This window comes from Alnus glutinosa, chromosome 13 (genome assembly GCF_958979055.1).
Source record: "Alnus glutinosa chromosome 13, dhAlnGlut1.1, whole genome shotgun sequence".
NCBI lineage: Eukaryota > Viridiplantae > Streptophyta > Magnoliopsida > Fagales > Betulaceae > Alnus > Alnus glutinosa.
This window is the reverse complement of record NC_084898.1, coordinates 11,340,392-11,461,139: the sequence shown is the minus strand read 5'-3', so window position 1 is coordinate 11,461,139 and position 120,748 is coordinate 11,340,392. Positions and strand designations below refer to the sequence as shown.

The following is a 120,748-nucleotide window of genomic DNA, read 5'->3' as shown; positions in this document are numbered from 1 at the left end:
AGTATGTAGCATTACTCTTACACTAAATAGATTTTAACTGACCCCCAAACTTCACCTATAAGTGACATTTTTTATTTTAAAACATTATTTTTTGGTACAAAAGACAGGAAACGCAAAGTAAAGTCATCACATTTTCTCACCAAGCAAAATGGATATTTAGTTAGTTTAGTTAGTGAAGGGGGAAGCAATACATGCAATAATTTTATTTTTTTTTATTTTTTTTTTGAATGAAGCAATACATGCATGCAATTTTTTTTTTTTTTTAATAAAATAAGGAAAATATTATAGGGGATGATCCTTACCACTCTGGATTCATATGGAAGAGAGAATAGGGGATCCTATGGGAATATTTCCAAAAACATGATTGGAAGCGGCCCATTTAGCTAAAGCATGTACCTTAAATTTGGCACTACGAGACACTTTCAAAGCATTCCAGATTTGAATTTAAGATAAAACTAAACTAATATCCGATACAATATTAGAAAAACTCCAAGACGAGAAAAGAGAATGACTATTAATAGCAAGAACTACTAAAAGAGCATCCCATTCAAGAAAAAGATTATAAAAACCCGAAAGAACAGCAAGCCTAGAAGCAAGTAAATCAGCCGAAGCCTTCCCTTGAAGAATATCATGGGACAAAAGTTCTTTGGTTGCAGCCATGATGATATTGCCGAAAGAATCACTGATAATAGCTATTGCAACTGCTAAATTTCCCCTCATTGCAACATCAAAATTAGCTTTAATATTACCTAAGGGGGGAGGATCCCAAAGAGAATGTAAAGCCTTATCATTCCAAGTCGAAATGTGCATATCCACAAAGAATAATAGATGTTTCAATATCTTTGTTGGAATTGGAACCACAGCATCATGGATCAATTTATTCCTGGCAAACCAAATATGATCCATAGTTAGAGTAGCAAATAATTGAAATCTTCTAATTTCTCCTTTAGGATTGTTAGTTTGTAATTGGCTGCAATATGTTTGACAAAATAACTTTTACGCAATGTTGCTATTTTATCAAGGATACCGATATTTCAGAGTCTTCCTTTCAAAAATGTGCTTCTCAAAGTTCAAAGAAGATTTTGTGGAGATTCAAAGTTAGAAAAGTCGGATCCCAAGCTTCTGTTCGGACGGCCCATACATGTGTCCGAACGCCCATCAGTGTCTGCTGTTCAAAGCTTGCATCCGTCCGAACGTCTTAGCAACACGTCCGGGCGCTCTTCAGAGTTCGAGAAGAATCTAGCATTCAAGTGCATCCGTCTGGAAGACGTGGCAATACCGTTCGGACGCCAGTCAGTGTTTGACAAGTAAAATGATTTCCTTCTCATACAAAGATATGGGAAGACAGCTGCAACCGTTCGAACGTCAGGTCTACATTGTCCAGACGCTATCCTTGATAAGGCAAGACGTGGAGAAGAATTGCAACCATCCGGACGTCAGGGCAACACCGTTCGGACGCCAGTCCTTATTATGAAAATTGCGTGCAGCAGAAGTGCAACCATCCGGACGCTAGGGTAACACCATCCGGACGCAGCCTTATGCAAGATAGATTTTCAGCGCTTTTTAGAAAGCCGGCTGCACAGTTGTTTGTTCGGACGGCCTCAGCTTGCGTCCGAAGGCCGCCTAGAGAAATTTGAATCAAAGTCAATTTAGGTTTTCTGTAGCCTATAAATAGAGGCCTCTAGGCATGTATTATTTACAGAATTCGGTATTGAATTCTTTAGAACTTAGAAAGTATATTTTAGGAGATAGTGTGCTAATCTGTTAGCTCCCAAGCCGTTGTCGTGCTCATTTATCAAAGTCTATCTCAGGGAGAAGCCCTAAGGTAAAGGAATCCATAGAAGACCCCTTCAAGTACGAGACTTGGTTGGGAGGCGTTCATGTTGGGTTACGTGTCAGAGTGCTAGATAGGATCTCAGCATCGAGTATGTGAGTGTTACTGTCTATGTAATAGCTTTCTCTTCTAAGAGTGAATTTCTTGGATTTGGCAGCTCCGGAATAGTTTTTCTCTTAATTGAGTTTCAACTTCGTTAACAAAATAATTGTGTTATTTAAATTCCGCATTTACATTATTTTGTTACACGTTGCACATGCACACAGTTAAATTAGAAGTCATCTAGTTTTCAATTGGTACCAGAGCTTGGTACACTCTATTTAGATTAATTTCTTGAGTGGGATCTTTTTGACTTCTTTAATATGTCTCAAAACTCTTAATATTATTCCTGCCTTTGATGGCTTGAATTATGACCATTGGAAAGCTCGTATGCGTAAAAAAAAAAAAAAAAAAAAAAAAAAATCCAATGATGTTTGGCAGATTGTAGAATCTGTGGTTGGACTAAGCCAGAGGCTACAACTGTCGAGTCAATTCCTCATAAAAACGTACGACTTGCCAACGATAAATCTCTCCATGCTGTACGTCAAGTGTTTACACCGTCTGAATTCGCAAGAATTTCGAACTATGAATCAGCTCAAGCAGCATGGCAAATCTTAGAAACAACATATGAGGGCATAAAACTTGTAAAATCTGCCAAGCTCCAGATGTTGATTTCTAGTTTTGAAGAGATTAAGATGCTTGAAGATGAGACATTCAGAGAGTTTTACACTAAGATGAGCGACCTGAGAAACTCGATGGTGAGTATTGGGAAGTCCGTCTTGGATGTAAAGCTTATCCGAAAAATTATAAGATCTTTGCCTGAACGTTTTAGAATAAAGGTGACTACCATTGAAGAAAGCAAGGATCTAAAAGAGATGAAGATTAAAGAGTTGGTAGGATCTCTTCAAACATATGAGATTTCCCTGCCTCCAGTCAAAAATGTTAAGACTATTGCCCTCAAGGCATCTAAGAAGAAGGCCAGAGTCTCATCTGAAGAAGACTATGATAATGAAGAAGATGTTGTGGCAATGCTGGCCAAGAACTTCGGGAGACTGATGAAGAATGACAAATTCAAGAAGAAGTTCACAGAAAAACTGAAGAAGGCCCCTAAAGAATCTGAGCCTGAAGAAGCTGAGAAGAAGGACCCAAGAGGTCCCAGATGTTTTGAATGCTCAAGCTTTGGGCATATTTGGGCTAACTGTGGGGATCTCAAGTAGGGAAAAGGGAAGGCCTACAATGTGACTCTCAATGATGAGCTAGAAGAAGATGAAACTCCTGCACAAGATCAATTTTTAGCCTTTGTGGCTCCATATGAAGACCAAGAGGGGAAGAACTCAAAGAGGCCTATAAATCCCCTATGTAGAGTTCGAGAAGTTAAGGCAGACTTATAAGCAGCACATCCATGAGCTGAATAGTCTTCAGACAGAGAAGAGTTCCTTGCTACTCAAGTTACAGTATCTAGAGGAGAAGTTACTGGAGACAGCTACAGTTGAAGAGGGTCACCGATGAGAAGCTAACCCATATGCTGTCAAAATCCAAAAGAGCCCAACAGACAAGACCAGACTCGGGTATGTAGCTTCTTCCTCTGATATCCCCTCTACTTCTAGGACTGTTTTTGTCAAGCCCACAGTCCTCGAGTCTCCAACCACTGTCAAGGATAAAAGAAAGGAAGTTATTGGTGGAGATATTCCCGCTACTGCAGAGGCCACTCAGAAGCTCCCTACCATTATAGGGCCTCCTATAAGCCACCACTGTGGTTTAAGTGGTCACATCAGACCTTAGTGCTCCCTTCTCAAAGCTCAGAGATCTAAGGTCAAGAAAGAGTTGCCTAGACAAGCTACATTTGGCAATAGACCTCTGGCCCGGCATCAGGCTGCCCAGTATCAGGCTCCTCAGCATTAGCGGTATCAATAGTGATTTGTTCCTGCCAATTAGAATGGCAAATCCAAGACTAACAAATCAAGGCACTACATGAAGAAGCCGCAGAAGTTTGAGGGTGATCAATTCTATAGGGAGTTGCCTATATGGATGCAGAGTATGATACAGTGGATGAATCACTAGATGACATCCTGTCAACAAGCACCACCACAGGAAGACAGGCATGGGTCAGAAAGGAGGAAGACATTCACCTATTGAAGGGGAATGGACTCGCCTAGTTGTTGAGAGTACATATGCCTTGGATTTGGTTCCTAATCCTAGAGCATAAGGTTTGATTGCATTGCATTATTCTCTACCCGACATATCTTTGTTTTGCAATCTAGGAACTATCATTATTTTTCCCCTATTTCTCTTGTTGTATTTGAGAAAATTTTGCAGGTACTATTGGGGGATGACAGAAAAAGCACGTCGGGCGGCTGCTTTTCTGTATTAATAATTTTGACATTTCTCCTTGAGGACAGGTTTGATCTTGCCACACATGCTAGGTTTAGTTCTATTTCTTTACCTTTGAAGCATGTTTTTGTTTGTTTTTTTTTTTTTTTTTTTTTCCATAAAAAAAAATGGGGAAAAGATGCAGATTTTTATTCTTTTTTTTTAAATAGCTTCTTGTATATATTTTTGCCTGATATCTTAGTTCATTGTGTGCATGGATTGACTATGCTTAGATATGATTGAGAGTTTATGTCTAATATCTGTTAAGTTTTCCTGTGCATCTTAATGCTGGATAGTTACCTTTCTCATGAGATGATTTTGTGTACTATAAAATGGATAAGTAAAAAGATCCACTGCTTATTGTGCTATAAATCTGTTCTTGCACTTGTCCATATAGAAATAGTCAGTGACCAAATCATTGCGGAAATAGATAGTTACTAAAGGACTAAGTTAAGTGCTGCATTTTAGGAGGAGTGTATCAGATAAGGGTGGGTAGGCTCTAGTAAAATAAGGTTTGACTTTTGACTGATCTATTATTGATTTTCTCTCTTGTTTAGAAAATTCAGTTGCTTTACGTCATATCAGTGAACTTTATACCTTATTGAGAAAGTCTTCACACACACACACGCATTGCATGAATTTAGTAATCTATTTAAAATTTATATCTACAGGGAAATTTGTGCTAATTGAACTCTTAACTCTCAATTATATTTTTGCATATTTTTTGAAATGCTATTTGGTTGTTTTATCAATTGATCATGCATGCATGTTCTGAAGCTATTTTTAGGGAAATATATTTCGCTGCAATTTTTCCTCAAGTTTCAGTTTCAGTTTCAGTGTGAAGCGTCCGGGCTGTAGTCTCTTGCGTCCGGACGGGTGCAGTTCAGACGGCCGGAGGGTCAAGTGACACGTTCGGACACGTGCAATTCTGCCGAAGGGTGACATGGCAGCCCGCGTCCGGTTACCCTACATGTTTTAAAATCGCATCTCTTTCTCTTTAGCTGCCGCACCTCCTCTCTTTTCTCTCGATTTTTTCTGGAGTTTTTTTGTACTTTTTGGTGCTTTTTCTTGTATTTTCTCATGAGTTCTCGTCTGATGTCGTCCCTTTGTGCTTTATTTCTCCATTTAAGGTATTTTGCTATCACTTTTGCTTTCTTTTCAGTTCTTTTTAACTGTTAGATTTTTAAGATACATTTTGAGTTGGATATTGCACATTATTGATTATTTTCTCTGCTGTTGAGATTGGAATATTTGTTATGTCATATATTTGGATTATTTTGAGAAAATTATTGTGTTTGTAAGTTGTTGGAAGTCCATTTTTCTGCTGTCATAATGCCAAAAATTTTGGGAACTAATAGAATCTAATTTCATTGGTGTTATTTTTTGGCAAAATTTTTGAATATTCTTTTGCAGAACAATGTCTGCCAACAGCTCTCAGCACAGGGTTCGACAGAGGACCGAAGAAGCTCGAGTTGCCTCTTTAGCAAAAGTGGAGAATAGGCAAGCTGTTCCAGAGAGGAATGTCCTCAGAGCAGATGTGATGGTTGCTCCATTGGATTTTATTGCTGAGATAATCAGGGACAATCATTGGGGATATCTCTATAACTGTGCTTGCACAATATATCCTAGGCTGGTGAGGGAGTTTTACGGGTACCTGGAGGTGATTCAGGATGAGGACCATGGGATCATTCTTCAGACTTCTGTTCGGGGCCACACACTTCAGATTGATCCTCAGGTCATCAGTGCCATCATTGATGTTCCAATCCTGTCCATTTTTGCCAATCCCTTCTTAGAGGACATGGAGCCCCCAATGAGCAGCTCAGGGAGTATTTTCATGCCCATCCACATGCCCATGAGCAAGCTCATGCTTCTATCAAGATCAGTGCCTTTTCTCCCCCGCACCGACTGCTTGCAAAGATTGTTCTGCACAATCTATGACCCACAGCTTGTAGGAGTGAGCTTGTTCTGAAGAGGGAACAGTTTTTATATGCTTTATGTTTGAGGATGCCATTCTGCATGTGTAAGCACATCCTCAACTTTATGCGGGAGATGAGGGATGGACACTCTACAAGGCTTCCGTTTGCTTGCTTGATCACCAAACTTATCATTCAGTCTGGGATAAACATCTCTGCCGAGCCGGTGATGCGGATACAGGACTCCCTTGGCAGTCAGACTCTCATAAAGTCTAATGCCCAGCTGAGGTTCGAATGTCAAGATGAAGCTCCTCAGCCTCCTCTAGTCCAGGTTGAGATACCTACATGAGCCTCATCCTCTCAAACTGCTCCTCCTCCACAGTATGATGCACTGTATGCTCAACTATTGGCTACATTGAGTTCTATGCAGGGAGATATCAGCATTATTCAACGGGAGGTCCGCTCTATTAGCACTCGAGTTAAGCAGTGCCAGCTCGATATCCAAGAGTGTCTCAAGCATTATCATCTTGATGAGTATTGATTATCTTTGTTTTGGTGTTTTTGATTTATGTTGAGACAATTTTTTTTTTATTAATTTGGATTATTGTAATACTATATAAACTCTAGATTTTATTTATACTCTGTTTATCCTTGTCCTGTTGAGACTTTAAGGGGAAGTATTTGTGGTTTTTCTAATACTCTATTTACCCTTTGTCCTTTTGAGACCAAAAAATGAGAGTATTTTTTTGTTCTGAACCGGGATTGTATTTTTAAACTGGTCAAGTGATTTTTGTCCCAGAATGGCCAAAATGGGAGTTTGTTAGTTTGTGATTGGCTGCATTTTGTTTGGCAAAATCACTTTTATGTAGTATTGTTATTTTATCAGGGATACTGATTATTTCTGTGCAGATTCCAAGTCAGAAAAGTTGGATCCCAAGCTTTTGTCTGGACCCCCATCAGTGTCTGATGTTCAAAGCTTGCATCTGTCCAGAAGTCTCAACAACACATCTGGACGCTTTGCAGAGTTTGAGAAGAATCCAACGTTCTAGTGCATCCATCAGGACAACGTGGCAATACCGTCTGGACCCTAGTCAGTGTTCGACAAGTAAAAGGATTTCCTTCATAGACACAGATATGGGAAGATAGCTGTAACCATCTGGACGTCCGGTCTACACCGTCCGGATGCTATCCTTGATAAGGCAAGACGTAAAGAAGAATTGCAACTGTCCGGACGTTAGGACAACACCGTCCGGACGCCAGTCCTTATTATGGAAATTGTGTGTAACAGAAGTGCAACCGTCTGAATGTTAGGACAACACCGTCTGGATGCGGCCTTATTCAGAAAAGATTTTCAATACTTTATGGAAAGCCGGTTGCTTAGTTGTCCATCTAAACGACCTCAGTTTGCGTCCGGACGCCGCCTAGAGAAAACCAAATCAGAGTCGATTTAGGTCTTTTGTAGCCTATAATAGAGGCCACTAGGCATGTATTATTTACAGAATTTGGTATTGAATTCTTTAGAGTTTAAAGAGTATATTTTAGGAGATAGTGTGTTGATTTGTTAGCTCTCAAGTCGTTGCCGTTGTGCTGTTGCTAACATTTTTGATCGATCGACTTTCGATCGATTGACATAAAATTCGATCGATCAATTTTTGTTTTGTGCAGTACTGTTTTCTGCTGACTCCAAACCGAATTTACAGTTAATTTCTTACTTTCCTTTGTAGATTTAACATTTAACTTTGTTTTAGATTTATTTTTCTGCATTTTTCTTGCATTTTTTTCATTTATGCAGAAGGTCGATCGATCGACTCTAAAAGTGATCGATCGACCAAAAAGTCAATCGAACGACTTTTCCTGCAGTAGCACACCAGCTGTTGCTACACTACCTCACTGCAAAACCGGTTAGTTTTCTTCCTTCTTCATTTCATTTTTTTTTTTGTACCTTGCATATATAGACTAGTTTTTGTTGGTGCATGTTTGGTCGTCGTTCATTATCATTGCCTATTTTTCCATACGACCCAAACTTAGAGCGGATTTCTAGACGAAGTAGATCCAAACGGAACTCACATCTAAGAGCCCATTCTAAATCACCAATGGCTGAAGAACCAATAGGGCAATTAGAAAAGACAAAATTTGCCAAAGGTAAGGGAGTGTTTACCGAAGCACCCCAATCCACAACAAAATTCCTTGAGGCACATTTTAAACCTGAAGTTTCTTATCCCTTAAGTCTCAAGGATCCTAATTGGAATGGGCACGAAACGATAAATTTTGCCGAACCACTGCTAGACACCAATCCATTTATTAGCAGAGAGTTTTGATGGGTCTGGCTGAAGATGTTAAACTTAGCGCTCCTGGGAGGCACCCCATTCATTTTGTTTGAGTGTTTATACTTCATGCTTGTTATTTTTATGCTTTTTATTAATCTGTTTTTATTTTTTTCATTCAAAGGGATTTCGATCGATCTATGTTTGTTTCGATCAATCGAGTTTCGATCGATCTATTTTTGTTTCGATCGATCGAGATGCGATCGATCAATTTTATAATCGATCGATCGACATCGCCCAGTAGGCCACGTGATCAGTTTTTAAACACCCATGCGCCTCATTTTCCCCATTTCCCCCCAGACCTAAGAGCCCTCCCTCAAACCTCTCGGACCTCTCTTCCCAACTCCCTCATTTTCTCAATTTTTGATCATTTCTCTTCATTTCTTTTTCATTAAATCTCTTCCCTTTTCTTTTCCTCACATTTCCCACCGATTAGAATCCAAAAATTTTGTCTTCCTTGACAAATTTTTGGTGGCACACCAAGTGTTCGTAAAAAGTCCAAAAAGAGCCTTTTTCATGGAAACTGCCTCTCCTCCCTCCCTCGACAATCCCGGACGCCTCGGTGAGTTCATTAGACATGAATGGTGGAAAAGACCGTTCAATTTTGAAACGAGTTTCGACATTGTAGGTGCATTCTGAGAGAAAGAATCGGTGAAATGGGCATATCGCCAATTCCGAAAGCGCAACTTATTGCCACTCTTGCAGCCCACCGGTGATTTCTTCTATCCACCTTTTGTCTGTGTGTTCTACCAGAATCTCACATATGACACGGACAATCCGGCCTATTTGTCTTCCATCGTCTTGGGGCAACAAGTGTATATGAGCGTTGACGATATTGCTAGAGCACTTGACTGCCCGACTAATGACCCGCGAGGTAAATTTGGTGAGTACCCTCCACACTGTGATTTGCATTTCATTATTCGTGACATGTTTGGAGGGGCTTACGGCGACGATAGACACACTTGTGCGAAGCGAGCACAATTGCCCCATTACCTATTGCTAGTTGACTCGGTCCTAAAGAAGAATGTGTGTCCATTGGGGCACAAGACACAGAGGATCGGTGATGTTTTGGCTGCCGTCTATGCGTTTGAAAAGAAGTACTGGGTGAGCATCCCAGAGTGATATGGAGGCAATTGCACAAGTGCTAGGAAGATATGATAGAAAAGAGGTTGGCGGGAGCTACACAGAGACCACTTCCCTTTCCATGCCTTATTACCAAGCTTATTGTGTCTAGTGGCATTCCGGTTCCTGAGAGGGCCAACTTAGATAGGAATATCCCCGTGTTCGGACTCGCTCAGTGGACGCATAGTATTTCCCACATGCCATAGTTAGGCGAGCCGCAGGTGGCTATGGAGGTAGATGATGGTGCTCCCGCAACTGAGGCACACGAGGCTGAGCCATCCGCTCCTAGACAGACTTCAGTTCAATCCATTCCCATAGATTTTTCCTTACTTCAGGGACAGTTGGACATTATAGCTAGAGAGATGCGCGACACACGTACTGAGATGTGAAAGACACGCGCAGAGATCCTGGCTCGGCAGAGTGCTATGGAGGACATGATCAGAGAGATTTTAGGTCGACTTCCACCCTTGCCGGATGCAGCACCATGAGTGCCATTGGGCACCTATCTTTCTTTCTTTATCTTGCTTTGGATTATGGGCATTTATTTTTGATAGACATTGTGTTTTCTTTTGGATATTTTATGTTTTACACAATGTACTCTTAACATGCCATTTTGATGTAACAGACAGGATTTTTGTTTTAATACTGCCGTTGGGAATGTGAAATTTTCTTTTATTATTTCTTTTGTTTTCTTGTATATTACTTTTGTTTTTAGTTTTCTTTTTCAGGTTAAGTGTTCTTACCTATAAGTTTGGGGGTATGCTTTGAGCCATACCCCCCATCCAGGTTTCCCTTATCCTTAAATCATGCTTTCATTTTCTACACATTGGGACAATGTGTTATTTTAAGTTTGGGAGTATAGAAGTACACTTAGTCTGAATTTTGTACAAAATTTTTTAAATTTCTTTGTGAATATCTATGTTGTTGTGTAGAAATTAGTTGATTTATAATTGTGATTTGTTTTTCATTGACAATTTTAAAATTTTGAACACATGATCACATAATTAGAGAGTCTAAGTCTATTTAATTACTTTTGGCTATGAGATCCACATGTAGAAATTTGAAAATCATGACATACATTGGCATATTGTTTGTGGGGTATGTACTTAAGTTAATACCTTGCATATGGTTTTTAGTGTTTCGAAAAACCAAGATTACTTGTTAGATGAATGACGTGGGCATAGTTAAAAAAAAAAAAAAAAAAAAAAAAAAAAAAAAAAAAAAAAAAAACTTCATTGAGTAACCGGACCTCTTGCCTCATTAAGCAGTGAGTGTTCGCGTCAAATATGCAAGTTAATAAAAAAATGGTTAGTTTGACTTCGTAGTTCTTTTTGACTTGAGTTATTATGCCCTTAGGGATGTTTTACATCTAGTGCCCTAAAGCCATTTGGCTTGGGAGTCACTGGCCTAACACTTGGTACATAGGTCATTTAGAAGCTTAAAAGAGTTGAGCATTGCACAACCATAATAAATAATGTAAATAAATTATGGCTATGCCTTAGTGATTCCATCTGATGAGAGATACAAAGCATTTTGAGATATTGGAGCATGTATGTAGGTTATATTCTTTGAAAGCTCCATAATTGTATGTTAATATCAAACTGCATCATTTTTAACATGTGAAATCTTAGCCGGCCATTTGTGAATAAGTAGACTATGATTTTCTTAAATTGTGTGAAGATGGAGTTTGTTAGTTTAAAGTTGTTCATGAATTATGAACCATTGTTTTGATGATACTTCTTTCTATTAGGTAACATGTATATTTTGTAAAGATAATATTTGTAGGTAACATTTTCTGCTAAACTTTCACGAGACTTCACTCGTCCACTAGGGTAGCCTAGGGGTTTAAAAGGCTTGTTGCATGTGCTAAATGCAATCGCGTTTTCCACGAAAGAGGATATAGATTAGTTGGTTATATTTTAATTTCTAGTTGTAATACTAGGGACTAGCATTATGTAAGTTTGAGGGTGTGATAAGTCTTTAATTACTCGATTCAAGTTTGTGTAAGTTTGTGTTGTATATATAACGTTTTGTTGTAGTTTTGTTTTATGTCTTATTTTCAGGTCTTAGTTGAAATCTAGTTCAAAACACTTGAATTAGACCTGAAAATACATCAAGGACAATTTGGTCATTTCCAGAGTTTGAGGCTGATCCTGAAAAGATGAAAAATTGACCAAGGCAAATCGATCGATCGATTAATTCTTCAGTAAAGAAATCGATCGATCGCATTATCAGTCGAAGAAAATCGATCGATCCAAAGTTGATCGATCGAACCTGAATATTTTCCGAGAAAATCTTCGGATGTCGACATGCTTTGTGTGGATGAAATTAATCCAATTTGGGCGGTTCACAGAGGATGTCGACACTATTTTGTGCGGCCAAAAATCGATCTTTGATGTCACCTTTGTAAATTAAATCTCTATATATATGAAATTAGGATTTAGAGTTTAATCATGCATCTTTTGGGGGTTCGATTTTCTTAGTTGTATCTTCTTAGTTAATTTTAGTGTTTTTCATTTCTTTTATGTAATCCGACTTCCATACTTTAAATATATTGTGTTTAGTTCATTTTGATCTTGTTTCTTTACTGTTTTTATGCTTAGATTAGTTTAATCATGTCTGTTAAACCCTTTCTTAGGGTTTTGATCAAATCTTTTCCAAAAGCCATGGAGTGTTCTTGATGTTCTTGAGTTTTTCTTGATATGTTTGATGATTGTATAAGACTAGAGGATATCAAAACTCATGCTAAAAGGTTTTGTTATCAATATTCCAATTTAATTATTCATGAAAAAGAGTTATGCTTGTCTATAAGTTTTCTTAGATTCATGAATAAAATCAACATTTTTGAAAGAGAATGATGTCTTGTGCAATGGTTCTATTTGACATTATGCATGTTTACCTATTAGAGTCACCTTGTATGATATGCTAGGGAACACCGGTTGTTTCACACCTTTGGTAGTCTAAAATGTTTTTTTAATTGTAGTGTAACTTTTAGGTGAAATAGATCGGTGTGAAACTAGGTACCTTATCATTGTGGCCTAATTATGGTTTTCATGTATTATGTATGCTTATTAAGATGTTTTATAGAGTAGTAAGCTAGGGAGCATTAATCACCCCACACCTTTTGTAGTGTAAACGTTTTTCAATTATAGATTAATTTTTACGTGGGGTTGTTAAATGTGAAACTAGGTGCTTTATCATTACATCTTAACTAAAGTATTTTCATGTCGAGGTCGTCGTAATCGTTGACGCCCATTACGCACTCATATCATACATATTAGGAAGATCCGTTTAGATTTTAAGCATTCCATTGGTTGAGGATTTGATAAAGATCATTACCCTAAGTTTCTTTTAAGTTTGTTTCATTTTCTGTTTTTATTACCTTACTTGTTGTAACTTCAATTCTACAACCTTTACTTTTATTTTTATTTTTAAGTTAAGTTAAATACGCTCTTTAAGTATCCCGTTACGCAAAACAACCCCCAATCTCTGTGGTTCGATAACTCTTACTATAGTACAATTGATTCGTACTATTGCGAAGTGGTAAAAGTTATAAATTTAAAATCCACGTAGTCGAGTTGACTACCAGCTGTTATTATGGACTGTTATTTTTGGAAAAATCTTTTTTTTACTGCTGTCATAATGCCGGATTTTTGCACTAACAAGATTATTTCTTTTGGATTATTATTTTTGGCAAATCTTGTTGATTTCTTTTGCAAAACCATGTCAGCAGGCTGTCCACAGCGCAGAGTTCGCCAGAGGATAGGGGGAGATAGGGCAGCTCTCAGAGCCAAAATTATGGACCGCCCAATCATTACTGAGCGGAATGTGGTCTGTTATGATATTATGGTGGCTCCTCTGGATAGTATCCATGACACTATCCATACCTATCATTGGGGATATCTTCATAGCTGTGCCTGTGTGGTGTACACTAGACTGGTTAGACTTTTTCTATGCCAACCTCGAGGTGGTGCAGGACGATGACTGCGGGTTGGTGCTTCAGTCCACTATTCTTGGGCATACTATCACTGTTGATCCCCAGATCATCAGTCAGTTCATTGGAGTTCTTGTTCTCCAGTTGTCTGTGAGCCCTTACAATGAGATGGTACTGCCTCCATCTATGGAAGATCTCCGAGAGTTTTTCCACGCAGTTCCACAGGGAGAGGAGAGCGCCACCACCATCAGGATCGGTGCCTTATCTGCCCCTCACCGCATGCTGGCCAAGATTGTTCAGCACAACTTATGGCCAGTTGTCAAGCGCAGTGACCTGATTTTGAAGAGAGCTCAGTTTGTCTACGCCATTCATCTTCGCTTGCCCTTCTGCCTTTGCAAGCATATTTTGGGCGTTATTCTGGAAGCCCGTGATGAGAGCAATACCGGTCTTCCATTCGGCTGCCTGCTCACGCAGATCATACTACAGTCAGGCATCAGTATTACTGGCGAGCTGAAGATGAAGATCCAGGATCCACTCAGCAAGCAAACGCTAATGAAGTCAAATGCTCAGCTTCAGAGAGATGATCCGGATGACGATGATGTGCCCCCGCCTCTTCCTATTCCTATAGGCATGCCAAGTGTGGCTTCCTTTTTCCAGACTGCATCGCCACCACAGCCAGATGTTAGCTATTCTCAGATTATGGAGGCTCTGGCTTTATATTAGAAGTCCGGACGACCATCCTCTTGCTCCGGACGCGCGAAGCCTTTATATGAAAATTACTTACAGCGAACGTGTGACCGTCCGGATGACAGTGCACCACCGTCCGGACGCTGCTCTCAAACAGGAAAGATCTTCAGCGAAATTTTTGGAATTTCAGTCGCACAGTTGTCCGTCCGAACGGCCTATGACCACCATCTGGACAACGCCCAGTTTTATCAAGCTAAACGCTCATTTGAATTGTCAGCCTATAAAATGGAGGCCCCTAGGCTTGAGAACAACAAGAATTCGGTATTGAATTCCACTAGTGGTTAGAGAGCTATATTGTGAGGTTATTGAGCTGAGTTGATCTCTCTGAAGCCGTTGTTGTGTGTGCTGTTGCTGCGCTTAAACTGAAGTCTATCTTAGGGGTTGGCCCTAAGGTAAAGGATTCCATTGAAGACCCCTTCAGGTAGGAGACCTGGTTGAGAGGCGTTCATGTTGGGTTACACGTTAGAGAGCAAGGTACGACCACTGCATCAGGGATATGTGAGTGTTACTACTTTATATCTAGTCTTGTCTTCTGAATAGTAGATATCCTGGGTTTGGCTGCCTCGAAGTGGTTTTTCTCATCTTGAGTGTCCACTTTGTTAACAAAAATCTTGTATTATTTTATTTCCGCATTATTTTGTTAACACAATGTGCACACACACACTTGCTTTATATTAGAAGTCAATTTTCATTTTTCAATTGGTATCAAAGCTTGGTACACTCTGAGAAGATTAATTTCTTGAGTGTTATTTTTTGACTTCTCTTATTAATATATCTCAAACTCTTAATACTGTTCCTATCTTCGACGGCATGAACTATGGCTATTGGAAAGCTCGCATGCGGTACGTTTTAAAATCTATTGATTGTTGGAGTATTGTTGAAACTGGTTGGACTAAACCAAAGGATACAACGCTTGAACTAGTCCCTCAGAAGAACGCACGACTTTTAAATGATAAAGCCCTCTATGCTCTATGTCAAGCACTTTCACCGTCTGAATTTGCAAAAATCTCAAACTGTGAATCTGCTCAAGAAGCGTGGCAAATCTTGGAAACAACATATGAAGGCACTAAACTTGTAAAATTTGCCAAACTTCAAATTTTGATTTCCAGATTTGAAGAAATTAAGATGTTGGAAGAAGAGACATTTAGAGAGTTTTACTCCAAGATGAGTAACCTGAGAAACTCCATGGTGAGTCTTGGGAAGCCAGTCTCGGATGTAAAACTCATCCGAAAGATTCTAAGATTTTTGCCTGAGCGTTTCAGGATCAAGGTGACTACTATTGAAGAAAGCAAAGATCTTAAAGAAATGAAGATTGAAGAGCTGGTGGGATCTCTTCAAACATTCTAGCAGTTTTACACTAAGATCAGCGACCTGAAAAACTCAATAGTGAATTTCAAGAAGACAATCTTTGATGTAAAACTCATCCGAAAAATTCTAAGATCTTTTCCTGAGCGTTTCAGAATAAAAGTAACAATCATTGAAGAAAGAAAGGATCCAGATAAGATGAAGATTGAAGAGTTGGTGGGATCTCTTCAAACTTATGAATATTCCCTGCCTCCCGTCAAGAAGGCAAAGACAATTGCCCTCAAGGCATCTAAGAAAAAGGCCAAAGTCTCATATGAGGAAGACTCTACTAATGAAGAAGATGCAGTGGCAATGCTGGCCAAGAACTTTGGGAGACTGATGAAGAATGACAAATTCAAGAAGGAGTTCACCGAAAGACCGAAGAAGGCCCTAAGAGAATCTGAGCCAGAAGAAGCTGAGAAGGAGGATCCAAGAGGTCCCAGATGTTTTGAATGCTCAGGCTTTGGGCATATTTGGGCTGACTGTGGGAATCTCAAGCAGGGTAAAGGAAATGCCTACAGTGCGACTCTCAGTGATGAGTTAGAAGAAGAAGAAACTCTTGCTCGAGATCAGAAATTTCTCACCTTTGTGGCTCCACATGAAGACGAGGAGGATTCCCAATCCTACTACTCTGAGTGCAATGATGAAGACGGGGAAAAACTCAAAAAGGCCTTTAAAGTCCTCTATGTAGAGTACTTGAAGTTTAAGGGAGACTCATCAACAGCATGTGCATGAGCTGAATAGTCTACAGACTGGGAAAAAAAAAAAAAAGTTCCTTACCGCTCAAGATTCAAGATCTAGAGGAAAAGTTGTTGGAGACACAAATACAGTTGGAGAGGGTCACCGATGAAAATTTGACCCATATGCTATTAATCCATAAGAGCCCAACAGACAAGACCGGACTCGGGTATGTAGCTTCTACCTCTAATATCCCCTTTATTTCAAAGATTGTATTTGCCAAGCCCAGTATTCCCAAGCCTCCACCCACTTGCGTAGATAAAGGAAATGAAGTCATTGGTGGAGATGTTTCGGCTATTGCAATAGCCACTCAAAAGCCTCCTATATGCCACCACTATGGTTTAAGTGGTCACATTTGACCCCAGTGTATACTTCTCAAGGCTCAAAGATCGAAGGTCAAAGAGGAGTTGACAAGACAGGCTACATCCGGCACTAGACCTTTGGCGAGTCATCATGCTCCACGGCATCAGGCTTCTCAGCTAGCGGCAATAGTAGTGATTTGTTCATGCCGATCAGAATGGCAAACCCAAGACAAAACAAATCAAGGCACTACATGAAGACGCCGCAGTAGCCTGAAAGTGACCAATTCTATAAGGAGTTGCCTATGTTGATGCGGAGCATGATAAGGTGGATGGACCACCATATAAAGGCTTGTCAACAACCACCATCGAGAAGACAAGTAGGGTCAGAAAGGATGAAGCCATTCACCCCTTAAGGGGGAGTGGATTCACCTAGATGGTGAGGGTACACATGCCTAGGATTTGGTTCCTAATCCTAAAGCATATCAGGTTTGATTGCATTGCATTATTTTTTCTTGACATTTTTTTGCCTTGCAATCGAGGAACCATCATTGTTTTATCCCCATTGTTTTCTCGTATTGTCTTGAGAAACTTATGCAAGTACTATTTGGGGATTACAGAAAAAGCTCGTCTGGCGGCTGGTTTTCTATCTTGGTAATTCTGAACCTTTCTCCTTGAGGACGTGTTTGATCTTACCACACATGCTTGGTTTAGTTTTTGTTTCTTTCCTGTTAAAGCATGTTTTTATTGTTTTTACATAAAAATAAATAAATAATCGGGAGAGAAGATGCAGAATTTTATTTTTTTTCTTTTGATAGCTTTTCAGATATTGCATGTCTTTTTGCCTGATATCTCAATTCATTGTGTATTGATTGAATATGCTTATACATGATTGAGAGAGTTTATGCCTGATATCTGCTAAGTTTTCCTATGCATCTTAATGCTAGATAGTTATTTTTCTCATGCGATGAAAAATTGTGCACTATCCAAAGCTCCCCTAGGGTATATTTTTTACTCTTTGATTTTTAGCTTCTGGAAATTCTAATGAGAAAGTTTCTTTTGCTAAGATGGTCAAAATTGACCAACTCGCTAGTTGAACTTAAAACCCATAAATTCTGGCATTCTTTCTAGGTTGCAGCACCAAGTGATAAAAAAACATTTAAATTTAAATGGATAATTAAAATAATCCACTGCTTATTGTGCTATAAATCTGTTTTTAAACTTGTCCATAAAGAAACAGTCAGCGAACATATCATTGCGGAAATAGATTAGGGTGGCTATGCCCTAACAAGATAAGGTTTGACTTTTGACTGATCTATCATTGATTTTCTCTTTTGTTTAGAAAATTCAGTTGCTTTAAGTCATATCAGTGAACTTCATACCTTATTGAGAAAGCTTTCACACACACACACACACGCATTGCATAAGTTGAGTAATCTATTTAATTTTCTATCTGTAGGGAAATTTGTACTTATTGAACACTTAACTCGCAATTATATCTTTGCACATTTTTAAAATGCTATTTGACTGCTTTATTAGTTAATTATACATGCGTGTTCTGAAACTATTTTTAGGGAAAAATATTTCTCTGCAAATTTTCCTCAAATTTCAGATTTTCAGTGTGAAGCCTTTGGACAGACTACTCTTGTGTCTAGACGCGTGGAGCTCAGACGTCCGGACGGTTCAGTGACACGTTCGGATGCGCTGTTTTACCGAGTGCTGACATGGCAATAGTCGTCCAGACAGGCAAGTTATGCGCACAGACAAGTATCTTGTAGGTTTAAACCTTGCGTCTCTTTTCTCCTTGCCACCACACAGCCCTTGTTTTACACTTTTTCTCTTTTGATTTTTGGCGTTTTGTGTGATTTTCTCGTGCCTTCTCACGAGTTTTCGTCCTCTTTTGTCATTTTGTGCATTTTCTCTCCATTCCAGGTACTTTTATTAGCTCTTTTATATTCTTTTCAGTGTTTCTTAACTGTTTGAATATTAAAGATTATTTTGGAATATTTTTGTTGAGATAAATAATGCATGAAATTATCTATATTGTCTGCTGCTGAGGTTGGGATATTTGTTTTGTCAGTTATTTAAACTGTCTTGGGCTAATTGATGTTCATGTGTAATTTTTGAAAAGTCCATTTTTCAGCCATCATAATTCCGAATTTTTTATTGGAAGACTAACAAGTTCTAACTGTTTGTGGCATTTTTTTTTTGGGCATATATTTCTTTTTATTTTTTCAGAAATATGTCTTCAGGCAGCAGCTCTTAGCATAGGGTCAGGCAAAGGACAGATGATGGTATAGCTACCACCAGAGCGTGGGTGGAAACTAGACCCATGATCATCGAGAGAAATGTCCTCTGAGACGACGTTATGATTTCTCCTTTTGACTTTGTTGATCAGTTGATTCAGGAGAACCATTGGGATTATCCGTACCACTGCTCCGGTATTATGTATCCCAGACTGGTTCGTGATTTCTATGGATATTTGGAGGTCATTCAAAATGAGAAGAGCAGTCTTACTTTGCAGACCACATTCAGGGGAGTGACTTTCAGAGTTGATGATGCACTCATCGGGACTGATCCAGTTCCATTTGAGGACAATCCTTTCCCAGATTCAGTGGTTTCCCCTACCATGGAAGAGCTACTCATGTTTTTTGATCCTCAACATCAAACTCAAGACAGAGTCTCGCATTACATCAGGATTGGCATATTTTCTTCTCATCGTCTTCTTGCAAAAATTGTGCAGCACAATTTATGGCCCATGGCTTGACGGAGTGAGCTAGTCTACAAAAGAGCAAGATTTCTATATGCTTTGATCCAGCGGATTCCCTTCTATCTCTACAAGCACATTGTGCTTACTATGCTTGAGATGTGTGATGAGCATCAAACATGTCTCCCCTTTGTGTGCCTTGTCACGAGGATTTGCATGCAGGTTGTACCTAACATTCCAGCTATGGAGCCAAAGGAGAAGACCAAGGATACCCTTGAGAAGCATACAGTGATTAAATCTAATGCTCAGCTGCGTATTGAGGATCAACAAGAAGTAGCTTCTCCTCCAGCTCAGGAGGATCCTGCTGCAGCTTCATCTTCCTAGACTGCTCCACCTCCTTTAGCCACTGATGCTATCCTCTCCCACATTCTTGATACTAAGCTTTCCATTCAGTGGGAGGTCACCACTATGGGTATTCGTGTTGAGCAGAATCATATCAACATCAGACACTGCCTCAAGAAATTGAATCCTGAGGATGATGATGAGGATGACTGAGTGTTTTGATCACTTGTTTTTGTTGTTTTGTTGGTTCTTATTTTGAGACTTTACTTTTAATCTTGTTATTGAATATTAGTAATTTTGCTACTATGGGATTTTATATACTCTGTTTACCCTTGTCCTGTTGAGACATTAAGGAGAAGTATTTTATAACTGTTTTTTTTTTTTTACCCTTTGTCCTTTTGAGACAAAAGGGAGTGTTTTTTTTTTATTTTTGGACTGAGAATGTGTTTTTAAACCGGTCAAGTGATTTTTGTCACAGAATGGCCAAAATGGGAGTTTGTTAGTTTTGTTGGTTGCATTATGTTGACAAAATCATTGTTATGTAATGTTGCTATCATAAACAGGGATGTCATATATTTCAAAATCTTCAAAGTATCTAGAGAAAGCTATTTCAAGTGTTCAAGGAAGATTCAGTGCAGATTCCAACTCAGAGAAGTATGATCCTATTTTCCGTAGGGATGGCCCAATCATGCGTCTGAACGCCCATCAGTGTCGAGAAGTTTCGAACAATTCAGGGCTGCATCCGTCCGGACCTTATGGCAACACATCTGGACACTCTTCAGAGTTCGAGAAGATTCAATTTTTCCTATGCAGACACGGATTGGGAAGATAGCTTGCACCCGTTCGGACGTCAAGGCAACATCGTCCGGACGCCGAGATCCTTGATAATAAAATTGCGTGCATACATTCTGAATTCGTTCGGACTCTAGGCAACACCGTTCCGATGCTGTCCTTGTTATGGCAATTACATGCAGACAAGTTGCAACCGTCCGGACTCTAGGGCAAAGCCGTTCGGACGTGGCCTTAATATGGAAACACGTTAAACGTGTTATGGAAAGGCGGTTGCACAACTGACCGTCCGGGCGCTCTATGCTTCCGTCCAGACACCGCCTAGAGAAATCAGATACAAACTTGATTTAGGTCTTTTTAGCCTATAAATAGAAGCATCTAGGCATGTATTATTCACAGAATTCGGTATTGAATTCTATAGTTTAGAGAGCATGTTTAGGGAGATATTGTGAAGATCTGCTAGTTCCAAGCTGTTGTCGATTTGCTGGTGCTATTTCATGTGAAGTCTATCTTAGAGAGGAGCCCTAAGGTAAAGGAATCCATTGAAGACCCCTTCAAGTAAGTGACTTGGTTGGGAGACATTCACGTTGAGTTACATGTCAGAGTGCAAGATACGATCGCTGTATATGAGTATGTGAGTGTTATTGCCTTTGTACTAGCTTTGTCTGCCCCAGAGTGGTTTTTCTCTTAATTGAGTTTCTACTTCGTTAACAAAATATCTGTCTCATTTAAATTGTGCACTTTTGATATTTTGTTACATATTGTTCACACACACACCGTAAAATAGAAGTCTTTTTATTTTTCACTATTCTTATTTCTTAATAAAATAAATTTCTTAACGACATCGTTAGGTGCTTGACAAACACACAAAGTCATATTATTTATGTAATTGAAATTCTCATGTTAAATGCAATTTACCATTATTATGAGGTTAGTGGTGAATCAATTCCTTATATCTTCTCCATACTATCTTACTTTTACTTTTATTTTTTATTTAGTTTCAATTACAAAACAAAAATCAAATATCTTTTCTGAATTAGATTAGAGTTAATTTCAATAACTTAATAACAACTCACAGTTCTTGAGGTTCGACATCCTCTATATAGCCTTATCCTACAAGAATTTATACTATTGCGAGTGATAGTTTATTATTAATATATTTTTGCTTTAAAAAGACCACATCATCATACAATCTTCCAAAGTAGACGTTTAAGTCTTCCATGAAGTTTTAAACCCCCAAAGTTTATGCCAAGCTTCCGAAGATAAAGAAGAAACACGACCATTAAAAGAATGAATCACTTCATTAGCCAATTTAACAAAAAAAAAGACCAGTTGAAGAGGGTGCCCACAACCAGCAGTCAAAATTTCTAGAATGAGACAAATGTATACTTAGAAGACATTGAACAAAAAAAGGATCAAACAAATCCTACAACAACATCCTATTCAAAGATCTTTCACCTACAATCATTAAATCATTAACACAAAAAGCAGGGAGTTCTATAAGATGGACATTCGGCTTAGGCTTGAAATCTAGCATTAAAGGAATCCAAGGAGAGTCTCACACATCAACATGAGCACCATTAGAAATAGAGATGCAAGCACATTTATTACCATTTGGTAATTTTTAGCCTACTCGTGGGTTAAGGCAATGAGTTCCGCTTTCTCCGTTTCTCTTAATTTTTGGTTATGAGATTCTATCTAGGTTAATTTTGAGAGAAGAGTATCTTGGTTCTTTGAATGGTATAAAGATGGCGAGCTTATGTCCTCCTACTTCAATACTCAAATGTCTCTCCACTTACTCTAAGTGGTCTGGTTAGTGTATTCATTTGGCTAAATCTTTAGTTTCTTTAGCAAGAATTGTCGGACAACTTCTATTTCAGAAATCAATGGAATTCCTGCTAGAGCTAAATATCTTGGAATTCCTCTCTTTTTTAACCGTAATAGGAAAGATGCCTTTATTGATATCAAAGATCGAACATATGCAAAGATCTCTGGCTGGAAAGCTAAGCTTATTTCACAAGCTGCTCGTACTACTTTGTTGAAGTCAGTGACTAATGTTGTTCCCATGTATTTGATGTCTCTTTTTCTGCTGCCAAAATCTCTTTGTTCTGAGATAAATTTAGTTATGCGTAAATTTTGGTGGGGCTTTCCTGAGGATAAGAAACTCTCTCTCTCTCTCTCTCTCTCTCTCTCTCTCTCTCTCTCTCTCTCTCTCATCTCTTGGGAGAATATTTGTCAACCGAAAGCTTTGGGTGGTTTAAGGATTCGACCTTTGAAAGTTAACAATCATTCTTTGCTGGTTAAGCTAGGGTGGAAATTGACTATCAATTTACCTTCTCTTTGGATTGATGTTTTTAAAGGTAAATAACTCAAGGAAGGTATTCCTTTTTTCAAGGCTTCTCCTAATCCTACTTCCTCATGGCTTTGGAAGGGTTTGCTGAAAAAAAAAAATAAGGTGGTTATTTTATATATACATGCATGCAATAGAGAAGAGAATAGTGATTTCAGTGGCCATTGACCTCATCAACGTGAAATGTCATCTAATAATGTCCAATATAGCTAGTCGAGATTAAAAAGCTTTAAGGCTAGTTGGTAGAAATTCTAGCTTGTAGTCTAATTCTTCGTTTGTTTCGCCGTAAAATGGTTTTTGGAAAATGATTTCGGCATTTTTTGGTGTTTGGTAAGGGCATAAATAATAGTCAACCGTAAAATGATTTCTGTTTGACAAAAAATGCTTAGTAAATTTCAAAAAATGATTAAAAGCGTAAATCATTTTTTCCATATGGCAGGAGCAATCAAGTCTCTTTTAAATGATACAGTCGACCTTCTCGCTCAAATAGTCAACCATCGCCGAAATCTGGCAAACATTGCCGGATTCCAGCATTGGTTGGAATCCGCTGGTGCCGGAATCCGGCGACGTCCGGCAATCGTCGCCAGCTTCCAGCGATACTGTGCCAGGTTCCAACCAGAATGGCCAGATCTGGTCGTTCTGCCAGTTTTGGCCGGATCCCGGTCAGTTGGCCTGGATTCCAGCCAAACTGGCCAGATCCTAACAATTTGGTCAGATCTGGCCATTCTGCCAGTTCTGATCGGATCCAGCCGGCTTCTAGCCATTTTAAAAATAATTATTTAAAATAATCCAAATTTTTTGTTAGTATTATTGGCCTCATTCTGTGTTTGGACAAAATCACTTGTTTGTAAAGATGCTGTCTTACAAGGGATTCTGCTATTCAGAAGAATTTCAGAAGATTCTGTCTACAAGTCAGAAAATCTCTGATTCCCTGTCAGCCGTCCGGACGTCCATCTGACCACTGTTCCATCCGTCCGGACGACGTGCCATACCGTCCAGACGCCAGTCAGACCAAGCATCATCCGTCCGGACGACGTGCATTTCCGTCCGAACCCTCCACTTTGTCGAGAAGTTTCTATCTAGCTTCCATTAGTCCGGACAACTCAGCAGCACGTCCGGACGCCTATCAGTACTCGACCAGCTTCAGATTCTTTCCAAGTTCAAATATGGGAAAGACTAATTCAATCGTCCAGACGATGTGGTATCCCGTCCAGACGCGCGTTCAACAGTTAAGGAAATTGCTGATCCGACTCTAACCGTCCGGACGTCTGTCAACCTTGGTCCGGACACGCGCATAGCAGATATGGAAATTGCGTGTTGAAGTTCAGCCGTCCGGACGTTCAACCCCCATGATTCGGACGCGCGAAGCCTTATAAGGAAATTACTTGCAGCGGATGTGCGACCGTCCGGACGATGTGCCATCCCATCCGGACGCGGCTCTTAAACAGGAAAGATTTCTCAGCGAAATTTTCGGAAAATCCTGTCGCACAGTTGTCCGTCCGGACGGCCATGACCACCATCCGGACAGCGCCCAGCTATATTTTGCCTGACGCTCATTTGAGCCCCCAAGCTTTAAATAGAGGCCCCTGGGCATTGAGAACTACAAGAATTCGGTATTGAATTCCACAACTGCTCAGAGACGTTATTTTTCCTTTGAAGCCATTGCAAGTGTGTTGTTGCTGCGCTACATCTGAAGTCTATCTTAGGGGTTGGCCATAAGGTAAAGAATTCCATTGAAGACCCATTTAGGTAGGAGACCTGGTTGGGAAGCGTTCGTGTTAGGTTACACGTTAGAGAGCAAGGTACAACCACTGCATCGGGTACATGTGAGTGTTACTATCTTGTATCTAGCTTTGTCTTCTGAATAGTGGAATTCCTGGGTTTAGCTGCCCCAGAGTTTCCACTTCGTCAACAAAAATCTTTGTGTTGTTTACTTTCTGCATTGATATTTTTGTTGCACACTTTGCACACACTTGCCTTTTATTTAGAAGTCAATTTCATTTTTCAATTAGTATCAGAGTTTGGTACACTCTGTGTAGATTTAATTCTTGAGTGTTATTTTTGTTGACTTCTATATTATTGATATGTCTCAAACTCTTAATTATGTTCCTGCCTTTGATGGTACGAACTATGGCTATTAGAAAGCCCGGATATGTTTCTTTTTAAAATCTATTGACTGCTGGAGTATTGTTGAAACTGGTTGGACTAAACCAGCGGATACAACCCTCGAGCCAGTCCCTCAGAAAAACGCACGGCTTTCCAATGATAAAGCCGTCCATGCTCTGTGCCAAGCACTTTCTCCATCTGAATTCGCCAAAATTTCAAACTGCGAATCAGCCAAAGAAGCATGGCAAATCTTGGAAACAACATATGAAGGCACGAAACTTGTTAAATCTGCCAAACTTCAAATGTTGATTTCGAGATTTGAAGAAATTAAGATGTTGGAAGAAGATCTCTGCCCCCGGTTAAGAGTTGAAGACCATTGCTCTAAAGGCTTCCAAGAAGAAGGTAGAAGCATCATCTGAAGATGACTCTGAGGATGAAGAAAAAGCTGTGGCTATGTTAGCCAAAAATTTCAGAAGACTGATGAAAGATAATCGGTTCAAGAAGAAGTTTTCTGAAAGAGTAAAGAAACCTCCCAGAGAAGCTGAACCTAAGGAAGAAGAGAAGAAAGATCCTAGAGGACCCCGATGTTTTGAATGCTCAGGTTTTGGGCATATCCGGGCCGATTGCGGGAATCTTAAGAAGAGCAAAGGGAAGACTTATAATGTGACTCTCAGTGATGAGTGAGAAGAAGAAGCTCCAGAGTCTGAGAAATTTCTAGCCTTTGTGGCTCCGCTCGTTGAAGAAGAGGACTCTTATTACTCGGAGCACAGTGATAATGGGGAAGAGTTCAAGGAGGCCTACAAGACACTCTACTTAGAGTATGAGAAGCTGAGGGAAGGTCGTAAGCAGCACCTCTATGATCTGGACAGTCTGCAGACTGAAAAGAGTTCATTGCTGCTTAGAATACAAGAGCTCGAGGAAAAGCTACTAGAGATACAGCTCTAGCTAGAGAGAGTCACTGATGAGAAGCTGACTCGTTTGCTATCTATCCAGAAGAGCCCAATTGACAAGACTGGTCTCGGGTATGTAGCTCCCTCTTCTGATGCTCCTTCTTCCTTAAAGACTGTGTTTGTGAAGCCTATAGTCCCAGAGCCCCTCCCACTGTTGAAGATAAAGGGAAGGACAAGGTCAACGATGATGTTCCAGGCACTCAGGAGCCTCATCCCATCAGAAGACCTCCTATATTGCATCACTGTGGTCTAAGTGGGCATGTTTGTCCTTAGTGCTCCCTCTTGAAAGCACAAAAGGCCAAAGCCAAGAAAGAAGTGCCCAGACAAGCTCATCATGGCACTAGACCTGCAACCCAGCATCAGACTCCATGGCATCAGGCACCTTATCAAGCACCATGGAGATAAGCACCAAGGCATCAAGCTCATCAATATCAAGCACCTTGGTCTCATGCTCCTGGGGTCCAGGCATCTCAACATCAGTGGCCTCAGCAACGGTTTGCACCGGCCAAGCACCTTAGAAGGCCATATAAGGTGGAAGCAGATCAACACCACAATGAGCCACCTATCTGGATGCAGAATATGATGGAGTGGATGATGACGTCATACCAGCAACCACCCACAGGAAGGCAGGCTTGGATCAAGAAGGACAGTCACCCCATGAGGGGGAATAGACGCACCTAGCAGGTTCGGGTGTTTACGCCTAGGATTTGGTTCCTAATCCTATGGCATCAGGTTTGATTGCTTATTTTTCTATTATATTTTATTTGCAATCTAGGAACCAGTGGTACTTTGTTTTGCCCCCTATATTTTGTTTGGAGATCTTTGCAGATGTTTATTGGGGAAGACAGAAAAAGCAGGTCGAGTGACTGTTTTTCTGTAATGGCATCATCAGGTTTGATTTTGCTTTGCATATGATGTCATTTCCATATTGCATGTTTCTTATATATATATATATTAAAAAAAAAATTGGGAGAATTTGCAGGATTTTTTATTTTTCTCTTGGCATATCAGATATTGCATGTATTTTCATCTGATGTCTCAATTCTTTGTGTATTAATCTACTTTGCTTAGATATGCTTGAGAGTTTATGACTATATCTGCCAAGTATTTTCTTGTTTATGCAAAAGTAGGATAGCTTCCTTTCTCATGCGATGAAAATGTGCACTATCCAAGACTCCCCTAAAAGGTACATCTTTCCTTCTCTGACTTTTTGGTTCTAAAAATTCTGGATAAGAAAAGAAGTTTTTGATAAGATGGCCAAATTGACCACATGCTAGTTGAACCTAGAACCTAAAAACTCTGGCATTCCCTTTAGTTTGTAGCACCATAAGAAACAAGCAGTTAATCATATGAATTATGTGCTTTAATTGTATGTTCACGGCTTATGTGCTGATTTTGCTATATGCCTTGCCCTCTACGTGCAAGTAAAACATTTACATTGTCCTTCATGGTACAAGTAAATCACTTAGGTGCTGCATCTCAGGGGGAGTGTATCAGACGAGGGTGGCTAGGCCCTAGTAAATTATAAGGTTTGACCTTTGGCTAATTTGTCGCAGATTTTCTCTCTTATCTAAGGAATCTGGTTGCTCTTAGTCATGTCATTGAAAGTCATACCTTGTGGGTCAAGTCTTCACACACGCACGCATTGCATGAGTTGAGTTGGCTGTTTGAATTTTGCATATTTAGGAACTTATTTGTGCTGATTGATTTCTCAACTCTCTTTTATATCTCTGTTTAAGTATTGAGATGCTCTCTGATTGTGTTATCAGTGGTTTATTCATGCGTGTTCTAAAACTGACTTGGGAAAATTTTGATTTCTATGAATTTTCCTCAGTTTTCTGATGTTTCGGTGTGGAGCGTCCGGACAGTAGTTTCTGGGCATCATAACAGAGATGGAGCACAGTCGTCCGGACAGGACCTGCTTGCGTCAGAACGCGCTTGGCCAGCATCGGGCGAACGATTAAGATTAATCGTCTGAACGCGCAGGACCAGTCTGCTTATTTCCGAGGCAACGCGTGTCCTGACGACATTAATACACTGTCCGGACGAGGACCCCACAGAGGCTATATATGGCCCAGACTGCTGCATTCATTCTCATACCCCACAAAATTTTTTCTCCTTTGACATTTTGTGAGTAACTCTTTTGGTGTTTTCTTTTTGGTGTGGTCTCATCCCTGCTTGTATTTTTGTGCATTCTTTCTCACATTCCATGTATTTTTCTAGTCTTTTTATTTTCAATTAATTTATTTTTAAACTGTTAGAAATTTAAGTTTTCTTTAGGAATGTTTTTGAGGTTATGAGATGCATATATTTGCCTTATTGGGATTATTTGTGATGATGTCTTTAGAACTAAATTGTGATAAATTCTGCCTTTATTTTTGCAAAAGTCCTTTTTGCTGCTGTTATTCTGCCCAATGTTTTTCATGACCTAACAAGACTATTATTTTGGATTTTTGCTGCAAATCTTGTTGGTTTCTTGTGCAAAATCATGTCTGTAGGTAGTCCACAGCGCAGGGTCCGCCAGAGGACTGTGGAAGATAGGGCTACACTCCAGGCCAAGACTATGGACCGCACAGTCAATGCTGAGCGGAATGTCATCCGTTCTGATATCATGGTGCCGCCTTTGGATAGCATCCATGCCATTATCCAGACGTACAATTGGGGATATCTACACAGCTGTGCCTGTGTGGTGTACACCAGACTGGTAAAACTTTTCTACGCCAACCTGAAAGTGGTGCAGAACGATGATCGTGGATTGGTACTTCAGTCCACCGTTGCAGGCCATATCATCACTGTTGATCCTCAGGTCATCAGTCGCATCATCCGAGTCCTAGTGCTCGAGATTTCTGCTAGCCCATACAATGAGGTGGTGCTTCCTCCTTCCCTGGATGATCTCAAGGAATTCTTCCATGCTATTCCCCAAGGCGAGGAACGTCCTACCTCCATCAGGATTGGTGCCTTATCTCCCTCCCACCACATGCTAGCCAAGATCATTTAGCAGAACATCTGGCCTGTTGCTCGGCGCAGTGATCGGATCCTGAAACGGGCCCAGTTTGTCTATGCAGTTTTTCTTCGCTTGCCTTTCTGCCTGTGCAAGCATATTCTGGGTGTTATGTTGGAGGCCCGTGATGAGGGAAATGCCAGTCTCCCATTTGGCTTCCTGCTCACTCAGATTATCCTTCAGTCGGGAGTCAATGTCACTGGCGAACCGAAGATGAAGATCCAGCAGCCCATCAGCAAGCAGACATTGATGAAGTCCAATGCGCAGCTGCGGAGGGATGGCTCCGATGATAAGGTGCCCATAGCTGCTACCATGCTTGTTGGTTTTTCGGATATGGCTTCATCCTCCCAGACCGTCCCGCCATCTAAGCCGGAGGTCAACTATTCACAGATCATGGAGGCCCTTACTGCCATTCAGGGGGGGATGAGCGCTATGCAGGTGACTATGTCCTCCATGCAGCAGGAGATACACTCCATCAACCTGCGTGTAGAGCAAAACCAGCTGGACCTTCAGGAGTGCCTGAAGTATCATCATCCTAGCAGTAGTGTTGATGAGGATGATGCAGCTAGGACTGTACCCATGCCTGAGGATGTTTGAATTTGATTCCCTCTTGTTTTGTTTTGTTTGTCTTTCTGTTTGAGACATTTGACTTATATTAAACATTTTGACTTATATTACTCTGTTTCTCGGGTCCTTCTGAGACCGTTCAGGGGAGTAATTTTTATTACAGTTGTGTATTTTTATTACTTTGTTTTACCCTTTGTCCCTTTGTGACAAAAAGGGGGAGTAATTTTTGTGTTTGGACCTGGAATGTATTTCCAAACCGGTCAAGTGATTTTTGTCCCAGAATGGCCAAAGAGGGAGTTTGTTAGTATTATTGGCCTCATACTGTGTTTGGACAAAATCACTTGTTTGTAAAGATGCTGTCTTACAAGGGATTCCGCTATTCAGAAGAATTTCAGAAGATTCTGTCTACAAGTCAAAAAATCTCTGGTTCCCTGTCAGCCGTCCGGACAATCGAGCCATCCCGTCCGGACGTCCATCTGACCACTGTTCCATCCGTCCGGACGACGTGCATTTCCGTCCGGACCCTCCACTGTGTCGAGAAGTTTCTATCCAGCTTGCATCCGTCCAGACAACTCAGCAGCACGTCCGGACGCCTATCAGTACTCGACCAGCTTCAAATTCTTTCCAAGTTCAAATATGGGAAGACTGATTCAACCGTCCGGACGATGTGGTATCCCGTCCAGACGCGCATCTCCTAAGGCAAGAATCGCAATTCAAATATCACCGTCCGGACGTCAGTCAGCCTTGGACGACCATGACCATCGTCCGGACAGAGTCCAGCTATATTTTGCCTGACGCTCATTTGAGCCCCCAGCCTATAAATAGAGGCCCTGGGCATTGAAAACTGCAAAAATTCAGTATTGAATTCCACAACTGCTCAGAGACGTTATTTTTCCTCTGAAGCCATTGCAAGTGTGTTGTTGCTGCGCTACATCTGAAGTCTATCTTAGGGGTTGGCCCTAAGGTAAAGGATTTCATTGAAGATCCCTTCAGGTAAGAGACCTGGTTGGGAAGCGTTCGTGTTAGGTTACACGTTAGAGAGCAAGGTACAACCACTGCATCGGGTACATGTGAGTGTTACTATCTTGTATCTAACTTTGTCTTCTGAATAGTGGAATTCCTGGGTTTGGCTGCCTCGGAGTGGTTTTTCTCTTGATTGAGTTTCCACTTCGTCAACAAAAATCTTTGTGTTGTTTACTTTCCGCATTGATATTTTTGTTGCACACTTTGCACACAAAAATCTTTGTGTTGTTAGCTGTTTTTTATATTATTTTTACATTAATATTTTAATGTTTTAAATAAAAATTAATTTTTATAAGTTAATATGATTAAATATTTGTGATTTTCTCTACGTGCCAAATACCAAAAAATGTTTTCGACGAAAAATATTTTTTTATAAATGACTTTCCAAAAAATATTTTATGACAAAAATCATTTTATACCGAAACAGATGGACGATAAGTCACTATATATATATATTCAGCATATTACTCATGTTTGGAAAAGGGACGAAGGAAAGGAACGGATGGAAACGGTACACTCCTCCAACTGATTCCTTTCCACATTTTGCCTTCCATCCACGGTGGATTCCCTTATTAAGAACATAAATGAAAAAAGGGATGTAATTTCTTTCCTCTTCTTTCTTTTATAAATTCCCAAACACAAGGAAAAAAAAAAAAAAAAAAAAAAACACTACAATTTTTTCTTTTCCATTCATTGCAAATTGTAGTTTACAAAGAGATTCTGAAAGTAATTTCAAAGCTCTCTAGGAAGGGAAATAAAAACAAAACAAGAGTTTAAATAGACGTTTAATATGCAAAATAACTCCGGAAATGGAATAACTATCTTTTGTTTGATTAGACATCATTCTTAAGAATAATTATTTCTCGAGAAACAGGAATAGCTATTCATTTAGAGGAATTGAATGAGTTTTTCAAAAAACCCCATTAATTTTTTTTTTTTTGCAAACCTAAATTTAAAAAATCATAGAAAGATTCTATGGGTGGTCCACCACATGGTAGAACCAGAAGGTTGTCGCACCATCCTCGATGACACTAGTTGTGGTCCCACCACCCCCGTGGTTTTGCCATGGTGGCACCAAAATTTTTTTAAAATTTTTTTTAATTATTATTATATATTTTATATATATCTTGGGTATTTTAATAATTTTGGTAAAAAAAAAAATTGATAAGTTAAATTTTATTGGAAAAAAAGCGAAATGCGCCCCTAAGTACACTAAAAGTATACATAGGAGAACCAAAGCTCGCCCACGAAAACCCCAAAAGCTAGAACAAGACCCCAAAAATACAGCTAAAAAACAACCCACAAAAGTACCCAGAGCACCTAAGGAACAACCCACAAACCCCCAAGGCAAACAACCCTACAACATGTGGGCCTTGTCTTTCATATTCCTATACCTAGAAGAAGCTTTAGTGTCGCCGTAATTGACAGAACTTTACAGATTTCGAAGCTCCCTCTTTCCTTTGCGCTTCTTCTTTTCACTGGCTTCACGCTAATAGCCTTCAACCATCTCACTCCAGATTTCTCTGTACCTTTTACTGTGCTTTTCATACTAAATAATATAAATAACTATTCTATTTCACTTTCTTTCATTCCAGTAATAGGTATTCTTTTTCTTAACTGAATAGTCGTTTCGTACACCAAACGTGCATTAAAAGTTGACTATCCTTATTCCTTAAAAGTTTGAGGGCGGGAGAAGAATTGTCCATCCTTATTCCTAAAAAATAATATTATTTTATATAAATAAAAAGGCCTTGCACTTCTTATTCAAAATAACATGTGTGCGTGTGTGTATATATATATGGAACTGATTGCTGCACTACAAGAGTACACAACAAGTGCACTCTCTCCCTCACATGAGGACACTGGGCTCTACCCTCATGTGAGGGGAAGGAGTGCACAAGTTGTGCACTTGTTATAAAAGTATCACTTCTCATTATATATATATATATATGGATTTGATTCCTACACAACACCCCATCACATGTTGGTGGGCTCCACACACTAGGCTCCACCCCATATAAAGGGGTGTTGTGCAGTTATTGTGGCGATGTTATAAATCTATCATTTTCCATATATATATATATATATATATATATATATATTAATTATATTTTTTTTCTTTATTAAGTTATCTCCTTTCCAAAATACACAAAAACTATTGCTTTATGTGAGTCAAAGTGGTCCCCACTGACATTTCCAATTCATTTACCCTTCCCACTTGGGTAAACTTTTCCTTTTTTTGTCATTTAGTTTCCCCCTCTCCAAAACACACATAAAATTATACTTTTTCAATTTTTTTCATGTAGCTGCCTCCTTCCAAAAACACACAAAAATATTTTAATTTTAGGATGTGTTTAGAATATATATATATATATCGTAGTAGAAATGCCATTTGATGCCGCCAAAAAAGGTTTCTAGCTTCTTTTTTTTTTTTTCTATTTGATTTATTATTTCTTTTTTTTAAAAAAAATAATAATAATAATAATCTCTCCACAAACCATTAAAAAAAAGGTTATAATTTTCTCCATACACGAATTTTAATAATTGGGAACGAATTATTAAAAGAAATTAAGGTACACAGAAATTTTCAAATTATAATAATTTTTTAAATAAAATTATGGTACACAGAACTTCAAAATTTTCAAATATGTTGTTAAATTTACACCATTTACTCCAAGTAATCAAATTATCTTTACAAATTTTTATATTTGAATTGTCCTTTTAATTTAATGTGTTAATGAATATATAGACATTCTTTATATATTTTAATTTTAATAGAATATATATATACCTGTAGTTAATGTGTTGAATTATATATACGTTTAAAAATATGAAAAAATGTCCAAAACAACTCAATAAATTTATATAACAAACAAATTATAAGTCATAATTTATATATTTTGTTACTTATATTATTTAATGTTTTTGACAATTTATTTTGTTTCTTTTAATCTTGCATCTCCTAAACCAAATTCCTGACCGCGCTACTTTATATGATGGTTCAAGTTGATGCACAGTGTAGCAGTCTAGAAATCAAATGTCACCTAACCTAAAATTTCAATGCAAGTGAATTCTAAACAAATTTATATAATCATTTCTAGGTGCACCTTTCATCCTATTTCAAAAATTCAGGATAGTGTAATTCTTTCCAACACTTCTTTATTTAGCATCCCATAAAACCAACACTTCTTTCCAATAAGGAAAATTTTCTCTTCTCCAAAAATTACTAACACGTAAAAACCAATGGATTCTTAAAAGGAATTGAAGAATGGCCTCCCTTCAGACTCCACTAAGGGGGGGGGGGGGGAGGGAGGGGGTGTCATTTTAGAATAATTGTGCTTTTAATTATTTTGATAGTGATTCATGTCAGGCAAATCAATTACCACTACATCTCACGATGAAAGGTTTAACAAAGTTGATAAATTCAGAGGTCCGGATCCCCAGCTTCAGATCAACCTCCCCACCACCCAACCAGAAGAAATCAGGATGAAGTTTTACAATTGCTTCATCCAAAATCACCTGAAATAAATTCAGTACAATTTAAAACAATACCATGCTTTCTATTGTGGTCACAAAAAATTGAACAATGCATTTTCATTTCTTTTCTTTCCTTTCTAATTTGTGATGAAAACTACTACGGGTACCAAACTGACGTGGAGCTGATTAATTGGTACCCGTAGCATTTCTCATTTGTGATATGTTATTGTGCCTGTGACACGAGGTATTCATTTCATTACCAGAGGGCATTCATTCAACTTCAAGTATTTTCTAGGTGCTAATTTCAAAAAATATATCATGCCTCCAACAAAAATTATTCGCAAACATGTAAGTGAGGTCCATTGCTGCCAGAGTACCTAGCTAGCTGATTCCTTGTAAACAACCCACTCTTGTAGATGGAGCAGACTGACAGAAAATCATTGATAGTCACCCAATGGAATGGACCACCATTTGTATTCCAAAACTTGCACAAAGGATCCTAGCCTTCACCTACTGATAGAAACAGAAATGATATATGGAACAGTGGTCCTACCCAACAGCTGGCATGTTTCAAAGGATTTGAATCATAAAAAGAGGTTCTTTAAGATGACATACATATTGAACATGGAGAACACTCAATTTTCCGACCAAAATATGTTGGAATCCTGATTGAAAACACCAGCTGCATGGCTGTAAGCAAGCCCAGGCAATTAAACCTAAAGGGTCAATGTGTTGCTGCTACATAAAGCAGGAAAGAGCACTCTAAAAGTACTGTCTGAAAAACAGGTGTCAAGTGCATGTGTCAATCAAAAAAGACCTTATATAAGCTTCAAAGCATTAAGCATGTTGGAAGAGCCAGTGACCAATAATTCTACACAGAAGTTCCATCATCCTTGTTCCCTGTTCGGTTAATTATATTATAATTTTGAACATATTGCCAATTACTTTTTGATAAGTAACATATTGTCAATTACTGGCTTAGATACTTACCAAAGCATAAAGCTTCAAGAGTGATGCAGAATATGAAGAATCCAGTAAATGGAAAAATAAAAGCAGCAGAAAAATGAACAAATCCAATGAGATGAACAAGGACTCCAACTGTCATATCTAGCTGGAGAACACTTCCCAAAAATTTTAGAAAGAATGTTTTACCGGAATGTCTGTTTTCATGCCAATACATGTCACTGCATTGTGCTCATATCCAGTTAAATTCCCTGATGTCTCCTCAGGGGCAAGCCTCACTGCATAATCATAAAAAACCATTTATATGTTTTTAGTTGGAAGAAATTAAGAGTTAATAAATCATTACTTTGAACACCTCAGCTTTTACTAAAATCTGCCAATGAAAAAGCAAAACTAAAAAAAATAAAATAAAATCCAACATTGATGCAAAAGTTAAAACATTTCTTCAATACAGAAATGACAACAAGCAACAATTCTAATAAAAACTGACAAAAGAAAAAACAAACATACAACCAAAAATAAAAACACGGAATATATGTTGTAGTGAATATAATGTTACTTTATAAGTTTCTACAGGATTTTCTACCAGATTCAGCAATTTGTGCTTCATCCTGGATTCAAGAAAAAAAAATGTAGGTGAAAGTAATGCAACAGTTTTTTTTTTTTTTTGATAAGAAAGAAAATTTCATTAAAAAAGCGTAAGGCGCCCCTAAGTACACAGGAAGTATACACAGGAGCAACTCAGCTAGCCCACATGAAAAACCCATAAGAAACTACATACCCACAACACCTAAAACCCACATGAAACCTAAGATACAATAGAAACCCTCCAACAAACACCCAAGATACAAAGTAACCCCCATAATAAAATAAAACCCAATAGAACCCCCCATCCAACACCCAAGATACAAAGTAACCCCCATAATAAAATAAAACCCAATAGAACCCCCCATCCAACACCCAAGATACAAAGTAATCCCCCATAATACAATAAGACCCAAGATTCAAAAGAAACCCCCCATCAAACACCCAAGATACAACATATTGTCAACAGTCATGAGTAGAGTAAAAATAAATAGAAAGAGAAGTACCTGGAAATCTAAAAACTTTTTAAGTCAACAACATATTGTCATGATATATGTTGGATATGTTGTTCAAGGTATGCTCATTTTTTTGTAGGCTTTTTACAACTAATACTAATAGTGACATTTGTTGGTAAAAACATACACTAGGGCTGTGTCACTGCATTTCTGAACAGTGAAAAAAGATTTACAGCGCACATACATTCAGCAACTCTGGAACTTCTAAGGAGTTTTGTTATCATCGAGTAAATGACAACTTACAGTTGAATTTCTTTTTAGCTATCTTGCCATCGTTGAGCGAATACAGAAAGTTTTTAACAGTTTCAGCATTGAATCGAGCAGTATACTGCAACAAATAAAATGTCCAAAATACTAGATAGTTTAGGTAGGTTGGAATGCAGATTGTTACCGATTGGGGGAAGAGAGAGAGAGAGAAGAAAAGTACCTGAACGACAACAACATAATACTTTGAATTGTTTCGATCACTACAATCAATAACATTCGACTGGGCTTGAGTGTTAACCTGACGGAAATTGAAGAACTTTAGACCCCAAGAAAAACAAATAATTCATCATAACATGAACTCGTGACATGATGCATGGGGAAAGCTGTGAGTTGAATGCAAAACTTTAGAAATATAGATCATTTTTCTGATCAAGTTATCTATAGAGAAATAAAGAACTCATATTGTTTAAAGCCAAAATGGCTAATGAAATGGTTAAAAGACCCCTCCATCGACTTGTTAGGAAATTAATTCTATTTCTTAAGACCCGTGAGATACGAAAAATAAGAAAGCGGAATGAAAGACTTTCAGGCAATCACACAAGAACACAAGATTTACATGGTTCACCACTAAGGGCTATATCTACAGAGTTGTAGCAAATTTTACAATGATGGAGAAAAATATAAGAGACTTTTACAATCTAAATGCGTTAATTAAACTATTCAACTCTCAAAACCCCTATAGAAAACCTCTATAGAAAACCTAGAAAAGACCTCTTTGTGTTTCCACACTTTCCCCATAACAACAGTCTCAAAACAGGTCTTTAAATAGAAAATCGGAGTTTCCAAGTGGCATCCGAATGCTCTTGCCGCTGGTCTTGACGCGACTAGGGTTTCGTAGTTTCGTGTCCCGCATGTCCGGACATGCCAACACACTGTCCGAACATGCCTCAAAACTAAAACTTTCTGGAACTCCTGTCCGAACGGGCCCTGTTGCCTGTCCTGACAGGCTTGGCAAAAAACAAGCCCTTAGACTACCTGTCCAAACAAGGTGTGCTACCTGTTCAGACCAGGCTCCACAAACCCATCAACCTCCCACTTGGACACTGGTCTGCCCACCATCTTCATGCTCCGCATCCCTCCATGCCTTAGGCACCATTGCTGCAACTCTTCTTCTTGTCCTCAACCTCGAAGACAAACTGAAGTTGTGCACAACTTCAGTTTCTCAATAGTTACACCTTTTGTCAACATGTCTGCCGGATTCTCCTTTCCATAAATCCTTGCGGCTGCCGCATGTAACTATCCTCCTCCAACTTATCATGAAGGAATGTCGTCTTCACATCTAGCTGCTCCAAATATAGATCTTTTGCTGCCACAATCCCCAGCACCCTTGACAACCAATCTTGCCTTGTAGCATGTGCTATCATCATGTTCACCCTTTATTCTGTACCCCCACTTATGATACAGAGCCTTCTGATAAGTGTCAAATGTTGCACATTCAAGCCCCTTAACTTGTATATGTTAATTCCTTAGCATTGTTATTTGTTTGATTTTGTGTTGTTTTATTATTTTCAGATTTTAAATAAACATGCAATTAATTCCATTGATTTTTGGCTTAAAGCACACTTTGAAAAGACCTAGAAGATGTGGTTAAGTTTAATCAAATCAAGGGAATGATTAAATTGGAATTTCTCCAACAAGAGTCAAAATCGGATTGGATTCAAATTTGGATTCTGCAAACGTCTCAGTGTTTTGATCATAACTTTCCGCTCAAGTCTCAGATTGCAATGAAATTGGTAGCGTTGGAAAGCTAATAAAAAATGTAACAAATATGTCAGAAATAAGTTTTTCCTAATTCAAACGTTTTCTATGTCAAAATTGCCCCGTAATAAAAGACCGCAAATCTAGACGAATTTGGAATCCTTTTCCTACTTAAATTGAATTTTTAATCTCCTACTTGGACTAAGAGACTAAGTTCCGATTTTTCTTAGATTCCTAAGGCTTCTAGGCCTCTCCTAACATCTATAAATGGGCCTCTAAACATTGAAGAAATACACACTGTTACCTAGAGCAAATTCAAAGAAATTCTTGAAGAGTTGAAGAGAAGTAATTATGGCAGGAGGCCATTACAGCAGCGTCATGAACGGCTAAAAACCTTTGTAGGGTATTGATGTAGCCCTATCCAAGCACAATGGTTTGATTGTATTTTAATTTTAAAAAAAAAAAATTAGTTTATGCATGTTAGTTGTATAATTATGAAAATTGCTACTATTTGATATTGTTCATCATCTTTTAATGTAGTTGTTCTTCAATTCATAATCAATATTGATAGAATTCTTCTCTTGTCTTAGAAAGCTTTTTACCTTTATTGAACTCAAATCATTCTTATTTTCTGTGATTATAAGAATGATTATTGTACAACGGGTTTAATTGACATATGATCAAGAAGATTAGATAGGCTATGCCTAGGGAAGGCAAATCATACTACACCCTAGTTTAGTGTAATTTAGGTAGACGATTCGTACCAACCGAAGATGGGTTATACTATTCCATTGATTGTATATATCTTATTAAAGACATAGCTAATCCATGCCTAGGGAAGACAGGTCGTACCGCATCTTAGTGGTTAGGAATACGATCCTTGCCAATCGAAGATAGATTATACTTATGCTTTAATAAGTCAATTTCTTGTTTATTTATAATATGCATAGAATGAATTTCTCTAATTAAATATGATTAACCATTGATATGCGGATAGTGGTGAAGTCAATATTCTACTCTTTCTCTTTCTTATATTTAAATTCTCTTTTACGTTTATTTTATGCACTTAGTTAAAATAAAAATCAAAAAATATTTTATTTAGTTATTTTTAATCTTCATAAACTTAATAACACCCCTACAGTCTTTGAGGTTCGACAGTCGACACCCTCTCTATAATCTTATCCTACAAAGATTCGTTCTATTGCGAGTGGTAATAATTATTATTTATACATTTTGGTAAACAAAAGACCACATTAGTTTTTGGCACCGTTGTCGGGAACTGCCTAACGGTTGCGTTATTAAGTTTTAAATATTAAATCTAGCTTCATTATTTTCTATTTCTTTCTATTTTTATTTTTACACTTGATTTTCGTTTCTAATTTTGCTTTTACTTTTTCTTTTACTTTTTCTTTTCCCTCTCAGTTTTCCTCGCTGAGCACCATCATCATCTGCAGCAGCTAAATTCCAGCATTCCTACGGGCTGTTTGTGAGCTTTTTATTTTGTTTTTATCTTTATTTTCTTTTGTTGTATGCTGGGTCATCGTTCTCAATCATTGCCTTTAATTTCTTGCGACCCCGACATTGAACGCACTCTTAGACAACTTAGATCCAAAAGGAACTCGAATTTGCTAGGACAACGTGCCACTGAGACTATGGGTGACAATAACCCTATTCTCAATCATTGCCTTTAATTTCTTGCGACCCCAACATTGAACGCACTCTTAGACAACTTAGATCCAAAAGGAACTCGAATTTGCTAGGACAACGTGCCACTGAGACTATGGGTGACAATAACCCTATTCTCAATCATTGCCTTTAATTTCTTGCGACCCCAACATTGAACGCACTCTTAGACAACTTAGATCCAAAAGGAACTCTAATTTGCTAGGAAAGCGCGTCACTGAGACTATGGGTGACAATAACCTTATGGCTTTGAGAGTTCATTATCTCCCTACTACGTGTTAAAGTGTCCCACATTGCTAAGAGATCCTTGTCTTGTAGACTTTATAAGCTATGGACACCCGTCCTCTCTCAAGGCGTCTTTTGAGAGTAAGGCCCATGGACTTTTACATGGTATCAGAGCAGGTTCCTTTGACAATGATGGGCTTTTCCCTCCCGTTGTTGAACATGTGTTTGGCCAAAGATGCCATACGTGAGGAAGCGTATTAAAGTGTCCCACATTGCTAAGAGATCCTTGTCTTATAGACTTTATAAGCTATGGACACCCCTCCTCTCTCAAGGCGTCTTTTGAGTGTGAGTAAGGCCCATGGACTTTTACACTACGTACACTTCTCCTACATCTCAGGCTGCCAAATATTGCGGCAGCTCATTATGAGATTAAGCTTAGCACTATACAGAGTTTACCATCTTTTCTAGAACGTAGTATTGAAAATCCTTATGAATTTCTCGGTGAATTCCTAGCAATCTGTTCTACCATTAAATTGAACGGGTTCACCGAGGACGCCCTAAAGACGCATCTCTTTCCCTTCTCCCTCAAGGAAAGAGCCAAACATTAGTTTCATTCCTTAACACCAAACTCCATTACTTCTTGGGCTCAATTGCAACAAGAATTTCTAAAGAAGTATTTTCCCATAGGAAAGACCGAATATCTGAATATTCTCATACTTGAGTTTACTCTTCCCTGCAAAACTGCTCATAGCCATTCTCATGGCCTCCCAACTGTTTGGCAAAGATGTCAAGACAATCAATGCGCGGATCTCATCATCAAAATCAATCTCCATGGAAGACAATTGATTTGTGATTGTATTGAATTCACTCAGATGCTGCGCTACAGAGGTACCCTCTGCCATCTTCATATTGAACAGTTTCTTCATCAGATGCACCTTGTTGTTAGCAGACGGCTTTTCATATATACCTGACAAAGCCGCCATTAGGCCTGCTGTAGTCTTTTCGTTCACAACGTTGTGCGCAATTGATCTTGACAATGTCTGCCGAATAACTTCCAGCACCTGTCTGTCCAGTATGGCCCATTCATCAGCTTTTATGATGTCAGGTTTATCTCCCAAAAGAGGCTGATGTAGTTTCTTCTCATACAGATAATCTTCAATATACATCCTCCAGTACCTGAAATCTGTGTTGTTGAACTTCTCAATTCCAATCTTTCTTTCTTCTCCTACCATCGCTCTCACCCGAACCAAAAAGGCTTCGCTACCAGTTGTTAGAAAATTAATCCTATTCCCCAAGACTCGTGAGATACAAAAAATAAGAAGAAAGCAAAATGAAAGACTTTCAGGCAATCACACAAGAACACAATATTTACGTGGTTCACCACTAAGAGCTACATCACAAAGTTACAACAGATTTCACTATGATGGAGAAAAATACAAGAGACTTTTAGAATCTAGAGCCGTTGATTAAACTATTCAACTGTCCAAACCCCTATAAAAAAACCTCTATAGAAAACATAAAAAAGACATCTTTGTGTTTCCACACCTTTCCCATAAAAATGGGGTCTCAAAACAGGTCTTTAAATAGAAAACCGGAGTTTCCATGCGGTTTTGTTCGGACACCCTTGTGGCATGACCGGACAATGGGTTGTCCTGACATGCCTCAAAACTGGCACTTACCAAAAATCCTGTCCAGACAAGCCCTGCTGCCTATCTGAACAGGCTTGGCAAAAAACAAGACCTGGAGTACTTGTCCGGACAGGGTGTGCTACTTGTCCGGACCAAGCTCCACAAATCCAACATGACTTATGTAAATGGAAATGGAAAACCCATTCGTGAACAATATATATTGTTGACAAACACATCTGTTTTTAATTGTTTCTCTCGATTTCTCTTTCTTTCTTGAACCTTTTTTTTTTTTTTTGTTCTTCCCTTATCATTTCACTTTCTTTACAGAACCCATCACCCTATTCTTGCTTCTTTCCCTTTATCTTTGTTTTGTGCTCAAGCCTTGGATGATCTTTGAAAAATTCATTCGCTAGTCAAAAGTCTTTGATGCTTCGACTATTTGAAGTGGGTCTCTCTCACTTTCGTGCTCAAAGATGAAGGTGGCTCTCTCTCTCTTTCACTAATCAAAAGGCTTTGTCACTTCGGCCAATTGTTTGATTTTTCAATGATACTGGGTTGCAGTGTAGTCATCTTGATTTTCCAATGATTTTTTGGTGATATTTGAATTTTCTTTAGCTCTCAAAGACGAGAGAGAAACTCGCTTGATTTTCCTCAACTGGGTTGCAAACAAAGTAAAAAACTCAGAGACGAGAGGCATTGTAGTAAAATGAATAAAAAAGTGAAAAAACTTCACTTATCACTCCTGATCTTTTATCACTTTTACAATCATACCAATAGACTTTAAAAAATGACAATTTAGTGTATCTATCTTTCAATTCCACCCCTTCATTAGGATTTTCCGTTAAATCATGTCAAAATTTTCAAAATACCCCTATTACTTTTTTAAAAAATACAAAAAAAAATTTCAAAGATTCAAACATGGGTATTTTGTTCTATATCGACAACACTGCATTTTGAAGAAGAAAGAATGCCGATGGTCACAAAGTCCAATCCATGCTAGTCAAAGATTCAATTTTAATAAATAATCAATATGCGGAAAATTTTCCTAAGAAGTGTATGCTAACTCAAGCAACAAAAAAAGTATTGCAACGTTCTTCAAGAAATAATGGAGAAAAAATACAAAGAGATTTATTGAAAACAACATCCCTAGAGCCTTAGTAGAAAGATTTTCCCTAAGGGGCAATGATATTACTTCAAACTCACAAATCTCGTGCTTACTCCACCTAACCATGCAATAAGAGTCATACTCTTTCAAGTTGTTATGAAACTTAATTGTGTGCCTATTCCACTTCCAGTTGATTATACTCCATATATGCTTCTAGAAGCTTTTTCTTTAGAAATTTTGATCATACCCCAACTACTTTCATAATTCTTCACCAATATCTTAATGCTAAGATGCATTACTAATTAACAAATGCATGAGCATTTGTGCGTGCACACACATGTACACGCATGCACCCACACCCACACCCACACAAAAGACCAAAACAACAACATGTGCGTGCACACCAACTAGCATGAACAAAAACAAACATTACTTGGACTCTTCCTATAAGTCAACTTTTTTTGATGAGTAAGGGAAATTTCATTAAAAACACATAGCGATCAAGTACACAGAGTATACAAGAACGACAACTAAGAAGAAGAGGAAAACAAAACAAGAAAATCATAATAACCAATCACTATAGAGGCAAGGAACGCAGCCATCCAAGAATACAAAGAATGAAAGAAAAAAGAAATGAGCTCATTAATGGTTATTTCTTTGTCCTCGAACTGTCTATCGTTGCGCTCCCTCCACAAGCACCATAAGAGGCAACAAGGGACCATATTCCACACAACCACACTCCGAGAGCAACCACCCGTCCACCAACAAGCAAATAGATCTACCACCCGACAAGGCATAACCCAAGACAAATTGAAGCGACTAAAAATGGCATTCCAAAGAACGCAAGCGACCTCACAATTAAGGAGGAGTAGATGATCCACAGACTCCTCATTCTTTTTACACATGCAACATCTATCAATCACAATAACTTGCCTCTTTCTGAGATTGTCCAAAGTAAGGATCTTCCCTAGAGCTGCCACCCAAGCGCAAAAGAAAAAAAAAAAAAAAAAAAAAAAAAAGAACCACTTTTAAAAGAACCTTGGTCCGCCAAATACTTCTCCAAGGGAAATGAGCTGTCTCCTTGTAAGCAATAATCTTATAAAAAGATCTAACATCAAACTTCCCTTTGCGTGAAGGAGACCACCAAAGCTTATCTTCCCCATCACGATCAACTCTGATAGAATCCAATAAGGTGAAGAAGGAAGCCAAGACGTCCACCTCCCAATCATGGGCCGCTCGAATGAACCTGACATCCCATTGAAAAGATCCGTTCTCCAAAATCATATGGGCTGCAATGAGCGAATTCTTGTCGCAAGCAATGTCATACAAACTTGGGAAAGCTTCCTTGAGGGGCATCTCTCCGCACCACACATCATCCCAGAATCTGATCCTGGATCCATCTCCCAAAACAAGTTTGGTATGGCTACTAAATAAGCTCCACCCCTTCCTGATGTTCTTCCAAAGCCCTACTCGGTGAGACCCAGTGGGATCTAAGGAACACCAACCAGCCCAAGTAGAACCGTACTTAGCATCCACAATTGATCTCCACAAAGCCTCTCTCTCATGCTCATAACGCCACAACCACTTTCCTAGTAAAGCCTTATTAAAGGTCCTCAAATTCTAGATACCCAAATGATATTTGAAATCTTCACCTAGACCTCCCCATAAAAAATCACAATGAAGCTTCTCTATACGGCTAGCAACACTAGAAGGAATGGGGAAGAGAGAGGAAATACGTGGGGAGATTAGATAGAGTACTCTTTAAGGGTAGCTCTACCACCCTTAGACAAATACATCATCTTCCAACTAGCCAGCCATCTTTCAATTTTGCCCACTACATCATCCCAAATGGACTTAGCCTTGAAAGGGGCCCCCAACGGAAGACCGAGATACTTTAAAGGAAGAGAGGAAACTCCGCACCCCAAAATGCCAGCCAAATCATCCATATTAACATCACCCATTGGAACCAAAACTTACTAGGCCAAATTAATCCTTAAACCTGAAACAGCTTCAAAATACCACAAAAAAAAAAAAAAAAAAAAAAGCTTGAAGAAAACGGATTAGGCCAAATTAAGATCAAGATTTGCCCCGCAAAAGACTTAAGTGTCATCCACAAACAATAAATGAGAAATATTAAGCATCCCATTGCTACCAGAACCCACTAAGAAACCTGATAAAAAACCCCTGTGAAGAGCAACAGTAAACAACTTACTTAGTGCCTCCATCACAATGACAAACAAAAGAGGCGACAGAGGATCACCTTGTCTTAGACCACAAGAGCTACTAAAAAAACTGAAGGGGTACCATTCGCCAAAACAAAGAATCAAACTGAGGAAATACAATGCGCTATCCACGAACACCATCTCTCACCAAAACCACATCTTGTCAACAAATACAGTAAGAAGTTCCAATTGACATGATCGTATGCCTTCTCAATATCCAACTTGTAGATCAACCCCGGTTCACCTGATTTAGCACGACTATCCAAACACTCATTAGCAATAAGAAATGATTCAAGAATTTGCCTACCTTCCACAAAAGCATTTTGGGGCTTCGAGATTATCTTATCCACAACCTTTCTAAGTCTATTATCAAGAACTTTTGCAATTATCTTGTAAACCCCACTAACAAGAGTAATAAGCCGAAAATCTTTAAGATCCAAAGCCCAGACTTCTTCGGAATTAGAGCAAGAAAGGTGGCATTAATGCTTTTAACAAACTTGCTATGAGTGTGAAAGTCCTGAAAAACCCCCCATGATATCTTTCTTGATTACATCCCAACAATCTTGGAAGAATGCTATAGAGAACCCATCAGGACCTGGAGCCTTATCGCGGTTCATGCCCATAACCACCTCTAAGACCTCCTTTTCCACGAAAGGAAATTCCAAGGAAGAAGCCTCAACCGCATCCAAAGAGTCAAAAGCAAGGTTGTCTAACCCAGGCCTCCAAGGATAAGGCTCTGTAAAGAGGGACTCATAGAAATGGGCAACATGAGCCCTAATAGCCTGCTAATCGAAAGAAATAGAGCCATTAACTGAGAGAGACTCTATGGCATTGGATCTCTTGTTCGAGTTAGCTATCCGATGAAAAAATTTAGTGCATTTATCACCCTCTTTAAGCCAAAGAACCCTAGACTTCTATCTCCAACTAATCTCCTCCTGCAGAGTAGTGTGCTCCATATCTCTGATGACCTCACTTTTCCTGAACTTTTCTTCAGGAGCTAAATCACGTTGTTCCTCCAACCTATCAAGGGGCATACAATTCTTCCAAAAGCCTTTTCTTGCGAAATTCCACATTGCCAAACTCCTATTCGTTCATCTCTTAAGATCATTCTTTAAGGCCTTAAACTTTTGAGAGAAGATGAAGCTAGGAGAACCTTAGAAATGGTAAGACGTCCACCAAAGTCGCACCCAATCCACAAACCCGTCGGCTTTCAACCACATATTCTCAAACTTGAACGGTCTAGGACCCCAATGAATGCCTCCACAATCGAGAAGAATCAGGAAATGATCCGAACACAATCTAGGGAGCCTTTTCTGTAAAGAACCTGGAAACTTGACTTCCCAATCAAGGGAAACAAGAAATCTATCAAGGCGAGACCAAGTGGGATTCTCCTGATTATTAGATCACGTAAACGACCCTCCAGCAAGAGGGAGGTCCATAAGACCCTGTTCAAAAATAAAGTCCGAAAACTCTATCATGGCGGTATTTAGGCAAACATTACTCGATCTTTCGGCAGGAAAACGAATGACGTTAAAGTCTCCCCCAATACACCAAGGCAGCTCCCACCAAGAAGAGAGGCCAGCCAACTCATCCCAAAGAGAACATCTAAGAGCATCCAAGTAAGGACCATAGACCCCAGCAAAAGCCTAAGAAAATTCATCTTCAACACTTTTAAAAGAGCATGCAAGAACAAACTCACCCATGAACACATCAATCTTCCCTACAATTCTTTTGTCCCACATAATCAACATACCACCAGAGGCACCACAAGAGGCTAACTAACACCAGTCCGCAAAGGGACCGCTCCAAAGATTTCTCACTAAGGTGTCAGAAATAAACTCCAGTTTAGTTTCTTGCAAACAAATAATATCTGTCTTCCATTGCCTCAGTAAATTTTTAACTCTTAACTGTTTCTCACCCACATTTAACCCTCTAACATTTCAAGAAAGGATTTTAGGCTTCATATCAAACTACAATGCACCCTCCATTTACGTCTACCACTGGAAGAGTTACCGCTATGAGCATCATAATTAACAGAACAAAAAAGTCTATTTAGCTCCCTCATGCCTTTGGTGCCCGATTTTGAACCCAAACCCTCTTCCTTCTTATCATGATTGACAATGAGATCCATAAACAAAGGTGGGAGCTGACCTTTGGATCCAACACACGTAATCCCCATTGGAGTGTTGTACTCTAAGGCCATCTTCAGCAGCAACTCCAAAGACGCCTTACCAGAAAATCCCCTGACCTTTTCACTGGGGAAGCAAGACAAAGGAGAAGGCTCTTCCTCAGGGATCAAAACAAAATCTAACCCATTCCTAAACCCTAAACCAGAAAATAAATTATGGGAGAAAGGGCCAGATATCAATGAAGAAACAAAGGGAGAAGAATCCGACGTAACCAAAGTGTCTGATGGATCTGAACCAACCCAGACAACCAGTGCACCTTCTGTATTCATCGAAGAGTCGACCAAAGCAACTGAATCTGTGAGATTGGCCTCCAGACCAAGAACGGAAGACACTACCCCAAAACTTGGTTCTGGTTGAGAGACCAAGCTTGCCAATTCAGGGACAACAGTGGAAGAAGACGACCCGCCGAATACCTTTGGAATCGCTGGAAAAGTACCCATCATCTCAGACGGACCCACTCCATCCTCCATAGCCACTGCAACATATTCAGGCAAAGGACCCTGCACGAGTCTAGAAGACTGATTCTCCGGAGCAGAGAAACCAGACGTTAGAGACAGAGGACACGACCCACCGGACAACTCAGAGACTGCCGGAGGTTTCTCTGACCCGCCATAATCCAACGCCGGCGACAAACCCACCTCAAGGCGCACTTCCGGTTCAGCTAACATGACATTAGAGATGGGTTTCGGGACTTTTGGAACCCAACGCAGTCTACTCTTCTTATTCTTATTTTTTTTCTTCCACCCATAACGCTTGGACTTAGAGCTAGGCCCAAACAAAAGAAGCCCTTCACAAACCCTAGTAGAAGCTTGGTCCACGTCAGCCTTCAACTTCTCCAGATGGCTTTTCCACAACACGAGATGGAAACGTGCGCTCCTCTCCTGTCAACTGAAAATCTGCAGAATAATCACCAAAGAAGTAACCAAAAGTTTGAGGCAACCAACTGACACTCATCCCTCCCTTCATGTTCTATGCGCCACAAAGGTCACAAAGGTCTTTGTCCAATGGCTTCTCTGTTTGGTACAGCTCTTCTCCTCCATTGAGTGATCACAGCGCTTCTCACCCAACGGAACCACTAGATGAGACAGCTTATTCTCCACCTCCGGGCATTTGACACCTCTACGTAGGACTTCCATGAAGGATGGGACTCCGTTTTTGCCGGGAGAACCAACAGGAACAAAGGGGACAGAACCTTCATTAGCATCATCACCAGCTCTCCAAGGCCTCTCTGGAACTGAAGCTAAATGAACCATGCCATGCCCATCTGGGATTTTGAGAAAATCTCTAACCTTACCTAACTCCAAAACAAATCTACTCCATCCCTGCCCATCATAACCTTCAAGAATGTAAATAATCCCTCTCCGGCCACCCAAAGCGTAGACTGCCACTTCAAGGAATCTTCCAGCTACATTAACACCTCGTCTAACGATGAGAACCTTTGAACCCTCCCTGAAAGACCTAACAAAGTCCTCTCCCAGAAACCACAGCAAACTCTCCATCGTCGAAACTAGCCACCCAACACTTTGAGCACCAAGCAGTACGAGCCCTGAAAAATTCCTCCTCCTTTCTTCCAATCTCACCACCGAGGCTCCTTCTAACACCATAAACACAAATGACTTTGCCTCCACGCAACACCACCTCTCCATAGCTAATCAATAACTTCTTTCAAGAAACAAGCAAATTGAGTTCATGGTTATTCTACAAACCCAAACCCTTCAATCCCCCAAAACATAATCCCATCGCCACTTCCCACTCCCACCATTTGCTTCTAAGCCAAGAACTAATAGAATGTGATCATGTTTATTTTATACAAATAGAAGACAGGTTAATATTTGTGTTACTTCTCAGAAGTAGGAAAAGATTCTTCTTCTATTTTATAAGTAATCGAAATATCATTAAAAGCGTAAGGCACTCCCAAGTACACAAGAAGTATACAAGAGAAAACACCTACCTGACTAGAAAGAGAAAAGAACAAAAAAAATCATGACAACTAAGCACCAAGGGAGAAATAAATGCAATTGTCCAAAGAAAAAAAGTATAGAAGAAATAGGACTCAAGCTCCTCTAACGTTCTCTTGTGGTCCTCAAAATTTCTATCATTCATTTCCATCCAAAGGCACAACAAGAGGCAAAGAGGCACCATCTTCCACACAATAGCGCACCAAGTTTTACCAGCAAGCAAGTCGACTACTCGGCTAGACATAACCCAGGACAACCCAAAACGCCTTAAAAAAACACTCCATAAGGCGCAAACAACCGCACAATGGAGAAAAGATGGTCTACAGACTCTCTATTTCTCTTACACACACAACATTTGTCAATAACAATGACATGTCGTTTCCTAAAATTGTCCTTGGTAAGCATATTCCCTAGTACCGCCGACCAAGCAAAGAAAACCAACCTCAAAGGAGCCTTAGTCCACCAAATACTTTTTCAAGAGAAAGGAGAGTCATCAATACAAATCATGACATTGTAGAAAGATCTAACATTGAACAATTCTTTTTTGGAGCGGGTCCACCAAAGCTTGTCTTCACCTTTCCGTCTCTTGCTAGCTAAATACAACAAACTGAAGAAAGAAGCAAATGTATCCACCTTCCAGTCATGAGCAGCTCTAGCAAAGCTAACGTTCCACTGATTGGAGCCACCAAAAAGCTCCAGGTGGGCTGCTACAAAGACATCCCTCATGCAAGCTATTAACTCCCACCTCAAACCTGGTGTGACTAGAAAACTTCCCCCAATCCCTCCTAATATTCTTCCATAACCACACTCCATACACCCCAATAGGCACATTAGAACACCACCCACCCCCGCCAAATTTAAAGTCCACCACAACTCTCCAACAAGCCTCTTTCTCATGCGCATAGCGCCATAACCATTTTCTTTTTTTTTTTTTGATAAGTAAGAGAAAATTCATTAAAACGTAGAAAGCGATCAAGTATACAAGTAGTATACAAGAACGGCCACTAAGAAGAAGAAGAAGAAAACAATACAAGAAATCATTAAAACTAATCACTAAGGGGGCAAGGAACGCAACCGTCCAAGAGTACAAAGAATAAAAGAAAAAAGAAATGAGCTCCTCAATGGTTCTTTCTTTGTCCTTGAACTATCTATCATTGCATTCCCTCCACAAGAACCATAAAAGGCAACAAGGAACCATCTTCCACACAACCGCACTCCGTGTGCAACCACCTATCCACCAGCAAGCGAAAAGATCAACCACCCGACGAGGCATAACCCAAGAAAGATTGAAGCGGCTAAAAATAGCATTCCAAAGAACGCCAGTGGCATCACAATGAAGAAGAAGATGATCCACAGACTCCTCATTCTTTTTGCACATACAACATCTATCAATCATAATGAGCCGACTCTTTCTAAGATTGTCTATAGTAAGGATCTTCCCTAACGCTGCTGCCCAAGCGAAAAAGGCCACTTTCAAAGGAACCTTGGTACACCAAATACTTTTCCAGGGGAAATGACTTGTCTCCTTAAAGGCAAGAGCCTTATAGAAAGATCTAACATCAAACTTACCTTTACGAGAAGGAGACCACCAAATCTTATCTTCCCCATCACAATCAAGACTGATGGAATACAATAAGGTAAAGAAAGAAGTCAAGATGTTCACCTCCCAATCGTGTGCCACTCGAATAAATCTGACATCCCACTGAAAAGATTCGCTCTCCAGAATCAAATGAGCTGCCACAAACGAATTCTTGTCACAAGCTATGTCATACAAACCTAGGAAAGCTTCCTTGAGGGGCATCTCTCCGCACCACACATCATCCCAGAATCTGATTCTGGATCCATTGCCCAAAATAAATCTGGTATGGCTGCTAAACAAGCTCCACCACTTCCTAATGTTCTTCCATAACCCCACCCCGTGAGACCCATGGGGGTCTAAGGAACACCAACCAGCCCACGTAGAACCATACTTTGCATCCACAACTGATCTCCACAGAGCCTCTCTCTCATGCGCAAAACGCCACAACCACTTCCCTAACAAAGCCTGATTGAAGACCCTCAAATTCCTGATGCCCAAACCACCTTCTAAAATAGGGGAACAAACTGTAGACCAGCTAACCAAGTGATATTTGAATTCTTCACCTATACCTCCCCACAAAAAATCTCGATGTAACTTCTCTATGCGACTGGCAACACTGGATGGAATGGGGAACAAAGAAAGGAAGTTATGTGGGTAGGTTAGATAAAGTATTCTTTATAAGGGTAACTCTACCGCCCTTAGACAGATACATTCGCTTCCAACTAGCCAGTCGTCTTTCAATCTTACCAACTACATAACCATTTTCTTAGGAGAGCATGGTTGAAAATCTGCAGGTTTCGAACCCTCAAACCTCCCTCAGAGATCGGAAAGCATCCTTGGACCAACTTACCAAGTGAAATTTGAACTCTTCGCCGAACCCGCCCCCCTTCCTCCACAATAAGAAATTTCTTTGAAGCTTCTCTATACGACTTGCAACACCCACAAGGAGAGGGAAAAGGGACATGAAATATGTAGGCAAATTGGAAAGCGTGCTCTTGATAAGGATAATCATGCCCCACTTAGACAAGTACATCATTTTCCAACTAGCTAGTCGCTGCTTTATCTTTTCAATAACACCATTCCAAATAGACTTGACCTTAAAGGAAGTCTCCAAAGGGAGACCAAGGTACTTCATAGGCAAAGAAGAAACCCTCCAACCCAAAACAACAGCCAACCCATCCATATTCTCAACATTACCCACTGGAACCAATTCTGATTTAGCCAAATTAATCTTCAATACGGAGACAGCTTCAAAGCATAAGAATAAAGCACATAAATAGCGAAGGTGGTCAGGCTTGGCCCCACAAAAATCAAAGTGTCATCCGCAAACAAAAGGTATGAAATATTAACCTCCCCAGACCCCACTAAAATGCCCAAGAGAAGACCCATCAACAATTGCAGAAATCATTCTACTTAAGGCCCACAATAACAAAGAGAGAAGGCAACAAAGGACCTCTCTATCTCAAACCACAGAAGCTACCAACGAGGCTGGATGGAGAGTCATTCACCAAAACGGAGAAGTGCACCGAAGAAAGCTCACCAAATCCGATCCTGCTATCCAGACATTCATTAGCAATGAGCACCGAATCAAGGATTTGCCTATCTCTGACAAAAGTGTTATGGGGCTTCGAAATAATCTTCTCGACGACCCCATTCAACCTATTGGCAAGGACTTGAGCAATAATCTTGTAAATTCCACTCACAATACTAATAGGGCAAAAGTTCTTAAGATCAATGGCCCATGTTTTCCTTAGAATGAAAGCAATGAAAGTGGCATTGAGACTTTTCTCAAACTTGCTACTGGCATGAAAATCATGGAACACCCCCATCATATCTACCTTGATCACCTCCCAACATACTTGGAAGAACGCCATAGGGAAACCACCAGGGCTTGGCGCTTTCTCATTGTTCATACCTTTCACCACACCAAGACCTCACTCTCCTCAAATGGTCTCTCTAACCAGAAAGCCTCCTCCACGTCAATGGAATCAAAATCAAGGTTGTACAGCTTGAAGCGCCAACTAAATTGTTATGAGAAAAGACTGTCATAGAATGCACAATGTGATCTCTAATTGCCGATTGATTAAAAGATACTGAGCCATTGACCGACAACGACTCAATGAAGTTGTCCCTTCTATTCGAATTGGCTTCCTGATGGAAAAACTTTGTGCGTTTGTCACCATCTTTTAACCAAAGAACCCTAGACTTTTGCCTCCAACTTATCTCCTTCATTAAAGTAACTTTCTCCACTTCCCCAATGACATAGGTCTTCCTCAATTTCTCTTCATCATCTAAGGCCCTCTCTTCCCCTAAACTATCAAGAACATGAAGCTCCTCCAAAAGGGATTTTTTTTTGAGATACCACATTGCCAAACACCTGTTCATTCCAGGTTCTTAAATCAGGTTTCAAGGCCTTAAGTTTATGAGCCAGAATAAAGCTAAGGGGTCCTTGAAGCTGATAAGATGACCGCCACTGCCTCACCGTATCCACAAAACCATCGGCTTTAAGCCACATATTTTCAAACTTAAAGGATCTTTTACCCCCCCCCCCCCCCCCCCTCAATACCACTACAGTAAAGAAGAATGGGAAAGTGGTCTGAACATAATCTATCCAACCTTTTTCTAAGATAGTCCAGGGAACATTGATAGACCACGAAAAACTCCTATGAGGGGGAGGTCCGTGAGACCTTACTTCAAAGATAAAATCAAAGAAATCCATCCTAGTGGGGCTAAAACGGCCTTCATCCGACCTTTCACAAGGAAAACAGGTGATGTTAAATTCTCTCCCAATGCACCACGACAAATTCCACCAACTAAGTAAGCCAGTCAATTCATCCCATAACAATCTTCTGGCACCATCTAGGTTGGGCTCATAAACCCTCGCAAAAGCCTAAGAGAATCAATCTTCGACATTTCTGAATGAGCAAGCGACGGAAAATTCCCCCACATACTCTTCGATCTTCTCCACAACCCTCCTATATCACATGAGCAAAATACCACCAGAGGCCCCTCTAGAGGCTAAGTAACACCAATCCACATGATGACACACCACAAGCTACAGACAATACTGTTGGAAATGAGCTCCAACTTAGATTCCTACAAACAAATAATGTATGCCTTCCACTGTCTAAGAAAATTTCTAACTCACAAGCGCTAGTCACTCTCATTCAACCCTCTTACGTTCCATGAAAGCAGCTTGGGGTTCATAAATAACCACCGACAGCCCTCCCTTTGACTCTACCACGGCTCGCACTACCGCTCTTTGCATCGTAATTAATGGAGCAATACAGCCTTCTTAATTCTCTACTACCTTTAGCACCCACTTTCAAGCAAGAGGTCGGAACCTGATTAGGGCGTCTTGCTTCAATAGCCGTACAGAAGGAAAAGATTCTTATATTAAACTGTTTAAATTCAATTACAAAATATCTTTGACACGTCTAGCACTAAATTTTCAGTCAAACGTACAACTTTGCTGGCCATTGCCAAATTCTCAAAAACTAATTTAGTATTATCACATTGTATTGACTTCAATTTCACCTATGAAGCAACAATTCCTGTGCTAAGCGTCTACATTGATCAAAACCAATCCCTCTTCATCTGCTATTTTCGCGATAAAATTAAATAATAGAACAATCAATCTAGGGCTAAAGCTGAGAAAATGCAGTTCAATCGCACACAGAGAGCCGAAGAAAAATATGAGATAGGAGCAAGACAGATACCAGGACGATGCTTTTGCAGAGATGGTCGACCGACGCGGCGCCGAGGGAGTCTCGCCGGGAGTCGAGGGGCCAGTCGTAGTAATTGGAGGGGACCTTCTTGAAGGAGAAGTCGTTTACGCCGTTCGTTCGGAGGATGGCGGAGAGGCGAGCTTCGGTGTCGCAGACTGCGTGAACAGGGACAGGGAGGGCCGTAGAGAGGTCCTGGGGCAAAAAAGAGAGCTCTAGTTTTGATATACGCCGGAGGATCTGGGTTTGAACTCGCTCTAGCTCTGCTACCGCTTTCTCCATTGTGCGCCTATCTGGCTCTCTCGGCGAGGTACTTTAGGTGATGAGCTTGGCCTTTTACGTTTCACTCTGATTTTCTAACAGATACCTTGATAGAGCACTAGCAGCAAATTTACAACAATTTTCTTTAATTTATGGAAAATTTAGGAAATCAAACCACATCTTTTTATCCTATACAAAAACACCATACAACAGCTTTTCTTTATCTTTTCCAATACCATTAAAATAATATTTTTGACCTTTTTACTTTTTATTTTTTGTTTACTTTATTCCGAAAGCTTCGGCATCTTTTATGCCATTTCTTTTCTTTTTCTTCCCGTTCTCTCATCTCTGTCTTCTTCTCCGTCTCGTCTGTCTCTCTCTTTTTCTTTTTCTTTTTTTTTTTTCTCCATAAAATCTCTTCTCCTCTCTCTCTCTCTGCATCTTCTTTCTCGCTCTTGTCTGCATCTTCTTTTTTACTCAATCGCTCTCCTGTTCTTTGTTTATTCGTTTTTTCTTTTGTTCACTCATCTGTTTTGATTGAGAATGAGAGAGGATAGAGAATAAGAGAGAGACAAAGGGGTGAAGGGAAGAGCGTCGTTGTCCATCTCCACCGACGGCATCAAAAGCTTCAAGGAGGAGGAAGGGGATTTTGTGGGAGTTGAGGTGGGTGGCAGCGGCAAGACCCGCAAGGAGAAAGGTTGAAGATGACTGAATGAGAGAGGAGACAGAGAGCTGTTTTTTTTTTTTTAGGTTGAGGATGCGTAGAGAGAGGAGAGAGATGAACGTTTTTTTTTTATTAAAATAAGCTGTTGGGAAGCTATAGTACTTCCCAATGTATTAGGAAGTATTGTAGCTTCCCAATGGTGACCCTCTAAAATAGGGTAACTGCTGTGGCTTGATTTTTTAAGGAACAGAACTACTTATAGGGCTTCTGCTATTAGTGCTCTTAGCTACTATTGCTTCTTAGGCCATCTCCAGCAATAAAGTTAGAATAGCTATTAAAAAAGAACAACTCTCTACTTTAACTACTGTTTATCCTATTTTCTCTCCAACAGTTCACTCTCTACTTTTTTAAAATATTATTTTTTAATTATTTTCTTTAATTTTTGTTTTCATTTCTCTCTCACTCTCCGGTCTCTCTCTCACTCTCCGATCTCCCCCAACCCCAACCCACTGCACTACGACGAAGAAGAAGCACCCACCGCACCACAATCTCTACTTCAATACCGCACCACTCAACCATCGAATCAACGCCGTTCAACCACCGCACACATGACGTCGATCCACCCACGGCCAGAGCAACGGAACCACCGATTAGCACCGATCAAGACCAATCCACCGGAAAAAGGGCACAGTTGAAGCCGATCAAGACCCCGGCGGAATCCACCTCCAGCTTCACTGGCGTCGACCCATCCACCGGACGTCACCCATCGTCGATCCATGGAAGATCGGGGCTCATACTGCCGATCAAGACCCCCACTGATGTGAACCCCGTCAAAAATAACGAGACCCAACAACGAAAGGGAACCCAAGATCGTTCTATGAACAGATTCGAATAGAAGACCTCGACCCGTTGTTTATGACAAACAAGAACCTCGGTATAAGGAAGACGCCATAAACGGTGGTGGAAACTCCGTTTGATAAGTCGAGATGAACGCCACGGGAAATCCCGATAAGTTCGAGTAGTTCTTCAAAGAACCAAAGAGAATAAACCTCACAAGTTTTATGAATAATCAATGTCTCCTTTTTCTTTACAACCACATGCTTAAATAGGCTTTACAAAAGACTAGCAAACTCTTTATCCCTACGCAATCTCTTGCGGTCCAAACAATTATTTGGGCAACAAACCCATTATGGAAAACTTAGAAATATCAAATCAAAATATACTTAAATATCTAACTTAAATAGGGCATGAAATCGTTCTAAATATGGTACTCTTCATATTTCCATGTCAGTCCACCATCAATTTATTCCGCATCAATTTGGTTTAGATTTCCTGCGATTGTTTTCTTGCCAATTCTTACCCTTGACCGGATCCTTCTAGAACTTGAATCAAGGTGACGATTCTTTGTTGCCCACGTCGATCATGCTCAATGGGCCTCCACGAATTTGCTTGAGCCCATAACTCTTGGATGAGTCCGTTGAGCACATCCTTGAACTTCTTTGCTCGTGCTCTCGTAACCGGCCCAATTGGTACTTGAACGAGATCCTTCGAAGCGGTGCCTTGATCTCCATCATTCCCCTCCTCTTGAAAAGGATTTGCCCTCAAATCATCACCTACATCAAAAGGACTCAAATCAGTAACATTAAAAGTGGTACTTACATTGTACTCACCAGGTAAATCTAGCTTGTAAGCGTTATCATTGATTCGCTCGAGGACTTGGAAAGGACCATCTCCTCTTGGGAGCAATTTGGAACGTCTTTTCGCCAGGAATCTTTCTTTTCTCATATGCAGCCAAACCCAATCTCCGGGTTCAAAAACCAGGTTGCGACGTCCCTTGTTGGCTTGTGTGGCATATTGTTCCGTTCTTCGCTCAATGTTGAGTCTTGCTTTCTCATGAATCTGCTTCACAAAGTCAGCTTTCCTTTTGCCATCGTTGGGCTGCACTTTGGATTTAGCTTGCCTACATGTGACACATCTACCACAAATCCGTTCGACATCTCGTTTCATGTGAGGCCAATAAAAGTGTTCTTGCAAAATAGCTAAAGTCTTTGCAACTCCAAAATGTCCCATTAATCCCCCACCATGTGATTCCTGCACTAATAACTCCCTCATTGAACAATTAGGCACGCATAGCTTATTTTCTCGAAATAGGAATCCATCAAGGTATAAATAGACAACAACAAATCTGCCTATAAATGCTCGCAAAACATGGTTCATAAGTCTCATAAAGGTGCTCTGAGCATTAGTCAAACCAAAAGGCATAACTAATCATTCATACAAACTATATTTTGTTTTAAAGGCGGTTTTCCATTCATCTCCTTCTTTTATCCTAATTTGATGATAGCCACTTTTTAAATCAATCTTAGAAAATATGCAAGAACCATGCAGCTCATCTAACATATCATCTAAGCGTGGGATAGGATGACGATACTTTACCGTTATGTTATTGATGGCTCGGCAATCAACGCACATTCTCCACGTCCCATCCTTCTTAGGTACAAGTAAGACCGGAACCACACATGGGCTCATGCTCTCCCTCACGTGCCCTTTCTCCAACAATTCACTTACCTGCCGTTGAAGCTCCTTTGTCTCCCCAGGATTGCTCCTATAAGCTGGTCGGTTTGGGATGGTTGCACCGGGAACAAAATCAATTTGATGTTCAATCCCTCGGATTGGAGGTAACCCATGTGGTATTTCCTCGGGGAAGACATCCTCGTACTCCTGCAAAAGAGAAACAATAGAATTAGGCAAAGCAAGGTCAAGTTCGTTAGTGTTTAAAAGTGCCTCTTTGTACAAAAGTACAATCATCGACTGTTTTGAAAACATTGCCCGCTTGATCTCACTTACTTTTGCATAGAAATTCTTTTGTTTTCTCTCAAGGGCCGAACTTTGATTTTCTTTTTCTCTCTCATTTTTCTCGGCCTCTCTCTGTTTTTCACTCCTTTTCCTTTGCTCACTCTCTTTCTTTTGTTCACTCTTCTTTTGTAATCTCACTTGATCCTCGTATACTTGCTGCGGTGTCAATGGTACAAGAGTGATTGATCGTTGATTAAGTACAAAAGAGTTCTTGTTCGTAAAGCCATCATGCTTCACTTGCCTATCGAACTGTCATGGACGCCCTAGCAATAAGTGTCCCGCCTGCATCGGTACTACATCACACAACACTTCATCTTCATATTTACCGATTCGAAATGCAACTAACACTTGCTTGTTCACCCTTATCTCACCACTATCATTTAGCCATTGCAACTTGTACGGTCTAGGATGCTTTATCATGGGCAATCCCAATTTCTCCACCATAATTGTGCTTGCAACATTAGTACAACTACTACCATCAATAATCACACTACATATCTTGTCTTTAACGTAGCACCTAGTGTGAAAGATGTTCTCTCGCTGTACTTCATCAACTCCTTTTGCTTGCAAGCTCAATGCTCTCCTTGCCACCAATGTCAATGCATCAGGGGCTAAATACTCCTCATCGGAAACATCCTCCAATGGCAGCATGTTGTCGGTGTCCGAATCTTCATTATCGGTCACAATTTCTCCATTGGCTTGCAACACCATGGCTTGCTTGTTTGGACATTGACTTGCTATGTGGCCCCTGCCTTGACATCTAAAACATTTAATATCACGATTCCTAGAGGTTGAGGCTTCGGTTTTACCTTGAGGAACGTGGCTGGTGGTTGAGGACTTGGGCTCGGGTTTGGGCGTTTGTGACTTGTCCAGCGGCTTGGCATGACTCGATTTCCAAGAGGTAGAACTAGAGTTATGGCTTGCACGTGTCCCACTCCCTCTCTTGAGTTTTTGTTCCACTTTGATAGCCATATGCACCATATCTTCCAATTCCACATAATGCTGCATCTCTACCTTATCATGGATCTCCCGGTTTAAGCCAAGTAAAAATCTAGCCATTGTAGCCTCCCGATCCTCCTCTACATTAGCACGGATCATAGCAATCTCCATCTCCTTGTAGTAGTCCTCTACGCTTCGACTCCCTTGTCTAAGACCTTGTAGCCTTTTGTACAACTCTCGGTAGTAGTAACTTGGAACGAACCGCTTTCTCATCACTACTTTCATCTCCTCCCATGTGTCTATTGTGCGTTCTCTATTCCGCCTCCTGTTTATCACAAGTTGATCCCACCAAGTAATAGCATATTCAGAAAATTCAATTACGGCTAATTTTACCTTCTTTGTCTCGGAGTAGTTGTGGCAATCAAACACAAACTCCATCTTCTTCTCCCACTCAGGATATGCCTCAGGATCAGATCTACCTTGAAAGGATGGAATCTTCATCTTAATACCACCCAAGTTGTTATCTTCACGATTCTTAACTTCTCTAAATCTTCCTCCAGGTCTCCTATTGTTAACAATGGAGCCCCGATCTTCTTCTTCATCAAAACCAGACCCATAACGCTCTTCATCCTCCTCCCTCGGTGGAACTCTTTCCCTTCTACGAAAATTACGACCGTTTTGGGGTTGCTCCTCACGTCTATTCTCCATCTGATCTATCCGTTCGTGAACCTGCTCCATCTCCATCTTCATCACACGCCTCATCTCACTCATCATGGCCTCCATAAACATTTTCGGATCAGCCAATTTTGCATCATCTTCTGCAATACTCTTACCACTATCGTGAGACATGATTGCTGCAAAACAAAGGTTAGAAAGAAAAAAGAACCTCACGAATCACTCCCTTACGTGTTTACACTCAAGAAGGTGGATCACTTTCCACTCGTGTTTCACTCAAAATAATATGGCTTTTACCCTCTGATGTTCTCACCACTCTTGCCTTTTTCCACTCAATAATTCTCTCTTAGTTCTTTTGAAACTAAACAAACAACTCAAAATTTCCAGCAACAATTCACCCAGAACTACTCAAGGAATTTCATATTTGAACACAAGGAATATGGAAATTACGTGTTTGGAATTTTGGAAGCACAGAATAGTGAATTTTTTTTTTCTTTGTCCGGATTTTTTTCTTTTTTTTCTTTTTTTCTTTTTCTAGTCACAAGCAGCAATAATAATTGTAATTGCCAAAAACGATTGATCAGATTTCAACAAGGACATGGAACTATACAAAGGACAATTGAAAGCGACGTGTAAATCAAATTTGGAAATTGTAGATATGGAAAGAAAAATCCAAATCTTGAAATTATTGATCAGATTTCAACAAGGACATGGAAATAGACAAAAGGACAATTGATAACGACATGTAATTCAAAGATGGAAGTTGCAGATATGGAAAGAAAATCCAAATCTTGAAATTATTGATATGAAAATTAAAGCAAAGATTCGCGTAATCAATTAAGAATGGAATTCAAATCTGAAAATTTCAAATCTGGAAAATTAAAGCAAAGATTCGTGTAATCAATTAAGAATGGAATTCAAATCTGAAAATTTCAGATCTGAAAAATTAAAGCAAAGATTCGCGAAAATCACAAATCTGAATTTTGACACGATTTTTTTTTTTTTTTTGATGATCAGCAACTAGCTTTTAAGAATAACGAAATAAAATTTCAAGATAGTGATGTGAAGGGATATGCAAACTTGAACTAGAAACCGTGCTCTGATACTAAAATGTTGTGAACCCCGTTAAAAATAACGAGACCCAACAACGAAAGGGAACCCAAGATCGTTCTATGAACAGATTCGAATGGAAGACCTCGACTCGTTGTTTATGACAAACAAGAACCTCGGTATAAGGAAGACGCCACAAACGGTGGTGGAAACTCCGTTTGATAAGTCGAGATGAACGCCACGGGAAATCCCGATAAGTTCGAGTAGTTCTTCAAAGAACCAAAGAGAATAAACCTCACAAGTTTTATGAATAATCAATGTCTCCTTTTTCTTTACAACCACATGCTTAAATAGGCTTTACAAAAGACTAGCAAACTCTTTATCCCTACGCAATCTCTTGCGGTCCAAGCAATTATTTGGTCAACAAACCCATTATGGAAAACTTAGAAATATCAAATCAAAATATACTTAAATATCTAACTTAAATAGGGCATGAAATCGTTCTAAATATGGTACTCTTCATATTTCCATGTCAGTCCACCATCAATTTATTCCGCATCAATTTGGTTTAGATTTCCTGTGATTGTTTTCTTGCCAATTCTTAGCCTTGACCGGATCCTTCTAGAACTTGAATCAAGGTGACGATTCTTTGTTGCCCACGTGGATCATGCTCAATGGGCCTCCACGAATTTGCTTGAGCCCATAATTCTTGGATGAGTCCGTTGAGCACATCCTTGAACTTCTTTGCTCGTGCTCTCGTAACCGGCCCAATTGGTACTTAAACGAGATCCTTCGAAGCGGTGCCTTGATCTCCATCACCCGCGGAATCCACCTCCAGCTTCACTAGCGTCGACCCATCCACCGAACGTCACCCATCGTCGATCCATGGAAGATTGGGGCTCATACTGTTGCTTCCATTGTTAGATGAGGGACGAAGAGTGACAGAGAGGGACGGAGAGGGACGAAGAGTGACAGAGAGGGACGGAGAGGGACGAAGAGGAATTGGAGAGGGAGAGAGGGAGAGAGAAATTATTAATAAAAAAAGTCTAAACACATGAACAGTGAATAGCCAGTGTTGGTTATTCACTGTTCAGTTGTTTAGAGAAAGGGTTAAAATAGCCATTCTGTTGGAGAAGAAAATTTACTAATAAAAGTCAAATTTGACTATTTTGAAGGAAATAGCAAGTCTACTGGAAATAAAATAATCACTCGCAATAGAATGAATCTTTGTAAGATATGTCTATGTGAAGGTGTCGAACCTCAAAGATTGTTGGTTTGGTTGTTAAGTTACTAAAATTAACTTTAATCTAATTTAAAAAATATTTTTGATTTTTTATTTGAAATTGAAACTAAATAAAAACGTAAAAGTAAAAATAAGATAGTATGGAGAATTTATAAAAGAATGATTTCACCGCTAACCGCATAATAATTGTAATCGCATTTAACATGAAAATTTCATTTACATGAATAGTATGATTCAAGTGTGTTTTTCAAGTACCCAACGATGTCATCAACAAATTTCTTTTATTACGAGATATGAAGAACTCATCCTCAGTTAGTACGGATCGTCCACATAATCACTAAGATGTGGTACAATCCGCCTTCCCTAGGTATGAACTATCAAATCTCTCAATTAGCATACTCGTATTCAAGGGATAAGCATAACTCAACTTTCGACAAGGCATAGATTGTTCTACATAAATTAAACTAACTAGGGTGTAGAGCAATTCGTCATTCCTAGGCATGGCCTATCAAACCCTCTTGATTTTGTGTCCATTAAAACCATTGTAAAATCATCCTTCATATAATCGTAGAAAATATGAAGATTGAGTTCAATAGAAATAAACAACTTTCTAAGGCAAGATTAGAGGTTTATTAAAATTAAATATAAACAATAAAGCATAATCCCAAGATTAAACAACCATCATTCATGTTCATAGAATTCCCAAAGAAAAACACAATTACACCCTTTGGATGATTTAGCCACTCATGGATATGCTGCAAAAAAACTTCATCGAGGAGAAATCTATCCTAAGAAGCTGCTGGAACTTTGAAGCACTTTTCTTCCTAAAACTGGCCACTAATCCTATTGATTTCTTCTATGTAATGTGGCTTTTTTCTAATGCACAAATTTAAGGTATATTTATAGAATACAAGAGGAACCCTAGTTGATTTTGTGGCCTTCCAGGACTTTAGTCCAAGTGGGAGAAGTAAAACTTCTTTCCTTTTCTAATTCTGCTTTGCTGTTAGTTTCTGCCGCACAAATGTGCTCGAGCTCAGCATGCCAGTGGGCTTGAACTCCCCATGTGGCAGAATTTCAGAATTTTGTTTTTAAAGCTTTAAACCAGCAGATTTAATCATGCTTTTCCTTAGGTACCTAAAAATGATAAAAACACAAAAATCACACAAAAAATTATATTACAATGACACTAAGAGGCTAATATACGCGAGTTAAAGGGCTCGAATATGAAATATTCGACGCCTATCACACCCCCAAACTTACATATTGGGGTCTCTTATCAATACAAAACATAAATTAAAAAAAAAAAAAAAAAAAAGAAGATAAAATGCAAAACTACACTACTTCCTATTTTGTGAGGAACACGATTGCATTTAGCATATGCAATAGTCCTTTTAAACCCCTAGGCCTCCCTAATGTACGAGTGAAGTCTCGTGAGAGTTTGCCATAAATGCTACCCACATGTTTTATGCAAATCATGTTATCCATAAGATTGAGGTGTCACAAAAACAATGATTCTCATTCATTAGCAAGCTTAACAAGATAAACTCCATCTTCAAAACTATTAAGAACTCTTTTTTTTATCATCAAGAATACTATAGCATGCCAAGGTCTTTTATCGCACAAGTCACCCAACTTCATTTCAAGACATTGAAAATAGACACTCAGTTTTGCATACCATACCTCACAACTATGTGTTAATGTGCTTGTGATAGATTCAAAATGAAACATGTGAAATCTCATGTCCCAAAGGTAAGTGCCGAGACTTAGATTCCCTAATGAAATGATCATGTATTCAAAATTTTAAGTTCACCAATGAAATGCAAATCATAGTTAAAGTTCAATCCAAATCTCATAAATAACATGATCAGACATTCACAATATGTACAACAGGATAGTAAAATATTTTTTCCTACCCCCAAACTTAAACGATACATTGTCCCCAATGTATAGATAGAGATACAATACCAAATGGAAAGGAAAAGGTGGGGCGACGGTACTCCTCCAAACTTCGATGTAAGAACATCTGCTCTGAAAAGGAAAGCACTACTCCAGCCATATAAAAATAAAAATAAAAATGCATCATAAAAAACAATAGAAGAAGTGTGAGTAAGAGAACAAAACAAGAGGAAACAAAAAGAAAAAGACAAGAATGTAACGGGTTGCCTTCCATAAGTGCTAAGTTTAACATCTTAAACCAAACCTTTCAAAACTGACATCCTATGAGTTGATCAATGAGTGAGAGTGAAAAATGATCATTTGTTAGGAAGGCGGGAAATGAGGCTTCAACAAATTCTTTTAATATGTCTATGAAGAAACGTTCCTTCTTAGATGGCGGTTGGTTGGTGGCATTGAAGATGTTGAGATTTACTCCCACGTTCTCAATAGGCTCTTCAAGATGTTGAAGAAAAGGAGCTTTTGGTTCATATTCTATCTCAAGAGGAGCTGGGTATAGATTTGGATTGTTTGGGAGTTCAAAATGCTCATCCTTGCTTTCCTCTACCTCGTTGTCAACCATCCTTCTAAGTGTGGTGTTGGCCTGGACCTACTCATGATAAGAACTACTTGAAGCATTTTCATTAATCATGTATGCAGAGAAGTATCTTCAAATTGACTCCAAAGCTCCTCTTCCTCTATTTGATTGAATGCATTAACTAGCTGCTCCACTTGGAATTCTAGCTTGGATATGGAGATCAAGGCATCGCTTCGAAAGATCTCATTCAAGTACCAATTGGGCCGGTTACGAGAGCACGAGCAAAGAAGTTCAAGGATGTACTCAACGGACTCATTCAAGAGTTATGGGCTCAAGCAAATTCGTGGAGGCCCAATGAGCATGATCCACGTGGGCAACAAAGAATCGTCACCTTGATTCAAGTTCTAGAAGGATCCAGTCAAGGCTAAGAATTGGCAAGAAATATTTTAGGTCTATTCTAGAAGGATTGGATTGCATGGCTATTCTAGGCGCCACTTTCTTTCCTTTTAAGTTGTCTTTTGTTTCCTTCTATATGACTCTAGGCGTCCAGCTCTTTTTTCCTATTTTAGCGTCTTTTTTTTAGGCAAGTGAGGATTTATTTTAGCTTTGATTAGGAGGGTGGGCGTCCAGCCTTTATTGCCTTATATGTCTTGTGTGTTTTAGGAAGGTAAGGATTTCTTTCCTTACCCATTTTCGGCTTTAATTAGGTTTTCTATGTTAGGTATTTTTCCTTGTAATGTTCAGCCCTTTAAATAGGTGCATAAGCAATGGAAAAGGAGACATTGATTATTCATAAAACTTGTGAGGTTTATTCTCTTTGGTTCTTTGAAGAACTACGCGAACTTATCGGGATTTCCCGTGGCGTTCATCTCTACTTATCAAACGGAGTTTCCACCACCGTTTGTAGCGTCTTCCTTACACCGAGGTTCTTGTTTGTCATAAACAACAGGTCGAGGTCTTCCATTCGAATCTGTCCATAGAACAATCTTGGGTTCCCTTTCGTTGTTGGGTCTCGTTATTCTTGACGGGGTTCACATCATTTGGTATTAGAGCACGGTTTCTAGTTCAGGTTTGCCTATCCTTTAACATCTTTCATTCCTGTGTTTCTTCTTTAGCCGTCCACATCATTTATCTCTTCTTAGCCAAATTTCCTTTACCCTATCTGTTCAATCTTTGTTTGTCTTGTTGATGTCTAAACTATTGGTCTGGTCTCACATCTCTTAGTTATTTCGAAATCTTATTTCATTATTCTCAAAAGCTAGTTGCTGATCATCAAAAAAAGAGAGAGAAAAGAATAGAGAGAGAGAGACTCGAAGAAGAAGACAGAAAGGAGTCTGGAAAAAAAAAAAAAAAATTTCACTATTCTGTGCTTCCAAAATTTCAAATTGCCATATTCCTTCTAATTCTAATATGAAAATTTCCATATTCCTTGTGTTCAAATCTGAGATTCCTTGATTAGTTATGGGTAAATTGTTGGAAATTTTGAGTTGTTTGTTTAGATTCAAAAGAACTGAAAGAGAATTATCGAGTGGAAAAAGGCAAGAGTGGTGAGAACATCAGAGGGTAAAAGCTATATTCTTTTGAGTGAAACATGAGTGGAGTACATTCTTGAGTGTAAACATATAAGGGAGTGATTCGTGAGGTTCTTTTTTTTTTTTTTTTTTTTTTTTTTTTTTTTTCTAACCTTTGTTTTCTAGCAATCATGTCTCACAATAGTGGTAAGAGCATTGCCGAAGGTGATACAAAATTGGCTAATCCGAAAGTGTTTATGGAGGCCATGATGAGTGAGATGAGGCGTGTGATGAAGATGGAGATGGAGCAGGTTCACGAACGGATAGATCAGATGGAGAATAGACGTGAGGAGCAACCACAAAACGGTCGTAATTTGAGTAGAAGGGAAAGAGTTCCACCGAGGGAGGAGGATGAAGAGCGTTATGGGTCTGGTTTTGATGAAGAAGAAGATTGGGATTCCATTGTTAACAATAGGAGACTTGAAGGAGGATTTAGAGAAGCTAGGAATCGCAAAGATAACAACTTGGGTGATATTAAGATGAAGATTCCGTCCTTTCAAGGTATATAAGATCCTGAGGCATATCTTGAGTGGGAGAAGAAGATGGAGTTCATGTTTGATTGCCATAACTACTTCGAGACAAAGAAGGTAAAATTAGCCGTGATTGAATTTACTGAATATGCTATTACTTGGTGGGATCAGCTTGTGATAAACAGGAGGCAGAATAGAGAACAACCAATAGACACATGAAAGGAGATGAAAGTAGTGATGAGAAAGCGGTTCGTTCCAAGTTACTACTACCGAGAGTTGTACAAAAAGCTACAAGGTCTTAGACAAGGGAGTCGAAGCGTAAAGGATTACTACAAGGAGATGGAGATTGCTATGATTCGCACTAATGTAGAGGAGGATCGGGAGGCTACAATGGCTAGATTTTTACTTGGCTTAAACCGGGAGATCCATGATAAGGTAGAGATGCAGCATTATGTGGAATTGGAAGATATGGTGCATATGGCTATCAAAGTGGAACAACAACTCAAGAGAGGGATTGGGACACGTGCAGGCCATAACTCTAGTTTTACCTCTTGGAAATCGAGTCATGCCAAGCCGCTGGACAAGTCACAAACGTCCAAACCCGAGCCCAAGTCCACGACCACCAGCCACGTTCCTCAAGGTAAAACCGAAGCCTCTACCTCTAGGAATCGTGATATTAAATATTTTAGATGTCAAGGCAGGGACCACATAGCAAGTCAATGTCCAAACAAGCAAGTCAAGGTGTTGCAAGCTAATGGTGAAATTGTGACCGATCATGAAGATTCCAACATCGACGACATGCCGCCATTGGAGGATGTTTCCGAGGAGGAGTATTTAGCCCCTGACGCATTGACATTGGTGGCGAGGAGAGCATTGAGCTTGCAAGCCAAAGGAGTTGATGAAGTACAGTGGGAGAACATCTTTCACACTAGGTGCTATGTTAAAGACAAGGTATGTAGTGTGATTATTGATGATGGTAGTTGTACTAATGTTGCAAGCACAATTATGGTGGAGAAATTGGGATTTCCCATGGTAAAGCACCCTAGACCGTACAAGTTACAATGGCTAAATGATATAGTGGTGAGATAAGGGTGAACAAGCAAGTGTTAGTTGCATTTTGAATCGGTAAATACGAAGATGAAGTGTTGTGTGATGTAGTACCGATGCAGGCGGGACATTTATTGCTAGGGCGTCCATGGCAGTTCGATAGGCAAGTGAAGCATGATGGCTTTACGAACAAGTACTCTTTTGTATTTAATTAACGATCAATCACTCTTGTACCATTGACACCGCAGCAAGTATATGAGGATCAAGTGAGATTACAAAAGGAGAGTGATCAAAAGAAAGAGAGTGAGCAAAAGAAAAGGAGTTTCATCAGAGAGAGGCCGAGAAAAATGAGAGAGAAAAAGAAAATCAAAGTTCGGCCCTTGAGAGAAAACAAAAGAATTTCTATGCAAAAGTGAGTGAGATCAAGCGAGCAATGTTTTCAAAACAGCCGATGATTGTACTTTTGTACAAAGAGGCACTTTTAAACACTAAAGAACTTGACCTTGCTTTGCCTAGTTCTATTATTTCTCTTTTGCATGAGTACGAGGATGTCTTCCCCGAGGAAACACCACATGGGTTACCTCCAATCCGAGGGATTGAACATCAAATTGATTTTGTTCCCGGTGCAACCATCCCAAACCGACCAGCTTATAGGAGCAATCCCGAGGAGACAAAGGAGCTTCAACGGCAGGTAAGTGAATTGTTGGAGAAAGGGCACATGAGGGAGAGCATGAGCCCATGTGCGGTTCCGGTCTTACTTGTACCTAAGAAGGATGGGACATGGAGAATGTGCGTTGATTGCCGAGCCATCAACAACATAACGGTAAAGTATTGTCATCCTATCCCACGCTTAGATGATATGTTAGATGAGCTGCATGGTTCTTGCATATTTTCTAAGATTGATTTAAAAAGTGGTTATCATCAAATTAGGATAAAAGAAGGAGATGAATGGAAAACCGCCTTTAAAACAAAATATGGTTTGTATGAATGGTTAGTTATGCCTTTTGGTTTGACTAATGCTCCGAGCACCTTTATGAGACTTATGAACCATGTTTTGCGTGCATTTATAGGCAGATTTGTTGTTGTCTATTTTGATGATATACTCATTTATAGCAAAAACATAGACGATCATGTAGTACATTTGAAATCCGTAGATGTGCTAAGGAAAGAAAGGTTATTTGCTAATTTAAAGAAGTGCACTTTTTACACCGATAAGCTTGTATTTTTGGGATTTGTTGTTAGTGCACAAGGTATACAGGTTGATGAAGAGAAGGTACGTGCAATCCAAGATTGGCCGAGCCCCACAAGTGTAGGTAATGTTCGTAGTTTTCATGGACTTGCTAGTTTCTACCGGCGGTTCGTGAAGGACTTCAGTAGCTTAGCCGCATCGCTTACCGAAGTGATCAAGAAGAACGTTGGATTTCGGTGGGGAGAAGAACAAGAGAAAGCATTTCAATTAATCAAAGAGAAGCTGACTAACACACCTTTGTTGTCTTTACCTAACTTTTCTAAAACGTATGTGATGCTTCAGGTATTGGTATAGGTGCCGTTCTTATGCAAGAAGGACGACCAATTGCTTACTTCAGCGAGAAACTCAGTGGGGTAGCCTTAAACTACCCAACTTATGACAAGGAGTTGTATGCATTGGTTCGGGCTTTAGAGACGTGGCAGCACTATCTATGGCCTAAGGAGTTCGTGATTCACACCGATCATGAGTCCTTGAAACACTTGAAGGGACAACACAAGCTAAACAAAAGGCATGCGCGATGGGTGGAGTTCATAGAAACGTTTCCATACGTCATTCGGTACAAGCAAGGTAAGGAGAATGTTGTCACCGATGCACTTTCTCGCAGGTATGCCTTACTCTCCACACTTGATGCAAAATTGCTTGGTTTTGAACACATTAAAGAATTATATGCTGAAGATCACGAATTTTGTGAGGAATATTGAGCTTGTGAGAAAATTGCCTCTGGTAAGTTCTTTAGGCTTGATGGATTCCTATTTCGAGAAAATAAGCTATGTGTGCCTAACTGTTCTATGAGGGAGTTATTAGTGCAGAAATCACATGGTGGGGGATTAATGGGACATTTTTGAGTTGCAAAGACTTTAGCTATTTTGCAGGAACACTTCTATTGGCCTCACATGAAACGAGATGTCGAACGGATTTGTGGTAGATGTGCCACATGTAGGCAAGCTAAATGCAAAGTGTAACACAACGGTTTGTATACTCCTTTACCAATTCCTAGTGAGCCTTGGATTGATATTTCAATGGATTTTGTGTTAGGATTGCCTAGGACTAAACGTGGAAGAGATTCAATTTTTGTGGTCTTGGATAGATTTTCTAAAATGGCACATTTTATTCCATGTCACAAAACGGATGACGTTTCGCATGTTGTTGATTTGTTCTTTAGAGAGATTGTGAGATTACATGGCATGCCTAGGACAATTGTTTCGGATAGAGATGCTAAGTTCTTGAGCTATTTTTGGAAGACTTTGTGGTGTAAGCTAGGTACTAAGCTATTGTTTTCCACTACTTGTCATCCACAAACTGATGGTCAAACTGAAGTAGTAAATATGACTTTGTCTACTCTACTGAGGGCAATCATTAGAAAGAACATCAAAACATGGGAAGAATGTTTACCACATGTTGAGTTTGCATATAATACAGCTGTTCATTCTGCTCCGGATTGGAATGGAGGAATAGGAAACTCAAGAAATGAACAAGAAATTAAGGATAGGAGTTCACCACCAAAGAGATTCACCAAGGGGATATAGATTATCACCACCCCAAGGATAATCAAGGGATACAGAACTATAGGAATTTCACCATTCAAAGGTTAACACTAAAGAGATACAGAATTTACAAGAATGAGGATTCACTCTTGTCACAAACCAAATTGATTTTTCACTCTCCAAAAAACGTCCCCATCAGCTTACAACCACAAGTATTAAAAGAGCTTGGAACAACCCTCCAAGCATAGGACAAGCAAGACAACCATGCTGCATTCTTACACAAAATAAGGCATAGCAAACAGGTCAGGAAATAAGGCAGGAGACAGACAGACAAAATGGCGTTCATCTCGACTTATCAAACGGAGTTTCCATCACCGTTTGTGGCGTCTTCCTTATACCGAGGTTCTTGTTTGTCATAAACAACAGGTCGAGGTCTTCCATTCGAATCTGTCCATAGAACGATCTTGGGTTCCCTTTCGTTGTTTGGGTCTCGTTATTCTTGACGGGGTTCACATCATTTGTGAAGCAGATTCATGAGAAAGCAAGACTCAACATTGAGCGAAGAACGGAGCAATATGCCACACAAGCCAACAAGGTAGCAGGCAAAGATTTACCTCCGCGGAAAAGATGATTCATTCGAATCGACATGAGAGTCCAACTACATTGCATTGCATTGCCGGAATCCATGTTGTATATTTTGAAAGAGGTTGACCTCCTTGCGTTTCTCATATTACAATCCTCTTCTCGCTGAGCCCCCTTTCTTCTCGGTCCATAGAGACAAAATGTAGGATTGGTGCCAACAGTTCATCACGGAAGAAAGGACTCACTGAGCCGGGATCGCTAACTAATACTAATATAATAGAAAATACTAATATAATGGAAAAGAACTGTCTTTTCTGTATACTTTCTCCGGAGATTGGGTTTGGCTGCATATGAAAAGAAAGATTCCCGGCTAAAAGACGTTCCAAATTGCTCCCAAGAGGAGATGGTCATTTCCAAGTCCTCGAGCGTATCAATGACAACGCTTACAAGCTAGATTTACCTTGTGAGTACAATGTAAGTGCCACTTTTAATGTTACTGATTTGAGTCCTTTTGATGTGGGTGATGATTTGAGGGCAAATCCTTTTCAAGTGAAGGGGAATGATGGAGATCAAGGCACCGCTTCGAAGGATCTCGTTCAAGTACCAATTGGGCCGGTTACGAGAGAACGAGCAAAGAAGTTCAAGGATGTACTCAAAGTTATGATTAAAATACCGAAACGTGCTCATTTTGGATTCTTTCCAAAAATAACGGATTTTGCCGACTTCTCTTTTCTTAAATTCAAAATTGATTTGGAGTTGAATCTTTTCAAAAACGAGTTTTCCGACTTTGTTATAATCTCAGAATTTGATGGATTTTCTTCCAAAACCTGTAAAAAACAAGAAAACACAAAAACAATACAAAATATCAAACTATAACAAAACTAAGAGCCTTATATGTAAATTAATGGGCTTGAATGTGTAACATTCAACACTTATCAGGCATCGTATTGTCCCGAGCTAACACATTGGATCGGGGGTCTGTTACGTTCAACCCCGGATATTTTGGAACAGGGCCCCATCCCATCCCAAATTTTCCTGAAGCCACGCCTTGTCCCTAAAAATCCAGGATTTGTCTCTGTAAGTTTTGCCTTGAGATTATTAAGGAAAGAGTCCCGGTTTGTAAGGTGAGCAATTCTAGACTAGGGTCTGATTCTGGCGACGCTCCTAGGTCAAAGGAGAAGAAAGAGACAAAACCCTAAGGATAAAAAGGTAATTTTCCTCTCAACCTATAAATGGTCCGGAACCTCAAGCATGAAACCAATACTACAATTTGTTATACTTACACTCAATGTACACTCAGAAACTGACTTAAGCATTGGAGGGAGGAACGCTGGCCAACCCTTAGCGTGTTCTCTTCACTGTTTGTTTTTGCAGCAATCGGACATTAAGATCATTGGAAAGGAGTAAGCTGTCCCCGCCATACTAGAAACTGTACCAACAATAAATAAACAAGAAAGCAAGTGTTATATATTTTTGCTTAATTAGAGGTATGTTATAAGTTTGACAACTTGGTTTTTTTGAGATCTATCAGAATAGACCTGCTTCTTTCACCACCTATGAGGTTACGTTTTCCAAGTCCCTGAAACAAAATGAGCCATACAGCTACACAGGTGATGGTTTTCCTTAATTATATATGTCAACTTTTTTACATAACTTTCGTTGTAATTAAATTATTGAAAAGTATGTATTTTTCTATTTATATTTTAAACAAAATTTAATTTCTTTTTATTTTAATCGAAATAAAACAGAAAGCATATAATTCCCACCAGTCCTGGTGGGAATGATATGCTTTCTGTTTTATTTCTACGTAAATGCTGATAGAGATGAGCTGATATTAAATAATACTCCGTCATGTCAGAGATCCAAACATAGAATGCAACTCTCACCAACAAGATGTTGTTAGGAGCTGTATTACGCGAACAATTAATATATACTTGGCCCAAAAAAGAGAAGAAAAAACACTTTATTAGATCAATGACTTATTATTTACTTCATCATGGAGGGAAGCAGAAAATACAAATTATAGGACAAAACTCTTGCGTTTTACTTTTTGGATGAATAATATGTTCTCAACTCAGTTTGTTTGGAGCAATCCCTCAAAACGAAAGAAAAGAGAATCAATAGAAGTGCATAAACAAACATGTTTATCGCTTTAAGAAAAAGAAAAAAAACATTTTACGCAATAACAACTGGTGACCCAAACCATCCCTCAAAACGAGTAGAGAGGTTTGAAAAGACAAACTATTGGATGAAAAGTATTTTACACTTATAAAAAAAATGGTGAAAAGAAGACATAACATTAAAGCCCCTACTAATTTATTTGAGAAGGGAACGGGAGAAATGCGGTGAATATTGAATATTGTACTAGTAAAACTATAAACTTCAAAGAAAAAGTAGAAGAGTGTATACGGCTCTTCCATTATCTCACTCTAAAATTCAAAAAAAGAAAAAGAAAAAAAAGAATATCACCTAAAATTCTTGTCAATGACTATAAGAGAGCTCAACATGATTTAAACCCCATAAATGTGCACATGCTAATAAAAGCTCACTACAAAACATAATCCAACAGACATTATGAATTTCAATCTCATTCATCTTCCTGGCTACGCAACCTGGCAAGCTTGTTGGTCACAACAACATCAAGCTGGGCGGCTCTCTCCACAATCTCTTTCCTCTTCCTTGTGGACACATTGTGGGCAATCTCAGCACAGTAGGTCCTGAAAAGGCAAGAAAACACAAAAATAGGCACATAAGCATATATACAGCCACGTGGACAATGAACAAGTTATAGTAAGGGCTGCCTTCACTTCACCTGTTGTGCATCATCAGCAGCTCAAGCTCCTTGGCGTTGTGCACAACAAATTTCTTGAAACCATTAGGAAGGTAATGACGGGTCTTCTTGTCTGAACCATAACCAATGTTGGGCATCAATGTGCATCCCTTGAACTTCCTTCTTACTCGAGAATCAATTCCCTTTGGCCTACGCCAGTTTGTCTGCCATAGTTGAATTCAATCAAAATCATCAATACAAAGAAGTTTCAAACAAAATTATTAATGCATAGTTTCAACCAATATTTAATAATATTGAAGGAAAAATGTAAACAGGGATTTAGTAACAGTGAGCCATTGAGAAATCAAGCTCACTGTGTCGCAAGACCTGTAAGAGGTTTTATCTATGCCCTTAAAACGAAATGACCAGCTACAAGAATAAGTCTGGACATTAGATACCACGGGCAGAAATGACTATCATGTTACAAGACAACAACAAACACAAGCACAGAAACCAAGAAACACAATAAAACAAAACAAAGTCCAAAATTGAGAATTTACAACTGCAACCTCAGCCGAAAGATGGTGATATATTAGATGATAATCACAGAAAATTCAGAAATGATAAATAGGTTGCATCATTGATTGCATAAAAAAAGATCCTCAAAGCAGGAATTGAAATCTATACAAGATAATTAACATAAAAGGACATAATAAAAAAAAACTAACAAATTCTTAATTGGAGAAATACAAGCATGCAATTTTGCAACAGAGATCAGATGGTAGTGCATGTTTGAATTCATCACAAAACTGCAGTAATGATGGTTAGAGATCATCACGTCTCGTTGCTTATATATCATTGAGATCTTACTCTTAAGGAAAAAATAAAAAAGAAGGGGGAAGAATTAAATGAGATAAAAAAAAAGGTTGATCACCATTTTGCACTCATGGGCGCAAGAAACACAGACTATATGACATGACATTAATAGAAAGAAAAACGAAAGAATAATTTATTTAACTCTCAGTCATGTCAGAAACATAGTAAAAAGCAAAGAAAAAAAATAAAAATTGAATGGAAAGGTTAATGGAAGTATGGAATCAGATAAACTGTCAATCACCATCTTGCAACATGAGATGCAAGTATGACTGGGGCGACAAACACTATCATCATATTCAACACAAAAAACAGAGTTAAAAGACAAACTGAGAAAATCATGAAATAAGAGCAAAAGAAACGAAATACCCATATCCATAAACATATAAATACAATATAAATTTATTGTAATCCGTAAATAGAAATTTAGAAATTTAGAAATTTAGAAATTTAGAAATTTATGGTGGTGATGTAGACAAATGTCAGCTGACCCACATCTCTTTCCGGTTGGCTGTGTTTGAGTTCATGCAAGCTTGAATAGCTAGTTATTATGAATAAGCTATATTCACATATGTGTTCGTAAGCAAGGTACCTGTTATCATTTGTTCAATTTAGAACATTTGAGAACTTGGACACATTCAGGAGAGAGCTAATATTAATGCAGGAAGATACAAAACTATATTTGGTAGAACATATTGAAAATCAGGTGCATTACAAATGCTGCGATTCAGGTCTGTACAGGGCCCCCTAGTTCAGCACTAACAGTTGATCTTTGGGGTGATTTGAAGGAAAATAGTAGGATAAGCTTATAGACTTATTTATTTTGAAAACCCATAAATCATAAATTTTGGAAATGACCCAATAAACCCACCAGACAGACAGATCATCCATGACATTTAAGTTACATTATACCATACACAATAGTTTCATGGTAAATAAACCACAAATACACAGAGAGAGAGAGAGAGAGAGAGAGAGAGAGAAGAAAATCTGATCATGTTTATACCTTGACGGAGATCTTGCGGTCGCTCTGGGGGCGTTTGAACTTCTTGACCCGCTTCTTCACGATCTTCTTCGTCAACAACGGCACCGCCATCTGAGAAAATTTTCACACAAGAGAGTAAAATTTTGTTAGCTCAGAACTAAACAAATCGAAATAAAATCAAATCTGAGAGAGAGGGAGGTGTCATGACCTCCGTGTGAATCTGGTGACGGAAGAGGAGTAGCAGAATCGGCGAGAAGATGAAACCGCGAATGTGTTTGTTTAGGGTTATTTAGTAGTGACCCGGCATTTTTCCACAATCACTAAAATCCACAGCATCAAAGACATCACCCAGCCCAGCCCAGCCCAGCCCACAAGGCCCAATACATCCACCCACCTCAACCCAAACATCAATCATGAGGATTCTGTCGGGAAATAAACTTTATATTCAAAATCATCTTTTCAGAAAACAATTCATTTTTAAACTTTTATTTTTTTCGAAAACAAAGAAGTGCTTTTTGATTAGAGGAAAAAAACAAAAAAGAAGTGCTTTTTGAGTTTTTTTTTTTTTTTTTTATCAAATATATTCATTTGTTTTGCACAATTTTTTATGTACTAAAAGTACTTTTTAACGTAATTTTAAACAACTTAAAAGTCTCTAACGATTCTTCCATTACTTAATTTAATAATATTTGGGAAAACCCTAATGTTAAGATCATCTCATTAAAATTCATAAAAATACGTATGGATCTGCCACCTACATAACAGTATATATAAAATACTTAAAAAAAAAAAAAATGCACATTCTTACCAACAACAACAACAAAAAAAATAAATAAAAAATATAAAAAAAAATGCACATTTGAAAATTTTAAACATATGCACAAGTATTACTGCAGTTGTACCATGGCGTTGATAGTCAACAAAGGGAAACATCAATTACTCAACCTTGTCCTAGAAGGAAGCGGTAAATTCACATAATACCAGTTCTAGAGTCATTGAACAAAGAATATATCCGGTTTGACAATTCTCTCTCCTCCTCTTTTTTTTTTTTTTTTTTTTTTCATTTTTTTCAAAAAAATATATCAACTTCAAAATATTTTTTTTTATTTTTTATATCACATCAACAATTTTTTATTACTATTTAAATAAATAAAAAATCATTAAAATACAAATTATTTTCATTTTTTTATAAAAATTATATATATTTTATATCATACCAATCACTTTTTATTACCATTAAAAAAAATTAAGCTCAATAATAAAGGGAAGGAATTGCCAAACCGCGGCGCTTGCTTTCTTATTCTATGGGCGTTGATACAGTTCCACCAATTTATAATCATATTTGGCAGGAAAAAAAAAAAAGTCATGCTTTGACAAAACTTCATAGTAGTTATCATAGAACTCGTCAGAAGGTGAGATATTCCACAAAATGTAAGAGAGAAAAAGTCTAAACAGGTGCATAATGGCTCATAAAGAAGAGATTGGGTAACGAGAATGAACTCTCTCTCTCTCTCTAAATTCCTACCGAGAATCTAGAAATTGTTGACGAGTAATGCTACACATCATCCCCTTATCCTTTTTTTGTCCTCCCAAAATTGATGTGGCTCTTAAAATCACCATTGAATTTTTAATATATCACTATTGAATTTTGATCCAATGGTGATTTTAAAAGCCACATCAATTTTGGGAGGACAAGGAGATGATGTGCAGCATTACTCATTGTTGACATCCCAAAAAAATGTTTTATATCAAAGCCTCATCAGAATTCGAATATCTAGGGATAATGATAACCTCCACCAACAACATTTGAATCCTAAGAATCACGAGATTTGATCTGATCAATGACTCTTAACACTCCTTTATAACCGAAAACTATACTAATAGTTTGACATCATATGTGAGAAAATATATATAAATCGTTCCAAACAAAATTTGCAATGGTGAAAACTATGTCAAAAAGTGTCTCCCATGAGACGATACCTCAAAGAAGGGTCCCAACTCACAGTAATTGTTTTTTTTTTTTTTTTTAAGTTTTATTATTTTTAATTTTTATTATTTTTTAAGATTTTTAATTTCTATTTTTAATTTTTTTTTTTTTTACATTATGCCACGTGTCAACACTTGAAAGTAGACACATGACAATCTGTTAAATTTTTTACGGAAAAATGGATAGAGGTACCATATTTGTCTTTTCCCAAAATTCAAGTACCATCTGCGATGCGAATTGAAATTGAGGTATCAAAAAATAAAATTTTCAAACCACAGGTACCAAAAATATCTTTGACCCTAATATTTAACATCATAGTTCAAACTCAAGCTTATACATTGAGATTGAAGGAAAGTGTTAGAATATTTACAAAATATTATCTACATTAGGATTTTTTGACTTCTTTAATTATTATAGGGTTTACTTGTTCATAATTCTTAACCTCTAAAAATAGAGGGTATATATATATATATATATATATACAGGGGCGGACCCACATGCATGCTGGGGGGACGAATATTCCCCCAAAAGTTTTAAAATTTTCTTTAAAATTTGTCCCCCAAAAATATTTTTTTTGTCCCCCCTAATTTTTTTTATTTTATTTTTATGTTTTGACCCCTCTTTTATTTTGAAAAGCCAAAAATATCCTTGATTTGTGCTGTTAGCTTCTAACCAAAATTCAAACTTAGTTTTTTTTTTTTTTTTTTTTTGTACTGCTTAAGCTCATAAGTCACAAATCACAAGCCTGTGAAGCCTGCACGTCTGCAATTAAGGACAACCCCCTACACGGCTGCACGTCTCCCGACTCTCCCCTACCCATCTGCAGCTCTACTGCTTGCACCGAGACTCCAAGACTGAGAGTTCTAAAAGACTAAGAGACTAAGAGTGACATTCCTTAGAGAAATCAAGAAAACTAGAAGAACAAATCGCCACGTGACATGTTGCTATAAAAAAGTTGGAACTTTCCAACGATGACGAGTTGTCCCCAATAGGTGTATTGGAAATTCCTATTCTGGTACACCGGAGTCAGACCACAATGGGAGCAGCAACTTCAGCTCATCGTGTGTCTCACCGCCCCAAAAACTGACGATGACTCCTCAACTCCGAGAGAGCCATGGTGGATCGCAGTGGAAGTCAGTGATTGAGGCCTTGAAGAAGAAATTGAGGAGGAGGTTCTCGACCTTCCCGTTGCTGGGTGCGAGCCACGAGGTTTCAAAGAAGAATCTGAGGTAGTGAGGTGGAAGTTGGCTCGGATTCGGAGCGCCGGGGAAGGGATTGATTATGGTGGGGTTTCGATGCCCAAGCCGTCGTGACTCGTGGAGGAACTTTGACTATGCCAAGCTTGCAGCTGCCACGGATAATTTCAATCCTGGTAAGAACAAACATCTTCCTCTGTTTTTTGTTTCTTTTCTTATTTTTGTGCATTTAAACGTATTTTGAGTTGAAAGGATTATTCTAAAAAAATCTAAATACGACTATTACAATACTTGTCATGTAAGCCTAAGTAATGAATTACAATTTAATATATAATTAAATTTAAGGCTTTTATATTTTTTATTTTACATAAATACATACAAACACACACATAGAGAAAAACTACATGTATTTATGTATGTAAGTAGTTATGTATTTATATAAGTTCGTCCGGTCGTCCCTCCTACTAAAAATCCTGGTTCCGCCCCTGTATATGTAACTCATTACCTTCTCTCTGTTCCTATAATGGAACTCTCAAAAAGCCACATTTTCACACCAAGTTTTTAAATTAATTTTACCACACTTATTCATTTTATTTTATTTAATTATAACAAATTAACCTATTAATTATTTTTCTAGGCATTACAATTTCAACTCTCCCCTTTCTTTCATATTATTCCATCATATATTTATACAGAAAGAAATGAAGAAATTAAGTGCCTAGAGGAATGGGATGACAGGATTCAAGGGATTGCTTGAGAGCGTCTCAATCGCAACTCAACTCCAAGTGATTGCAGAATGTCCCTTACGATTTCCTCAAGCTCCTATGCCACCCTCTTCTATTCTCTCTCACTTTCTACGTAACTTTTCAATTTGAATCGAAATTAATTTCGGCCACCCCTATTTAGGTCGAACCACCCTCTTCATTTTTTTTAAAGAATAATATAATATATAATTTTTTAATATTTTATTATAAGTAGCACGTGTTACACTGCAATCGATGCTTATGTGGTGGCAATTTTTATAATAACATTAATCTATTTCTTTTTGCTTATCTCAAGAAGTATTTAATAATTTTTTAAAACTGAGAGAGCTATTTATCAAAACTTTAAACAATATACACCAATTTTACATTTATCTATAGTTAAAGCATTCACATTCAGCTCAACAAATTTATTCTCTAATTTAGCTAAAAAAATCACATTTTTTTTTTTAAAAAAATTAACTATTTGGTTTTTCAAAACACTTACACTTTTTATTTTAATTATTCATTTTCAATAATTTTTTTATTCTCTCTTTATTTTTTAGTGAGAAAAGAAAGTGTTAGAGAAATAATCAGCTCTGAAGCCACGTGGTTCAACCCACAGGTCCGACCCAGCTTGGTCACCTCGATCAGAACACTTCGGATGTTTGTCACAACCCTATATAAAGAAATCAACTCGGTGCCTGAGCACCTCGGACTATGACATGTCTTGGTACATTGATCACCTTGGACATAAAGACTCCACAAGGCGCGGAATATACCGAGATCTCCTAGTTTGGATGGAGCAAACACATCTCGAATATTTTCACCTCGGAGAATTGGTCGGGGTATGATACAATTGCCTTGAAGCTATCTTCTTAGATTCAACAAGTGTTTGAGCGTTAGAACTCTATATCCAAGATTCGTGGGCATAGACTCAAATCTAGGGATTTCTGATAAAGGCCAATCCCAAGAATCTCGGGATTGACCCTTATCCTGACATTAATGGGATAAGGTACTTATCAACGTGGAATTCATCTAAAGAGGCAGGGTACTATCCAACTTCTATTCGATTCAAACCCAATGAAGATAAGGTTGAAACCTATACAATCCAGGACTCAGACTCCTAGTCCAACTATGCTTCAAGAACTCCAATAAGTCTTTAACTGTGAGCCTATATAAATAAGACTGATACCCCAGGTATACACATAAATTCTCTAAGCTCTGAGATTTCTAGTTCTCCATTAAAGTCATAAAGTTAGTACTAACTTATTTATTGGAGTGGGTGTAGTCGGCACCCCCAACTAGTCATATGTTATTTTTGTAGATCCCAAGGAAGTCAGGGAAGACAACTTTTGGCCAACCACAAGACGACACATCACCATATCGGAAACTGTACCAACAATTTGGCACCCTCTGTGGAAATGACATTGTTCCTTCAATCCATAATGGTGGCTACGCGTCGTACCAATCTGGGTCAGAACAACACCCATGAAGAAGCAGAGTCCATCGGCCCTGAGGCCAGAATAGCCAATATGAATCAACAGTTGGCCCAAGCACATAAGAACATGGAGGATTTATTGGCTCAGAATGCGTTGTTGCAAGCTGCCCGAACGCCCGCACCATCGCAACAGCTGGAAGGGGGAGAGAATAGCTAGAACGAAGATTGTCGAGCAGCTCCGAGCGATCACTAAGAAGGATCTAGAGAACAAGGTGAGCCCCAAAATGAGAACAACGTTCTGCCAAGAAACTAGCCTCCATCCCCATCAAAAGAGCCCAAGAGAAAGCTACATCAGATGGTCATTGATTTGGGTGCAAAGTATGATGTGTTGTCAAAAACCATGGTAGAGAAGCAGAGCGGGAAAGAGCCTTTAGCTAATCTCTTTCAGAACACAGACTCAATGTTTACGGACGAGGTGGCTAATACGACTTTTCCTGAGAAGTTCAAGGTCCCAGACATTCCCGTCTTCACGGGCAGTGAGGAGCTGATGGAGCACCTGATGACCTTTTTGTTAGTTTGTGATTGACTGCATTTTGTTGGACAAAATCATTTCTATGTAATGATGCTTTTAAACATGAATTTAGTTATTTTCAGAGTCTTCTTATTCAGAGTTATACTTCTAGAAGATTCTGCACAGATTCCAAGTCAGAGAAATCATATCCCTTGCATCCGTTCGGACGACATGATATTTCGTCCGGATGCTCAGCTGTCAAAAGCATCATCCATCTGGACGATGAGAATTTTTTGTTCGGACTTTCCTCTGTGTCGAGAAGCTTCGAACTACTCTAGGTTGCATCCGTCCGGACGTCTCAGCAACACGGCCAGACGCCTTTCAGTGTTCGACAAGGAAAAGGACTTCGTTCCAAACCACAGATATGGGAAGAAAGTTGCAACCATCCGGACGATGTGTGTTCCAGTCCGGATACTATCCTTGATAAGGCAAGATGTGCATACAAAGTTCAACTGTCCGGACGTCATTCTTCATTGTCTAGACGCACAAGCCTTAATATGGAAATAGTTTGCCGCAAAAGTTTAACCGTCTGAACGACAGACTCCATGGTCCGGACGCTGAAGCCCTAATATGGAAATTGCGTTCAACTGAAGTGCAACCGTCCGGACGCTGGGGCAACACCGTTCGGACCCTGCTCTATTCAGAAAAGAATTTCAAGCGAATTTGGAAAGCCGATCGCACAGTTGTTCATCTGGATGCCCTTAGCTACCGTCCTAACGCTGCCTAGCAAAATCGCATCAGACGTGATTTAAGTTTTTGTGGCCTATAAATAAAGACCCAGGCATGTAATTTGTAAGAATTCGGTAGAGCTTAGAGAGTTTATTTTAGAAGTTATTGTGCAGATCCGCTTACTCTCAGCCGTAGCCAAGTGTTGTTGCTATGCTGAACTAAAGTCTATCTTAGGGGTTGACCCGAAGGTAAAGGATTTCATTGAAGACCCATTTAAGTAGGTGACTTGGTTGGGAGGCGTTCGTGTTAGGTTACACGTCAGAGTGCTAGATACAATAGCTGCATTGGGTATGTGAGTGTTACTGTTTATGTACTAACTTTATCTTCTAAATAGTGGATATCTTGTATTTGGCTACCTCGAAGTGGTTTTTCTCTTAATTAAGTTTCCACTTCGTCAACAAAATATCTATCTCTTTAATTTTCGCATTGTGATATTTTGTTGCACACTATTACAGAAACTTGGTAAATTAGGAGTCATATTAATTTTCAATTGTTATCAGAGCTTGGTACACTCTGTTTAGATTCAATTCTTGAGTGTTACCTTTCCTATTGACTTCTAGTTTTAATTCAAATGTCTTGAAATCTTAATGATGTTCTTGCCTTTGATGGTACGAACTATAGCTATTGGAAAGCTCGTATGCAATTCTTTTTAAAATCCATTGACTGTTGGAAAATTGTTGAAACTGGTTGGACTCAACCAGTGGATGCAACTCCCTAATCAGCCACTGATAAAAACGCACGACTATTCAATGATAAAGCCCTCCATGCTCTATGTCAATTGCTTTCACTGTCTAAATTCGCTAGAATCTCAAATAGTGAATCCGCTAAAGAAGCATGGCAAATCTTAGAAACAACATATGAAGGCACCAAACTTGTTAAATCTGCCATACTTCAAATGTTGATTTATAGATTTGAAGAAATTGAGATGTTGGAAGATGAAACATTTGGAGAGTTTTACTCCAAAATGAGCGACCTAAGAAACTCAATGGTGAGTCTTGGGAAAACCGCCTCGGATGTAAAACTCATTCGTAAAATTTTAAGATCTTTACCTGAGTGTTTCAGAATCAAGGTGACTACAATTGAAGAAAGCAAAGACTTGGAAGAGATGAATATTGAAGAGTTGGTGGGATCTCTTCAAAGTTATGAACTGTCCCTGCCTCCGGTCAAAAAGGTGAAGAGCATTGCCCTTAAAGCTTCCGAGAAGAAAGTCGAAGTTTCATCTGAAGACGACTCTGAGGATGAAGAAAAAGCTATGGGTTGGCCAAAAATTTCGAAAGATTAATGAGGAATGATCGGTTCAAGAAAAAGTTTTTCAAAAGAATGAAGAAGCCCCAGAGAGTCTAAACGTGAGGAAACTGAGAAAAAGACCCCAAAGGCCTAAGATGTTTTGAATGATCAGGGTTTGGGCATATACGGGCTGATTGTGGGAACCTCAAGTAGGGAAAAGAGATGGCATACAATGCGACTCTCAGTGATGAGTCTGAAGAAAAAGAAGCTCCTGAGTAAGAGAAATTTCTAGCCTTTGTAGCTCCAAATGTAGAGGAGGGTTCTTACTACTCAGAGCATAGTGATGAAGACAGGGAAGAACTCAATGAGGCTTATAAAATCCTCTATGTGGAGTTCGAGAAGCTGAGGGAGGCTTCCAAGCAACACATTCACGACTTGAATAGCTTATAGACAGAGAAAAGCTCACTACTACTCAAGATACAGGGGTTAGAGGAGCCCAACAGACAAGACTGGACTTGGGTATGTAACTGATGGAGATCAAGGCACCGCTTCGAAGGATCTCGTTCAAGTACCAATTGGGCCGGTCACGAGAGCACGAGCAAAGAAGTTCAAGGATGTGCTCAACGGACTCATCCAAAAGTTATGGGCTCAAGCAAATTCGTGGAAGCCCATTGAGCATGATCCACGTGGGCAACAAAGAATTGTCACCTTGATTCAAGTTCTAGAAGGATCCGGTCAAGGCTAAGAATTGGCAAGAAAACAATCGCAGGAAATCTAAACCAAATTGATGCGGAATAAATTGATGGTGGACTGACATGGAAATATGTTGGACCACAAAGATAATTGATGGTGAACCGGCATGGAAATATGAAGAGTACCATATTTAGAACGATTTCATGCCTTATTCAAGTTAGATGTTTAAGTATATTTTGATGTGATATTTCTAAGTTTTCCATAATGGGTTTGTTGCCCAAATAATTGCTTGGACCGCAAGAGATTGCGTAGGGATAAAGAGCTTGCTAGTCTTTTGTAAAGCCTATTTAAGCATGTGGTTGTAAAGAAAAAGACAGACATTGATTATTCATAAAACTTATGAGGTTTATTCTCTTTGGTTCTTTGAAGAACTACTCGAACTTATCGGGATTTCCCGTGGCGTTCATCTCGACTTATCAAACGGAGTTTCCACCACCGTTTGTGGCGTCTTCCTTATACTGAGGTTCTTGTTTGTCATAAACAACGGGTCGAGGTCTTCCATTTGAATCTGTTCATAGAACGATCTTGGGTTCCCTTTCGTTGTTGAGTCTCGTTATTCTTGACGAGGTTCACATCAGTAACTCATCCCTCTGACATTCCCTTTACTTCTAGGACTATCTTTGTTAAGCCCACATTCCCTCTACTGGTCACTCAGAAGCTCCCTACTATTAGAAGATCGCCCATATGCCATCACTGTGGATTAAGCGGGCATGTCCGACCCCAGTGCTCCCTTCTCAAGGCTCGGAGAGCAAAGGTCAAGAAAGAGGTGCCAATACAAGCAAATTTTGGCACAAGACCTCTGGCCTAGTATCAAACTCCATGGAATCAAGCTTTGAGGCATCAGGCTCCATGGAATCAAGCTCCAAAGCATCAGGCTCCCAATATCAAGCCTCATGGTATCAAGTCCCAAGGCATCATGCCCCACGGTGCCAGGCTCCTTAGCAACAGTGGTCTTAGTAGAGATTTGTTCCTGCTAAACAAAATGGCAAATCCAAGACTAACAAATCCAAGCACTTCAAAAGGCCGCAAAAGGTGGAGGATCAATACTGCAAGGGGCTACCTATTTGGATGCAGAGCATAATACAGTGGATGGATCATCAAATGAAGACCTACCAACAACCACTGACAGGAAGGCAGGCATGCATGGGTCAGTAAGAAGGAAGACATTCACCCTTTGAGGGGGGAATGGACTCACCTAGTTGGTGAGGATATTCATGCCTAGAATATAATTCCTAAACCTAGAGCATCAGGTTTGATTGCATTGCATGATTATTCTACTTGTTATATCTTTTGTTTGCTTTGCAATTTAGGAACTACTATTATTTACCTCCTATTTAATTCTCTTGTGAGAACTTTGCAGGTACTATTTGGGGAAGACAGATAAAGCATGTTGGGCGACTGCTTTTATGTATTGGTAATTTTGATCCTTCACAGGTTTGATCTTGCCTTACATGCTAGTCTTATGATTTTTTTATTTTTTATTTTCTTTTCCGTATAGCATGTGTTTATTGTTTTTAATAACAATTAAAAAAAAAAATTGGGGGAGAAAATGGAAGGAATTTTATTTTTTTTTATTTTCTTGGCATGTCAGATATTGCATGTATTCTTGCCTGATATCTCATTTCATTTCGCATTAATTGACTATGCTTTTATATGATTGAGAGTTTATGCCTAAATATCTGCTAAGTTTTTCCTGTGCATCCAAATGCTAGATATTTACTTTTCTCATGTGATGAAAATGTGCACTATCTAAGGCTCCCCTAAGGTACATTTTTTTGTTTCTCTATGACTTTTTGTTTCTGGAATTTCTGATGAGAGATTGTTTTTTGATAAGATGGTCAAATTGACCAATATGCTATTGAATCTAGAGTCTAAAAATTTTAACATTCTCTCTAGGTTGCACCACAAAAAAGAAACAAGCAGTTATTCTTCTGAATTCCTAGGCATATTTATTCACTGCTTCTGTACTGAATTAGCTTTATATCTTGTCCTTCATGGTGGAAGTAAAAATTTATCTTGTTCTTCATGGTACAAGTAAAACAATTATGTGCTGCATCTTAGGGGATGTATTAGATGAGAGTGGCTAAGCCCTAGTAAATAATAAGGTTTGACTTTTGACTGATTTTTCATTGATTTTCTCTCTTGTTTAGAAAATCCGGTTGCTTTAAGTTATATCAGTGAACTTCATACCTTATTGAAAAAGTCTTTACACACACACGCATTGCATGAGTTGAGTAATCTATGTAAAATTTCTATCTACAAGGAATTTTTGTGCTGATTGAACTTTGAACTCTCTTTCATATCTCTGCATATTTTTGAGATGCTATCTAACTGCTTTATCAGTTGATTATACATGCGTGTTCTGGAGCTGATACTAGGGAAAAAAATTTTCTGCAAATTTTCCTTCAATTTCTGTTTTTCAGTGTGAAGCGTCGGACGATCTCTCCTTACGTTAGGATGGGTACGGCTTAGACGGCTGGACGGTCAGGTGACACGTCCGGACGCGTGCGGCCTTGTCGCATGCTTATGTGGCAACGCGAGTCCAGAAGGGTTAGTGATACGTCCGGACAGGGACCCCACAGGATTAAAAATCGCTTTCTCCCCTAGCTACAGCACCTCTTTGGCTTTTCGTCTCTCTTTTTGTCTCTTTTGGGTACGATTTTCTCGAGGATCTCTCACGATTTCTCGGTGTTTTTTGCCCTTTTGTGCATTTTTCTCTTCATTCCAGGTATTTTTCTAGTTCTTTTTATTCTTTTCAGTGTTTTATTAACTATTAGAATATTGAATCTTTTGGGAATTTGTTTGAGATTAAAATTGCATATTTTTGATATCTCCTATGTTGGGATTATCTATTTTGGCATTCTTTTGAACTGTATTGGGTTATTTACTTGTTGTAATTTTTGGAAAAGTCCATTTTATTGCCGAATTTTTTTTGAACTAACAAAAACCTAATATTTTTGAGAATATTTTCGGCATACCTTGTTGGTTATTTTTGTAGAATCATGTATGCTGAAAGTCCACATCGCAAAGTCTGACAGAGGACTGAGGAGGATGTGGTAGCCTTCAGAGCCAAGATTATGAACAAGCCTGTCATTCCTGAGATGAATGTCGTTCGTGCAGATATTATGGTTGCTCCACTGGATAGTATCCATGAGATCATCCAGACCTATCACTGGGGATACCTCCACAATTATGCCTGCATTGTGCTCACCAGGCTGGTCAGACAGTTCTATGCCCATCTCGAGGTAGTGTAGAATGATGACAATGGCATTGTTCTATAGTCCTGCATTGCAGGGCATTGTTATCATGGTTGATCCTCAGGTCATCAACCAGATCATCGGGGTGCTAGTGCTTTAGATTTCAGCTAGTCTATTCAATGACGTTGTTTTGGCTTCGTCTTTGGATGAGCTCCGTGAGTTCTTTCATGCCGTCCCGCAGGACAATGAACGAGCCTCTACTATCAGTATTGGTGCTTTGTCTCCCTCACACCGCATGCTTGCGAAGATCGTCCAGCATAATCTTTGGCCTATTGTTAGGCGTATTAATTTGATTCTAAAAAGGGCACAGTTTGTATATGCCATCTATATGCGCTTGCCTTTTTTCCTATGCAAGCATATTATGGTGTTATGATAGAGGCCCAGGATGAGCATAATACTGGTCTCCCTTTTGGCTGCTTGCTTAGTCAAATCATTTTGCAGTCAGGCATTGATGTCGCTGGAGAGCCGAAGATGAAGATTCAGGATCCCCTCAGTAAACAAACCTTAATGAAGTCCAATGCACAGCTGAGGCGTGACGATCAGGATGAAGACCCTCAGCCGGCTCCTATTCATGTTGAGATGCCGGACATTGCTTCTTCATCTCAGACTGCTCTGCCACCTCCATAGCAGGATGCCAGTTATGCTCAAATTTTGGAGGCTTTTGTGATGTGAACCCCGTCAAGAATAATGAGACCCAACAACGAAAGGGAACCCAAGATCGTTCTATGGACAAATTCGAATGGACGACCTCGACCCGTTGTTTATGACAAACAAGAACCTCGGTATAAGGAAGACGCCACAAACAGTGGTGGAAACTCCGTTTGATAAGTCGAGATGAACGCCACGGGAAATCCCGATAAGTTCGCGTAGTTCTTCAAAGAACTAAAGAGAATAAACCTCACAAGTTTTATGAATAATCAATGTCTCATTTTCCATTGCTTATGCACCTATTTAAAGGGCTGAACATTACAAGGAAAAAAACCTAACATAGAAAACCTAATTAAAGCCGAAAATGGGTAAGGAAAGAAATCCTTACCTTCTTAAAACACACAAGACATATAAGGCAATAAAGGCTGGATGCCCACCCTCCTAATCAAAGCTAAAATAAATCCCTACTTGCCTAAAAAAAAAGACGTTAAAATAGGAAAGAAGAGCTGGATGCCTAGAAACATATAGAAGGAAACAAAAGACAACATAAAAGGAAAGAAAGTGGCGCCTAGAATAGCCATGCAATCCGATCCTTCTAGAATAGACCCAAAATTTCTTGCCAATTCTTAGCCTTGACCGGATCCTTCTAGAACTTGAATCAAGGTGACGATTCTTTGTTGCCCACGTGGATCATGCTCATTGGGCCTCCACGAATTTGCTTGAGCCCATAGCTCTTGAATGAGTCCGTTGAGTACATCCTTGAACTTCTTTGCTCGTGCTCTCGTAACCGACCCAATTGGTACTTGAACGAGATCTTTCGAAGCGGTACCTTGATCTCCATCACTTTGGCATCTCTACAAGGGGGCATGAGCTCTATATGCAGCTGACTGTTTCATGCAGCAGGCGATGTCATCGATGCAGCAGGAGGTTCACTCTATTAACCTCCGTGTGGAGCAGGGCCAACTAGACATTCAGGAGTGTCTCAAGTACCATCATCTGTCTAGTAGTAGTACTGATGACAAGGATGATGTGCCTATGGTTGAGGCAATCTGAGTTTTTCCTTGGTGTTTGGTTTTTATTTTGAGACATTTTATCTTTCTGATGGATAATCTGTAAAACTTTATAACTCTTGGTTAATTTTTACTCTATTTACCCTTGTCCTGCTGAGATATTTAGGGGGAGTAATTATTTTGTGGTTTTTCTTAATACTTTGTTTTACCCTTTGTCTTTTTGTGACAAAAAAGGGGAGTATTTTTTGATTTGGACAGGGATTGTATTTTTAACCGATCGAGTGATTTTTGTCCTAAAATGGCCAAAGGGGGAGTTAGTTAGTTTGTGAATGGCTGCATTCTGTTGGATAAAATCACTTCTATGTAATGATGCATTTAAACAGGGATTCAGTTATTTTCAGAGTCTTCTTATTTAGAGTTATACTTCTAGAAGATTCTGCACAGATTCCAAGTCAGAGAAATCGGATCCCTTGCATCCGTCCGGACCCTCAGCTGTCAAAGGATCATTCGTCCAGACGACGAGAACTTTTCGTCGACTTTTCGTCTGGACCTTCCTCTGTGTCGAGAAGCTTCGAACTACTCTAGGTTGCATCCGTCCAGACATCTCAGCAACACGGCCAGACGCCTTTTAGTGAAACAAGGAAAATGACTTTGTTCCAAAACATTGATATGGGAAGAAAGTTGCAATCGTCCGAATAATGTGTGTTCTTGTTCAGACACTATCTTTGATAAGGCAAGACGTGCATATAAAGTTCAACTGTCCGGACGTCATTCTTCATGGTCCTAACGCACAAGCCTTAATATAGAAATAGTTTGCCGCAGAAGTTTAACCGTCTGGATGACAGACTCCATGGTCCAGACGCTGAAGCCTTAATATGGAAATTGCCTGCAGCTGAAGTACAACCGTCCGGACGCTAGGGCAACACCATCCTGACGCTACTCTATTCAGGAAAGAATTTCAAGCGAATTTGGAAAGCTGATCGCATAGTTGTCCGTCCGGATGCCCTCAACTACCGTCCGGACGCCGCCTAGCAAAATCGCATCAGACGCGATTTAGGTTTCTGTGGCCTATAAATAGAGACCCCTAGGCATGTAATTTGCAAGAATTTGGTAGTACTTAGAGAGTTTATTTTAGAAGTTATTGTGCAGATTCGTTCACTCTCAAGCCGTTGCCAAGTGTTATTATTGTGCTGAATTGAAGTTTATCTTAGGGGTTGGCCCTAAGGTAAATGATTTCATTGAAGACCCCTTCAAGTAGGTGACTTGGTTGGGAGGCGTTCGTGTTGGGTTACACGTCAGAGTGCTAGATACGATCGCTGTATTGGGTATGTGAGTGTTACTGTTTATATACTAGCTTTGTCTTCTGAATAGTGAATATTCTGTGTTTGACTACCCCAAAGTGGGTTTTCTCTTAATTGAGTTTTCACTTCGTCAACAAAATATATGTCTCTTTAATTTCCGCATTGTGATATTTTGTTGCACACTATTACACATACTTGGTAAATTAGGAAGTCATATTAATTTTCAATTGTTATCAGAGCTTGGTACACTCTGTTTAGATTCAATTCTTAAGTGTTACCTTTCTTATTGACTTCTAGTTTTAATTCAAATGTCTCGAAATCTTAATGATGTCCCTGCCTTTGATGGTACGAACTATGGCTATTAGAAAGCTCGTATGCGATTCTTTTTAAAATCCATTGACTGTTGGAAAATTATTGAAACGGGTTGGACTAAGCCAGTGGATGCAACTCCTGAATCAGTCACTGATAAAAATGCACAACTATTCAATGATAAAGCCCTCCATGCTCTATATCAATTGCTTTCACCGTCTAAATTCGCTAAAATCTCAAACAGTGAATTTGCTAAAGAAGCATAGCAAATCTTAGAAACAACATATGAAGACATCAAACTTGTTAAATCTGCCAAACTTCAAATGTTGATTTCTAGATTTGAAGAAATTAAGATGTTGGAAGATGAGACATTCGTAGAGTTTTACTCCAAAATAAGCGACCTAAGAAACTCAATGGTGAGTCTTAGAAAAACCGCCTCAGATGTAAAACTCATTCGTAAAATTTTTAGATCTTTGTCTAAGCGTTTCAGAATCAAGGTGACTACAATTAAAGAAAGCAAAGACTTAGAAGAGATAAAGATTGAAGAATTGGTGGAATCTCTTCAAATTTATGAGCTGTCCTTGCCTCCGGTCAAAAAGGTGAAGACCGTTGTCCGTAAAGCTTTCAAGAAGAAAGTCAAAGTCTTATTTGAAGACGACTCTGATGATGAAAAAAAAGCTGTGGCAATGCTAGACAAAAATTTTGAAAGATTAATGAGGAATGATTGGTTCAAGAAAAAGTTTTTCCAAATAATGAAGAAGGCTTCTAGAGAGTCTGAACTTGTAGCAATGTTAGGCAGGGGCAAACCAGCCGGCCCCTGCCCGGCCCTTTTCATTTAAATGAGATTTATTTAATCAAAAGCAACTTCTGATGTCACATCAGAAGTTGCTTTTGATTAAAAAAAAATATTTTTTTATTAAAAAAGTCGACTGGGGGACTGTAAACCGTCTCCCAAGTATCATTTCTCCTGAACTTGAGGAAACTGAAAGGGAGAGTAATGCTACATATCATCCCCTTGTCCTTCTTTTATCCTCCTAAAATTGATGTGGCTTTTGAAATCACCATTAAATTTATGATAGATCATTATTGGATTTTGATCAAATAATGATTTTAAGAATCACATCAATTTTGAGAGGACAAAAAGAAAATAAATGGATGATACGTAGCATTACTCCTTAAAAGAAAGACTTCACTATACATGGAGGAGGAAACCTAGGGCAGTTACTTCCAGAACGTGGACCGTTGAAAGTCTATAGCACGAATAGGAAATCTAGGGCAGTTCTTCCAGAACGTTGACCGTTGAAACTCAAAAACGTTCTCCCCACTCAACGGCTCTGTTCCCTACGTACAGGACCACAGCTTTTCGTTCTCTCCAAGACACTCCGACTACAAATATCTCCCACACTCCAACGCTCTGTGCCAAAAAACCCACGCACAAAAAGCTCTCAGTTTTGACAATGCACAAGACTTCTTCAGGCTCGTCTCTTGGCCCGGGAGGCCTCGACCTAAGCGAGGCCTTCTTCAAGCCCATCAAGAGCGCCGCCCCTCTGTCCCCGACCAAGCGCCACACCAAGATCTCCGTCATTGGCGCTGGCAACGTGGGCATGGCCATTGCCCAAACCATCCTCACCCAAGACCTCGCCGACGAGCTCGTCCTCGTCGACGCCAACCCCGACAAGCTCCGCGGCGAGATGCTAGACCTCCAGCATGCCGCTGCCTTCCTCCCCCGCACCAAAATCCACGCCTCCGTCGACTACGCCGTCACCGTCGGATCCGATCTCTGCATCGTCACCGCCGGGGCCCGCCAGATCCCGGACGAGTCTAGGCTGAACCTGCTGCAGAGGAATGTGGCTCTGTTCAAGGGGATCATACCCCCTCTTGCCCGCTACTCCCCGGACTCCATTCTGATGATTGTTTCCAATCCCGTGGATGTGCTTACTTACGTGGCCTGGAAGCTATCTGGGTTCCCCTCGAATCGGGTTATCGGGTCGGGTACCAATCTCGACTCATCCAGGTTTCGGTTCCTCATCGCCGATCATCTCGACGCAAACGCTCAGGACGTCCAGGTCAGTGGCAGCACCCTTTTGTTGAAGTAGATATTTTCTTCAACAAGCTCATGTGCTTACTTTTTATTCAAGAGATTATTTTAAATGATTTTTTTTTTGAAAAATATTTTAAATGATATTTAATCATGTGTGGTACAACCCTGAACTTTTAAATTACTCGTGGTACAACCCTGAACTTTAGAGTTACTCTGTAGCTTGGTTGGTCCTTATATTTTGCATAGCATTTATTTTTGTTTTTTTAAGAGAGATGATACGTGTCCTTTTAAGTTTTTAATTCTCTAGTAAACATTTTTTTGAAAAAAAAGTAAAAATTACATTGAATTTAATATATGATAGTAATCATCTAAATTTAATGATAATTATCAATATCACGTATGTTACTAAGGCCCCTTTTTTTTTGGTTTTTTAATGTGCATAAGGGCGAAAACTAGAAGGGAAGGACTATTTTTGTGTTTATATAACAGTGTTTTGTGTTCGAATGTTAATTATTATTATTATTATTTTTAAAAGAAAAGAGAGAAAAAAAAATAAAAAAAAATAAATAAAAATTTAACGGAGGCTAATTTTTGGAAGTGGAGGAGAGTTTCATGGGGCTGCATTGGATTAGAGTTTGTGGAGGTACAGAATTTCAGGACTTTTGTTTTTTTTTCTTAGGGAATACTTCATCCATTAATTCTGATTACGTTTTTCAAAAAATTAGGTGTGAAAACTGAAACATGAAAGGCTATGTTTAGTATAAACTATAAACAGGTTTGTTAATTGTTATGCTTCATCTTTGATTGGACCAACAGACACCTATAAAGTAGCCATGCATTGAATGATGAATTTTAGGCTCTTCTTAATAGTTTATCGTAATAGATTAAAGATTAAAATTAGGGGTGAGTAGCTTATATAGTCCTTGATTTATTAGAGACTACCGGGTTGGTTGGCAAAGGGTACTTTTGTCTTTTTTGTTGTGACCAGATAATGTGAAAGTAATTTCTGTGTTTTGTATTTGAGTAATGCTATTTAATAAACTTTTTTTATAACTATCATACAATTAGATGATATGACAGTAAAAATAAGTTTTGGATGAGCACTTGGTAAAAAAAAAAATTAAGTGCTAATCTAAAAGCTAATTTTTACTGTCATATCATCTAGTTGCAAGACAACTGTATTATATTTTGAAAAAATATACCTAAACTTTAAAAAGTGTCAATTTAGGATTTTCATTTCTCAATTTTTTCAATTTCAATAATCCGTTTGAGTTTTTTGTTAAATTCTGTCAAAATTTTCAAAATATTTCTATTTTTTTAGAAAAAAAGAAGAAAAAAATTGCTAAGATTTTAGGTGTTCAGAATTTAACGGAATAATAATAAAAAAAAATAGTATTTGAGAATTTTGATAGGATTTAATGAAAAATTCTAACGGACGGTTGAGATTGAAAAAAATTAAAAGATAAAAATCTTAAATTGACATTTTTTTAAAAAAAAATTTAAATATCTTTTTTAAAAGTGATGAAAGATTTGACTATAAGTAAAATTTTCTGAATAAAAAACCACCTTAAAAGAGCGTAATTAAGCAATGTTGTTGGTTTCTTAGTTAACCTGTTTTGGTTGTAAATTGTAATTATGATTGTAGGCTTACATAATAGGGGAGCATGGTGATAGCTCGGTGGCGCTGTGGTCAAGCATTAGCGTCGGCGGCGTGCCGGTATTGAGCTTCCTAGAAAAGCAACAAATAGCGTACGAAAAGGAAACCTTAGAGAATATTCACAAAGCAGTGATTGATAGTGCTTATGAAGTGATAAGCCTCAAAGGCTACACATCGTGGGCTATTGGGTACTCGGTGGCCAGCCTGGCTCGATCCCTTCTTAGAGACCAGAGGAAGATCCACCCGGTCACGGTCCTTGCAAGAGGGCTCTATGGCATTGAAGGTGGGGACGTGTTCTTGAGCCTGCCGTCCCAGCTTGGTAGGGGTGGGGTCTTGGGCGTCACCAATGTGCATCTGACGGACGAGGAGGCGCAACGGCTAAAGGATTCGGCTACCACCATCCTGGAGGTGCAGAACCAGTTGGAAATATGAGCTTAATTAAAGGAACTCTACCACTTGGGTCGCTTTCTTTCTGTACCAGTTTCCCTCTACTTTGTTTCTGCATTTTTATGGCTATCGAAATCCATTTTGGTGTTGTAGAAGTTGGAAATATGAGCTTAATTCAAGGAACTCTACCACTTGGGTCACTTTCTTTCTGTATCAGTTTCCCTCTACTTTGTTTCTGCATTTTTATGGCTATCGAAATCCATTTTGGTGTTGTAGATCATCCCTTTTTTTGGTAATTGAAATTTTATTGAAATTCTACCAGAGACTTGAAACTCACAACAATCCATGGAAGAATCCTTTGAACTCAAAAATTTCATATCCTAGTGGAGTGGGATCTTGACCTTCCTTATATATATTGTGAGGCTCCAATTTTATTTAGTTTTATTTTAGGGTAATGTTAAAAATTATATTTTTATATTATAACTAATCTACAATAATAATAATAATATTGATGTGATAGTTTCAACTAACCATTTGATAAATTTTTATTAAAAAAAAAAAATTCTAAAGATTGATTGAGACATCAACATTAATATAAAATAATTATAAGGATAAAAATACAATTTCTAATATTTCTTTTTATTTTATTTTCTCTCGGCAAATCACTGGAATCGTTTGGCAAATCACCTCCCCCTTATTTTCATTTCTCTAAAAAAAAAAGTCAACAACTTTTCAAAATTATTATCAAACAACTTTCTTCACATTAATCACTTATAGTAATTCAAATATCATTTCATCTTTCTATCACATTAATCACTTATAGTAATTCAAACAAAAAAATTCACAATAAAACTCGAAATTGTAAGTTAAGGGATGAGTGTTTTTATTGATAATTTCATACACTTTTTTAAGATTCCAAAGCTTTTGTCATAAATTTGTCGCCTTTTCCAATTTCTTAAGAGATTCAGTTGTCAAGCAATTTGACAAAATGGCTAAAACCTTAAATCCATTATCATAAAAGCATTAATAAGATCATTATTGCCTGCAAAACAACCTTGCGACGTGATGGACATTTTGGGGAATAATTTCACTCAATCCAACTCTAAAAAGGAAACAGTATGACTCTCGGAAAGTCCTATATCGGGAGATAGACATTAAGTAGCCATTCCCGAAAATATGCGACAGGAAGTAAATCCAGATTGGGTTTCGGAAATGCATATGGCCCAAAACCAAGAGTCAGCAGCTAGCCAAGGTCCGTGACAAGCTTGTCCCGGAAATCAGGTATCAATTATTTAGGAAATCTGGATTAGGACTCTACTCCAAGTTGAATTAAAGTAGGAGTCATAATCAAATCAGCAGTCCTATCCTCGGCAGAATCGGAATAGGACTCTTAGTTCAAGTTTAGTTTGGTTAGTAGTCCTATTCTCGGTAGAATCGGGATAGGACTCCTAGTCCAAATATGATCCAGGATCTTACGAGATCAGATCAAATTATATGTTTATTAAAGGATCAAAGTCCAAGTAGAACTCTGACAACACTTCTAGATCGATAAATAGTAGGAATCCTAATTCAAGTTTGATTCCCCAGGTATAAACTCAGACTGATTATTTTATGCACATAACATTATTTTTTCACAGAAGCTAATTTAGACATTGGAGCAAGACCCCTGGAAGGGTCTCTAGTTTTGGTTTTTTTGCAAATTATTCTTGGGAAGTGTGAAAAACATCCTAAAATGTACAGCTTATCACCATATCGGAAACTATACCAACAGTTTGGCACGGTCTTTGGGAACCGATCATTCGTTTCTCATACACAAAAGAAGATCCAGCATTGTGATGAACACACGTTCCAGAAGCTAGATTAACCCAGAGCCCATAGTTCGAATGGAGCTAGTTATTCAGAACCATCCAAGTCCACCATTTCCTCCCCTGGGCGGTGGAAATCATAATCGCATAGCAACGTTGGAAGCCCAGATGAAGCATTAACACACCGAAATGCAGAATTGCTGGTCAGGAGACCGAGACAGCCCCCTCCCGAGATGAACATGGATGAGCGTGAAGAAGAAGATCGCAACAGCAATACCAATATTTGGATGGAGGACCGACAGGAGGACGATGATCAAGAAGATAATTTCCAGGAAGGCGATCCCCTGGAATTAAGGAACAGAAGGCTCGACCCTTAGGGAGATCGACGGGAGGATGCAGGAGCTTTGAGCAAAGTCATTGCCAACTTGGAGAGAAGTTGCACATACATGGAGATGGAAAGGAAGGACAAGAGTAAATCCATAATGGTGGACAAGCTCCTAAAGGGTATAGACTCACCCTTCACCAGGCGGGTAGCAGACTGCCGGCTACCCAAGAAGTTTAAGGTACCTCAGAATTTAAGTTATGTTGGAGACAAAGATCCTCTTGACCACCTGGAGATTTTCCAAGCTCATCTAGACCTTCACAGGACACCCGATGAAGTAGCGTGTCGGGCCTTCCCCCTCACTCTTTCGAGGAATGCCTGGGACTAGTTCAAGAAGCTGCCCCCAAATTATGTTGATCAGTTCAAGGAGTTGTCCAAGATATTCCTAACGGAGTTTCTAACTTTCCAGACAAGGAAGAAGCCTTCAGGATACTTGCTATAATTACACTATCAAAGCAACGAGTCTTAAGGAGCTTATGGCCCGGTTCAATTGAGAGAAGGTAATGATCGAAGATCTGACCAAGGATATGGTCTTTTCTGCCATTTATTAAGGAGTTTCACCCAAGGAGCCTTTGATGAAGAAGTTGTGATATGAACTCCACCAACAAATGTGATGAAACCCGATAGCAATGATGGTTTGAAACCCCAAGATCGTGTAGACAAGAATTGTTGAGGCTTGACCCGTCACCTAACTAGATGAGAAACCAAGACTACGAAGGATTGAAACGCCACACCAAGAATCTGAATCTCTTCAAGAATCAAGGTGATAAGTTTGGTTGTTTGAACGCCACAAGATTAACTTGATAAGCTCAAGAAGTTCTTTCAAGAACTAAGAGGAACACAAGACCTCACAATAATAATTTTCTGAAAACAAAAATCTATATTACAAAATTCGTAATGCCCATCTATATACTTGGAACAACCCTCCAAGAATAGGGAAAGTCTTAACTATAGCTTTAAAAGCAACACAAGTGCCAACATAAACAAGTCCTCACATTTTTAGGTCTATTTGGACTTCTAGAGGCAGCCAAAATAACTAAATGACTAAATTCATAACCAGCCAAGACCAAGTTCATTCCCCTATTTAATATCCTTGAAACTCAACAAGTTCACACCCTTTAATGGTCAAACCATGCTGGTCACGTTTTTGCATGCTAATTATCCTCTTCAATTGCTTTGATGACATGGACTAAGCCTTGATTATTATTTGAGCCCATCTTGGTCTTTTTAGAATCAGCCTAATTCTCTTGGATTAGCCCATTTAGTGCTTCCTTGAAACGTTTGGCTCTAAGTCTTGTAATTGGGCCACTAGGAAGTGACAAATGTCTTGCGCAACTTCAGCTCCATTCCCATGTGTATGATCAGCATGTCCAGCTCCTTGGTTTCCATCAAGTTGGTCTAGAAGCAATCGAGTACCTTATAGGGCCTAATGGATAAGGTAGAAGAATTCATCAATCAAGAAGAGACACTGAAGGCTATGGTCAGTTCTAGGCTACCCTGAGAGACAACCTCGAAAAAGGAAAGAAAAGAAGTTAGAAAAGCTGATGGGGAAGAGCAGAGGCTGGTAAACAAGTTCAAAGACTATAATTTTACACCTCTCAACGCTGGGATATCAGAAGTTCTCATGGAGATCAAAAGAGATTCGAAGTATCGCCGACCACCAAAAATACCAGGCAATCCTCCTCCCAAGAATGATGGGAAATATTGCGATTTCCATGAACAAGTAGGTCATTACATTGAGGGGTGCATAGCCCTACGGTTGGTACTCGAGGAACTCATAAAGAATGGCAAGCTGATTCGGTTTTTGTGAGAGCAACAGAATCAGTGAAGAAATAACAGGCCCTGGAATTGTCGGGACTATCAACCCTGAGATCAGCAGCCACATGATTATTATCTCCGAGACTGTCCTCAGCTATACGAGAGAGATCAAGAGAATGATCCCCGGGAGAATAGTGAACTTAACACATAGTCATGAGGTTTCAAAACTAATCTCAATCATGAATGGTTCAACACTCAAAATTCGCTGGACTCCCCATTAGAAAAAACAACCAAGGCATATATATTTATTATTATTAATATTTTTATTTTTATATATATGCAGGCTGTGCAATGCTTAGCTCCCTTAAGCTTTCTAATTGACCCATGTAACGAGTGTTAGGTCAATGACTCCCAAACCAGATGATTTTAGGGCATTAGCCTTTTATCAATCAAGGTAAACTTCCACCTTTTGACACGAATACCCAATACTTAATGAGGCAAGAGATCCGGTTACTCTGTGAAAAGCTCAAAGTGATCAATATTATTCTTTTTCTTTTTTTTCTTTCTTCTTCTTCTTCATTTTTTTTTTCTTTATGCCAAGGTTATTCCTCTAATAAGTTACCCAGCTGCATCCAAGATATTGATAACAGACATAACTAATTTCAAATTTCATACCCCACGGACTACGTGCTAGTGTGCTTGTGAGAATCAAAGTGAAATAAGTAATATCTCATGCTGCTAAAGAAAATAACAAAACTTCTTAATTCCCTAGTCCAGTGATCATGTGTTCATCATGTTAAGATCACCAATGAAATACAAATCAAAATTAAAAATCAACAGCATGCTCAAGAATAACATAGCAAAATATTGGACAGTGTTTTGTTCTTCCATACCCCCAAACTTAAATCACACATTGCCCCCGATGTGTGTATAGAACTGAACATAACAATAAGAGGATAGGAATACCTGAATGAGCAGATGCGGGGCATATCATACTCCCAAACATGATTGTAAAAACACTTGTCCTGAAAAAGAGAGTTGATGGAGATCAAGGTACCACTTCAAAGGATCTCGTTCAAGTACCAATTGCCCAGGTTACGAGAGCACGAGCAAAAAAGTTTAAGGATGTACACAACGGACTCATCCAAGAGTTATTGGCGCAAGCAAATTCGTGGAGGCTTATTGAGCATGATCCACGTGGGCAACAAAGAATCGTCACCTTGATTTAAGTTCTAGAAGGATCCGGTCAAGGCTAAGAATTGGCAAGAAATATTTTTGGTCTATTCTAGAAGGATCGGAGTGCATGGCTATTCTAGGCGCCACTTTCTTTCCTTTTATGTTGTGATATGAACTCCACCAACAAATGTGATGAAACCCGATAGCAATGATGGTTTGAAACCCCAAGATCGTGTAGACAAGAATTGTTGAGGCTTGACCCGTCACCTAACTAGATGAGAAACCAAGACTACGAAGGATTGAAACGCCACACCAAGAATCTGAATCTCTTCAAGAATCAAGGTGATAAGTTTGGTTGTTTGAACGCCACAAAATTAACTTGATAAGCTCAAGAAGTTCTTTCAAGAACTAAGAGGAACACAAGACCTCACAATAATAATTTTCTGATAACAAAAATCTATATCACAAAATTCGTAATGCCCATCTATATACTTGGAACAACCCTCCAAGAATAGGAAAAGTCTTAACTATAGCTTTAAAAGCAACACAAGTGCCAACATAAACAAGTCCCCACATTTTTAGGTCTCTTTGGACTTCTAGAGGCAGCCAAAATAACTAAATGACTAAATTCATAACCAGCCAAGACCAAGTTCATTCCCCTATTTAATATCCTTGAAACTCAACAAGTTCACACCCTTTAATGGTCAAACCATGCTGGTCACGTTTTTGCATTCTAATTATCCTCTTCAATTGCTTTGATAACATGGACTAAGCCTTGATTATTATTTGAGCCCATCTTGGTCTTTTTAGAATCAGCCCAATTCTCTTGGATTAGCCCATTTAGTGCTTCCTTGAAACGTTTGGCTCTAAGTCTTGTAATTGGGCCACTAGGAAGTGACAAAGGGTCTTGCGCAACTTCAGCTCCATTCCCATGTGTATGATAAGCATGTCCAGCTCCTTGGTTCCCATCATGTTGTCTTTTGTTCCTTCTATATGACTCTAGGCGTCCAGCTCTTCTTTCCTATTCCAGCTCTTTTTTTTAAGGCAAGTAGGGATTTGTTTTAGCTTTGATTAGGAGGGTGGGCGTCCAACCTTTATTGCCTTATATGTCTTGTGTGTTTTATGAAGGTAAGGATTTCTTTTCTTACCCATTTTCGGCTTTAATTAGCTTTTCTATGTTGGGGTTTTTTTTTTTCTCTTGTAATGTTCAGCCACCATTTAAATAAGTGCATAAGCAATGGAAAAGGAGACATTGATTATTCATAAAACTTGTGAGGTTTATTCTCTTTGGTTCTTTGAAGAACTACGCGAACTTATCGGGATTTCCCGTGGCGTTCATACGCTTACTTGTTTTTTAGTACAAGTAGCTACGGGATTTGCTATGACTTTTTACTATCGCCCGACCGTTATTGAGGCTTTTGCTTCTGTTCAATATATAATGACTGAAGTGAACTTTGGTTGGTTAATCCGATCAGTTCATCGATGGTCGGCAAGTATGATGGTCCTAATGATGATCTTGCACGTATTTCGTGTGTATCTCACCGGTGGTTTTAAAAAACCTCGTGAATTGACTTGGGTTACAGGTGTGGTTTTGGCTGTATTTACCACATCTTTTGGTGTGACTGGTTATTCCTTGCCTCGGGATCAAATTGGTTATTGGGCAGTAAAAATTGTAACAGGCGTACCGACTTATCAAACAGAGTTTCCACCACCGTTTGTGGCGTCTTCCTTATACCGAGGTTCTTGTTTTTCATAAACAACGGGTCGAGGTCTTCCATTCGAATCTATCCATAGAACGATCTTGGGTTCCCTTTCGTTGTTGGGTCTCGTTATTCTTGATGGGGTTCACATCAAAACTTCCTTGTGTATTCTTCTCATTCTATTCCAGTTCATGATTCCCTTTCGGATGAGAAATTGTTTGAGAATACTCAAAAGAATCTACCTCGATATGCGGACATTTGGAATTACCTTTCTGTAGGTAAAATTTATTCTCTTTGGTCCAAGAGAAGAAAAGATTGGTGCTTCAAATTTAATTCCAAAGAGAATAAATTTTACCTACAGAAAGGTAATTCCAAATGTCCGTATATCGAGGTAGATTCTTTTGAGTATTCTCAAACAGTTTCTCATCCGAAAGGGAATCATGAACTGGAATAGAATGAGAAGAATACACAAGGAAGTTTTGATGTGAACCCCATCAAGAATAACGAGACCCAACAATGAAAGGGAACCCAAGATCGTTCTATGGATAGATTCGAATGGAAGACCTCGACCCGTTGTTTATGAAAAACAAGAACCTCGGTATAAGGAAGATGCCACAAACGGTGGTGGAAACTCTGTTTGATAAGTTGGTACGACTGTTACAATTTTTATTGCCCAATAACCAATTTGATCCCGAGGCAAGGAATAACCAGTCACACCAAAAAATGCGGTTAATACAGCCAAAACCACACCTGTAACCCAAGTCAATTCACGAGGTTTTTTAAAACCACCGGTGAGATACACACGAAATACGTGCAAGATCATCATTAGGACCATCATACTTGCCGACCATCGATGAACTGATCGGATTAACCAACCAAAGTTCACTTCAGTCATTATATATTGAACAGAAGCAAAAGCCTCAGTAACGGTCGGGCGATAGTAAAAAGTCATAACAAATCCCGTAGCTACTTGTACTAAAAAACAAGTGTATGAACGCCACGGGAAATCCCGATAAGTTCGCGTAGTTTTTCAAAGAACCAAAGAGAATAAACCTCACAAGTTTTATGAATAATCAATGTCTGCGTTTTCCATTGCTTATGCACCTATTTAAAGGGCTGAACATTACAAGAGGAAAAAAAAAAAAAAAAAAAAAAACCTTAACATAGAAAACCTAATTAAAGCCGAAAATGGGTAAGGCAATAAAGGCTGGTTGCCCACCCTCCTAATCAAAGCTAAAATAAATCCCTACTTGCCTAAAAAAAAGAGCTGGAATAGGAAAGAAGAGCTGGACGCCTAGAGTCATATAGAAGGAAACAAAAGACAACATAAAAGGAAAGAAAGTGGCGCCTAGAATAGCCATGCAATCCGATCCTCCTAAAATAGACCCAAAATATTTCTTGCTAATTCTTAGCTTTGACCGGATCCTTCTAGAACTTGAATCAAGGTGACGATTCTTTGTTGCCCACCTGGATCATGCTCAATGGGCCTCCATGAATTTGCTTGAGCCCATAACTCTTGGATGAGTCTGATGAGTACATCCTTGAACTTCTTTGCTTGTGCTCTCGTAACCGGCCCAATTGGTACTTGAACGAGATCCTTTGAAGCGATGCCTTGATCTCCATCAAGTTTTCTACCTTTATGGTCTCTTTTTGCTCTTCTAATATCCCCAACAAACTACTCTCTTGACCTCTTGGTAAATCACAAGCAATAGGGGCTCGGGGTTCATATGGCGTCTCGAGAATATAAGAGTGGGTGATGAAAGAGCCTCTATGCTCACTTCCTCGCCTTTTGCCCGATGTAGAGCTTGTGGGGCCTCAATTTGCTCCTCCTTGCTCTCTTTCCCGTGAGTTTCGACCACTTCTCCATCCTTCATTGTAGTGATGGCTCGCTCATGAAGGATGTCTGACTAAGAGAGATCAGTGCCTGACCTCGAGATTCCACTGCCTGATTGATCTTACCCATAAGTTTCAACATCTGAGCTTGAAAGTCAGAACCTGACTGAGTAGATGGTTTAGCCTGAGAAGAAAGTTGCCAGTTATCCTCAAAGTCAGTACAATATGGAGATGATTGCTACTGCTGGTGGGGAGGATGGAAGTTAGATGGTGGATAGGCCGTTTGATCATTGAACTGTGGATATGCCTAATGGTACAGTTCATGAAATTGTGGAGCATAATTTTCAGGAGCTTGAGCTTGCCACGAGATATTAGACTGGCTACTCCATGCCGGGTCATAGGAATCAAAGTACGGCTCATTCCTCGGTCTAGAGAACTGTGTGTTCATATGCTCATAAGAATAGTTAGAAAATTATCCAGCAGTAAGATAATCTTTAACATGATGATAAGGACTATAGCAATATAAACATGGTTCATGGGGGGTTGGAATGCCTCCCCAAATGAACTAAATTGACAAAAATAAAACAAAGTAACAAAAGAAAATAAAAACAAAAATTGAAAACAAAAAATGAAAAAAAAAAATATAAAGAAACCAAAATTAAAATAAAATAAAAACAAAAAAGAGAATGAAGTTAAATTCAGTCTTTAAAACTTAATAACATAACCGTTTGCAGTCCCCGGCAACGGCGCCAAAAATTGATGTGGTCTTTTGTTTACCAAAATATATCAATAATAAAATTATCACTCGCAATAGTACGAATCCTTGTAGGATAGGGCTATGTTGAGGGTGTCGAACCTCAAGGACTGCGTAGGTATTATTATCAAGCTTTTCGAGATTAAATATAACTTAATTTAAAAGATGTTTGATTTTGTTTTCTAAATATAAATACATAAAAGTAAAAGACATAAAAATAAATAGAGTAGGGATAAGAGAAAGAATAGAGGATTGAATTCACCACTCACCGCATAACAATGGTCAATAATAAATTAATAAGGAAAATTCATAATATGCATGATATAGGGCTTGTCTCACTCGAGTAATGAAGAAATTACCTCTAAAGAATAAGTATAATCCATCTTCGGTTGGTACGGACTGTTCACCTAACCACTAAGATGCGGTACGACCCGTCTTCCCTAGATATGGATTAGCTACGTCTTTAATAGGATACACACAATCAATGGAATAGTATAACCCATCTTCGGTTGGTACGAACTGTCCACCTAAATTACACTAAACTAGGGTGTAGTACAATCCGACTTCCCTAGGCATGGTCTATCTAACCCTCTTAATCATATGTCAATTAAAACCGTTTTATAACAATCATTCACATTGTTGATGCTGATTCCGGCTGGTGACGTAAGTCCTGCTATGGGTGAGAGTGTCCGATTGACCTGCAAATACAAAGAACACACAGTGGGTTTCCCCAGTGGTCCTCCTCCGACGCCCAAGTTAGATGAGGAATTTTTTAGAGAGAAAGAGATTGAACTTAGAACTTGTATCCAAAAAACTTAATACCTGGATTTTTTCTATTTATAGGTGGTTATCCTTGAGGTTAGGTGGGAATATCCCGGCTTTTAGGGAACAGTGACTCCCTGTGTACAAGCATGTCCCAAGTACACTCTTGACAGTGATGGGCAGGTGGGCTCTTTAATGACAGAGCATGGTGATTCAGGAAATCCCGGATCTTCGGGGGTTCAGCCACCTAGACGATCTCCTTTATCTGTACTGTCATCATTACCACTTCTCGGTCATTAGGGTACCCGACAACTACCGGTCGTCACTATTCCAGAAAGGGGCTTTCGTCGGTAGTGATGCACCCGAGACCTCCCGCTCGGGAGGTCATTTTATCAACACACATAATCACAGAAAATATGAAGGATTGAGTTCAATCAATATAAAAGACCTTTTAAGATAAGATAAGAAATTCATAATGATTGAATATAAACATTAAAATCAATTCTCACAGTTATACAACCATCATGCATATTAAAAATACCAAATTAAAATACAATTAAACCATTGTTAGGAATTTAGCCGCTCATCGTGGTGCTGAGATGGCCTCCTGCCATGTTCTTCTCCTCTTCAACTTGTCACGCCTCCAAGAAGAATCTTATATCTAAATCTAAACACAAGCACAAACACCAAGCACACTTCTCTTGAACCTTAGGGGTCTATTTATAGGGACTAGGAGAGGCTTAGAAGCTCTTGGAATTCCAGAAAAATCCCCTCTTGAGTCTTCTTGTCCAAATAAGAGATTAAAACTTCAATCCAAGTAGGAAAATGATTCCAAATTCGTTAAGAATTGCGGTTTTTTATTGCGGGGCTATTTTGGCATAGTAAATGTCCGAATTAGAGAAAAGCTATTTCGGACATATTTTTTGAATTTTTTTATTAGCTTTCCAACGCCCCCAATTTCATTGCAATATGATATTTGACGCAAAAGTTATGATCAAAACACTGAGACATATGCAGAATTCAAATTTGAATCTAATCCGATTTTGACTCTTAACGGATAAATTCCGATTTAATCATTCTCTTGATTTGATTAAACTTAACCACATTATATAGGTATTCTATTATGATTGGTTAAGCTTACCAATATCTTCTAGGTCTTCTCAAAGTGTGCTTTAAACCCAAAATTAATGGAATTAATTTCATCTTTATTTAAAACCTGAAAATAATAAAACAACACAAAATCAAACAAATAACAATGCTAAGGAATTAACATATTTTAAGTTAAGGGGCTTGAATGTGCAACATTCGACGCTCATCAAGTATCTCCTGCAAATCCTCCCAAGCAGTCATGGGTGAAGCTCAATCATTCTCCTTAGCAGCTTCTTGGGACCGTTGATGAAGGGCGTAGGCTAAAAATCAGAGTCATCCAGCCTACCAGTGAAGTAGCTAATCAAGTCTCCTACAGCTGCTACCTTGTACAAACAGAGCCCAAGAAAATTGATGAAGCACTTCAAGATGAGGGTTGGGTGTCTGCCATGCATGAAGAGCTCCATCAATTCACCAGAAATGATGTTTCGACTTTGGTTCCTCGTCCTGCAGAACAGAATATCATTAATACCAAGTGGATATTCAAAAACAAAACTTATGAGCCTGGTACTGTGGTATGGAATAAAGCCCGTTTTGTTGCCAAGGGATATACTCAGATAGAGGGAGTAGACTTTGATGAAACTTTTGCCCCGGTTGCCAGGTTAGAATCAATTAGAAATTTTCTCTAGATGGATGTAAAGTGTGCATTTCTGAATGGTGTTCTTCGAGAAGAGGTTTATGTAGAACAGCCGAAAGAATTTCAAGATCCCCATCATGTGTACAAGCTGAAAAAGGATATGGGCTTAAGCAAGCTCCTCAGGCATGGTATGAGTGTCTTTCCACTTATCTCCTGACTAAGGGATTTACAAGGGGACAAGATGGTCGAACCTTGTTTATCAGAAATTAAAGTATTCACAAACTCATTACTCAAATCTATGTTGATGACATTATTTTTGGAGCTACTTTAGACTCTCTTGCCCATGAGTTTTCCGAAGAGATGAAGCAAGAATTTGAGATGAACATGATTGGTGAGCTGAACTACCTTCTTAGTCTTCAAGGCAAGCAAACTTCTGAAGGCATCTTCATCTCCCAATCAAAGTATGTGATGGGCCCCATGGTAGGCCGAATCTTAAAGATCCCTTACAAGTTCTAGATGGGCCAATCACAAAGTCAAGGGTGAAGAAGATCAAGGAGGCAATGCAAAGATTGGTGCAATCCACTTGGGCCGAGTTTGCAAATTTATCGAGCAAGACTCCAACATTCAAGATGGGCTTGAAAGAAGAAGAACCAACTTTAATTCATGTGATACAAGCAACAGATGGGGGCAGCATAGCCTAGTGGTTTCTTGCAAACTCTTTATTTCACTAAGTATAGGCATATGGGCCTATTTTTATGTTTCTATGGTTGTAGGCCTTTAGGCCTATTTGTTTTATTAAGTGGACTTCTTTTATTAGCTATAGAAGTGTAGTTTAGGATATTTTGGGCTTGAAGATGTTCAGCCCATGTTTTTTAATTGATGTAGGCCTTAGTAGGATTAGGGTTTTATGGAGAGATTTTAAAAAGACTTGTAGCCGCATATGCTAGACAAATTGATTGTGAATGAAGTTTTGTTCTTCATAGAAAACTTTTTTTCAGTTTTCTCTACTTGTTCTTGATTGAACTAAGAACTTATCAAAGGCAAACCCTTTGTGGCGTTCTCACCAAATCTAGGTTCTTGAAACAAGATTTCAACGGGTCAAGATTCTTTGGACTTGATTCTTGGCTTTCTTGGGTAGATTTCAATTTGTTTGTGGGTTCAAAGGGGATTTCATCCTGCGGGTTCACATCAGTATGCCAAGGATTTGGTGGAACATTTTGGTCTGGATGGGAAGAGTCGTGCTCAAACTCCCATGAGCACCAGTGTCAAGATTAGAAGTGATCTTGCAGGGAAACCAGTTGATCCATCTCTTTACAGGAGTATGATAGGGAGTCTCCTATATCATACAGCCAGCCGACCAGACGTTGCCTTCAATGTGGGAGTTTGTGCTCGCTTTCAAGCAAATCCTGAGGAATCTCTCCTCACTGCAGTCAAGCGTATCATCAGGTATGTAAATGATACTCTTCTTTATGGCATATGGTATTCTAGAGAAACAAATCTTGTTGTTTCTATGTGGGAAGCAATCTTGTCGTTTGGATGAGTAAGAAACAAGCCTCTATATCTCTCTCTATTGCTGAGGCTGAATATATTGCTGCGGGAAGCTATTGTACCCAATTACTGTGGATGAAGACACTGCAAGGTGACTATGGATTCTCTCAAGATACCACGATTATCAACTGTGATAATAATAATGCTTTCAACATCTTCAAGAATCCCGTTCAACACTCTTAGGCCAAGCACATCGACATCAGACATCACTTTTTGCTTGATCTTGTGGAATCCGAGGTAGTATCTCTCTCTTTCATCCCCACTGAAAACCAATTGGCTGACATTCTTACCAAACCTCTAGATGGTAGCAGGTTTGAGTCCCTTCGGAAAGCCATTGGTGTTTGTGACATGTCCTAGACATGCTTTTCATGCTAGGATGAGATTTTTGTCTTGTCCTCTGATAGCATGATGTTTTTTCTTAAATAATAATAAAAAAAAATTGGGAGTTTTGTAGCAAGATGGTTCCTTCAAAGGTATGTCAGCTATCTCATGTTTTTGTTTTGGGTTATTAGTTCATTGTGCAATGATGAATTATTCTTACATATGGTTGAGAATATAAGTGACATGGGTATGTCCAGCCTGACTTGGGTATGCCCAGCAAGAGCCATGTAAACTCTTGTCAAGTAAGCAAGGCCCAAACCCCAAAATGGAAGAAGATTCGGATGCAGCAGTCTACTACTATGTTTAGGCCCATCATAACAGGACCAAACGATGTCCTTTTCAAAAGTTTCTTAGGTCCAAATTGAAGTTCAAGACGTTATCTTTCCAACCCAACAAGTTTCAGTCTATTTGGAGAAACATACAAAAAGATACGACCGTTTTCAAAATTAGTCGTTGGGTCCACTCGAGAAATTCGGGATGTTGTTTTCCTACTTTTGAACCATCCCTTGTCTCCTTGCCTGTTTTGGATATTGTCCTCCTGTCTGTCTCCTGCCTTATTTCCTGACCTGTTTGCTATGCCTTATTTTGTGTAAGAATTGCAGCATGGTTGTCTTGCTTGTCCTATGCTTGGAGGGTTGTTCCAAGCTCTTTTAATACTTGTGGTTGTAAGCTGAAGGGGACATTTTTTTGGAGAGTGAAATATCAGTTTGGTTTGTGACAAGAGTGAATCCTCATTCTTGTAAATTTTGTATCTCATTGGTGTTAAACTTTGAGTGGTGAAATTCCTATAGTTCTGTATCCCTTGATTTAATCCTTAGGGTGGTGATAATCTATATCCCCTTGGTGAATCTCTTGGGTGGTGAACTCCTATCCTTAATTTCTTATTCATTTCCTGAGTTTCCTGTTCCACCATTCCAATCCGGTATCAAATTGGTATCAGAGCTTTGGTTTCTTAAGAGTGATCTCTAACGCCTTGATTTCCATAGTTCTTGTTATTATGGCTGTTCGTGGTTGTTGTGGTCAAGCTAATCCGGTAGCAGCTCCAGAAGCACCGCCACAAGGAGACCCGCGAGATATCGAAATGGAGGCCTTGAGGAGACAAGTACAGCAGCTTTAACAACGCCTATAGCGTTATGAAGCTTCTGAACATGGTGCCTCTCACCATGGATCGGATGTTAAAGTTTCCAGCAATGATGGAGACGAAGTTAATCCTTTTCACCATGCTCATAGTCACACCTCAAGTGACAGCACTCCACCTCACCCACGTAACCTAAGAAATCATGTTTTCCGACGGGATTGTGACGTCAAGGTGGACATTCCAGAATTTGAAGGAAGAATGCAACCCGATGAATTCATTGATTGGCTCAACACCATAGAGCGAATCTTTGATTACAAAGATGTTCCAGATCACAACAAAGTGAAGCTTGTTGCCATCAAGTTACGAAAACATGCTTCTATTTGGTGGGAACACCTTAAGAGGCAGCGAGAACGTGAGAGAAAGAGTCGCATTGTAACTTGGGTGAAGATCAAGAAGGCTATTAAGAAGAAGTATTTGCCAGATCATTATCGGCAAGATGCTTTTCTTAAATTCCACAACTTTCGGCAAAATGATCTCTCAGTGGAAGAATACACAACAGAGTTTGATCATTCTATGATGCGTTGTGACATTGTAGAGCCTGAAGAACAAATGGTTGCCCGCTATCTTGGAGGGTTACGTCTTGAGATCAGTAATATTGTACAATTGCAACCCTACTGGACTTACAATGATGTTTGCAAGCTAGCACTCAAGGTGGAGAAACAATTGAAGGAGGGGCGTAGGAGCACCTATCGGCCTTTCAATCGTGATGGAAGCACAAACCGGGGGAGTAGTTCTACTTCCAAGGCTACTCCACCAACCAAGATAGCAGCTGTCAAACCACCTGCTAAGAATGAAACCCCATCAGGTTCTAATCGTTTCAACACTTCTAATTCAAGTAGAAAATGCTTTAAATGTCATGGTTTTGGACATGTTGCTTTTGATTGTCCAAATCGCAAGATAATGCTGAGGAGGAGCAAATTGAGGAAGAATCTGAGGAGGAGTTGACGTATGCAGATCAAGAGAGTCTCTTGTCATTCGTAGACTCTTAAGATCAACTTATGCCGAAGATGATTGGCTTCGGAACAACATTTTTCACACAAATGCACTTCCAATGGCAAGGTGTTTGATGTTATCATTGATGGGGGAAGTTGTGAGAATGTGGTGTCTACAACCATGGTGGAGAAGCTGAATCTGAAAACAAAAGCTCCTCATTCCCATCCTTACAAACTTCAATGGCTTCGAAAGGGCAATGATATCCAGGTAACTAAGAAATGCTTAGTTCAATTCTGCATTGGAAAAAATTATCAAGATGAAGTTATGTGCAATGTTGTTCCTATGGATGCTTGTCACATACTACTTGGTAGGCCCTGGCAGTATGATAGAAAAACTGTCCATAATGGTCTGAAAAACACCTATTCTTTTGTAAAAGATGGAGTTAAAGTGGTTTTGGCCCCATTAAAAATGGTAATTACTCCTAAACCATCTAAAGGGGAGGGTTGTAACTTACTATCTGTAGGTGAAGTTGAGAAAACCTTAACTGAATGTGGGAAGGGGTATGTTCTTATTGTAGTTGAAAAGAAAGACCCCATTGAAATTTCACTTATGATACAACCACTTCTTGAGGAATTCCTTGATGTTATTCTCGAAGAACTTCCACCGGGCCTTCCACCTATGAGGTGTATACAACACCATATTGATCTTATTCCAGGTTCTGTCTTACCTAACAAATCAGCCTATAGGATGAATCCAAGGGAGCACGAAGAGTTGCAAAGGCAAGTTGATGAGCTGATCTCCAAAGGCCTTGTGCGAGAAAGCATGAGTCCTTGCGCCGTTCCAGCGACCGTTTTAAAATTAGTCGTTGGGTCCACTCGAGAAATCTGGGACGTTGTTTTCTTACTTTTGAACCATCCCCTGTCTCCTTACCTATTTTGGATATTGTCCCCCTGTCTGTTTCCTGCCTTATTTCCTGACCTGTTTGCTATGCCTTATTTTGTGTAAGAATTGCAGCATGGTTGTCTTGCTTGTCCTATGCTTGGAGGGTTGTTCCAAGCTCTTTTAATACTTGTGGTTGTAAGCTGAAGAGGACATTTTTTTGGAGAGTGAAATATCAGTTTGGTTTGTGACAAGAGTGAATCCTCATTCTTGTAAATTCTGTATTTCTTTGGTGTTAACCTTTGAGTGGTGAAATTCCTATAGTTCTGTATCCCTTGATTTAATCCTTGGGGTGGTGATAATCTATATCCCCTTGGTGAATCTCTTGGGTGGTGAACTCCTATCCTTAATTTCTTGTTCATTTCTTGAGTTTCCTGTTCCTCCATTCCAATCCGGTATCAATAAGTTTGACATATGCAAAGTTTTCCTACTCACTTTTTATGATTGATAACTGCTTCTCTCATGAGATGACTTTATGCACTATCCAAGGCTCCCCCGAATGTGTGTATTTTTTCTCTCTAACTTTTGCTTCTGGGTACTCTATACAAGAGAGAGGTTTTTGACAAGATGGTCAAATTGACCAAATGCTAGTTGAACCTAGAACCTAAAAATTCTGGCACTCTCTCTAGGTTGCAGCTTCAAAAGAATCAGGCAGTAATTCTTCAGTTTTCTGTGCTATATACTTACTCCCACTGCTTCTGTGCTGAAATAAGCCTTGTCCTTCATGGTGCAAGTAAAATTTTACCTTGTCTTTCATGGTACAAGTAAAAACAATTGGATGCTGCATCTTAGGGGGAGTGTATCAGATGAGGGTGGCTAGGCCCTAGTAAGTTATAAAGTTTAACTTTTGATTAATCTCTCACTGATTTTCTCTCTTGTCTAGAAAATTTGGTCGCTGTGTGTCATATCAATGAAAGTCATACCTTTGAAAAAGCCTTCACACACACACATTGCATAAGTTGAGCAAGCTATTTTCATTATTATGTTTGCAAGGAAATCTTTGCCTATCTTATCCTTGTCTATCGACTATATGTTTGCATAATTCTGACTTGCTCTTTGACTGATTTCCCAGACTAGGATACATGCGTTTGCTATTATACTTGTGAAGGACCTGACCATGCTGCTCTTCCTTCCACAGTCCAGCTTGATGTTTTTATTCAGTCCTTTTTGTTACTCTTGTTAAACTTGTGGACTTTACTACTCTGTTTACCCTAGCCCTTTTGAGACTTTTAGGGGGTGTAATTCTTGTCGTGGTTAATTTTAATTACTATATTTTACCCTTTGTGCCTTTGTGACAAAAAGAGGGAGTAATTTTTATTTTTAGACCAGGATTGTATTTTTAACCGGCTAAGTGATTTTTGCCCCAGAATGGCCAAATGTGGGAGTTCGTTAGTTTGAAATTGGCCACATTTTGTTGGGCAAAATCACTTCTTTGTAAAGATGCTCTTTAACAGGGATTCCGCTATTCAGAAGTGTTTCCAGAAGATTCTGCACAGTTTGTAAGTAAAAAAAAATCGGTTCCCTGCCAGCCGTCCAGATGACGTGTCATACCGTCCGGACGCCCAGCTGTCCAAAGCACCAGCCGTCCAGACGAAATGTCATACCGTCTGGACGCACATCAAACTAAAGAATCATTCGTCCAGACGATGTGGGTTCCCGTCTGAACCTTCCTCTGTGTCGAGAAGCTTCGAACTGCTGCAGCTTGCATCCATCCGGACGATTTAGCAGCCTGTCCGGATGATCCTCAGAGTTCGATCAAGCTTCAGGATTTCTTTCCAAAATACAGATATGGGAAGATTGCTACAACCGTCCGGATGCGCTCATCCATAAGGCAAGTATCCCAATTCAAATCCAGACGTCCAAACGTCAGTCATCATGGTCCAGATGCTCGTGTATCAAATATGGAAATTGCATGCATCAGATCAACCGTCTGGACGACCATCCTCCTATTCCGGACGCGCAAAGCCTCTGTATGGAAGTTACTTGCAGCTAATGTGCGACCGTCCGGACGACAAGGTAACACCGTCCGGACGCGGGTCTCAAACAGGAAAGATTTTCAGCGAAATTTTCAGAATTTCGCTCGCACAGTTGTCCGCTCGGACGGCCTATGACTACCGTTCGGACGGCGGCCAGTTTTATCAAGCCAGACACTCATTTGAATTGTCAGCCTATAAATAGAGGCCCCTAGTCTTAAGAACTACAAGAATTCGGTATTGAAGAGAGCTATATTGTGAAGTTGTTGCTGTGTGTGCTGTTGCTGCGCTTAAACTGAAGTCTATCTTAGGGGTTGGCCCTAAGGTAAAGGATTCCATTGAAGACCCCTTCAGGTAGGAGACCTGGTTGGGAGGTGTTCATGTTGGGTTACACGTTAGAGAGCAAGGTACGACCACTGTACCAGGGGTATGTGAGTGTTACTACTTTATATCTAATCTTGTCTTCTGAATAGTGGATATCCTGGGTTCGGCTGCCCCGGAGTAGTTTTTCCCATTTTGAGTTTCTACTTCGTTAACAAAAATCTTGTGTTATTTAATTTCCGCATTATTTTGTTGACACATTGTGTGCGTGTACACTTGCTTTATATTAGAAGTCAATTTTCAACTTTGTCTATGAGGATGCCTTTTTGCTTGTGGAAGTACATCCTCAACATTATGCCCGAGTCGAGAGATGATCATGCTATAGGTCTTTGGTAGTGATTTTGGTTTTGAAAACTAAATCAGCTTGAATGACTACGTGGATTTTAATATTTATAAACCACTCGCAATAGTATGAATCTTTGTACTATAGTGAGGGTATTGAACCACAAGGATTGTGTCTGTTGTTTTGTTTTATGGAATACTTAAGATGTTTTCCAATTTATCTTTAAAAAGATATTTTGTTTTGATTTTAACACTATAGCTAACATGGACTAAAGAGAATTAAAAATGGAGAGATTTATAGAATGAAAGGGATAGGGAATTGATTTCACTCAATCCTCAAACCAATGGCAAATTATGTCTATCTCGGATTTCCTTTATACGCATAATACGAGCGCGTTATGATTGTCAGTCACACGACGACCTCAACATGAAACTACTTTATTTAAAAGGTAATAATAATCTATCTAGTTACACATTAGTCAATCCAACTAACATCTACTTATGAATGAAGTATGCTCCCTAGCATGGACTATAAGATCTCTTAATAAGCATACATATCTCTTGATTTTGCATGGATCATCCACATAAAAATTACACTATAATGAAAAGCATCTAAAAAGCATTTAAACTAAAATGATGTGGAGTAATACATGTTCCCTAGCATGGTTTATTAAGTTTACATAGATTATGTCAAAGAGCATCATTACATAGCCATTGTTCCCTTAATCACAGGAATAGGAAACGTTGAGTTCATTCAAGAATTGAAGGGTTCTCATGGACAAGAAAACCTTCTTTTTAAGATTGATTATTGAATTGAAGAACGTTTCACAAGAGTTTTGCAAATCTCTAAGCTACAATCATTACACATATATAGAAATCCAAAGAATGACATAATCAAGCCACTGTAATCAGACGGAGTTCCATCAATACCCTATAATTAATTTAGCTACTCATAAAGAAATGGGATTCTCTTATGGAAGAAGAAAAATCCAATTCTGTAAGAGGAACTAGAAACTACAATTCAAGCTTATTTCTACCAACAATATGTAAAACAACACTTATTTCAATCTATGTAAAAAGAAACCAAACTAAAAATTAAACAGTGAAGAACAAGGAATTGGGAAAGAAAAACTAAAGAAAAGCATTTAAGATACTGGGTTAAGCTCTCGGGAATTTTTGAATTCCAAAGTTTTATCAAATATAAAATGAAACAAACACTAAACAAACACTAAAGATTGCTGAAATAAAGGAAATTAAATAAACTAATTTAAGCTCTCTGGAACATGTGTTATTTCAACTGCATAACTTGAGTTTGATTTTTGAATTGCACAAAGATTGTGTCGACATCTGCAAATTTTTCTATAAGATTTGAAACCACTCGATCTAATTAGCTTACTGATCGATCGATTTTCGCTCGATCAGATATAAAGTTGATCGATTGACATGTGCTTTTAAGACTTGTCCGCTTTTCTCTTGGCAGGAACCTCTTCAATTAATATTATTTAAACTTGTTTCCAATTTAGACCTAAAAATAAGGCAGAACACAAAAACACAACAAAACATCATTTTACAACACAATCAAAGGATAACACATGTGAATTAAGGGGTCTTAAATAGAATATTTCAAGACTTATCAGTCTTCCTTTTGCGTGCTTGGTCTCGAAGATTTGTCTTCAATTTGTGACTGATATCTCTGCAGAGCCCAAGATGAGAGTATCGAACCCTCTTGGCAGTCAGACTCTCATGAAGTCTAATGCCCAGCTGCGGCATGAAGGTCAAGGAGAAGCTCCACAGCCTCCAGTTCAGGTTGAGCTACCCACAGGAGCCCTCCTCTTCTCAGACTGCTCCACCTCCTCCATCGCATGATTATAGCTTTGCTCAGGTTATGAGTGCCTTGAGTTCTATTCAACGGGATATCAGCTCTATTCAGCGAGAGGTTAGCTCTATCAGTGTCAGAGTTGAACTAAGCCAACTTGATATCTAGAAGTGTCTCAAGCATCATCATCCATCTCATGATGATGAGGATTGACTGATATTATTGTTTAGTTGAGACTTTTTACTTTTATTTCTTATTTTTGGATATTTGTAATTTTATAACTCTGGGTTTTATATACTCTGTTTACCCTTGTCCTGTTGAGACATTAAGGGTAGGGGTGTGCACGGGTTGAGGTGGGGCACCCTTAGGGGATTTCTTGAACCCAATCCGGGGTCTTCAGATTGAGAAATTCAACCCTGTTACCCGCACCATAGTTATGCTTACCACCGGGTATTGGGTTTCACAGGGCGGAGCAGGGTAGAGCGGGTTCGGGTATTACCCAAACACAACCTGAGACTGAAAATCTGAGACAAAGGTTGTGTTGGCTGATTGAAATCTTGAAGAGTGAATATTCTGAAAACCCATCTTATAACCGTATAAGAATGAAGGAAGGGGCCAGTGCCTTCTGCCAGTTGAGGTCATACAACAGGGACACAAGATAATAAAATTTCATCATCGTCTTCGATTCCTTTTTTGGTCGTTGAAGCTATGCAGAACATGACAACAGCACATATCTCAAAATTAGAAGAGCTCTCTATGCTTTTTTTTTTTTTTTATTCAACAAGGAGAAGAAACGGACAAGAAAACACTAGGGAATCAAGAAGACAAGAAAGGACTGAGCGTTCAGCCAAAAATTGCTTTATGGCCTATGCTTCAGCTTCACATGATGACCATTTATGCCTCTCTTTTTTCAAAGGAACCATTTATGCTTCTCTTAAACAAAGTGGATGCGCCGTTTGAGTTAGAAAAGGACGAGAGGGAAGAGTTCTAAATCAGATTAGGGTTGGGGAAAATTTCGTATATATACATATACCTATACTCAGGGCAGGGTGGGTTAGCGGGTTGAAAAAATATCAATTCCACAAACCGCCCCATAACACACGAGTCCTTCATGTGTAAGGCCCGTGAATGACTTTGTGAATATGCAATCTGTCCATTTTGGGGAGGGGTGGTGCGGGTTTTACGGGTTCGGGTGGGTTTTGCCCACCCCTAATTAAGGGGGAATATTTTATAACTGTGGTTTTTCTACTCTATTTACCCTTTGTCCTTATGAGACAAAAAATGGGGGGTATTTTTTATTTGGGATAACTTCATAAAAGGGTATCGAATTATCGGCCATTTTGACAGAAAGATACCAAATTATCAAAACTATCGAACTAGGGTATTCATGTATCAAAAACCATTGTTTAAGGGTATTCTGTCAGGTTTCGCTGTTAAAACTTGACGGAACCTCCATCATGTGCAAGCATATGATTTTCATTTTTTAAAAATCCCATTATGCCCCTCACTTTCATGCAAAATGCTCTCCACGTGTCTAAACCACTCAAACTCCTCTCTCTTTCTCTGCAAAAAGAAGAAGAACAGGAGCCATGGCCGAGTTCCTCCGACAACATCTCGGTAGGTTCAGTCGTTTGACGTCTCAGTCGATTCAACTGGTTCGGTGGTTTTCGAAGGCGTCTCGGCCGTTTTGATGGTTTCCAATGATGTTTCAGCTGGTTTGGTGGTTTTCGATGACTTCTCAGCTAGTTTGAGACTTCAGGTGACATTTTTGTACGATTCAATGGTTTTGGCCGGTTTGGCAGTTTCCAGCAACTTCTTCAGCCGATTCAATGATTTCTAGCGACTTTTAAGTCCAGTTCGAGGTCTGAGGTTGGATTTTCGATCAGTTTCGTGATCATTAAGGAAAACGTGGAAGATGGGTGCCTTTTGATTAAATCGTTGGCACGTTGCATGGATTATGTCGACGATCTCCCAAACCAACAACAGTGTGTTGGGTTCAGACGAACATCCAAAATCTGCCACTTTATGAAGTGTTATGTTCTCTTCTACTATTGTCTTTGCCTTGAGCATAACCTATTTCTGGAAGACAATGAAAATAAGGAAATGAATGACTAAAAAACATTGAAAATTGGTGTGTGTGTGTGTGTGTGTGTGTGTATTTTTGTGCGAGAGAGAGAGAGAGAGAGAGAGAGAGAGAGAGAGAGAGAGAGAGAGAGAGAAAGACTTGAATGAGGGAGTTATTGGCATAGCTAGTTTCTCGTCCATTCATGCACAGAGTTTGATCTACTTCCATGGCCTGTCTGTGTCGAATTGCTTAGCTCCCTCTCTTTGGAGTAGGTCTTCTCTACCAAACAAAGAAGGCCCATAAACTAGTTCAATCATAATTCTTTGTGCTCTGTTTTGGGGGGTCTATAACAAAGCATGGTCTTTACCGAATACTCTGGGTTGAAATGATCGACACCGGTCTTGAAGAATACCTTGAGTTGGAAGCAGAGTAGCTGAGTCAGAGGCCCTATGTTCGCCATTGGTGATAAGTCCTCCTGCACCCGGCTTCTGGCCATCTGGTTTCTGCATCTTGACATCAAACTCTGGATGGATCTTCCTTTTCACCAACTATGGCATTACAAATGGGTTAACCAATTCATAAAACTTAATTACCAGACTCCATTATGTAGGCCTCTCAGATTAATACACTACTATGTATGTACCTTATGACTAGCTACCTACCTCCTTGAAACAAACAAGTAGTAATTATCTAATACTAAATTCACATAGAAAATCATTGACTAGGAAAGATGACCAGTATAGGGAAGGAGAAAAGAAAACAAAATTACACACTCGTTGCAGATTTTTGATCGGACATGAATCCTCTTTAACACAAGGAATAAACTTATTGGCAAATGATATGCCATTCTTGGTTCGAAGAATAGGTGTTTTACTCGAATCTAGGAAGGATTTGTCAGGATCAATTTTTCCTTTAACATCTGCATGAGCCAAGAAAAGGTCAGCCAAAGTCATTCTTTCTCCTTTCTTTTTATTTCGCTCGCTTTCCTCGTCCAACTGAAGGCTGGTTTGTGTCTCGGGTCGGCTTGATGGAGGATGACATTGGTCTGTTCTTTTCTTTACAGAGAGAGAGAGAGAGTGAGAGAGGATTTGTAGTGCTTCTAGAAACGTCTAGGAATGTCTCATTTTGCATGAAAGTGAGGGGCATATATGGAAAGTTCAAATTATAAAAATCACATGCGTGCACGTGATGGGGGTTTCATTAGGTTTTAACACCGAAGCCCGACGGAATACCCATAAATGATAGTTTTTGATACATGAATATTCCGGTTCGACAGTTTTGAAAATTTGGTATCCTTCCATCAAAATGACCGATAATTCGATACTCTTTTGTGAAGTTATCCCTTTTTATTTGGATCGAGAATGTATTTTTAACCGGTCAAGTGATTTTTGTCCCAGAATGGCCAAATGGAGAGGTTGTTAGTTTTTGTTTGCTGCATTCTGTTGACAAAATCACAATCATGTAATGTTACTGTCATAAACATGGATTTTGTATATTTCAAAGTCTTCTAAAGTATTTCATAAAAGCTATTTCAAGTGTTCAAGGAAGATTCTGTGCAGATTCCAACTCAGAGAAGTTGGATCCTATGTTCCCATCAGGACGACCCAGTCATACGTCTGGGACGCCCATCAGTGTTGAGAAGCTTCGAACAGTTCAAGGTTGCATCCGTCTGGACGTCATGGCAACACGACCGGAAGCTCTTCAGAGTTCGAAAAGATTCCAGCCTTCCATTGCAGACACGGGTTGGGAAGATAAATGCACTTGTCTGGACGACAGGGCACCATCATTTGGACGCTGAGATCCTTGATAAGGACATTGCGTGCATACATTCTGCAACCATACCGTTTGGACGCGGCCTTAATAAGTGTTAGTTTAATTTGCTACATTCTATTGACAAAATCACTGCCATGTAAGGTTGTTGCTTTATACAGAGGGTTGCCGTATTCTTTAGAGTCTTCATAATATTCAGAGATTATTTCTCCAATATGGAAAATGCCTTAATATGACAAGTTTCAGTGTTACAAGCATTAAGAAGGCAATTTTCGGTTTCCAGGAAGATTTTGCACACGTCTCAGTATTTTTATCATAACTTTCTGCTCAAGTGTCGAATTGAGATAAAATTGGTGTCGTTGAAAAGCTAACAAAAAATGCTACAACTTTAATGTCTAGATGGCCCAGTGTCCCTACAAAAAAGTGAGTGCGTCCGGACGCTCGCCAGAGTTCAAGAAATTTCAAAATTCCTTTTTAGACACTAAAACAACTAGCAACCATCTGGACGCCCTCAAACTCCATCCAGATGCGGCCCAGAGAACTCCGAATTAGAATTGTAAAAGGTCTTCTAAAGCCTATAATAGAGGTCTCTAGGCATGTAATAATCATGAATTCTTCTGTACTTAGAGAGGGTGTTTAGGTAGAAATTGTGATGATCTGCTAGCTCTCTATGGGTTGCCGATATGCTGTTACTTTGCTCGTGTTGAAGTCTATCTTAGGGAGGAGCCCTAAGGTAAAGGAATCCATTGAAGACCCATTCCAGTAGGTGACTTGGTTGGGAGGCGTTCACGTTGGGTTACGTGTCAGAGTACAAGATACGATAGCTGCATATGGTGAGTATGTGAGTGTTACTGTCTTTGTACTAGCT

The 120,748-nt window shown here is 39.2% G+C and overlaps 4 protein-coding genes and 3 non-coding genes across 10 annotated transcripts; 2 read left to right on the top strand and 5 right to left on the bottom strand.

Annotated features, from left to right (window-relative positions):
* Positions 1–33,821: 33,821 nt before the first annotated feature.
* Positions 33,822–54,704, bottom strand: LOC133854390 (uncharacterized). Of its 4 annotated transcripts, none has more exons than XM_062290577.1 (6): positions 54,313–54,704; positions 36,467–36,544; positions 36,283–36,367; positions 35,129–35,217; positions 34,592–34,666; positions 34,090–34,486 (listed from the first exon to the last, which is right to left on the bottom strand). In XM_062290577.1, exons 1-6 carry the CDS (start codon positions 54,598–54,600, stop codon positions 34,424–34,426), a joined length of 678 nt encoding a protein of 225 aa, XP_062146561.1. In that variant the 5' UTR covers positions 54,601–54,704; the 3' UTR covers positions 34,090–34,423. The 4 variants fall into 4 exon arrangements, with proteins under 4 accessions (XP_062146560.1, XP_062146561.1, XP_062146562.1 ...); XM_062290578.1 differs by having other exon boundaries at positions 34,472–34,489; positions 54,313–54,703; XM_062290576.1 differs by lacking the exons at positions 34,090–34,486; positions 34,592–34,666 and adding an exon at positions 33,822–34,018 and having other exon boundaries at positions 54,313–54,700.
* Positions 54,705–73,173: 18,469 nt separating this feature from the next.
* On the bottom strand, positions 73,174–75,832 carry LOC133854382 (large ribosomal subunit protein eL32z). Its single transcript, XM_062290567.1, has 4 exons — positions 75,716–75,832; positions 75,529–75,618; positions 73,692–73,873; positions 73,174–73,596 (listed from the first exon to the last, which is right to left on the bottom strand). The coding sequence occupies exons 2-4, from the start codon at positions 75,616–75,618 to the stop codon at positions 73,467–73,469; spliced, it is 402 nt and encodes a 133-aa protein (XP_062146551.1). The 5' UTR covers positions 75,716–75,832; the 3' UTR covers positions 73,174–73,466.
* Positions 74,213–74,298, bottom strand: LOC133856436 (small nucleolar RNA Z196/R39/R59 family). The gene has a single exon (XR_009898207.1). It is a non-coding gene; the product is annotated as a small nucleolar RNA Z196/R39/R59 family (small nucleolar RNA).
* Positions 74,418–74,494, bottom strand: LOC133856434 (small nucleolar RNA Z195/SNORD33/SNORD32 family). The gene has a single exon (XR_009898205.1). It is a non-coding gene; the product is annotated as a small nucleolar RNA Z195/SNORD33/SNORD32 family (small nucleolar RNA).
* LOC133855107 (small nucleolar RNA U31b) lies at positions 74,744–74,823 on the bottom strand. Its single transcript, XR_009896945.1, has one exon. It is a non-coding gene; the product is annotated as a small nucleolar RNA U31b (small nucleolar RNA).
* A 16,225-nt stretch (positions 75,833–92,057) lies between the features above and the next one.
* On the top strand, positions 92,058–94,970 carry LOC133853705 (L-lactate dehydrogenase A-like). The gene is made up of 2 exons (XM_062289709.1): positions 92,058–92,742; positions 94,363–94,970. Exons 1-2 carry the CDS (start codon positions 92,134–92,136, stop codon positions 94,804–94,806), a joined length of 1,053 nt encoding a protein of 350 aa, XP_062145693.1. The 5' UTR covers positions 92,058–92,133; the 3' UTR covers positions 94,807–94,970.
* A 15,864-nt stretch (positions 94,971–110,834) lies between these two features.
* On the top strand, positions 110,835–116,095 carry LOC133853894 (uncharacterized). The gene is made up of 2 exons (XM_062289915.1): positions 110,835–111,480; positions 115,929–116,095. Exons 1-2 carry the CDS (start codon positions 110,835–110,837, stop codon positions 116,093–116,095), a joined length of 813 nt encoding a protein of 270 aa, XP_062145899.1.
* Positions 116,096–120,748: the final 4,653 nt, after the last annotated feature.

Excerpts from the sequence above, each read along its gene's own strand:
- LOC133854390 (XM_062290576.1), bottom strand. The coding sequence starts at position 54,600 with ATGGAGAAAGCGGTAGCAGAGCTAGAGCGAGTTCAAACCCAGATCCTC. Across the intron at positions 36,368-36,466 it reads ATTATGTTGTTGTCGTTCAG|TATACTGCTCGATTCAATGC; the intron begins GTACTTTTCTTC and ends TATTTGTTGCAG. Across the intron at positions 35,218-36,282 it reads AGCTAAAAAGAAATTCAACT|TGAGGCTTGCCCCTGAGGAG; the intron begins GTAAGTTGTCAT and ends ATGATTATGCAG.
- LOC133853894 (XM_062289915.1), top strand. The coding sequence starts at position 110,835 with ATGGTGGAGAAGCTGAATCTGAAAACAAAAGCTCCTCATTCCCATCCT. Across the intron at positions 111,481-115,928 it reads CCTTGTGCGAGAAAGCATGA|AGCCCAAGATGAGAGTATCG; the intron begins GTCCTTGCGCCG and ends ATATCTCTGCAG.
- LOC133854382 (XM_062290567.1), bottom strand. The coding sequence starts at position 75,618 with ATGGCGGTGCCGTTGTTGACGAAGAAGATCGTGAAGAAGCGGGTCAAG. Across the intron at positions 73,874-75,528 it reads ACCGCAAGATCTCCGTCAAG|ACAAACTGGCGTAGGCCAAA; the intron begins GTATAAACATGA and ends CAACTATGGCAG. Across the intron at positions 73,597-73,691 it reads CTGCTGATGATGCACAACAG|GACCTACTGTGCTGAGATTG; the intron begins GTGAAGTGAAGG and ends TTGCCTTTTCAG.
- LOC133853705 (XM_062289709.1), top strand. The coding sequence starts at position 92,134 with ATGCACAAGACTTCTTCAGGCTCGTCTCTTGGCCCGGGAGGCCTCGAC. Across the intron at positions 92,743-94,362 it reads CAAACGCTCAGGACGTCCAG|GCTTACATAATAGGGGAGCA; the intron begins GTCAGTGGCAGC and ends TTATGATTGTAG.